Source organism: Carassius gibelio, chromosome B9 (assembly GCF_023724105.1).
Source record: "Carassius gibelio isolate Cgi1373 ecotype wild population from Czech Republic chromosome B9, carGib1.2-hapl.c, whole genome shotgun sequence".
In the NCBI taxonomy this organism is placed as follows: Eukaryota; Metazoa; Chordata; class Actinopteri; order Cypriniformes; family Cyprinidae; genus Carassius; species Carassius gibelio.
This window is the reverse complement of record NC_068404.1, coordinates 27,158,721-27,275,586: the sequence shown is the minus strand read 5'-3', so window position 1 is coordinate 27,275,586 and position 116,866 is coordinate 27,158,721. Positions and strand designations below refer to the sequence as shown.

At 35.0% G+C, this 116,866-nt stretch overlaps 3 protein-coding genes across 11 annotated transcripts; 1 reads left to right on the top strand and 2 right to left on the bottom strand.

Moving 5' to 3' along the window:
* Window positions 1-6,633: 6,633 nt before the first annotated feature.
* On the bottom strand, window positions 6,634-59,153 carry LOC127965224 (cordon-bleu protein-like 1). 9 transcript variants are annotated; one of them, XM_052565912.1, is made up of 15 exons: window positions 58,922-59,153; window positions 58,182-58,238; window positions 56,135-56,209; window positions 28,935-29,126; window positions 23,293-23,500; window positions 21,046-21,271; window positions 20,870-20,929; window positions 20,227-20,321; window positions 19,802-20,020; window positions 17,522-17,657; window positions 13,736-13,982; window positions 12,361-12,437; window positions 10,753-12,050; window positions 7,946-8,086; window positions 6,634-7,795 (listed from the first exon to the last, which is right to left on the bottom strand). In XM_052565912.1, the coding sequence occupies exons 2-15, from the start codon at window positions 58,220-58,222 to the stop codon at window positions 7,721-7,723; spliced, it is 3,090 nt and encodes a 1,029-aa protein (XP_052421872.1). In that variant the 5' UTR covers window positions 58,223-58,238; window positions 58,922-59,153; the 3' UTR covers window positions 6,634-7,720. The 9 variants fall into 9 exon arrangements, with proteins under 9 accessions (XP_052421872.1, XP_052421874.1, XP_052421875.1 ...); XM_052565914.1 differs by having other exon boundaries at window positions 56,128-56,209; window positions 58,922-59,152; XM_052565915.1 differs by lacking the exon at window positions 58,182-58,238 and having other exon boundaries at window positions 56,128-56,209; window positions 58,922-59,152.
* Window positions 59,154-60,121: 968 nt separating this feature from the next.
* On the bottom strand, window positions 60,122-67,205 carry slc38a11 (solute carrier family 38 member 11). The gene is made up of 12 exons (XM_052566250.1): window positions 67,065-67,205; window positions 66,863-66,983; window positions 66,026-66,100; window positions 63,847-63,981; window positions 63,665-63,730; window positions 63,205-63,311; window positions 62,578-62,657; window positions 62,020-62,090; window positions 61,773-61,934; window positions 61,542-61,654; window positions 60,594-60,725; window positions 60,122-60,501 (listed from the first exon to the last, which is right to left on the bottom strand). Exons 1-12 carry the CDS (start codon window positions 67,152-67,154, stop codon window positions 60,211-60,213), a joined length of 1,443 nt encoding a protein of 480 aa, XP_052422210.1. The 5' UTR covers window positions 67,155-67,205; the 3' UTR covers window positions 60,122-60,210.
* A 2,023-nt stretch (window positions 67,206-69,228) lies between these two features.
* Window positions 69,229-115,147, top strand: LOC127965566 (sodium channel protein type 1 subunit alpha-like). Its single transcript, XM_052566390.1, has 27 exons — window positions 69,229-69,451; window positions 81,296-81,622; window positions 81,954-82,072; window positions 83,005-83,094; window positions 83,177-83,305; window positions 85,123-85,214; window positions 87,473-87,709; window positions 89,083-89,146; window positions 89,286-89,427; window positions 89,724-89,924; window positions 90,096-90,347; window positions 91,551-91,916; window positions 94,288-94,414; window positions 95,775-96,013; window positions 96,411-96,575; window positions 97,337-97,693; window positions 97,785-98,210; window positions 102,643-102,775; window positions 104,172-104,326; window positions 104,506-104,679; window positions 105,783-105,905; window positions 108,611-108,883; window positions 109,024-109,077; window positions 109,173-109,310; window positions 109,556-109,660; window positions 110,007-110,283; window positions 111,355-115,147. Exons 2-27 carry the CDS (start codon window positions 81,356-81,358, stop codon window positions 112,536-112,538), a joined length of 5,889 nt encoding a protein of 1,962 aa, XP_052422350.1. The 5' UTR covers window positions 69,229-69,451; window positions 81,296-81,355; the 3' UTR covers window positions 112,539-115,147.
* Window positions 115,148-116,866: the final 1,719 nt, after the last annotated feature.

Below are 116,866 nucleotides of genomic sequence, written 5' to 3'. Positions count from 1 at the left end.
CCCAGCATGCATTCCTCACATCTTTCACTTCTCATGTTATCCTGTTTGCTTTTGTTTGAAGAATCAGCAAATGCAGTGAAAGCCTGTTATCTGAATCGTCATTCAAAATAAAGAAATATACTAATATAATTTTTTTATTTTTGTGTCATTTTAATTTCAAAATTAAACTAAATTGAATGCACATTCTTACTCTTGTTATGCTCCAATTAATCAAACAATATAAAAATACATAAAATACATTAAAAATAGGTATAATTTACCTCAATATCTTGCTCTGCCTTCATGTAAAATTGATTTGCATTGATTTTATTTTTTTTTTTAAATGCAGAATCAGTGGAAGCCTGTTATCTATAAAGTGGTTTAAAATATACTGAGAATTGTTTTGGGATATAGCTAAAACTACGTACACATTTTCCTCTATAATACTATAGAATTTGTCATTTATTTTTTCAATGCATTTCTAGATTCAAAGAAAATTGAAGTGAATTTTAACGGCAAAATGAAACTATACTTAATGCACCATCTTATTGTGGTCCAGTCAAACAAGCAATTATTTAAACTAATTAATAAAGTTATTATTAACCTGTTAATGGTAACCCGTACCTCGGTGGGCCACCTACGTTAACTTCACTATATTACAATTAAATCCTAATCTAATCATGACAAACTATACATCGTTGGAAAGGTCTAAGACTTCTAAATAGATTTTTTACCAATCTTTTTTATTTTTTAATGTAGAAAAAATAACAGATTAATTTATGGCAAGAGTGCACCTCAAAAACCATGCATCATAACAGTAGTTCTGACCTTTGTCAGAAAAAAAAGACTTCTTTGTTGCCTTTTTCTCTATCACACTTAAGAAATCAAAGTTATGCATCACTTTATGCAAAACTTAAAATCTCAAAATTCATCCTTTGAAACCCATTTTAAAATCAAACATTGGATTATCATGAAAATCGTACATCAAAATCATGTTACAAAATGTTTTCAGTCATCATGAATTATAAAAATTTTGGTTTGGATCATGCACTTTTTTTAAAGTCTATGTTCAAAAATGTGATTGACAAATCCCCCTTATTTTTCGATCCCTCTCCTCCATTCAGGCAGTAACATCCACTTTTAGTAATCAAGTCGACACCTCATGGATAAAATAAAGTTTCAGCCTGTGTTTTCTTATTGAATACCATGTTTCACTCAGAAATTTGCCAGATTACCGAAGCAAAATTTCCATCCTTAGCGACAAAAATACTGTGTGCCAAGTTGACATCTCTGAACATAGTATTTGGATATAAATGGAAATATTAATGCAATCTAAATGCCTTTTGTTGAATGTATTTGGCAGCGATAAGAAATAGAAAGAGGTACCATAAAAAAGGTTTACATTTTATATGCATATTTTAATTAAAATATTCATATTTTATCAAAATGCATTACTCAAACTGATGAAAATCATCATGAATCTGTTCAAAAGTATGAACAATGTTAAAATATGCTTTGCTGTAGAACAAGCGATATTTAATCATTAATTAAATTTTATTGATTTATTGATGATTAATATATTAAACTGGTTATTGCGTATTTAAAACATATACACTATACTATTACAGAAATCTGACCTCTTTTACTCATGCATGACTGATAAATATATTTACACAATGCTAGAAAATGAACAGGATAGAAATAGAGAGCTCAAGTTAGTCGCTACTCAGTCCCAGATTCAAAATGACAATAATATTTAAACTAGTATTTCAATAGTAATATGTTTCTTTATTATATTAATTTTGCATTTCAATAATAATAATACAATTAAATAAAAATAACAGTAACAAATACTCACATTTTTTATTTGACACCATAATAATAATAATAACAACAACAATAGCTATCATTATTATAAGGATTAAAAAATCTTTAAAAATGTTTTTTAACATTTCTATGCGATATAGTAAAATATGATGATGTGAGGAAAACAATGCATAACAGGAATGAGCCGTTTTATGTTCCTAACACCAGTGGAGCGACGGCTCATTGAAAGTCAAAAGCTGACTCCGTCCCCCAAATATTCCTAGGCCTGATTTGTGTTATATAGTGGTGAAATGCATAGCACATTTAAATCACATACAAGTTCTTTGTGCAAAGCAATGCTCCGTGAAGCCAGTTGGCTGTGTAAATACTTTGCAGGAACCAGTTGAGGAGTGACTATCACATGGTCTTTTCAGTGAGGCGCATGAAGCCGGGCCACACAAAAGAGTCGCAGGACATACAAGAGCAGATAATTATAGCCTGTAGCAGAAGCTCAGACACCCACTGCATGTGCTCCATCACTACAATCCCTGCATTCACAAACACTGGCCTCTCTAATGTGGCATTAACATGCAATCTTGGTACTAACACACACTTTGTAGATGTGTCCGAGCGGCGTGGAGACACGCAGACGAATGAGGACGGATGGGAAGTTACTGCTCCATACTGACATTTTACTCCTCCTTGATTAAAGCGAAAAGTAAACACTTTTAACTCTTCATCAAAAAGCCCATTTTATCATTTGAATAAGTGATAAAAACAATCACTTTTCATGTTTATACAAGTTTTTCGTTCCATATTTAGTGTTTGCAAGGCAACAAGGCATATAACCGTTCTGGCTGCTGTTTATTGTTAATTATTACAAACATGTGATCAATGAATGAAAGAAAATAAGAGAAACATGTTTTCCCCAATTCAATATGACTACAGAATAACAACAGTAGCAGTAAATAAAATTTATTAGAAGTTCAACATTTTTTTAATAAATAAATATTACTATCGCAATACTAATATACTGAAAAAAATTATAATTTAATAATAAAACAATATTATATTATCATATTATTGTAGTAGTAGCATTCGCAGTTATAAAATTAAATAAATATTACTATTGCAATACTAATATACTGCAAAAATCACTTAAAATATGATTACTATTTCCATTAAAAGTATAACAATATCATCAATAAAAGAAGACTTCTATTGAAATAATAATATTAAACTGTAAAATAACAATTAACTTCATAAATGATTATTTAAGATATTACAATCAATATATATATATATATAAATATATATATATATATATATATATATATATATATATATATATATATATATATATATATATATATATATATATATATATATATATATGACTACTGAATTAACACTATTATACTGTCCTATTTAATAAAAAATAAAGAAATCTATAAATAATAATAATAAATTCCCCTTCGCTGAAATCTGCCCTTTTATAAAGCATGTGAGACTGGTTTTGTGCCTAAAAGACGGCTCTATGCACAAATCACTGGTAATAAAGTATAAGCTCCCTAAGCATGATTATATATAGTATGCAATATTTTATTCAGTGTAATATAATCTTTACATACTACATGTAAATCCTAACATCAAAAGGGTCAGCCACGCCTCGGATCACCACCATTTACAATCACAAGAGCACGCTGCCATACTACATGTTATGATCCAATAACAATTATGATTTTATGAATACAGCATATTCTGCTTCAGCATTTGTAGCTATAGAAGATATCCAGGTGTGGTGTTCCACATGAAACAATAAGACATGCAGAATGAATAAAATACATAAATCTGATTGAATCATTTGATACAAAAGATTCAGTTCACTGAAATGAATCAGAATCTACAGCAGTGGTTACCTGGGAGGTTTAAAGTAGTTTAAAACCAAATAAATCTGAGCTGAACTGACGTGGAAACACCTGTGCAACAACTATCCAGTTAGAAGGTGTTTACTCTACTAATCACCAACACTGACCATGGTTTTACTCTAGTAACACTGACAGTAAACATGGTATTGTGACAGAAAAGTAGAATATTTGCATTGAATTGCATATATTAATGATGTACTAAATAGGCCTATATTAAAGGAGTAATGCAATATAATATAAAATCACTGAATGTACTGAATGTACTTACACTGAATGTCTTCAGGTTACTGTTTTTCATAGCCAATATGATATATATTTGGGGGGCAGATATGTTATATTGGCAGAAAAAAAAAAAGGTTGGAAATCTGATCTCCACAGTTATACCAAATTGAATCAGTCCTCTACAAAACCACAACCACCAAAAAAAACACATCAGCCAACCAGATATCAGCAAAACCGAACTTGGGAAATGATTGACAGTCAAAAAAAAAAAAAAAAAAAAAAAAAAAAAAATTATATATATATATATATATATATATATATATATATATATATATATATATATATATATATATATATATATGATATGCAAAATGTAAAATCCAGGTAAAACATTTGTAAAAAAAAATAATAATAAATCAAAACAGAAAATCGTTTTTTCTTCTTTTTCTTCAGTGCCCTATTTTAAGTTTGTGTGTGCTCATATGTATATTTAAAAACTCTTTTGCTGCTTTGCAACACGGATCTCCTTCAAAAACATCTATATTCTTCAGAAACTGGTATGGATGATAATTGACAGAAATAGCAGATCTCATGATTTGAATAAATCATAACAAAAAAAGCGTGTTAACCGCTGTGTTCGAGGTCAATAATAACTTTAAACCAAAGAGCTGATACAAATGTTTGGCACGAGCTGTCAGTCAGCCGAGCGTCGCGTGCACTTCTCTGTCTGACCACGAGGCGGCCACTTTCACCTCGGATTCATTTATCTCCTAATAAAACTCAACATGTTCATAAAAAACGCCATAAACGTGCAGCTTATGGGAAAATAAATAACTAGCCCTCACACTGATGTAAATGGAAAAAAGGTGGAAATCCTTAAGTAACTCCTCCATAAGTTGCAACCAATTGATGCGTTTATAAAGAGAACGTGAGGCATTTAAACGCATCACACAGTCACGGAGTCATAAAAAGTAAGGTTAAATGACACTTACGACTCGCTTCTCGTCCTAGACAGCAGCAGTGAAGGCTAGAGTAGTTTTGCTGACATATGCATATTTCAAACAGTACAGTAGGCTGCTGTTGTTGTTGTTGTAGCGCGTGAAAGAGCGTCACTGCCAAGCATTAAGATCCCACAGATGCCACTTCAGCGTCGCATTTGAAATGCGATGTGTACCTGCTTCTGCTCGACGCTCGCGCGCTCTCCACCATCGCTGCCGGTACCCGTCTGCACCGCGACGCGACGTCACGACACACACACACACGCACGCACGCACACAAGAGGAGCTGCGCGAGGATGCGATGCGATGTGCGCGTCTGGAGAAGGAGAGAGAGAGAGAGAGAGAGAGACTGAAAGAAAAGAACTGCAATAAACCAAGAGGCAGAAGAAAAAGAGATTAAGGAAATGCATGAAAAAAAATGGAGAAGAAACACGAACATGCAGCCAAAATAATTAAAGATGGTGAAGACGCAAGAAAGAAAATGCAGGCAAAACAAGTAAAAATCATTATGCAGCTAAAATAATGAAATAAAGATGAATAAACCGATAGAAAGGAAAAATAAATTCAAGAAGGAGAAAAAGCAAGAAAGGAATTAAAAGAAAGATGAACAAATCCAAGAGAGAAAAGAAAAAACTAACAAGCAGCTGAAAGAATGAAAAATGCATGAAAAGATTAAATTGCAAAATGGAGCGAATGCAAGAAATGAAAATGCAAATAATAATTAAGATACGAAAAATGAACTTGTGTTGAAAATTAAGCTTTAGAAAAATACAGATGAAGAAAATGCAAGAAAAAAAGAAAGAAAATGCAAGATAGAATTTAAAAGGCAAAAAAGAAAGTGAAAAATGAAGAAAATGCAAGAAAGAAAAGCAAGAAAAACTACAATATATGAAAACATTAAACAAAATTACAAACATAAATAGAAAAAATGAAAAGGAAAACATGAACATGCATGCACCTAAAATAAATTAATAATAATAAATTAATGAAGAAAAAGGAAAGAAAATTAATCAGGGAAGAAAAATCAAGAAAGAAATAACACTGAAAAGTAAAATAAAAGGGTTGGAGTTTAGTTCTGACCTGCATATCTGTAAAAAAGAAAGAAATATGAAAACTGAAGAAAAAAAAAAGCATACAAAGAAAAAATAATTAATTACAAAAAGAAAAAGTCAGAAAGAACGCCAAATCAAGGATTGGCAGGGTACACCAGATCTCTATGAAGCAGCAGAAGAGTCCCAGCCTTTGCATTTCCTTTATTTCCTTTGATATTTGACACAAATATTTGCTTCTTTATCTTCTTCAGCGAATGCCTTTTGATCTTCACACAGTTTGGGATCAGAAAAACATCACATTTCTTTAGTGAGCCTTCAGCCCTATAGGTTTCTCCATTCAGCATTAAACCTTTATTCATTAGAAATGGACAAGATCCTCCACTGAAGCAAAAGACCTCAAACAGACGTCACTGAAGTGAATACCTGTGTCAGCTGGAAGACAGCTGGATGACGCACAAATAAATAAAGGTGGCAGAGTCAAGCCAGTGTCAGATTGCAGTAATTGTTCATACTTGGGAAAGTAAACAGCTACTTTGTATTCTTCACGGCATGCTTGAAATAAGACTTCGACATCCTCACAGCGTCAAAAACTGATTTGGAATTAGACCCACACGACAAAAAAATTAAAAATAACACAACAAGAGGATACCAACTTTAAAAGTCTTTAATACAGAAAAGAGAGGAGAATTGAGTTCATACATATACTACAGCAGTATTCTCCTCAAAATGAATGAAAAGCCCAGTGTTTTCTGTCTTGGCAACAGCTTTGATTAATCATTTGTTTTTGTGGGCTCCAGAAAACTGTTCAATGTCATAACTTATTACTGTTTTAACATATTATAACTGCAGCCCATAATAATTAACGTAGATAAACGGTGTCCTAATGTTTGGCACGAGAATAAAGGAAGGGTTCGTGTAACTGAAGAAGTTTCAGTACCATTTTTCATTGGCTAATAATTATACAAATCAAATCTACGCCTAATAATTTAAACAAACAAACAAAGTCCTCGAAATAGAGCATTTTCTTTCACATCTGCATATTTACACATTTCATAATGTAATTCATTTCACAAAGCAACCCGACAATAGTCATTTTAAAATATGATAACATTAATAGCATCTCTGCTACAATTATTAAGAGGGAAAAGGTGTAACAAATATTAAAGGGAGAAAAACTGTGAGTTGTAATAATGCAGAATAAATTAATAAAGAAATCCACAGCTGTAGTTCATCTCCATGTGTCTGCTCTGCATCAGATAAAGCCTAATTTAATATTTTGTATTGTCACTATGAACTGACATACATTCATTTTAATGAACTGTTGTTTATTTATACACATTTGAAATATTTTTTCTATTTTTTATTTATATATATTAAGTAAATATGATTTTTTATTTATATAATATGAAACAATATACAGGTCATACGTATATATATATATATATATATATATATATATATATATATATATATATATATATATATATATATATATATATATATTTTTTTTTTTTTTAAGGCATGTTGTGGCTAATTAAAAACTGCTGTGTTAGGGGAAAAAGCAAAAAAAAAAAAAAAAAAAGGGAACGTTAAGTGCACTTTAATGGTAAAAGTGCACAGTTCTAAAGGGTGAGAAACCTAAAATCATGATTATTCAAAAAAAAAAAAAAAAACTGAGACAGAGGATCTACTCTTGAATGTTTGAGAACGAGAATTCCATCAAAGGAGGCACATTTCATTCTTCCACTGAATGAAAGACTTCAGACATTCCCTTCAATGTGGCAGACGGCGCTAAAGATGCTTCAGACCCCTGTGCAGGAAAAAAGTACACTTTAGAGACTTTAAAAGATGATATTAAAAGTGTTAAAGCACACAAAGGACCTTTAAATAAAGGGTTACTGTATTATCAGGGTTTGCGAGTGCTTCAGAGATGGTTAGATCTAGAGTTAGATTCACTCACTGGTGACGGTTGAGTATTTCCAATCTTACATGTTCCCATGCCTCCGTCTCTGGTGGAGCTCGGCGCTGGGCCGCCGTGGCCTGCTGTTTGCCATGGGGCCTCTCCGGATCTCTCTGTGCGTCCTTCTCCATTGTCTGTCACCTGTGGTCCACAGGGGGGAAGAAAACACACAATACACACTCTCTCAATGAAGGCTGAGGATGAGACGCACTAGGCAGGAACAGGGGCGGTGGAAAAAAGACACTGCTGCTTCTGCGTCACGCGCATAAATCACATGAAGAAGACACAGATAGATGTTCAACTGTACCCCACTGACAGACACTCACACACACATCTGAACAAATACACACACTCACACACACACACACACGTATGTATGCAAAATGCTGAAGATACACATTAGATTTTAATACACATGAATTGGTGTAGTTCTTGAATTACGGTTCAAAAATTTCAATTTTTGACAAGGCAAAGGCAACACAGCTGAATAATTTATATTATAAACAAATACAAATATTTTTCAACAAATTCACTATTGTTCAAAAGTTTGGGGTCAAAGATTTTTTTTTTTATTATATTTTTTAATGTCTAAAATACTGCATAAACACATTAGTGTAAATAAACACAAATTAACTTCATAAAAATGTTGTGGCCAAGGGTAATAAAACAAAATAAAATATATTATATTATATTATATTATATTATATTAATAAAATAAAACTAACTTAAATATAAAAATATATTTCAACAAATTCCCTACTGTCTAAAAAGTTTGGGTCGGTAAGATAAAAAAAAAAAAAAAAAAATATATATATATAATACTTAAATTGTATTGTATTGTACTGTATTATATTATATAATATTATTAAAAACATGTTTTTATAATAAAATAAAACAAACTATTTTTTTTTTCACAAATTCAGTTCTGTTCAAAGGTTTAGGTTCATTAAGATGTTTTTGAAAGAAGACGCTTATGTTCATCAAGGCTGCATTTATTTGGTCAACAACACAGTAAAAACTGTAATATTGTGAAATCAAATTAACGGTTTTCCAATTTATTATTTTTTTAAATATGATTTATTTCTGTAATGTGCAGCTGTATTGCCATTATCATAACTCTCCAGTCTTCAGTGTCACATGATCTTCAGAAATCATTCTAATGTACTGATTTACTGCTCAAGAAACATTTCTGATTATCATCAATGTTGAAAACATACATTTTTAAATAATCAAGGCATGTCTTCCAAAGCGTTTTTCTGTATAAACAACGAATAGCATTTAATCATATTCATTTTTATGCCCCAATATGAGACCGAGACCTAGTCAAAAACAGCTGTATTTACATACACCATCAGTCAAAAGCTTAGACACCCTTGACTAAATCTTCTCATAAATGTTTCACATGATCTTAAAAATAATTTAACCCATCAGCAAACAAAAGCTCTTCCTCACGACTGTTTTGAGGCCGATGAGACCAAACATACATTGTATCCTCTGACAGCACACAACAGCGCCCTGCATCTCTAAACACGCTCTCAGCTGACCCCGACAACGCAACAACAAAGACCAGAAGACAGGTCAATCCAGGACATAGATTAATGAGCCATGTGCGTCAACACATTGAGTACACACGCTGCCATCACAATGAGTGTCATCCAACTCCCAATATTAATTTACCAGCGCCGGTTTAAACCGGGTGGCTTTCACAATAGAATATTTACTTACAAAACAACTGTAGTACAATGAGGATGAGTTACGCACTGCTACAGCAGCACCCAAAAAACCTCGCAGGTCCGACTCCACACACACCGATTCTGCACGGTGTCGGATTATTAGTTCATCTGTCAGAAATAACTATCTATTTTACCTCAAAATCAGACGAAGGAAATTAAATTCTGCCTCAAGAATTTGCATTGGGACCTTTCTTAAAGCACATTTATTTTTTAAAATGATGTTCAGTAACAACTACAAGCAAATATGTCAAGATGTGGCCTCATTTTTGATTTATAGGTTTGTTGTGGTGGCACATTCCAGTGATATGATTCATTAAAATTAGTGAAATGTACTGTATGTGCTTGCATTTAAATAATAAAACACAAAATATAAAAGGAACAGAATAGATGTTTGAAATATTCGTAAAACTGTTTACGTACAGTATCTTTACTCAAAAGATGCTGAAACAACAACACACAATGCAACAGACAAATACATTTATCTGATGCAGGACCAATTAAACAAAACCGCACTAATGAAACTTGCTTCATGATTCTGCTCTGTGTTCCAGTAATGAGAATCAAGTGAATCATAACCGAAAGTTGTAAGACCTACAAATCAAAAGTAAAACGCATAAGCTCATTACAGCAATGCAAATGTCTAGCAATGCAATGCAAAATATTCTTTATTTTGTTAAAATGTATTATTTTTCTAATTATTATAAGAATTTTTTTTATATATATATTTTCAATTCATTTTGCAATGCAACATTTTTTCATGGAGTCTTTATTTTTTGTTAAAACATAAAACATACAAGTATTTTACTTAAAATACAATAATAATAATGATAATAATATAGAATTGCAATAAAAATAAGTTTTCAATGCATACTGCAATTCCAAAAAAAAAAAAATTTAATAAAAAATGTAAATAAATAATAAAACATTTATTTAAACACACACACACACACACACACACACACACATCCACACACACACTCGAAAAACCAACTGTTATTGTGACCTGGCCATATTTTTGTGAGATTTGGCCCTAAGTGACCACTATTAAGTCAAGTTTTACTAGGCTGTACTCACGGTGCTGGCCGGCGGCTCAGGGGACTCTGTAATGGATCTCTGTTTTGTGAGAAGATGTGTGTGTGGTAACTGCCCCAGGGGTTGATGGGAAAGCGACTGTGACCTCTTCACTGCAGAAGACACGGCCTGAGCGAAACGAGAGGGCGAAGAGGGCGAGTACGGTTTGGGAGCGGCGAAGCTTCTCAGCTTCTCTAGACTCAGCGAAGGTGTGGGGTTTGTGGGAAGACTCTTCTGACGGGACACTACAGATGCCGGTGGGAATTTGGGAGCTTCGGGTAGAGGCACATCCGCCGTTGCAGGCGCATCACTGGCTCTAGCGGTGTCCTCAGCTTCACACTGCACCGGTGGAGGAGGGAAGGTGTCCAGTGCAGGAAACACATCTGATTGCGGGCTGCTCGCGGTTTCTTTGGGCCGGGTCACAGGACTGCTACAACTGCTGCTGCTGCTATTACTGCCCACACTCGCTCGGCGAACGACCGCCGAGGTCACATAATCCCCGGGTGTTCGTTTGTGCTGCGGCAGGCGGAAAGAAGCTGGTTTGGGTCTTGTTTTCGGTGGAACTTTCTTGCATTCAGTTCCTTCTACAGGGGATGAAACGGCAGCTAGAGGAGAAGTACAAGGACTAGTTTCCGCAAAGACGTTCTGATGGCCGTTAGCAGCGACTGTACCATTGGAAACCGCTTTTGTTTCAGGTTTGTATTCTGCATTGGGCTCCAAAGTTAACTCTACTTCAAAGAAACGCAGCTTTTCGAGAGACTTCTGAGGCACGATGGTGTAGGTGGTCATGCCCGCTTTGGGAATGTATTCGCGGGTGAGCTCGTTGGATGGTTTGGGTTTGGGTTCTGCGTCTACGATATGCTTTACAGTATTTGTTTTAGAGGCTGGTGTGGACGTAAGATCCTTAGTTGGTTGGATCGCAGGCAACGGTGGTTCAGGAAGACGCAGCTCTTCTGTGGAAGTGGCCATGTCTCTTTTTAGGCCCGTTGAGGACTCCGATGGAGCGGTGGAGGGTTCAGTGCATGAGCTCGATGGCTCCGTAAAGGGTTTCTGGGACTCCATCTGCGTTTGAGTTTCGGTGTGAGCAACGCTGACCGAATTAGGGATGGTTTTAGGCACTTGGTCTTCGAGGATGGACTCGGAGCCCTGTGCTTGCAAATCCGTATGCGACGTCTGGATGCCGCATTCAGTGGTTTGCAGCTCGCTGAACAAAGATGCAGGCTTTTCTGTGGCGCTCACAGAAACCTCCTCCAGAACAGGGCCACTTTTCATCACCTCTTCTGTTTTTTCCGTTGGAGGCTCTAGAGAAAGAGAAAACATAGTCATGCAATGAAGCCTTTTTATTCTTTCAAACTGCAAACTGTAACCCATTGCACATCGAACAGCGCTTTCTTCAGAGATCATATCATGAGGAATCAGATTTTCCTGTTCAATCTTCTGAGGTTAAAGAGTTTGATGTACTACAGGAAGTTTCAGAACTCAACCACAGCATTTATTTAAACTAAGCTGCAAAAAATGACTCACAGGTATGAATAACAATTGCATAAAGTACACTAAAGTATAACACTGTGTAAAGGTGCTGAAGGATCTCACCCATGGGCTGAAGCTTACCTATCTCTTCTGAAGGGATATGAGAGCTTGTGGCCTGGTCCGACTTAATCTCTCCATTCACTATGGCCTCTGCAACTCTGTCAAGAGAAAAAGCCATGCAAAGTTAAAAAAAAATAGAAAAGTAGGTTTAAAAAAAATGTTGTGGGTTCGATTCCCAGGGAACACGTGTTAGGTAAAAAATGTTAGCGTGAATGCACCGTAAATCGCTTTGGATTAAAGCATTTGCTAAATGCATAACTGTATTGATTTATTTAATTTAATAAAAACAAAAAAATAAAAACCATTTACATGTTATATACATGTTTATATGTGTTGGTGTTAATATTTATACATTTTTTAAATTAATTTCTATTTTTATATTTTCATGTTCATTTAAGTGTGTTTTAGTCTATTTATACTCGTTTGTCATTTTTATTTTGTATTATTCCTATTCAGTTTTATTTTATTTCTATTCTGTTTTAGTCATTTTATTACAGTACTTCGATTTTAAAGCCATTTAATTTCAGTTACTTGGCAAGACACAATTTCTAATCTTATAATAGTTTTTTTTTGGTAACACTTTACGAGAAGGTCCCATAAGATAACCTTGTTTAATTCATTAACTAAGACTAACAAACAATGAACAATACATTCCTTACATAGAACTTTGTCTTTGTTAATGCTAGCTAATAAAAATACAATTGTTCCTTGTTAGCATAAGACCAGTAAGTATGAATAAATAGAACTTTTGAAAAATTAAAATGAAAATAAACTTTGTAAAATGAAATTAACATTAACTATGATTAATAAAAGTTTCATAAGTATTTGTCACGGTTAACTAATGCAGTTAACTAATGTAAAAAAAACGGAACCTAGTATAACCATTTCATCATATTTATATTCTAATTCTGTATCATTCATTCATTCTCATTTTTATTCAACGGAAACAACAGGCATAGTAAGGTTTTCTGATGGGTTTCCAAGCTTTTCTGGAGTGATCTGGCTTGTTTTTGAGTTGATAGGGTCCTTCAGGTTGACATTTTACTTAAGGCCTGTATATATACACAGTATAATGCATTATAAAAGCAGTTTGAATGCATTAATTATGCCTTGTAATGCACCTTATAATGCACTGTAAAATCTCATGAATAACTGTAACCACAGTTAATTCACTAGAACACTTATCAATTCATTGTTACACTCTGCATTTTACATTTTTAAATATAATTATTTACGGCAAGATAGAATGCATTACAATGCACATTATGAATAATAATAATGCTTTATACACTTTATAATGAATTATGCATCAAGGCTTTATGTGAAGTGTTTCTGCTAGTTTTAGTTGTGCACTTAGATTTGTATAAAATTAACTTTACTGTAGAGTAGTACGTACTCTGCATCAGTGGACTGGTCACATGACGGACCGTCTCCGGCCATCCCACTTCCCAGAATCTCTGCATCCTGAGAGGGAGATGCCGTCCCAGCGCGGCCCGAGTCCAGGGAGATGTCGGCAGACAAGTTGAGGCTGCTGTCTTCCTCCTCCTCCTCCTCTTCCTCCACAGCGGCCACCTGACCTTCTGCTCTCACGTTCATCTCCTCCTGTTCCCTGATCTCCTCCAGAGGAGACGCCAACGCCGCTTCTGCAGTGTAAGATCACGACAAATGCACAAAGTCAAATGCTTAGATATTACAAAGAGCAGCCCGATCCTTTGAGCTCTTCACTCTATCCCTCAGCAACACCAGCTCAGGGGTTTCCACATCCACTTGAAGTGATGCCCAGTCTCAGCTGACAGAGGGAGAGATCTGGCAGATGCAGCATTAATATGGACTGAGCGAGTGCTGTTAATTAAGACGTCTCGCTTCTCTCGCCTGATTCAGCTCTTCAATCGTCCTCTCAGGAGACCAGCGAGATGAAGAAACATCCAGAGAGCCGTCTCTGTGATCTCTCTCACACGTTTAGATTCAGAGGCCTTCTGCAGATGCTCTTTCTATCTCTGCTCCACTCTGAGCTCATATGTATGTGTTTTGGGGCGCTTTATTTATTTATTTGCGTGTCTGGCAGTGAAGTTATTAGGCCTTCATCAGCCAATCAGTGTTGACATGACCCGGTGTTGAAAAAAAAAGCCTTGTGACACAATGCAGCTCAGCTAAGGTTGCAGAGGATTCGTAAAACACACTTGTAAGAAACAAAAGCGAGTGAATGATCCCTGCGGGGACTCTGGAGGCCGTCTTTGTATAGTTATGAACAATAAGAAAAGTCTGCCTGCAGATTTCGGCTCGTGATTAGATGGCAATTAAACTCCTCATCTCACTTTTTTTTTTTTTTTTTTTACTTCACAGGAAACCCACGTCTTAAGATAAAATATATTTTTATGAGTGCTTTCAGAGATAAAGCGTATATATTTTTTCTTAATGCATTTACTCCACAGATGTTCAATGCAGGTGAGCAAAGTATATGCAAAGCTTCAATGATTACAAGAGGACCGGTTTTATTGCATCTCTTACTTCCAGCACTGACATGGTCTAAACTGAAATTTGATTAAAGAACGACAGACAGAGAGATAGATAGATAGATAGATGTGATCAAACTGTCTAATTATGAAGCATGGTGGTGTGTTACCTTGGCAACAGAGTCTGCAGTACAACAGTAATTAGTGAAAATAGACATCTCATTAAAATTTCAGTGAGGGCTCTGAGTTTTATAACTCTAAACTATGATATCATACTGTAAGATGTGGCAAAGCACATTCAGAGTCAAACGCACAGGCAACAGAAACCAAACTAAAGCAATGAAGGATTGCTTCCACACAATAAATGTTTTAGTAAAGTTTCTGAGCTTGCAGTTCAGGATGATTGTGATGAGAGAGACAGACAGACATATATAAAAAAGACTTTAAAAACTGCATGCAATAAAAAAAATACCATGCAACCAAGAAAAAAATAAAAGGTTGATTTCTTAAATTGAACAGGTCAAAAAGACTCATCGGTGTCTACTTAATTAATCGTTAGGGAGCTGTAATCATTCAGTGGAACTGGAAACTAAATCATTCAATTTCTCATCCAGGAAAATGTCAGGTTGAAGGCTTGCACTGATGAAATGTCAGAGCTGTGTTTACACCCAAACACACACCGCAGCTGCGGCTCATTTGTAACTGTGTGCCCCGTACGTGTGTGTGAGTGAGTGTATAACGTGTGTGTGAGTGTGAGAACGAGTCGAGCTAATACAGCTGCAAACATTTAACTCCTCCAGTAAATTCTCCCCAGCACAGCCTCCACCCAACGGCTCACATCCAGCACATCGTGAGCTGCCTTCTTCTGAGATGCCAACACAACTCACAGCTTACTCTAGAATCTCATGTTTTATTAACGTCATGTTACTTTTTTTTTTTGATGACAATCTTCCTCATGCAACAGACCCCCATGATAAAATGTTTTAAGCATCTGTTTAGTCTCTTGTATAAAGACCCATTTTATATTATGCAAAATTGATATTATAAATATGTCTAAAATATAAACAGGAAGTTTCTACTACGCTACATTACTTTTCTATTATTTTTTGACTGCAATGTTAGATATGCATGTATTTATTTAGTCATTTACGGTATTGAATCCAATCCAATTTTCTTGTATTTTAATCTACTTTTTTATTGTACGTTATTACATCATTTTCCTAGTATTTTTCAATATAGTCCAGTTCATTAGATATGTATTTATTTTAATCCATTTTATTTTAATCAATTACATTATTTTTCTATTTGAGCATTTATTTACTTACTTGAATCTAGTTTATTTTAATCTAATGCTCATTTATTTTTATCTACTTTTTTTATTATTTTAATATTGCTTTTATCAATTATTTGTTAAAATTTTTAAGCTTTAACAACAGACCCCAGTTTGAAAACCTTTGTTTGAATAAACAAATATAGAAGGCATATACACAAATTAGGGAAAACAGCATTCATTTAGATCCTTAGAACTGGCAGGTGTCTAACACAGAAGGTATCTAATAAGGCAGCATACACATCATTAAGATAGTAAAAGGCATAGATCAAATCAGAGAAAGCAGTGATGTGTTTATTGCACCACTAGGTGGAAACAAAGTCTTAAGAAAGTCAATTGCAAAACACTGTCACTGTCCCCAAATGTCCACCTACATCTCTGTCCCGTTCAAAGTACAGCCGCTGTGCTCATTCAAGCCCTTTAAATCCTCTAAATAATCAAATAAGAACTTCAAATAATACTCTTAACTCCAAATAACAACTTTTCTTTCATTACTTCTCCACATACTGCCAACAGATTACTGAGCACAAAACATGAAATAGCCAAGATATTAAATTCTCATAGCTCTTAGTGAGTTTGAGTTTAAACACAGAAGAGCGCAAATACGTCATTAAGGAATATTTAGAGAAGTCTCGGAGGTGGCATCAATGCATTTCATAATAACAATGTTGTGAAATTAATGTTTTAATTATTAAGTTTTGAATATAGAAATATGAAACAAATTTAAAATTACATAATCAAAATAAAACTAACCACCAGTAGGTGGCAGCAAGTCGCTGTCTTTGTCACTGAATCATTCATTCAAAGCGGATTCATTTAGGAACGAAGCAAGTGACTCACTGAATCATTCGGTCATTGACTCACTAGATTCATTCATGAACGAAACACCGCTGTGTTTGCATGGACATTAATCACAATCACACAACAGTGTTCCTAAAATATAACTCACTTAATATTAAGTTCTGTATAGAATCAAAAGCGTATATTCACATTTGTAAACTCCCTTTATAGTCATTAAAAAGCTGTCACTCTTCTTAGTTTAATCGCGATATCACAAACTTCCATTTTAATGAATGAAGCTCTCCACACTGCATTATGAATCTATTATTTACAGTAGATCATCTCTATACTTTGAGGACCATAGAGAAGCATTTCTATTGGCTGGAGTCTGTAGGTATAATGACCAATCACAGAAGACGCCACTGCACAGCGAATCATAGACACAGATGTATTGCAACAGGTTTATGTGAAGAACTGGGATCACTTTCGTAGTCTTTTGAATGGATAAAGTATAGAAATCACTATACCCCCCCCCCCCCCCATAATCCATAGCATATATCCCATGCATTCTTACATATACTTTCATGACATAAGACAGTTCAGTTGTGTTCAGACTGACCTGTGATGCCTCTGTCCTGTGTGGTTTCATCAGGAGGGGCTGCGCTGCTCGAGGTGGGGGGCGGAGGGGCCTTCCGCTTGGTGGACTTCTTGAAGGACGACTCTGTCGAGGACCCCCGGCTCAAAGGGGCCATATTCTGTGGAAAGCAGGCAGGGGGACAGTAATAAATATGACATATAATTCCAAATATTTGGCTGTGGGAAACGTAACCACATTCCCTAATGACAAGGTGATGAAATGAAACAACCCAGCACCGTGTTTATGTAGAAACAAAACAAATACTGTGAGTGAAAGCATGGGTTTTCTGCTCATTGTATTTGCAGAGTGCCGTTTATACGTAAATTCAGACGTGGTCTTTGAACTCAGGTCATGAAATAACAGGTTACAAAGTCTTGTTTGTTTTTTTTTACTTTAAAAGACTGCCACAACAATGAAGGATCACTTACAAAGAGTGTTTGGAAACTTAAACCACACTTAAAAATGTCTGAATGTCACTGCATTTGTTTCATTTCCTATAGTTTGCTTTAAATAAAATAAAATAAAATAAATATTTATTTTATAACAAACAAAAGAAATATATATTTATTTATATATATTTATATTGTCTTGTTTTTTTCTTTAGAAGTCTTTCAAGATAATGAAAGTGACACCAAAGAACCGAAACAACACTTAATTTCACTGCATTTGTTTTATTTTTTATAGTTTGCATTGCATTGCATAAAATAAAATGTCTGAATGTCATTGCATTTATTTTATTTTTTAAAGATTGTTTAATAGAAAAATAAAAATATTTAAAAAACATAAAAAAAAAAAAAAATTTAACAAGCAAACTTAAGTTTGTCTTATTTTTTTTATATATATATATATATATATATATATATATATATATATATATATATATATATATATATATATATATATATATATATATATATATATATATATATATATATACTCCGCCGCGGTATCCCCGAAGCAATCTAAAATAGTCCGAATATAAACACTTATTATAGGTGCACCCTAGTGATTCAGGACAAGCTAAAAACACGGTTTGGAAAATGGATTCATGGTGTACTCGCTTATTATATAAATTTTTCTACATTTTGAACACAAACAAAGTTACGGACCGCAGCTCTGATTGGTTGTTTCTTACCGGGAGCGATGGAGTTTCTGCAAATGGCAATAGGACACTGGGAGGAGCCAGAGGAGCTTGATTTTTTTCACAGATAATCTGTCTCATATTCTACTGTCAGGACATAATGACAGGTTTAATAAATATGTAAAAAAATTTTTTTTTACAAAAGTTCCCTTCAGCACCTTTAATGTCTTAAAATATTTTTTATAACAAGCAAAATATAGTTTGTCTTCTTTTTTTCTTTAAAAGACTTTCTTTTTTGTATAGTTTGCATTGCATTGTATAAAAGGTCTGAATGTCATTGCATTTATTTTATTTTTTATAGATTTTTTTTTATTTTTTATATTTTTTATAACAAACAAAATATATTTTGTCTGTTTTATATTTTTTTTAATTCAAGATATAATGAAGGCTTACTTACAGTGGCACCCAAGAGTGTCTGGAAACCCACTGTAAACCACAATTACAAATGTCTGCATCACTTTGAGAAGAACTAACTTCAAACGTCCACTGAAAAAAAAAAAAATCACCAAACACCAGCTGATTAACGGTCATTAACGGTGACGTTAGTAACCAAGGCATGCTTTTATCGTTTAAATCTACCAAACAACCTTTTATTTCAATATTTTGTTAGAAGTATTTGTGCTGTCTTTCTTCCTTTTACTTTGATATTTTGTATGCAATGCAAATGACCTTCAGACATTTTTAGTGCAGTTGAAGTGTCCAATGTCTTCACAGATTTTGTTTTTATAGAAGCAATAATCTAATACAAAACGAAATTTTACAAATATAGAATTTGTTTTACAAGAACTAATAATATAATATAATATAATATAATATAATATAATATAATATAATATAGCAATGGATTAATTTTAATTACGTAATAAATCAGCTTCATGTTTGTGGATGACCCTGTACTGCATTTAAGCTTCAATCATTTTGACCCAAGAAAATGCTGGAGAATTGTGCAGAATCCTTCCTTATTTGATGCAAAACTCTATTCTTTGCTTTCTTATGATCCAAAAACTTATTTAAATGAAAGAAATCCCATATTTCCTCTGTGCTCTCAGACTTTTGGACTCCAGTGCATGTTCGTGGCAAGCTAGTTAATATTAACTGGAGCCCAGAACAGCGCTACATACCTGGTTACCTTCGGGTTGCACAGCAGTTTGATGACCGAGGTCTGTAGGCATGCTCTGTGACATCATGTTCGGCGGCAACGGGGCTCGTCTTTTCTTTGGCATGTCGGAGGGCATGGTGTTGGAGTCGTATGTAATGGGCGAATGCGCGCTGAAGGAACTCAAGCTGACTGGCCTCTGCTTCCTGTGCACTGGAGATGCTGGTGCACTCACGGTCGTAGACTTTAACCACAGACAGCCAATCACAAGTCAGCACACTCCCAACCAGAGCCAATCATGAGTAAGTAAACTATTTCACCATTTGCATAAAACAAATATGACCAGGGAATGTTGACACAGAAGTAAAAACACACACACACCTTTAAGCTTATCCCAACATCACCAGAAAATCTCAAAGCATGTTATCGGTCTCCTTTATAGACACTCACCTGTTCAGATTGCTTCTTACTTCCTTTACGAAATAAGCTGAATCGCCTCTTTTCTTTCTCCTTCTGGATTTTCTCTTTCCCGTGATGAAATACTTCTGTGATCCGATGCAGTTCAGTTAGTTTAGTTCTGTTAGACACCCTTAACTAATTATTTACAGGACATTCATATAATAAGGAGATTTTAAGCCATTAGAGAAATTAAGCTACTTTTTTTTTTTAATAATGACATCACTTTCAAATAAATGATATGTATTATAATATTTATAATAAATAGTGTATTTATAATATTTAGAATAACTTATATTAAAATTTTACAAATTAAAAAGAATTATTTAAAAAATCTAAAAATTATTATAATCATTGATTTATTTATTTGAAAGTTGTCAATATTTTTAACCTTTTTATTATGATTACTATTACTACTCCTACTATTATTATTTAATTTATATAGAGCCTTTGCTGAGCTCAAAGATGCTTCATAATAAAAAACAATAACATGACAAGCATACAGTCAGTCATATTGATAATGGACATTTGTCTAGTCTAAAACAAAGGCAAGTGAAGTTGCATGTAAAAACTGTGCAAAAAAGGCTGATTATTTTTCCAATAAAATGGAAGATGTGGTGTATTTAACATCACTTACCTGAGTAAGTCGGAGATGGAGGCAGACTTACTGGACTAATAGGACTCACAGGGCTGATAACTGCAAGAAAAAAAACAAAAATGAGTATCTCAATGTGACCTTATGGAAACCGGTCGTGCATGATTTCATACGAGTCATTTTAATGTACTTAGCATAAGCACACACTGGGTTCTGACCTTTGGTGTCTCTCGCATACACTTCCCTCAGGCCAAAATCATTGAGGGAGCCGCTCAGGTCCAAAGTGTCTTCAGAGTGGACGTTTCGTGATAAAACCGTGGTCTGCGGGTCAAATTCACATTTCTCGCAGATCGCCGGAAGCAGTTCTCGTAGAGGAACCCGAGGACTCACCCTGAGAATGGTTTTCTGGGTTTTCTTGTAGTCGATTACTAATCGTACGGTTGCCTGAAAGAGACAAGAGAAGGTAAGTAAAGGATTTTAGAAAGGATTTTGTGCGGTTCGGTTTCAAAAACTCATGAGATGCTTATGTTGATTGTGCCGTCTTATATTCCTAATATACCTTGTGTCCATGTATATTAATTAATATTAAGTATATACAGAGAAACATTTTTGCATTTTTGTGCTGCATGTTACAGTGTCACTATATACATTTCAAAATAAGAGTCCTGGTGTATTTCGGCCTTGTTTATAATTAAAAGTTGTTTTTTTCTCCTCTGGGCATTATTAGTGTTTTGATTACACAATTCATTGTATTTAATTTTATTTAGTTGCATTTCATTTTTCCATTTCATTCATCGTAAACTATTGTAGTTTCTGGCTGGGATGCTTCTCCGCAGGAAGTAAAGACTAAAACCATTATTTGACACATATTAATCAATATATGGATTTTATTATTATCATTAAAATGTGTGTCCCATTCAAGGAGCACTCGCAAGTATGCAAGTATATCTCAAACCTGTGGGAAGCACTGAAATATACATCATGTAAACGGTATAGTATACACACGCATTATGCAAACAAAAACATAGATATTATATATGCATATGCTGCCCTATGTAGACAGTAGATGGCAGGACGGGTTTGAAGCAGAGCTGGTATGTGAGTTATGCTTTATATTTGGTGTAATGTGATATTGTCTGTTGTTCGTTATGATGTGGACTGTTAGCATGGTACGGTCATGCTCCGCTGCTTATATCTAGAGTCATCTAGATGTACTTCAGACTCATCTCACAGGGTGTGGAAGAGCAGATCTGCTTTTACTCATGACTAAACGATAAAACATGAACATGACATAACACTAAGATTTACAGAAACTTTTCAGCTTGACGTCAGCATCCAAATGGATCATATTTGGTTTCTAAATACACATTTTTAGTTCAGAATAACACGCTAATAAAATACATTTTTACTAATGCTAACGTGTGCCGTGCACAATACATTTATCCGGTAATATTTATTCATTTCTTAAAATAATAAATATTAATAATAATAATTATTATTATTATTATTATATTTTAATATTCCTGAAGTATATAGTATGTGTACTGTGCACATGTATTTTTCTGTAAATAATATGCAAGTTAATTACTTTACTACTTATTATTTGTACTATTGCTTAACTATATAGTGGGGCTGCACGATATTGGGAAAAAAATTACATTTCGATATTTTATTTGTCTGCGATATTGCGATATGAAATCTAATCAAATTTTTTCTTACCTACAAAAATGGGGTGAGTCGATTTACATTCTCATTTTAAATGATTTAAACATCGACACCATCGAGTCAATGAATTCGCGAGGGAGAGAGAGCAAGACAGCGTTGTTTAAAGCACTCTCTCTCTCTCTCGCTCTCTCTCTTTCACGCGCGCTCTCTCTCTCTCCCACGCTCTCTCTCGTGCGCTCTCTGTGAATCACATTCGTCAAGGGCCAGGGAGCAGCTGGCCCGTACAGTTAATGAATAACAGATCAACTATGACAGCCTACATCGCACATCCTGCAATGTGACTATCGTGGATTCGTACATCGCGATATCGATGCTTAAACGACACATCGTGCAGCCATACTAAATAGTATGTGTACTGTTTTTATTTCTTAAAATACTACTACTAATAATAATAATAACTAGTGCTGATGTACTGTATATAGTACGTGTACTATGCAATATATTCTATTTTCAGTAAATATTTTTATTTCTTAATGATAATAATATTTTGAATGCTGCTGAAGTATATACTATGCATGTACTGGATGCACTATTTTAATCTTGTATTTTCTGTAATGTGCAGTACACAAGATCGCACACTTATGATTTCATGATGGACAACTTTTCGTGATGGATGAGCTAGATTTTGTAATATATTCCCGTTTATTACTGTGAAGATCTGTGGTGTATAAAGTGCTATATAAGTAAATGTGACTTGGCTATGCTGAATTCATATTTAAATGAACTGTACATGAGAATACCTCAGGCATCTGGGGTCCTGTCTTTTTGCTTTTGTCCTCCATGCCTTTAGGTTTCAGCAGGATCTTCTCAGCCTCTAGCGCTCCGATGAGGGCGTTGGGTTTGAACTTCACATGGTTTCTGTTGGTGGTGACGAGCTCTATGGTGTGGCCAGACGGGTTCAGGTGGTATTTTGCACAAAGCATGACCAGCAGGTCCATCATGGGCTGGCTGAAAAACACAAAAAGGCAGAAGAAGTGAATATCAGTTGCTATCAAGCGCTTTGCTGTCATCTCATTGTGTGTGCCAGAAGAAATAAAATCAACAAAAATGAGTAAACGGATGACAAAAGTGACTTTATCAGGGGTACTTTTCCATTAGGAAACAAGCATCTGATCTGTGAAAGATCTTTTCCATTATATTTTGTTGAGTCACAGCCCCAGGAAACATGTGACTCTGCTGTGGGGAGTTTGCAAATGTCAAAGTTAACGACACAAGCTTTGCTATCTGTGAAGCATTTAGGATTTGCATGCATGATGTTTTGCTGCAGGGGTTTCCAATGCATGTCAACGGTCTTTCACTTGATTGTTTCTCAAGTGTTCACCACAGCATTGATACAGTATGAACACAAAAGGGAAATTCAGAAGAATCTGTGCACGCCTTTCTTCCCTGTAACAAAATTCCTTTAGTTTTCCATGGAAAAGCAGACTGGTTTGCTGTAAGTAATGCGTAAATATTGACAATTTTAATTTTTGCATGAACTTTTCCTTTCATATTGCATTCATTTTGAACCACGAAGTGTGAAAGAACAATAAGGATCATGTCCAAAGTGGTTTCTTATCCATTGGCTCCCACAGGCTTCAGAGAAACCACGACCTATACGCTTGACACATTGCATACTGAAAGTGTGGAAAATCCTTTTGAGACAGATTATGACACAAAGCTTTCCATCTGCTCTTGAATTGCATCTGCGATGGCTTTGGAAACACAGAGCCAATCATTTAATCCTGATTAGTGGGAGGCCAGTGGGTTTGGGTGGCACAAATTTAGGAAAGCAGGTGAAGAATTTGATTATTAATCCTATACTGAATTTGGTTTCAGTTTTAGCATGAAGGGGGCAATAAAGTTGAAAACAGGAAAATCCGGTTTCATTTACAGGTGTTCAGGATCAAAGAACAGAATAAAACGATGATTAAATGGTGATGACAGAAATCTGAAAAGAAATCTTGAAATCTGAGATCAGGATTGTGCAGGGGGAAAATAAATTGTACTCTACCAACCCATCGTCAAAGCACAACCATGCAGTATTTTTAGGATCAGATCAAATAAAATAATTAAATATTTGATTACATATATTTTTATAGACTACTACGACTACTACTACTATTAAAAATATAAATATTATTATATTATGTAGAAACCATTAAAATATAAATTGTTCAATTTTATAATATATTATTAATAATAATGATAATAAATTATTTACTAGCACTTCTACTACTACTACTGCTACTACTACTAATACTAATAATAATAATACTAATAATATAAATAATAGTAAATGTATTATTATTATCATCATCATTATTATTAGTAGAAGTATTCATCAATTAATTAATTGATTGATTCATCTTTACGAGAAGTGCCATGGTATTTTAAATGACCACAGAGAGTAAGGACCTCGGTTTAACGTCTCATCTGAAAGACGTAATAATAATAATAATAATAATAATAACAACAAATAAATTATACTACTATCAGGGCAGCGCTGAAATAATTGCACACCTCAGAACATTCGTCAGCCAATCAGATTCAAACATTCAACGGGCCGTTGAATCCTTGAATCTGATTGGCTGACGAACTTTCTGAGGTGTGCAATTATTTTCAGGGAAAAGCACGGCGAACGTAGTTCCAGGCAAATCTCCTGACCGCATTACAATTCATATCACTTCACATAGTTGTAATAAAGGTTACGCAGTTTGCAAATAAAGGTGTTGTCAGCGATGCCCTGATGATTTGATCAGTTAGCCTTTTTACCTTTTACTTAAAGGCTACACATGCCATTTCTCCCTAGCGATGTAATAACAGCGCTGTTTAGAGACGCACAGAGGTATGTTAATTCACTAATTCACACCAGCTCTCTCTCTCTCTCTCTCTCTCTCTGTGTGTCAATCACTCTTGCTCTCTTTCTAATAACTTCATTAATAACTGGATTAGAATGCTATCAACGGCTCAAGCCTCCATTACCAGCTTTAAAACAGCATTTTTGTACTAGCAAAAGAGGCATTAAATAGATGCAGAAGAAAAAGTCCTACTCACAATAGAGATTTAAGTACAAAAACTGGAAAAATCCCTTTAAATAAATCATTGGATGCCTTGAGGTTTGGTAACCATAGTATAAGCAGAATAACTGACCCCAGGCCGTTGAATCATTAGAAAAATAATGCACACCTGAAGTGGTGATCTGGCCACGACGCGCATATAATAATGTTACACACACACACACACACACACACATGCATGCATTCATAAAGGTCCAGACCAAAAGTTTGCACACACCTTCTCATTCAAACAGTTTTCTTTATTTTCATGACTATGAAAATTGTAGAGTCACACTGAAGGCATCAAGTGCTAAGCATCTCTCGGGGAACTCCTTCAAGACTGTTGGAAGACCATTTCAGGTGACTACCTCTTGAAGCTCATCAAGAGAAAGCCAAGAGTGTGTAAAGCAGTAATCAAAGCTAAAGGTTGCTACTTTGAAGAACCTACAATATGACATAGTTTCAGTTGTTTCACACTTTTTTGTTATGTATATAATTCCACATGTGTTAATTCATAGTTTTGATGCCTTCAGTGTGAATCTACAATTTTCATAGTCATGAAAATAAAGAAAACTCTATGAATGCGAAGGTGTGTCCAAACTTTTGGTCTGTACTGTATATACACATATATATATATATATATATATATATATATATATATATATATATATATATATATATATATATATATAGAGAGAGAGAGAGAGAGAGAGAGAGAGAGAGAGAGAGAGAGAGAGAGAGAGAGAGAGAGAGAGAGAGATGGTGGTGTTAGCCCCCAGACATTCTCCTTCCTCCAGAGACACAGGCACTAGCTGGTTTCCTCTGCCTCATGTTTGCCCCCCACCATGCCAGACTCGCAGAGTACGTGCACCATTGCTCTACTGATGAAACCCTGGCATCACAACCTCCACAGGGTAAACCTTAGCATTTCAGCCTGCCTCCTTTTCCCGTGGGATAGTCAGCTCAATGACGAAGACTCTAAACCTCAGCTGACCATATGACAATGTCTGGCCGGAGGGTAGTTGTGGTTATTTCTCTTGGCAAGACCAACAATTGCCACTCCCTCCCGGGATTGAGGAAGGGGTTTCTTTTTCCCAGTGTCAACTTTGGAGTTTCGGGCATGTGGTTTGCTGCTACCCTACTCCTCTCTAGGATTCAGCCAGCTTGGCCAGGACTTGGTCATGCCACCACCTGAACCTGTCAATGCAACCTTGCATCCTGAAAGGATATGATTTAGGCCTGCCCTGGTGTTACCAAATAGGGAGCAGCCAACCTCATCCCCAAACCACTGGGGTGTGGTTAAAGGAGCATGGGAGGGTATCATAAAACCGCCCTTATCTGCCCAGATGATGCACTTAATCGCTTTAATTTATATTTTGCAATTATTGCAAGGAGGTAATGCAGAACTGGATTAAAATATGAAGTACTGTAATGGTATTTGGCCGATCATTAAAATGAATCCCACTTCAAAAAGGTCTTTCTGGCACACCTTTAACAGTTTAGATGAAGTGAGATGAAGTGTTGAGGACAGAAAACGCCCGACACTAAGCCTGGTACAGAGAGTACAGCAGGGCATTGAGCAAATGATCCCACTGTTGAAATCGATCAAAATGTTCAACGATAATCACAAACAGTGTACAGAGATGCCGGATTCCTGTAACGTCATCTCATTCCTTGAACCCAAAGCAGGCCTGATTTGTTGCAGGATCATTGAGAAACACACCGCCCCACCCAGCTGACTCACCGCAGCAATCATCCCATTCGTTTCAGAACAGCTTCATGATCTCACATACAGCTCAGCTCAGAGACCAACACCTTCCATGCAGAAGTGAAGAAAAGTCGTTAAATATGAAGTTCTGTAAAACGGAGAATTCCATAATCTTTCAGATTGTTAGGACTAAAGATATGAACAGCTGCGAGTAAACCAGTGTTTTTATGCACTCATGCTCAAATGGTTGTTTATTCTGTTCTGTCAGACAAGCACCATGTTCAAAATAGTTTTAAGGCAACAGGATTACATCATAAACTTTCTGAACAGTGCTATTTGAAAAAGTAAAGAACTAGTTTTGTAAGATCAGAAGAGAGGATTTGTAAGCAACGGTCGCTTGTTTAGGCACACACAATGTTAATATAGCAACAGTGTTTTTTTGGCATTGTGTCCTAATAAAAAAGTTCTGCAAAAGCCACAAAATGTCAAGGGTTGTGTCTAAAGATTAGCCAACAAATTCCTCAAGCACATCTGAATATTCGGATCGGTTTTCAATGCTATCAGTCTAAAATATTTACAAATTATAAATTCAATCTTTTGAAAATGTGCTGCTAATAAGTGACAGTGTTGTTGTTGATAAACTAAAAAAAAAAAAAAAAAAAAAAAAAAAAAGTTAAAATAAGTTAAATTAAAATATTAGATAAAAAAAAAAACTTTGTTGCCATGTCAATTAACAAAAAAAGTTGTAGTTGAAGTACTAAAATCACTTGAAGCTAAACCTGAAATAAAAATAAAAGTCAAACAGAAACATTTCAATTAGGGCTGACAAGTTGATTAATCCTGTCCAAAATAAAAGGTTGTGTTTAAATAATGTGTGTGTGAGTACCATGTACTGTATATTAACAAAGTATTTATAAATGCTCATGTGTAAGAAATTAAAGAGCGTGAAGCAATGATAACTGTAGCCAATCACAGTCATTATCTGTTGAGTGCATGAACACAGTGGCCAATCAGAAACCGACTGGAACTGAAGTTGGTACTTCTGACAACTCTAATATATTACATAAACAAACTTATTTTGGAAGTGATTAATTGCAATTAATCGATTTGATAGCTACTAAAATATCGTAGTTTCTAATAACAATTTTAATAATCTAAAATAAAAAACAAAAACGAATAAATCTAAACAGTGTTTAAATAACATCAAAATAAACTGATCAGTTAGAATGAGGAGAGAGTAGCTTGAATCTACTTAAAATGCATGGGAAAATTTTTGTACTAGTTATTTATGAATTTACGGTGTTAAAAAAATAATAATTAAGACCCACAGGAACCACAACTACAAAGTTATATTGCTTTGACCTCATTTCTCTTCAAACATGCATGGTATGACTCGGCTCAGCTCGGAACGGTTTGCATTTCCACTGTAGTTTAGTATTGTGTAAAAGTGGGCGGGATTATTCACATGTAGTGACAATTCTGTCCGGCCAATCAGTGATCAGCAGAGTTTACAAATCATGTTTTGGTAATGGTATGGTTCACTTAGAACCTCAACCGAGGTTGTACTAAAAAAAAAGTACCAGGTATTGTCCCCAGTGGAAACCTCTACATAAAACACCCCCACCAGACCCCTCACCTGCCGTGGATGACCGTGGTCTTCTCCAGCCCTTCTGGAAGGACCACGGTGAGAGTCAGGTCCTGCTCCAGCAGGTTCTCCTTCTGCTCCATGGCAGGGTGAGGGCAAACTGGGAGCTTGTGACTCAGCAGTGGAGCATGCAGACCTTTCAGGACAGGAGGTGGAGGAGCTGCTTTGTTTTTCGATGATCTCCTGTTAAACAAGGACAAAACATCTCAATCAATGTAAATATTAAGAGTTAACTTTGAAATAATGTTGATGTTGATCAAATTGAATCTTGACAAACAGGATTTCTTTCCCCATTCAAGTACACACTAGCTTTGCTTGTATGCCTGTTAGCGAATGTCGAAAATAGCTGCTTGGGGGATCCATAAAGACAGCAGACGAGTGATCAGACATGACTTTACACATACTCGGTTACTCAATCTCACCTGCTGTACTCAAACATCTGCTCTAGAACAGACTACCATAAATCATCGGTCTGTTTACACTCATTTTGATCGCTTGGTTTGAACCAGAGTTCAGTTGCATCCTCCTGCTGCACAGATCTGTTTTCACACTGTATTATTTGCATCAGAACAGCAGTTTGCTTTAACAATTTTAACTGAAAACAAAAACGAGCAGCTTTAGTTTTCAGGGAAATGCTGTAATTGCACTGAAAACGTTGCATGATGATTCTTGAAAGAAATTCATTCTTCTCCACTCAAATAAGCAGCTATTTAATAAGAGGGCTTCGGATGCACTTTACACACAAGTCACAAGACACTGGACACTATGTCTGATCCATGAGCCAGAAACATTGTGCACAACTTAAGCTTATGTTCAGCCAATATACAGTAGCAAAAAACACAGTCCTGTTGAACACACTGAATTTAGAGAATACGGACCGTTGAATCAAGATTGTAGTGCATTAATGCATGCTATATGACACAATACCACAAGTGCAACAGTGACTTGTACTGCATTATTATTTGCGGTCTGACACATTTAGGAACGCAATGCAATACCAGTGTGCATTGGCATGCATGTAATTGCATACAGTACATTCCATGTTTTTGAACAAGCTGATTTTAGCTACTGTGACTTTAAGACTTCCATGTAAAAACCCTCTTTGCATGTGAAATAACAATGCAGCCACATCCAATAGTTTAACACCATCCTTTAACAACAGCCCATACACAAATGTGAAAAATGTTATCTTTAAGGGTACAACAGCTTATAACTAGGGCAGTACCCTTAAAATTACAACGTTATACAGTATCTACTTCTGATTTAACAATATGCATCCTTAAAAGGAGTATCTCACTCAAAAATTAAAACGATACAAGTTTTTCCATCCAATATGCAGATCAGTTTGTTTCTTCATCAGAGCAGATTTGATGGACTGAAGTCTTGTGGATTATATTGTTTTTATCAGCTGTTTGGAATCTCATTCTGGCGGCACCCATTCACTGTAGAGCATCCAGTGGTGAACAAGTGATGTGATGCTACATTTCTCCTTGAGCGTTTACTTAAGGCACTACTTTGAATCTTTTTATAGGGGTAAATAAAGTACATTTTAAAAGGTACCCCCTTTTTTTTTTTTTTTTTGCAGTTTAATTTTGATTGACTCCTTTTAGGACTGGGAGGAAATGATCAAGGAACAGTTGATTCCTATGATCTCTTTAACTCTTATTAGGTTTTTAGGCTAGCACTACACAACGCTGTCCAAAAACGTTGTTGCTCAATGTGGTCATTTATAGGTTACAGGGCATTGAACAAATCAGGCCGTTTATACCATATGAAGCTGAAAGGTTTGTTTGAATGTCAAATTAATCCAAATATGACGACTCCAGAGAGACGATAGAATGACTGAAAATTCTGTTCAGCAAAACATCTGTGTATTTAGCAGTGGGCATCAAAGACACAATAAATCCCAAGCAACCATCTGCTGAAGTACTAACAGAGTCCACGAATGTCTCTCAGTAGCAGATAATATTTTATATCAATTACCTGGTTTTTTTATTTGCCATACAAGATTCCCTAAGGATGGTCGGGAATAGTCCAGGCCCGAGGAGCAGAGCATAAACATTAGGCAGGAAGTTGGGAAAGCCCCTGAAATGTGTGCATTAGCATAGCGTGTTATGTTTGAAGTGGCTACGGCAGGCCAAAGTAAACACAGGGCTTTCTGACATGGTAAGGAGACACACTCATGACTTTCAAAACAGACGTTTCAAATAGCTAACGTCCCATTAGTGTCAACCAAAGTGCACATCAACCTACACCTAAAGATTTATTTGTAGTATAAATGGCAAAATGTTTCTCTTTAAAGGTGCGGAGCTTCAAGCAATAAGAGTTAGAATAGAATCAGTTTTATAAGATTAATTGAATTTATCTATGCTATCTGTGATCAAAAAAAAAAAAAAAAAAAAAAAAAAAAAAAAAAAAAAAAAAACACAACGCGACATTGCACACCATACAAGAAAAAAAAATAGGACTTTAATGGGATCACTTCAACAGCAAATCTGTCTGTAAACTCACACGCAGACACCTGCGCAAATATCGCCCCAGACACTGCATGCACAACGCTGATATTTAAAGGTTTCAAACTGTCTGCCCTATAACCATAACAGCTTTATCAAACCATCCTGAATCCTGCAATGAATAATCTAAATGGTTTCAAAATTGAGATGTAGACATCATCTGAAAGCTGAATAAATTAGATTTCTATTGATGTATGGTTTGTTATGATCTGACAATATCTGGTCAAGATAAAACTATTTGAAAATCTGGAATCTGAGGGTGCAATAAATAAATAAATAAAAAGATTAAAAGAAAATGTAGAAAAATCAGCTATAAAATTATCCAAATACAGTTATTAGCTATGCATATTACTAATCAAAAATAACGTTTTCATATATTTATGGTAGGAAATTTACAAAATATCTTCTAGGAACATGATCTTTACTTATTATCCTAATGATTTTTGACTCTATAACGTTGACCCACACAATGTATTTTTGGTTAAAAGCTTCAGGGTCACAAATGTGAAGTATATTATTGCACAGATACATACAAATAATTTCAACAGCATGATTGTTTATATTCCTTAAATAAATGTATACAATATTAAATCGCACTGGTCTAATCTGATAAATACGACTACAAGGCATGAAGATATCAAAATACTGTGTATACATTAGCAAGACTTTCTGTAAAGCTGCTTTGCAATAAAATTGACAAATCGTGAAGAAGAAAATCTAAATTGATCAATGGTACGTGATCAATCGACCTCAATTTGGCACACAGAACATTCATATATTACTTGGAAGAAATTATTTAAATTAAAAAGATGTCAACATTGCTGGTGGGATGCCTTCATCATTAAATAAAACAAAATAAAACCCCACAAAAGTAAACTGGACTTGAATGACATTAATTATGGGTTCACATGCAGTGAGTGTAAACATGATTGCAGTGAATTACTAGCTGCAGAGCATAAAACTACTAAAATGCAGTTTGTGAGACAATTAGGTGCTATAACATTCAATTTTGCATAATGTTGCGTCTGTGCAATTCATGGCAACATCTAATATTACCTTTGTACACTTCATGCTCAATATAAATCCCTGAACTAAAACCAATCCTCATCTTACCTTTCTAAATACCTTCTCAAGTCTGAATATTCCAGATATGTGATGCATGTATTCTAGTCAATCTGTACATAAAGAGACATGAAAGGCACACACGTGGCGGCAGTTTTGCTGTCAGCTGAATCTGAATGAGAAAGAGTTTCACAGAAGCATTGTTTGACTTATTTTGTTGACATGAGAGCATTGCAAGCATGCAACTGGCTGCAAACACAAAAGCTGACCTGTTGACAATATCCGTGGAAAGGCATGGTACAACGTGTTTTTAAACACCGTTTTGAAGCTGAAAGCATTAGCAAATAGGTCAAAAGTTTAATAAACAGATTGTGTGGAAGTTTGTGAATGATGGATGTTTTAACTTTGTGGGAAGCGTTATAAGCACAGTAGTTGTTTGGGTCTAGATATGACTAGATATGAGAGGCTGATTCCAGTGAGACATTTTGACCCTGATCTATCACCATCTCAGAGCGGTGAGTGACACAGCAAGCGTGTCTGAGCTTGACTGTCAGAGGAACGCTCCAGATCTAAACTCATTCATCATCAGCACAGACAGCTATCATTAAACACAGCCACACCTCCCCAATAAACTACAGCTCTTACAAACACACGAGTTGCTCACACAAGCAGCAAAAACCCGATCTTTTGCCGTATCCTACTCTTTTATGAAGAAAAATAAATCTATCACATGAAATTGACTGCTCATCAGCTTTATCCAATACACACTTGTAGTTGGTTTGAAATCCAATTACCAGTTGATTTTCAATCGAGAAAATGTATTTTATAAGAAGAGTTCATGTAGAGCATAACGTTTGGGGTCAGTAAGATGTTTTTTAAAGAAGTCTATTTTTTTCCATTTCTTATTATCAGTGTTGAAAACAGCTGGGGTGCCTCATATTTTTGTGGAAACTGATAAATGTTTTATATACAGACAGAAAAAAAAAGTATCTGAAATTGCGATGATTTCCTGATGTTTTTTTTTTTTTTTGCATGTCTTTACTGCCACTTTTGATCAATTGAATGCATCCTTTATAAATAAAAAATTATTAATTTTTCCAAACCAAAAAAAATCTTACTGATTACTACTATTATATACATTATGTAACATTTATACTTATATATATTTTTTTTTTTTTTTTTTTTTTTTAAGCAATACGAAATGGCTCTTTCCTAGAGTGCCAGAAGAACACAGAAGTGTAGTTGCTGTGAATTTTTGCTAAACTATTTTTTTTAATCTGTATATTAAATATAATAAATTTGGAATTGCATTTAAAAAGCATCCCAGGATGCACCTTGTGATGTTGGTTGATGTTTACATTTGTATTATACACACACTCAGTGACATACAAAAGGCAAATACAAGCAATAATAATATTAATATGCATTTTTCTAATATATTTATATGGCATTTTTATTATTAGCACCTTATACAGTATGTATACTGTAGTGTGCGCAGTGTGAACAGCCTTAGAAACTGCTAGAGAAAGCAACTGTACTCAATTAAGTCGGGTGAACATGATGTCATTTAAAGAAAATGATTTAATGGCCAACAGAGTGAAGTAACATGACTAATGTGTCAGTGAATGTTTGCAGACATAATTTAATTCATTAATAAGCCAAACCCACAATGTCTCGGTGTGTAACTCAGAGTCATTCGGTCACATGTGAACACTGCAGATCACACCTCAACTCTCTTATATTCAAAACACCTGTTGTGGAAAAAATTAAAAATAAATAAATAAATAAATAAATATCAGAACAGAATTTTCTGCTATCTTCTGTGTCCTCGAAACAAGAGCAAGGCGAAGCTTCAAAGCAGGCAGTCGTGCGTTTACCGTACAGAAGACAGATCCTAACGCTGGGATCACACACACAACAACATTTAGACCATCTCAGATCAAAGACATCAGTAAACTCAGGCCAGGAGACTCATTTCTAGAATAGTTGAAATACCAGAACGGACCACCACATCCCCCACTGCTCGGCTTCAAAATGTGAATAAATCACCAATAGATCTGTGAAAAATACAAACTGTAATAAAAAAAAAAAAAAAAAAAAAAAACAGTTGTCCCAAATCAATGAATGGGAATTATGAAAACACTTATATTTGACCTTCTTCTCTGTGTAGATTATAGCTTACTCTGAACATCAACCAACATCACGAGGTGCATCCTGGGATGCTTTTTAAATGCAATTCTAAATTATATTAATTATTTAATATACAGATAAAAAAAAAAAAAAAAAAAGTTTACCAAATATTCACAGCAACTACATTTCTGTGTAATTCTGGGACTCTAGGAAAGAGCCATTTCATATTGCTCAATTTTTTTATAAAAATATGCTTTTTTTAACAAATGATGTTACAAAATTCTTAGTTATTTTGGTAGTAAAACTGCATTTACATAAATAACACTTAATTCATTGAAAGGCTGACATATATAAATAATATAAACATAGTTATATTATAAATAATGGCTGCCTTCATTATTTGCATTCAAAAAAAATTATATATTTTTTAATGAGCCAAAAAGAATACACGTCACACCTCTGTTTATCAGTTTGCACTCGCATAAAATTCAAGGCATTGATGTTTGCCTACAAAACTACCACTGGCTCTGCACCCATTTTACCTAAATTCGTTACTTCAGACTTATGTGCCTCTAGAAGCTTGCGTTCTGCAAGTGAACATCGCTTGATTGTGCCATCCCAAAGAAACACAAAGTCACTTTTACGGACTTTTAAATTAAATGTTCCCTTCTGGAGGAATGACCTCCCCAACTCAATCCGAGCAGCTGAGTCCTTAGCCATCTTCAAGAATCGGCTTAAAACACATCTCTTCCATCTTTATTTGACCCTCTAACTTTAACACTTACTATTCTAATTCTATTCTTTAAAAAATATATATATATATATACCTTTCTAATCTTTTTGTATTCTATTTTGTTTTAATTTATTGTGCAATTATGTGTGTGTGTGTGTGTGTGTGTGTGTGTGTGTATATGTTTATATAAGACCTCTAACACAAGCTTGCTCTATTCTGTTTTCTTTTTATTTATGATATTAGTTAAAATCCCATGCTACGTGTACTGTGTTAACCTAACTGAGACTTGTTATAGCACTTATATATATCATTGCTCTTTTTGTTGTTTTTGATTGCTTCCACTGTCCTCATTTGTAAGTCGCTTTGGATAAACGCGTCAGCTAAATTAAGAAATGTAATGTATGTAAATGTAACTGAAAAAAGTTATTTGAAAATGAAATAATATTTCACAATTGTACTGTTTTCACTGTACGTTTGATCATAAATGCAGCCTAATAAATAACCCAACCCTAACTCACTTAAACATTAATGTCATTAACACCCATTTAAACCTGAGATAAGCATTAATTACATCATTTACTGTAGCCCTTTAATCACTGTAAACTACTCATCAGGTGAGAGAGAGAGAATTTCACCTTCACAGGTTTACACCTTCCTACCTTTCAAAACTGAGGCAATGAGCTCTATGTGAATATTACGGGCTAACCAGGCCATTTCCATCCGCGTTATTAAAGGCTGTGTGGTTCTGTGGGTGGCTACCGTTGCCTAATTAATGTTTACATGACTTACTCAGCAAAGACCACGTGCGTTATTAAAGCATTCAGAGAGAGAGAGAGTATGGCTATCTGGGCTCACCAGAAATCTTCACTACACACAATGCACTGGGAAACAACAACATCTAGAAGTTGTTCAGGGAGGGATCGACAAATTCCACGCATTCCGGCGCGCATTATTGCAGCTGCCATGCGAGGAGCGACAGTTGCAGCGCTGCGTGGAATTTCATTTTCCTAAGCTAACGGTTGTTGGGAAAGTGTTTCCACAGGGATAATCTGGAACAATCGAGCGGAGATTTCATCTTATTCAAGGCATTGTGTAGGTGACCGGCTCCTTCCAGTATTGGCCTTTAGGGGAAAGGTGGGTTTGAAGGGCTGAACAATATCCAAAAGGCACCTTCCTGCTCCGTAACGCACTCCACCCGGGATATTTTAGGAACAATGCTGTTTAACTTCAGACAAACACTCCTAGTTGCAACCCAACAGCACTCACTGATATACAAGCACAGTTACTTATTTTCAAGATTAAATAAAACAAACGAATGGTCGTGTGACTGGTTTCGCAACCTAGGCAGAATAAACTAACACATTGTGCGCCAAGTGATACGAACATGCACCAACAAGAGGCTTTGCATTAGTTACCTGCCCTACAGGTACAAGACAAAGACATTCATTCAATCAAACCCAGATTGTTTCTTACCTCCTGCGCTGCGGTGTGAAATTCCTCTTTGTAGACACCTCACATGTCCCATTGAGCCACACAGTCACTCAGAGAACGAGTAAGACACGACTAAAGAGAGTTTCTACCCAAAAGTGGCAGGCCTACCTTAAGGCCACGCCCATCTGATGACATCACAGACTCTCCGTGGGACTGTCAGAGAAACCCCTGCGATGAAGGCGTGTGTGTGAATGTGTGTTGAAGTGAATGCGAGCTGTTGATCATGGCCACAGATGTGTAATCAGCTTTGTGTGAACTTAAGGGCTGGTTGGTAGAACAGCTTGGCTTTGGGCATTCAGAGACTGATGAAACTTTGATAGAGTTACACTAATGCAATCAAGTCTTATCGCTTTCAGCTGTTTGCTTTGCTATTTTATCAAACCATGATGCAAGCACACACACACCAGAACATGCTGATCCCAATGGAAATAGTAGTAAAGCACAAGCTTTTTAAAAGAGTCGTGAGAAGGAGAAAAAAAAAGTTAAGGATAGGACGTTAGTTGCAGATGTGAGCATTTATTAGAGAATTAATGATCATTTCTGAAAGGCGGGTCCCAGTTTGCTGCATTTCCAGTTAATTTAAAAATGATTCAACGTTTTTCACACCCTCAAAACTGACCTTACTCATTCCTATCCATCATCAAATAAAAAAAGGTTTCACTGTGTACCAGTTACAAGTCTGCAAATTAGTTTTTCAAAAATCTATTCGGCAAAAAAAAAAAAAAAAAAAGATTTATATTTTACTGCAATGCAATGAAATAAACTAAACAATAAAGCTTGTATGCATGTGCGTATATATGTGTAATACAATTAGATTATTTTTCTTCTTGAAATCTTTAAATATTTCTATTATTGTACCTATGTATACACAAATATTTAAAGATTTCAGAGAGAAAAATATATACATACACACACACATAATATATATATATATATATATATATATATATATATATATATATTTTTTTTTTTTTTTTTTTTTTTTTTTTTTTATATAGCAAAACACTTAATTTATTTTTTTATTTTATACCTTTTTATAGGTATTTTATATTTTATTTTATACAAGCATATATAAGCCTAAAGTTAAAATTATATATTATTATTATTTTAACATACAACATACATAATATTTTATGATAATTATTCTTTAATATTATGTATATATTGCAATATGTATAAATATAAAAACATTTAAATGTCTAATTTCTTAAATATAGTTCATATATGTATGCACAAAATATTAATGTAAAATTGATGTTACTTATCCATTTCTTTAAATAACAACCATATTTATACTAATATATGTATATAATATACATATATTAGTATAAATATGGTTGTTATTTAAAGAAATGGATAAGTATTAAAGAATAATATTAAAGAAATATTAAAGATTATAATTAATTATAATATTAAAGAATAATATTAAAGAAATATTAAAGATTATAATTAATTATAATATTAAAGAATAATATTAAAGAAACATTAAAGAATAATTATCATTAAATATTATTATTATTATTATTTTTTTTTTAAGGCGTAATCTGTAATTTCAAATGTATTTTTTCTTAAATGTAGAAATCCAATAGCATAACTCCATCACCTGTTGCCTATATTCATTGCAGTGTCTCAAGTAATTTCACTTAGTAAGTCCGATGTAAGGCACCTTTCATCTGTTTAAAACAGACCCAGTGATCGCTTGTGCAACTACAACAAGAGCAGCAACATAATACACAATTATTTGCTCACATTCTTGCTCAGGCATGTCAGGGCCCAGAGGTTCAATTAAACCTGCTAGAAGAACAACAACACTGCTCTTTTCCATCGCCTGTGATCTCCTTATTATCTGAGCTTTTCCTTGAAAGATGGACCTAATTATGTGATCCCCACGAGACCCCACATCAGCTTCAACACGCTCCGAGCCGATAATAGCCGATTCAATCGGCGGACGAATGAAAATGATTGATTGAGCATCGGTTCTTCATACTGCAGAGAAAACACGTGACCTTTTCCGGGAATTATGATGCAATGAAGATCTGCAAAAAAACTGCCTTTTATTAGACTTTCTGAATCATTTCAACTCATGTCATGACACCACAAACATGCTTTTGCAACAATTTTGTAATGAGTTCGTGGGCCTCTAATTCTCAGATGTGAGTGAAGCAAGAGTGGGAGTTTCGGATGGAGAGCTCTGCCAATGAATCTGCATTTCATCAGGTGCAGGGACTCCACGAAGTGTCCAGATGAAGAGCGTCACTCCTGACAGACTCACAAAAGGCGTAACAATGAGAAGCGAATCATCTTCTCCCAACACACAGCTGTGCTTCATGTGGTCTGTCTACCGGATTCATCTCTTTATCATGAGACTCATTCGCAAACAGAAGCTTGCAGTGACGCCAAACCAGACTGTTGCGTAGGAAGCAGCAGACTGTTTCACTAAATCTCCAGATTTCACTTCATGAGATAAACTGGCACCATACTCCAAACAATTCGGTGTCAGCCCGGCTGTCAGTTTTCAGCTCCAAAGTGGCTTTCACAAACACAGTTGTGGTTATGCGATGGAGAAAAGCTGTTGCAACTTATCGAAGCCTAAAGGGGAGTCGCTAACCTCAGGTTTAAAGGTGAAGTCTGTCATTTCTCCACCACTAGTCTGGTCTGTCATTGGTCATCCAAACAGATAGCCTCTACACTATTGATTGACTTAGTTGACAGAAAAACACCTTTAAAGTACCATAACTGTAGTCCATTCAGCTAATCCACTACAGTTCAAGTCCTCTTTAAAATAATGTTTAGTTTTTGTTCTGAACAGAAATTACTGTAGGTTGTTATTTACTTTAAATCTTTGCATCAAGTTGTGAAATCTCGTTAAAATAGACTTTTAAAATATTTAATATTAACTATAGTTATTTAGTTAACCCATTTAATCTCTTTTTTTTCTATTTTATGGATGAAAACAGATATTAAAATACTATACTTTGCATAAATAAAAGGTAAAAGAGAACAAACTGAAATTAGGAATCACATCAGTATGAAAAATGCATTCATATTTAGATTTGCTAAATATTACATTTAACATTGTTAGTGCTAAATACATTCTTAATGTTTTAATTTTAAGTGACAATTAGATGACAGCAAAGAACACTTAAATGTAAAAATATGGAAAAATGAGCATGCACAATTAAATATCCAACTACATGTTTAAAAAAAAAATATCTAATATGCCAACAGACTTTTTTTGATGTCAGTTCTCAATGCATAATAACTGAAAGCGGCAGCATTAAAACGGTGTCATCATTTTCTCACCTTCATGTCACTCCAAACCTGTATGACTTGCTTTCTTCTGCGATCACAACAATATTTTGAAGAACAACATTGGCCCCTACTGACTTTAACTGTATGAACAAAAAACACTGAGGCAGTTTCTACCACAGAAGAAAATCGCTCATGCAGGTTTGGAATAAAATAGCAAATGATGACAGAAATGTTGTTTTTAGGCAAATTAACCCTTTTCACACAAAGCTAGCATATGACTTCAGAAGACTTGAAAAATGGGGGAGGGGTCCTTAAAAGTAGAGTCCTTAAAAATAAAATAAAAAAAATAAATAAATAAAATATAGTAAATATTGATGGGATTTTTATTTAATACATTTAATTTGGGAAAATATAAAAAAATATATATAAATATAAAAGTATAGCACTTATCAGCCTTATTTAAGTATCACTGAGATCCAATATTTTTATTTTTATTATATTTCCTATTTAGATTTTATTACATTAAGTAAATTTTTTTCTTTTTTTTTATTAAAGCAAAACAAAGGAACAAACAAAGTCTTTATATTTTATTTTATTTCAGGTAAAATTTATTTCCCTCATTTGAAAACAGGCTTTATTGGTCTTAGTTTTATTTTATTTTATTACTTAGGTTTTATGTTACATGCAATAGTACAAACGTAATGAGAGTTTTTCATAGAGCTCCACATTCAAAACTTATTTCATATGCAAAGATGTCAGCCAATCATAGCAGTGGGCGTTTCCATTGAAGTCTCGGTAGCCACGCCCCCTCTAAGATAGTTCAAATTAAATGGCTAAAATCTGGGTAGAAAAATGTCCTTTTATTTCTAAATTATGACTTATTTTATGTAAAAATTATACATTATCATTATCCTATATGACTTTTTTTTAGTAATAATAATAATAATAATAATAATAATAATAATAATACTACAAGTGATCTCCATCTACGCTACATACATTTATCAGTGACTTGGGCCACGTCTCAGTGTCCAAAAAATAAAACAAGAGACAGAAATACTTCATTGTGCTTCATCAAAGTTGACTTTTAACTCAGCAGGACGGAACTTAAAAGCAGGGAGTTTAAAAGTGCCCTACTGCCTGAAATAATCAGTTATGGAAAGTGGACAAAGGGTGAGGCCCCAAAAATTCCAATCATATGCTTTCAGAGATTACTGCCTCAGTCACGCAGCACATGCATGCTCAAACCTGATCCATAATCCTGAGTCTGCCGAAAACAACTGCATCCTGTCAAAGTTTACAGAGCTTTCTGAAGTCACAATCATTGTTTGGCCGGTGGAAACGTTTATTCAGCATGCTCCATTGAAGCGGCGCATCAGAAAGGCAGGAAGAGCCACTGACCCTCAGATCACAGTTTGCTGTGATTTTGCAGTTTCCTCACACTCACAATGAGGAGGACCGGCTGGGGCCACGACCACGAGAGAGGTTTTCTTTCTCTTTTTTAATGGCTTTCCAACACTCGTCGGAGTGAGATGTCGATCTTGCCAGTTTTCCTTTGCCCTTATAAAAACAGAGGGAATGCTAAAAATGCTCACCGCTGACAGCTTCTCCCTGCAGATCTGCTGAAAAGGTGTGATGACCATGAACGAAAGCATTATGTGGGTTACGCTTGCAAAGTTGAGGCTGCTGGAAAGACAAACCACCAGTGAGGTCCCTTTAATAATCGCAATTGTTTCTCCTAAATGAGATTAAATGCAGAGATTAAGCAAATCGCATTTATGCATTTGACAGATGATTTTTATTTAAAGCAACTTGCATTGCACAGGGTTTCTGCAGGTTTTATGAAGGTAAGTTTAAGTCCAAGCTGAATTTAATTGAATGGATAACAATACATCAATGGATTACAACACAATTTTTATTTATTTTAAATTTTTTGCAGTGCATGCAAATTTTATGCCATGACTTTTTCAAATTTAGACTTTTTCTGATTTAATAGCTTTTTTTGTGGAAGGGTGAATTCGACCCTGATTGCATTAAAGGTATGCATTTGATCAATTCATGCATGCCCTGGGATATCGAGTTAAATGTGGCCATTATGTGATGTAAAGGAAGTTCAATCATAGATAGTTGTTTGACGGGCATATTCAAAACACAGATCCAGAGCCACAGCTGGTAATATGGTTAGAGGTCGCTCACAGTAAACAAAAGCAGTTTAGAGAAGGCCTGGAAAAGGCCATTACTCCCAAAGCATTGTGGGATGGGAAGATAGAGAAAGAGAGATGAGATTGGGGGAAGGAGAGGGAAGAAAATAACACAGTGACTCTGTATGTGAATCACTTCCTCTTTGCATGCCCTATTATTTCAAGCAAACAAACGGTTCTCTCTTGTACACAGACTGACACCACGTCTACACCGTTTAAACTAAATCACTCGCATTGTAATTAAGCCATCGACAATGGACATGGGGTGGGCGATGGACTGGTTGAACCTGGTAGAAATATCCACTGGAATAGAATTCAGTTTTCAGTAATTTGAGTTTTGGTTCTATTGCGGTTATGCAAAATGTTACCGTAAGACAGAAAATCATATTATTTACTAATGCAATATTATATCAGTATTTTTTATACTTTTTTACATGATACTTTTTTATATTACGCAACCCTCCCTACTTTCCAAGAACTGTGCTTATCCACTTCATCTCATGAACACTTGACAATAAACGTGAAACACACAACCCTACTATATATTTATTTAACACACATAATTTACATTTCAAAATTGCACCTAACATACAATATTGTGCATTTTGTATATTGCTTTTGCCTATTTGTATATTATTATTATCGGTTTCTTGTCGTCACAGTCATTCTGTCGCATGGTTGAGCTTCTGTCACTAAAACAAATGTGTATACCCTGGCAATAAAGCTCATTCTGATTGTCACTATTAGCCTAATTTAATTCACTATGTATTTAAATAATTTTAACCATTGCATGAAAATCAGCCAAAAAAAATAAAAAAAATCACTAGCTAAATAAATTATGTAACTAAGCAAATAATCATGCTTAGTAAGCAAATAAGTAAATGAAATAAAAATAAATAATCTTAATGAAATTAATAATGCAACTATGCAAATGATCATATAAATACAAAAATGTAAATAATTTTAAATGAAAAAAATAAAATAAAAAATAATTTAATGCAAAAATAAAAGCAAATAATGAAAGGTAAAAAAAAATTATCTTAAAATAAATAAAAAATAAATAATCTTTATGAAAATAATAATGCAACTAAGCAAGTAATCATGCACGATATGTAAATACAAAATGTAATTAAATAAAAAAAGTGAAATAATCTTATTGCAAATAATGCAAATATTTAATAATCACGTTTAGTTAACAAGTAAAAGAACTAATAAAAAAAAGTAAATAAAAAAATATGAATAAAAATTGTAAAATAAAAAATGTAATGGCAAAATGAAATGAGGTGTTTCAACATAACCCACAACAAAACAAAACTTACTGTTGAAAACGGATTTGTTCTTTAAAATAAAATAAACATTAAATGGGTGAAAACGCTTTCCATTTTCTTTGGTGCCCACTTGATGTCCAATGTAAAAGTCCTGAAGCAAAAGCAATTGAGAGCCAATTGATTTTAGGAACATTTTAAACACACCATTGCCATAATGGATGTGTAATAAACTATCCCACCTCATACAAGCAGCTCAACAATGGTATGTGGAAAACAACCCTACATCTCACCAGGAAGCCAATGAAACACGGACAGAAAGGAAATGGTGTTTAACGGAAGTGCACCACATTTACGCTCCGCACTGAAGCAGCTCTCCCACGACGAGCGCGAAGGGGTGATGTGCTACAATGGAGACATAATGTTCAAGTTGGGATTCAGGACTCAATGGGTGATCCCATATGCGACCCCATCCTCTACAGGTCACACAGAGGGTCAATGTACTGCCTGATGAACTCTCACTCTACCATTTCACCCACACTTCTCCCCGGGTTCACACATGTCCCGACCTCGACATTCCCAGCACAGAACCCAGATACAGAACAGTCAAGGCCGACCAAACATCATCTCTACAGAGACCGGTCAAAACATCTGCCAAGCATTTAGATAAGCAACACAGAGGGGAAATGCTTCCGATCACAGGCTCGCAGGAATATTTTGTACCATTAGCGAGATAAGCAGACTGGAATTAAATGCTGGGCTTTCTTAGAGGACCGTGAAATTCAAATCCACTAACCTCGTGGTCTGCTGAGATATGCAGGAATATACCGGGTATTAAAAAGGTTGGAAGAGCCCCGTATTAACAGAAGAGCCAACATTTACATAAAAGTGAAAAGAGGGAAGTATTTCCCCTGGAGTCATAATTAAAACTATTACACTGAATCCTTTCTTCTGAGACAAAGAGACATTGTCTGCAGAGACACACTTGCCAGAGATACAGCAGCCAGTGTTTTCCCTCGGAGCCAAATCACATGCACAGTAGCGTCCAAAAGTCACCGGGCGGCCAGATCTTAGACTTCACAACACTGATCTTCATCGCCGCTTGGGTTTGCCGCTTGTTCTTTCCGTGTTATCGCTTGGTGCTTTGTGACTAGTATTACACAAATTTTGGAACATTATTTGGCATAAGTAAGAAATCAAGGATGAAAAAAATAAATGCAAAATATTAATGTAACAGTAAAACCATTGTGCGGTGGCAGAGTCAAATGTTTGACATTATTCATTTCAGGTTTGTAGAGAGAAATTTAAGCAGTATTCTATGACTGACAAGCATTTGACACAACTGTTTCCAGAACTTTAAAGCTCCTAAATTTGAATGTTATTTTCAATGGGATGACCAAAATATACTGTGGTGAACATGTTTACAAATTAAAAAAATACATCAAATCACCATTATAACCTGTAGATGGCAGCAGAGGAGCACTTAAAGGCTTATTAGTCATTAATTTATACTTTTTTCATTGATATTTTGAAATTATCACTTAAGTTGTTGGTCATTTTCATAAAAAGACTATAGAAGGATAATGGTACATTTATTAAGATACAATTTACTACATAAAAAAAAAATAGATTTTGCACATGTTAATGTTGCTTCTAAAATGTATTCTGTAAGCTTCCCGACTCAAGCTTAGTGCTTTACTGTCAAATGTGTATAAACATAACATAAACAAGAAATGAACATGTAATATTATTAGTAACTGCACTTATCAATGCAAAACAATAGCAATGTTATCATATCATATATTTGTCATCCCTCTGACATTAAAAGAATATTGCACATTGTAATTTCTATTTATCATCAAAACTTGTCATTAATACTGTTAAAATTGAGAAAATATGTGAATGATTGCATTCCAAGCTGATTCAAGGTGTGCCCCTAAATTTTCTGCTTGTGCTCCTAGTAAAAATAGAAAGTCTGGATCTGTACAAAGAAAATACATATAAATTTACTTTAATATTATAAATATATTACTTTTATATGTAATGCAAGTAATACTGCAGCTAAGCAAATCATCATTAATAGTATGTAAATTTAGCATTAATATAGATCACACAAATTATGGAACAATATTTGGCATGGGTACATATAAAATACAGTATGTTAATAAAACAAACTAAAAATAATAATACAAATAAATAGAAAGGTAAAATATCTATAAAGTAAAAAAAATGTTTTAAATAATTGTAATGCAAATAATAATGCAACTTAGCAAATAATAATATTGCATAAATGTTAATATGTAGTATTACACAATATTTGATATAGATACAAAAAACAGTTCATTTATGGCATCAAAGATAAAAATAACAAAGGGATGATAAAACTAAAAATAATTAGAAAAATAAATAAATAATTCAAATAATAATGCAACTAACAGTAAAAAAAAAAATATTTTTTACTGTTAAAAAAATATATTTTTTAAATTTTTATTTTTTAATTCAGCATTACATGAATTATGGAACAATGTCTGGGATATGAAAGTATAAAATAAAGTGCATTTATAGAATGATATTAAAACTAAATAAAAGAATAAAAAACAAATATATATATACAGTGGGGATTGAAAGTTTGGGCACCCCTTGCAGAATCTGTGAAAATAAGAGTAATTTTCAAAAAATAAGAGAGATCATACTAAATGCATGTTATATTTTATTTAGTACTGTCCTGAGTAAGATATTGTGCATAAAAGATATTAACATTTATTCCACAAGACAAAAAAATGCTGAAATTATTAAAATAACCCTACTCAAAAGTTTGGGAACCTTTGGTTCTTAGTACTGTGTTCTGTTACCTGATGATCCTCGACTGTCTTTCTGTTTTGTGATGGTTGTGCATGAGTGCCTTGTTTGTTCTGAACAGTTAAACTGAGCAGCGTTCTTCAGAAAAATCTTTAAGGTCCTGCAGATTCTTCAGTTTTCCAGTATCTTTGCATATTTGAACCCTTTCCAGCAGTGACTTTATGATTTTGAGATACACCTTATCACACTGAGGACATTTGAGGGACTCTAACACAACTATTTAAAAAGATTCAAACATTCACTGATGCTCCAGAAGGAAACAAGATGCATTAAGAGCTGGGGGTGAAAACTTTCAGAATTTGAAGATTTTGAAGGTAAATTGTACTTAATTTGTGTACCGGGAAACATACAAGTATCTTCTGTTGCTTACGAAGGGCAGAACTAAATGGAAAAAAAAATTATATTTCAACAAAATAAGACCAATTTGGCCATCTTCATTGTGTTCAAAAGTTTTCACCCCCAGCTCTTAATGCATCTTGTTTCCTCCTGGAGCATCAGTGAATGTTTGAATCTTTTTAAATAGTTGTGTTTGAGTCCCTCAAATGTCCTCAGTGTGATAAGGTGTATCTGTTAAAATATTTTATGTACAATATCTTACTCAGGACAGTACTAAACAAAAAATAACATGCATTTAGTATGATCTCTCTTATTTTATGAAAATTACTCATATTTTCACATGCCCAAACTTTCGATCCCCACTGTGTGTGTGTATATATATATATATATATATATATATATATATATATATATAAAATACATACAATTTTTATAATGTTTAGTAAAAACATTTATATAAAAAATAATAACGGAACTGAACAAATATTCTAATCATAATTTTCATGAAAGTACTTTTTTTTTTAAAGACAAGGATTAAAAGCCACAGTTTTGATTTCATGAGCTCTCTACTTCGGCATTATAAAGCTGCATGGAAACTATGCATTATGACTATACATTTCATTCTGATGAAGACATCCCACTACTATCCAATGAAATGTAAAGGAAGATTGTACAAAAAATATAAATCAATGTGTAGAAATCAATCATCTAATGAGATCTGATACGAGTACCTGACACGGAGAATAAAACTCAGAGATTAAAAAAAAACAAGATGAACACACTTGATAGAAGCCATTAGCTGGACTGAAATCCAGTCTCTCAAAGACTCTGATCTCTAAGTAATGCGGCAGATGGACATTTATACCTCTCATGTTACACTGAAAAATTACTATGAGGGGAAACAGTCTACTTTTTCATATTTTTATGTGCTGAAAAACAATATGTCTTATCATATTAAACAGAAAATCATGTGCAGTGTGTGAGCAGGTTTAAACACATTTTCTGAAGACTGTGCAAGTGTTGTTAGTCCAAAACTCACCGCCGTGATACAATGCAGTTGCCAAGGGGTTGCTGGGGTGTTACTAGGGTTGTATCATGCACAAAATAAAAACTTACTTGCTTACAGAAGTAAAACACTCATCTGTCCAACAAGTCACAGGATTTGACGTCATCTGTGACAGTAGCATGAACAGTGCTGCATTAATTACTCAAACTTTAGGGTTTGTTATGTAGCAAAAGTCTGCAATTGAGCATTTTATTTTATTTTTTTCTAGAAAACTGAGCTCTTTCAGTTCCCACAGCAGGTTCAGCGTGTTTTAATGATGTGAGGACACAATCTCAAAAGCCTAGACAGAGTTCTGCTCTGAGTTTTTACGCCAGGTCATTAAAAAGAGCCGGTTCATAAGACTAATCTGTTTATAAACAACATTAATGATTCAGCTAAAAATGAGCGCAGGAAACACCGTCAGAAAATGCAGACACATTCAAGAATGTTTAATACCCCTAATATCATACAAACCCCAAGAGTCCAGATCTACTTCATGCCAATGTCTGTCCTCAAGTGTCCAGAGCCACCTCTGTAACTGCAAGTAAGCACATACTAACAAACTCATTCAGCTTACAGTTGCACCAACACATGTGTCACACTTGAGGAACTCAATGTGCATTCTCTTCTGGAATGCAACGTTCAACAGGACAGCATATCTGACCGAGGTAGATTAGCAAAACACGGCAATGCTGTTTTTACACGACACGCACCAAACTAATTAATCTGGAGCATATTCCTTTCTGCCGCATTGAGAACCGTTTACGGTCACTGCTTGCAGGCCTGACAGCAAAACAAAGAGCCTCCATTCTCCTGTGTTCTCTGGAGTGCTGCCACATGCTCTTTCAGTGCTCTGAGAAACACAACACAGAGAAATAAAGCCCTTGTATTCCTCAGACAGGAAAGGCAGTGCGAAATCAGTTCTCATGTTCCACAGAGAGAAACGCTGCATTGAGTCTGTGTGGAAGTGTTGAGGAGACCAGCGTGTTTTTAAATACAGCTGTTGAGTGAGAGAGAGAGAGAGAGAGAGAGAGTGAGAGTGTGTGTGTGTGTATGTGTGGAATGTGGAGGAGTCGAGACACATGGTATGTTTAGAAGATCTATGGCATCTACAGACACTGGCTCTGTTCCAGATCATAGTGAGCCATCTACGCAGGCAGCATTTTAAGACATCATGCACCAAACATACTGCAGGCATTCTAGCATACAGTACCTCAATCGAGCCAAACAGCAGCACTGCATGCATCCTTCTCAAAAGGCAAGGCTAGAATACCGACTGACAATATAATTTAACATAAAACATTGCAATTAAAAAACATTTTTGAACTGAAGATTGACTATTTTAAATTTCCAATATTTGCGTGTATATATATATATATATATATATATATATATATATATCTCTGTTCAAAAGTTTGGGGTCATTTTTTGAAAGTCACCAAGGCTACATTTAAAGTAAAAACAGTAATATTTGTGGAATAATATTACAATTTAAACTAATTGTTTTCTATTTTAATTTTTTTTTAATCCAATTTATTCCTCCGATGCAAAGCTGAATCTTACACATTATTACTCCAGTCCTTTTGAAACCATTCTATTAATTATGCTGATTTGCTATTCAAGAATAATTTTTATTAGTAGTATTATTATTAAGTGTTGAAATTTTTTTTTTTTTTTTTTTGGTGGAAACAGTGAATAATTGTTTTAGGAATATTTGAATATTATTTGCTGCCAAGTTTGATCACTTTAATGCATTCTTGCTGAATAAAAATTATTTACTCTCCAAAAATAAATAAATAAATAATATCTTATTGAACCCCAAATTTGCGATAGTAATATATTTATATGCAACACATTTAGGCTGCCTATACAGAGTGTTCCAAATCATAAAACTGAAGGTTGCATTTTAGTTAGGGTGCTGCCTATGTAGGCACCAAGACAGCTCACTAGGTTTTAGAACAGAGCAATTGTGTTCACTCTGCTGGGCTTGTCACCACAAGAGCATCTCACTGAAAAGATACCCTACTACTGGAGTGAGCAAATAAAGCAAGAATTTAATTACGCAACAGTCTGGCCATTATCAATCATGCAATGCTACAAGTCACGTATCCTGTCCTTAAATAAATAGCTTGCTCAAGAATGTGTTATCATCTAATAGTTAACATCAACATCACAACCAAAATAAAAATAGCATTTTCTCTCTATTCTCAAATGCATGCTTCGAACATTAAAGCACAATGAATGCAATGTGTCTTACATTAGCAAAATGAAGATGAGTAAGTGATGACCAAACTTTCATTATCAGATTTATAAAAGGACAACCATCCCTCGGCTTGTAGTCATTTTTCTAGTGTGATTTGAAATGTAAAGAGCCATTATTAGCTTCAAATTGCTTCAGGCTGTTGATGTCTACATTTTCCCGACTAACCATTGTTCTAGAAGCGTCTCAGCTGGGAGTTGTCTCATAAAACCACCCTAAACCTCTAAACTGTACATTTTGAATATGGAGTTATTAATCATTCTGTTGATTCTATTGAGAAAACACCCATCCTGTCACCCTTCATTACCTGCAAAGCAATCACTAGACAGGAACAACTTCAAAGTTAAACCATCTCCTGTATTAATCCAGGCAACGAAAAAAAAAAAAAAGACAATCCAAGACAAATGTCCAACACTCACTAGACGCAACCTTCCATGGGTTTTGCCAAGTTTTAGCAAGCACTCAGTGGTTTGTAGAGCGTTTTGGTGCTCTGAGTAGTTGTTAGGCAGTTTCTAGCGTGTTCTGAATAGTTGCCAGTGCTGGGTAGATTTCTTACAAATTGTAATCAGTCACTGATTCCATTTTTCACATTTTAGGTAATATAATCAGAATCCTTTTATAGATTACACATTGATTTAAATAGGATAATCTTCAATACAAACAGAAATAAAATATATTCAAATTGCTGTTATTAACAACAAATTGCATTAAAGCTGCAGTCGGTAACTTTTGAGGCTCTAGCGGTTAATAAACAGAACTGCTTGCGTCTTGCGGAAGAACATCGTAGCCGGAACTACTTCTCTCTGTTTATGTCTATGAAGAATCACAAAGGTACTGGGTTACTCCGCCGCGGTACCCCTAAGCAATCTAAAATAGTCTGAATATAAACGCTTATTATAGGTGCACCCTAGTGATTCAGGACAAGCTAAAAACACGGCTTGGAAAATGGATTCATGGTGTACTCGCTCATTATATACATTTTTCTACATTTTGAACACAAACAAAGTTACGGACCGCAGCTCTGATTGGTTGTTTCTCACCGGGAGTGATGTATTTCTGCAAATGGCAATAGGACACTGGGAGGAGCCAGAGGAGATTGATTTTTTCACAGATTATCTGTCTCATATTCTACTGTCAGGACATCATGACAGGTTTAACAAATATGTAAAAAATATATTTTTACAAAAGTTACCTACTGCAGCTGTAAACATTACATTGTTAAAGGGTTAGTTCACCCCAAAAAGAAAATTCTCTCATTAATTACTCACCCTCTTGACATTCCTACACCAGTAAGAAAACAAATTAAGATATGTTTGATGAAATCCGAGAGCTTTCTGACCCTGCACAGACAGCAACGACACGGTCACTTTCAAGGCCCTGAAACGTAGTAAGGAGGACAATGTTAAAATAGTCCATGTGACATCAGTGGTTCAACCTTAATTTACGAAGCTATGAGAATACTTGGTGCACAAAGAAAACAAAGTTCTTCTCTTCCGTGTCAGTCTTTTACGCGTAAGAGTATCAAGACGCGAGCGTGTGGTGTTGGTGACGCAGGAGTCGGTGCTCTGACTTTGAACCTGAATGTGCTGTGCCTGGTTTACAAGCAGAGGAAGATGCATGCTGTACATAAAACAGTTTTCGTAAACATGTCATGAAGATTTTGACAGAGAGGAGGGCTTACAATATTTTGCCCAGCCTTGTGAACGCAAATCGAAGACTGCCAACGAAGTTTTTGTTTTCTTTGCATACAAAAAGTATTCTCGTATCTTCATAAAATTAATGTTGAATCACATGGTGTCACATGGATTATTTTAACGATATCCTTGCTACGTTTCTGGGCCTTGAATGTGACAGTAGGGTTGCCGTCTATGCAGGGTCAGAGAGCTCTCTGATTTCCTTAAAAATATCATAATCTGTGTTCTGAAGATGAACAAAGGTTTTACGAGTTTGGGGTGAAATGGCCTGTAGGGTGAGTAATTAATGACAGAAATACAATTTGTGGGTAAACTATGCCTTTAAGGTTTCCTAAACCTGGTGTTCATGAAGAAACTCCAGGGGGTTCCGGAGTTTAATGAAACCTAAAAAAAAACACATACAAACTAACTGCAGGTCATTTGACCATAAACCAATGGCAGAGAACCGTGAACATGCACATCTATTACAAATTAATGAGCTATAAACTTAAAATCTGATCATTCTAATAAAAATGTATTCATCAGTAGTAAATGCTATACTAAAGTATTGAGAAAACACTTTTTATGAGTATTTTAAAAATGTAATATAATCTAATTACAAGTACTTAATTTTTTTGGAATCTGCTTCCATAATCCAAACGACATGTATTCAGTTACTACCCACCATCATTGGTGGTTGCTAGGGTGTTCTGGCTTGTTAAGATAAGCAAGGCCTTAATGAGAAAGTGTCACCTGAGAGACTTTTATATTCTAGTGTTCTGTTGGTATAGGTGTTGTTAGGTGGTTTCCAGAAGGTTTTTTTTCTTCATACATACACACATACTGTGGCTTTCAACACTGGATTGGATAGAACAGCTGTGCAAGCGGTTTCTGTGTGTGTGTGTGTGTGTGTGCGGGTATTAGTATGCGAGGGTATTTAGAGAGAATGATAGTGTGAGAAAGTATGGAAACATTTGCAAAAACACTTAAGTGCTTCAATACCCCGTCCCTGAGGTGACACTTCGTCGTCAGTCAAGGCCACGTCTTTGCTGCACTGAGGTAGAAGTGTGTGTGTGTGTTAATCATTTGAAAACGACCTAAGATCACACAAGATGACATCATAAGCGAGTAAACATTCCGACAGTTATTCACATCGCCGAAGCCATCCTTCCAATTTGGAATTCCTAGAACAGATGTCAAGAGTGAGAGAAGCCAAACTGCAGCAGCTACAGGAGTCCTGCCAACACCTGCGGAGTTCCACATCTTGCTTTCCTATTTGCAGAGATCAAGCTTAAATTCCCCTCATTTGTCAGTCTCTTCTTTTGAGTTTCCAGAATATGAACTCACCCTTAGATGTGGGCACATCAGCAGTTACTGCACGTTATTAACAGGCTCACATTTTCTGCACTTTCTTGGAGGGAAATCTGCAAAACCGATTGTCAAATGTTTTGTATGGAGGTGAGCGTGCAACATATGCATTGGCAGCTACATGCGAAAGGATGTGGATGTATTAAGTGAATGAAATCAGGGATCCTGAAAGTCTGCATCACCTTTTTAAGACCAATTAAAGAAAAAGAAAGGAATAAATTAAAGCAACAACTCTCTAACCTCAAACGATTAGGCATATTTAATTTCAATTATTTTTAATAAACTGTACAAAAAAACAAATACAAAAATTAATTTAATAGTGCCGCCAAAATAAATCTTCACAAAAGTAGTGATGCTTCCAAGTACTTTTGTCTTGTTTTTCAGTGCAAATATCTAAAACTGCATTACATAAAAAAAAATTATCAAGATGCAAAACACACATAATGTAAGTGTTTACGGAGTTATTAATAATATGGGAATTGTTTTATGGGAAATGTATCAAAATGAAATGAATTTCTGATTTAAATAATATCAAATATCTGCCAATGAGAGAAATCAACCTAATTAAAAGGGAAAACAAGTTTCAAAAATGCCACTGACAGATATTTGTTCCTGTTTTAAGCATACAATCACAGAATTTATCTAACAATTAAACTGTTTCAAGTAAATTAATTCTGATTTAAAGATTTTAGGCCTACAGTTGTAGAAGAAGACTTTCTAAGACCTTTTAAGCCATGCAGAAATCCTGGATATGCATTTGCTGAGATTTGGTTGGATGGGATGGATTCTTGATTCAATTGACTTCATACATGATTCAATTTCAATTCAAATTCGATTCAACTCTGATTTCCTTTTTAGGTATATGGGGTCTATAATGTCTATTTTGGTTACAGAAATTATATCACTGACTGCTTAGTGTTTAATTACATTTGATTTAGAGGCTTCATTTTTATTTTAAGTTGGGAACATCATAAGCAATTAGTCATAGAACCAACAATATTCAGTGTGCAGTGCCAAGGTTTCAAGTAAAAACACGACTCGCATCAATTCAAATTGGTAACTTGTCTTTTTTTTAATTGCTCATTAGAGAGAAAAATAAATCCATATTTTTACCCAGACCTTCTGCACAGACTCAAATAATACAAAGAGACAGAGACCTGCAGGGCATGAGGCTGAAACCCAACTTGTGGATGGACCAAATAACCAAACCAAAAATGAGCTGTGCAACTTGGTGAAAGGATACAAATTTACAAACAGTTGCACCACAAACGTGCAGAGAGATGGTTGATGGCCTGATGCCCCACAACACCAGAGAAACCAAATTCCTGCTCCCGAATTACACAATAACTTCTGTGCGATTAAGAAACATGCTGTTTAACACAACAAAACCTTCTCTTCGTAAAGCCCATGGGCAACACTAATCAAATATTTCTGGGTGGAAAATCAGAGCATTTGCATGAGGCTCAAAAGGCTCTCATAAAAAGCCTTCAAAATATCAGACTCGCCTCTAATTAAAATCCCAATAACACAGCGATGTGCTCATAGCCAGCGTGGGAGACGTAATGTGTGTGTGTGTGTGTGTGTGTGTGAGAGAGAGAGAGAATAATGCACAAAAAGAGAGTTATGAGAACGTGCTGGAAAATAATCTCTCAGATTTCATAGAAAACGCTTCCAGCCAATGGAACGTTCTCAGCTGACATCACCCTCTGCTAGCTAAACCTGAACCCATTGAGCACAAATTTCCAAAGTCTTAAAGTCCAAAGTGTGTTAATAAAGATCATATTTGACGCTAATGCATACGGAGGATTCAACATCCAGATTTCCTCGCTCGTGATATAGACGGCTAATCGGCCTCATGTGGTTTTCAAAGACCAGGTTCTGCATCTGGTTTGTATATTTTAAATTTCCTAGTCTTCTGATTCTGAGTCCTGCCCCACAGCCATGGATTATTACACCAGTTAAGTACAATTGCCTCCTAGAAGTCAAATTAACGAGCATCACATCATCATTTTTCTGTTATCTCCAATCAGATCTAAGAGGGAAATTAAAACCATGGACCCTGTTCCTCGCTGGATGACTCTTGTCTAGTAAAGTTACAAACACAATGCAATAACATCCTCATTTCCCCAGCAAAGAAATTAAGCAGAAGAATTTTTGCAAGAGTCCCCCCCTCCCTAAAGTTCATTTCCCATGACCTCCACATGTGTCCAAGAGCGTTTCTCAGGCAGGAAATGCATCGATGTCAAAGGTCGAGGCAATGCCTACGACATCAGAGACTTTAATTACAGTCAGACTGTCTTGTAAACAAACACACAACCAGAGACACATTTAGACACACAACATCTAAATCTTCACTCATAAACAGCCCAGCCTGCAGCAACAGATCACACAAATGTTAATCCTGCACAATGCATTACATCCAAACATTTATTTTCAGTTATTTAAAATCATTTATTCCAGATCTCACACTATGCATCCCTTAGTTTTTCTTCCCATGGAGCTGGAATGTGCAATCAACTGCTTTGCAGGTTTAAAGAAAACTGGAAAAACTTTCAGGAATTTTTTTTTACAAATATTAGCTGACTTTTCATTCCACAATCTTTAAATCAACACACATGCATAACATTTACTTTACTATCAAACTCAAATATTTACACCTACTGTATAACTGGGAAACTTCTACCCAAAAAATAAAATAAAAATTCATAGTTCTTCCCATGTCCTCACTTTCAATCTGTCAGCCTTCTGCAAAATCCCTTTATTAACAAAAGCCAGTTCCTCAATGACATCATCCTCCAGGAAGTGACATCGTTCATGTCGATGGGAAAATAACAGCACACCTGTCAGTACATATTAGAAACTCCCACGAAATTGCCACTCTTAAAACATTACATCGATAAATCCATGTTTTTTTAAAGTTTGAGTTCAATAATGAAGTAAACCATGGAATTAACCCAAAATACCCAAAGCCAATATGCAAGTCTTTCAGTGCTTACGGTGTACCTTCGGTCAGGCGGTCGGCAATGAGCATCGCCATCCATCCCTGCAGCGGCCTGCACGGCTCTGAAATCCCTGGCACTGCAGGACAGAAAGCAAACACTATTACCTCATGGCACAGCCTTAAGGAAGTGCTGACAGATGGAGAGGTTAAACTAGACGAGTCAGTTCTGCAGATGGTGGTGCATCCCTTCCCATCATGCATGCCACATTGTCAATAATAGGCATGGCTGGCTTGTTGAAAAAACAAATTTCTTGGTTTTGAACCAGTCTAAGCTGGGATGCTGGTCTGTGGGTTGATTTTAGAAGGGCATTGGCCACTTTTCATCTGGTCCAGCTTAAACCAGGTAAGACCAGCAAACCAGTTTAGGATCTTTCAGCATTTTCCCATTCCCATCTTTACTGGCAGTCTACACTTTATTTAGTCACTACAAATAGGAGGATGTTTTACTTAGTTATTTATTTTTGGAGCATGCATCCCTTAGCTCAACTGGTGCATTAGATGAAATATAACTCAAGATCAATGACAGCAACTTACTAATTCAAGTGATATGGTTTTGTTCAAACATGCTACTATGTTACCAGAGTTCGAATCCCGATTTAACATAGTTTTTATTTTACAAGCCGGCCACTCAAACTTGCGAATTAAACTTACATTAACTTAACAGCAAATGATCACCCTGAATTTGTCGTATTGAACATGACAACGTCGACAATTTGATAACCTTGACACGTCATTTTGTATTTGACACGTAGCTAAAGATGAAATAGGCATGGTGCTCAATTACACACAAACTTTGTATGTTGTCAACAGTAAGGAAAAGTCAAAATCATCACTTAAGCCCTAGCTTGACCATTTTTAGGTGTACTATTATTCCTTTATTCGACAGACTATGTCTTCTAAAAAATAAAAAGGAGTGATTTTTAATGAATTAGCCAGTATGACTTGCGTTCATGGCAACTCAAATTCAAATCCCAATTCTACATACATTTACCAAATCCTTTTGCGTTTCATTAAGAAAAAAAAGGTTATAGTTTGAATAGAAATGACACTTGATTGCACACAATGCTTTTTGGACTGCTGTCAAGAAATCAAAGTCATCTGAAGCTCTATAACATAGCTTCACAAAAAAAATTCATTTTGAGGTAAACTATAATTTTAATCATCATAATAGGTTACCTCTACCATTAATTTAATAAATATATATTTTTCTAATAAATTAGCAATGATTTGCTTTCAAGGCTACTCAAATTCGAATCCCGATTCGATATACATATATTTTTATAAACAACAAAACAGCATTGAAAATGTCAAATGTGACCCTTGACAACAAAACCAGTCATAAGTGGCAGAGGTATATTTGTAGCAATAGCCAAAAACACATTGTATGGGTCAAAATTTTACTTTTTCCTTTTATGCCAAAAAGCTTTAGGATATTAAGTAAAGGTCATTTTCCATAAGATATTTTGTAAATGTAGTTCCAGAAATATCTCAAAACTTCATGTTTGATTAGTAGCCTAATATGCATTGCTAAGAACTTCATTTGGACAACATTAAAGGCTGTCTTCACATATTTTGATTTTATTGCACCCTCAGGTTCTAGATTTTGAAATAGTTATATCTCAGTCAAATATTGTCATATAATAACAAACAATAAATCAATGAAAAGCTTATTTATTCAGAAAATGTAAAAAAAAAAAAAAAAACATGAAAAAACTAACCCTTATGACTGGTTTTGGGGTCACAAATGTCAAAATAATCAACATCAAGTTTTCTAGAGGTCTACAAGATCATGACAAGATTGCATTTGTGGTAAAATATTGCTTCAGTCAAAATTGCAGATTAATTTACGTCTAACATGATCGAGGTGGGGGATTACAGTACGTAACAAATCAACTTATCGTCTCAGGTTCGAATCCTGACTTGACGCACACGAATAAACTTGACAATGACCACCAGGAAGAAAATGTGACGTTTTATCCATAAATCCCTTTGTTTTTCACGAGTAAATGAGTAATAATGGTTTGAATGAGCATGAAGCCTCGATCTTACCTTGATCGCCCTTGAACTTTCGCGCGGCTGTCAGCTGTCATCAGTCTGTCAATGCGGCTAAACAAACAGCATCACCATCAACAACAACAACAACAACAACTCCATCAGCGCCACTATTGACTTTAACCACTGCTTATAATTTCTTGCATCACTTCTGTCCCGTTACCCCTTTAAAATTCTGCAACTCCCACCATATTTTCCAGAGTCCTGCCCCTGTCAACAGACGCTCCTCTGTTTCTATTCAACCGAGAGGAGACGGCAGCCCCACATATTCACGTCATGACACGATAATACATACAGTGTCTGCCAGCCCTCCCATCCTCACACTGGATTCAACGACTGTTCACACTCCGGTGTTATGCGAATTATCCTACATGTCGCCCCCAAACAGAAAACTCTCAACAAAGCAAAGAAGTGAATGTGCGGAAATCTCTATGCGAGAGCAGTTCGGTTTGTTTTGAGGGGAGACTTCCATTGAAAACTTATCAAACGCTGCATATTTCACCTAAATAGGATCGGGATGCATTAGGGGAATACCGACAGATATGCCAAATGATGATGATTTTAGTACATTCTCTCAGTTATTGGGGATTTTAGAGTTCACTCAGTGTCTTGACGTGGCGGGCCACTCCTGGCAATATAACGACCTCTAGTGATAAAAGCGATGAGTAGCCTACATGGTTTTCACTAGAAGAAAAAAAAAGAGAAGGGAAAAGAAGGCATTTATGTAATTTACTCACCTTCATGTCGATCATAAGTCTTAAGTAGCCTAATGTTTTTTCTTCCTTCAGATTTAGCGCAAAGTTGCGCCAAAATACACTACAAACTCCATTTGGATTGAAATAATTCCCTTTAGGTCTAAATATGTGTGTTATTCACAAGTATCTCATTTTTTTTGTCGACGTCAAGTCTCAATTCAAATTGCTTATGAGTCTCAAATCATTTTGTTTGCGAGTCAAGTCTCGTGTTTTCATCTTGGATTTACCACAGCACGCCACATTAACCAGACACTAACTAGGTTAATCTATTTGACCAATTAATTTAACTCACCAACAGCCCAGCAAACACAGAACGTTCCCCTAACGCTCCCTTATGGTTCCCATTTGGTTATGTTTTTGGGAACCAAACGTGGGATGATTTACTTTTCTTTTTCAGAAACTGGTGAACATAAACTCTGACAACAATGTGTGGTGAAAGTTTTAAAACATGTAAAGTTTTTAAATGTTTGGATTAAATTTAGTATTTCTTAAACTAATTTTAAAGGTAACGTTTTATGCATCTCAAATAGCACACCAAAGGTAATTTTTTTCTTCTTTTTTTTCATATTTTACCAAATAACTGATAAAAATGGCGCACACAACTCATATTCCATAGGGTTTGTTATGGTAAACAAGCACACCATATATATATATATAAGTATTGAAAAAATTATGCAAAGGTTTTCTATGTTATTGCAATTTATTTAGACAAATGTTCAAATAAAAAATAAATCTGTTTTTATAATGGATCAGAATCTGGCACAAGATAAAGAAATGATAAAAGGTTCCCAAGGCAATGTGTCCTAACATGAGAAATTGTTTTAATAAAACTTAACCTCTACAGGCTAATAGTGACTAATATCAGTAAACATCTCCATAACTCATAGATGCGCAGCTTTTCCAAAGGAATTTTTTTGTATTATTTTTTGTAAGCAATGTACAAAACTGAAATCTTGACCAAAATCAAACTCGTACATCATGTTCATTTAAAGATCATCATTGAATAACTTAAATTTGACTCTGTTCCTTACATAAAGCTATTGTATAGGTTCAAATGGCATATATATTTATGTTTTTATACTTTTACAGTCTTCAAATTGAAACTGGAAACGGGAAACTGGAGAGTATATAAAACAAGAACGTAGATAATAATAATAATAATAATAATAAACAATTGTAGGCTTGTTTTTATGTCATTTCTTTAATACACCAATTGCATAAACAATTTATAACTAGAAAACGGCATATAAAAATGACAAAGTTAATGGCAGTCAGAAAATGCTGATATTCTGTGTGGCGTTAATAAACTGCAGCCCGCTGTTTGGTGAAGTGGTGCTGGGAACAGAGGTGTTGGAGACGGAGCAGTAAAACAGCTCTGCTCCGTGTGAACAGTCCTGAGGGAACAGCACCATCATGATCAAACCGATAATCATCACACAAACACCTGCCGCCAGGATAATGCTTGGGATGAGGTTTTCACCGCGAAACCAGCGGCCGTCCGAGAGCTTCAGGAAACAGGCGGCCGGGAAGATGAACATGAGGGGTATGGCGCTCAAAACCCCCTGAGAGAGACATGGAAACACAACAATTACACTCATCTCTGAATGATTGACGGCTGCTTCATTGATGTTGATGAAGCAACAGGTAAACTCACATTGAGTTCCAGCACAATACCCAGACAGTCATAAGAGAGCGATAGGACAGTCGCCGCTGAGACGATCACAAGGGTAATGATGACATGCGTGGTGTTACTGAGCTCTCCTTTAAAAAACACATTAGAGATCACCTGGAACAAAAACATAGACAACATCAAGAAACAACCAACTTTAAAGAAAACTAATTAAATACAACAACAAGCTTTATTATTATGTCACACTTTAAAATGTAAAACATATTGCATATGGTAGACAGGATAAAGCTCTGAAAAATTCAATCAGGAGTCTACAGATTTGTTGCATCAAATTAAAGGAGGATATTAAATGCCTTTCATTTTTTTTTCCTTTTTAATAAATAATAAAAAGTGTTAAAACCAGGGTACTATTTCACATTATTATGTGCTATTTTAGTATCACTGAGATGCTATTAAATTTAACCTTATTATAGTTTTTAGATTAATTGTAATTTTAATTTTGTTGTGCGTTTTTGTCATTTTTTATACTTTTTTTATTTTGGATGGTTTTTACTGAATGAAAAAGAGAAATGTTGCCTAAGAAACTACAGTAGCTGAAATACAAATAGTTTGCATTTGTGTATATACTGTACATTTTATTCCAGTTAACATTCAGTTAATTTAATGTTACGATTTTTTTAATGGTTTTATGTTAGTTTCAACCATAATAACTCATAAGCATTCAATTAATATACCAAACATATATATATATAAGTACAAATAAAATCATTGTCCCCAATAATGCTGCAATTCCCATCACAACAAGTATTGTAGAGATAAGTATATTTATGATGGAAAGTCCACTTAAAGGTTGATCAAGGCCATGATCAGATTTTCATTTCAGGACATTTGTCAAGTTTTCAAGTAGTCAAAAGTGCCCCATTTGAAGAATCACCCATACTGTATATACAGTAAAAGCTTCCATTATCTTACCTCACGGGTTACAAAGCACTCCAGAGGGAACGTGGTGATTATACTGATGCCATAGCAGAATCGACCGAATGTAGCTAAGTTATCATTCCTGCAGTAGTTCTCGAATATATCACCTTGGACAAGAAACACAAGAGGAAAACATGCAATACTTTGCAAGCTTTTTGTACCTTATGACACAGATTTATCAAAGTAAGAGGTGCAGATATTGTGAGATTATTTACAGTTATGTACCTTGTGTATAACCAGTAAAAGTCACATAACCCGCAGCAGCAAAGACAGCACTGACCAGTACAGCTGAACCCACAGATACATGAGTGACAAGAGACCAGCCGCTCAGTGTGGGCTCCCGCAGCGACCCGTAGATCATAAAGCTGTTGTGGTGGCAGATAAAAGCTGAAAAATATGAAATGTCAAAGTTAGGATTGAAAAAGGTACTTTTATTCATATATGTTGCTCATCGCTGATTGTAAAACCTCACCGAAAGACATGACAGCAACTGCCTGAATGGCATTCCACCGTGCAAACACCCATGCATCTTCTGACGCAGGTCTATGGGTGGACATAAAAATGTGATTAATGCATAAAGCTAGTTATTCGTTTTAGAAATAACTATTTTTGTTGTTTGTGCATGACCATGCAAACACCACTGCCAGGGCGTTTTGAGTGTTTTCACAGGGTTTCTGTAAGTTATATAAAGGTAAATTTAAGACTTTAACTGTATTGTACTGATTTTTTTCAGCTTGGTGAAAAATCAATCATTCAATCTGGGTTAAACAAGGGTTAGGGGTTTGCTTCATCATACATCACAAACTGTGTGTATTGTTTCACTGCATTGTGACACTATGTACATGGCTTGTTATTCTAAGGCCAAAAATATGATGGAAAATCACATAAAAAAAATTAAGCTCAGTGAGATCATTTCTCAGAAATGAGTGTTTCAAATGGTAAATCATTATCCTGAGCTGCGGTCGGCAAACATCAGCATATGGTGGATGGTGTGAATGAATGCACACAGACGAAGAGAGAGATTTAATACATCTGTGGTCCTAGTGTCGCTGCTCTCACAACCACTGTGATGAGGATGGCAAGAGTCAAAAGCATGGACAATAAAGATACCTGGAACAGAGGGACAGATTCATTACTGTCAGGTTTAACCTATAAAGCCAACCGTTTCTTATTTCATTGTTACATTTCTAAGTCCTCTCAACAGGATAAAAACTTTGCTGAAATACATGTAAACAATCAAGATGAACACTTACTAGACTAAAGTAACGTAAGTTTACTTTAGTATTCATGCATAATGGTTTTTTTTTTGTGTTCTTTTATCATGTCATCCAGACCCATGTGATGTTATTTTTCTGTGAAGCACAACAATGACTTGGCTTCAGATAACTTGGAATGTAGCACACATGTCATATGGGCTATTTTTATGAAACATTTATTATCCTCTTTCGTCTATTTTAAAAGCCCAGCATAATCAGACAAGGTCACTGTTGTATGAAAAAAGTGTCTGCAGAAAAAAAAACAGACAAGTAAATAACAGCTAAATGACAGATTTACTGGGTGAAATATTCATTTAAAGCCACAGATCACAAATTATTACATTACAAATATAAAATATATATATAAAAAAAAAACAGCAAAGAAACTTAATATACTCAACCTTTCCCAGCTTTGCAATATCTTTATAGAGAGACAGCGGGAGTGTAAACAGAAGAGTGGACATCATTATTACGAAATGTCTCTCTGTAAGAATGTTTCCGGGACCAACTGGAAAAACAAAGAGCACATATGTCAGGTTTATGCTGATTTATCAGCAGTAAGAATATGGCATCCATACCCAAAATGAATTAATTTCATTCGGACAAGTCATGTATTTTTTCTATGATAACATGCTGTAACTTTTGGAACTCAAAACTTCCTACACACAGAATTTTTTTTTTTTTCTAAAATCCATTTATTAACATAAAATTAGCCAAAAATGATAACTGAATTATTACTTTATTGTAATTCTTTTTTCTGTACAAATAGACCTCTGGACAAAAAAAAAAAAAAATTACATTAAAATTAAATAAAAATATAAATTAAATACCATGACCTCTTTGAAATAATAACCAGCTCACCTCCTTGAATTCTCATAAACACTTTGGTCAGCGTATCACCTGTGATGATGTTGTAGCTGATCATTGCTATATAGGAAACAATAAAGGCAAAAAATAAAAAAGATCTATTCTTTAAATCTCACTTCACTTCACAATATTTATTAAATAAAATGTAAGGATGGATAGTAGATGTCTGTGATTACCAATGAATGGGTAAAGAAACTGTAGAGCCGACACAACCAAGTATCCTATCTGGCCAAATGTGCTTTGGACCAGAGACTGATAACTGTGAGTCCCAGACAGATTTCCTCCTCTGACCAGCAGGATGATGGAGTAATCTGCCCAAATTGAAAACATTACATTTGTCCACATTTAAACAAACACTTGTATTTACTTATTTACATATATAAAGTAAATCAAAATGCTCTTAGACGTTTATTTACTATGCTCATAGACAGTGTAAAATACTTCATGCATTGCTTAAAAAAAAGCACAACAGTAATACTCATGTTACAGGCGTAGTTCTCTCAAAAATGACATTTTGGTCATCATTTCAATAAAATTAGAATGTCGTGGAAAAGTTAATTTATTTCAGTAATTCAACTCAAATTGTGAAACTTGTCTATTAAATAATTTCAGTGCACACAGACTGAAGTAGTTTAAGTGTTTGGTTCTTTTAATTGTGATGATTTTACCTCACATTTAACAAAAACCCACCAATCACTTTCTCAACAAATTTGAATATGGTGACATTTCAATCGGCTAATCAACTCAAAACACCGGCAAAGGTTTCCTGAGCCTTCAAAATGGTCTCTCAGTTTGGTTCACTAGGCTACACAATCATGGGGAAGACAGTTATCCAGAAGACAATCATCGACACCCTTCACAAGGAGAGTAACATTCACCACAAACATTCACTGCCAAAGAAGCTGGCTGTTCACAGAGTGCTGTATCCAAGCATGTTAATAAAAAGTTGATTGGAAGGAAAAACTGTGGAAGAAAAAGATGCACAACCAACCGAGAAAACCGCAGCCTTATGAGGATTGGCAAGCAAAATCAATTCAAGATTTTTAGAGAACTTCACAAGGAATGGACTAAGGCTGGGGTCAAGGCATCAAGAGACACCACACACAAACGTGTCAAGGAATTTGGATATAGTTGTTGTATTCCTCTTGTTAAGCCACTCCTGAGGCGTCTTACCTGGGCTAAGGAGAAGAAAAACTGGACTGTTTCAGAGTGGTCCAAAGTCCTCTTTTCAGATGAGAGGAAGTTTTGTATTTCATTTGGAAACCAATGTCCTAGAGTCTGCAGGAAGGGTGGAGAAGCTCATAGCCCAAGTTGCTTGATGTCCAGTGTTAACTTTCCACAGTCTGTGATGATTTGGGGTGCAATGTCATCTTCTGGTGTTGGTCCATTGTGTTTTTTGAAGTCACTGCACTCGTTTACCAAGAAATCTTGGAGCACTTCGTGCTTCCTTCTGCTCACCAGCTTTTTGAAGATGCTGTTTTCATTTTCCAGCAGGATTTGTTGGTTAAATGAATGTGGTGTTGGTGTGCTTGACTGGCCAGCAAACTCACCAGACCTGAACCCCAGAGAGAATCTAAAGGTTGTTGTCAAGAGGAAGATGAGAAACAAGAGACCAAAAAATGCAGATGAGCTGAAGGGCCACTATGAAAGAAACCTGGGCTTCATACCACCTCAGCAGTGCCACAAACTGATCACCTCCATGCCACGCTGAATTGAGTCAGTAATTAAAGCAAAAGGAGCCCCTACAGAGTATTGAGTACATGTACAGTTAATGAACATACTTTCCAGAAGGCCAACAATTCACTAAAAATGTTTTTTTATATATATATTTTTTTTTTATTGGTCTTTAAAGTATACTGATTTGTTGAGAAAGTGATTGGTGGGTTTTTGTTTAATGTCAGCCAAAATCATCACAATTGTAAGAACCAAAGACTTAAACTACTTCCGTCTGTGTGCACTGAATTTAAGTAGTATAAAAATCTAAGTTGAACTACTGAAATAAAATAACTTTTCCACGACATTCTAATTTATTGAGATGCACCTGTAAAACAAAAATGCATTGGGTGTAATATCTGAGCTGCTGTTTGTCATGGTGAGGAAAGCATTACGGAATATATTTATGGTGAAATATTATGGAGATTTACTAACAAAGAGATAAAACTATCATAGCACCACAAAACTATCACGAAGTTGTCCATATGAATAGGCTACATTTTTCTATGCATTTTCATTTTAATACAAATGATTGCCTAAACTTTATTCTTGGCTTCATTTGTAACCAATGCATGCAAGTGTTTTAACACATTACTTTGATGTAAACGCAGTGAACGGCTCATGCACATTTGCAGTGCATACCTGTGATGAAGGCAACCAGAACAAGCAGCAGGAGACCCATTGGGAGGCCGGCCTGACTCAATGCATACGGCAAACCTTGACGATTGAAACCAAGAGATCAGAGATGTGGAGAACATGAAATAGATCAAAAATGTGACAACTGCCCCCAGTCTCCCCCAAAGGAAAAAGGTCTGATGACTAACTTTTTTTTCCTGGTCAGGCAGGTGATAGAGCACAAAAATAGCTACTGACAAGAATGCATACATTAAATATTTATTGCTGACCTTTTCTAGACCCAAAGATTTATCATAGGACCAGAAAAATATGTTTTTCTTTTTTTCCTGCAGCTGAAGCATGTGAACTAACTGTGGCTGCTCTACAGTCATATGATCCTGCACCGCGTGGAATCTAAGCCACTTCTCACATACTGACCTACGCACAAATGTGACTATTAAGAAAAAAACATCATCAAGCATGCTTTTGACGAGAAAAAATAAATATATATATACACTGGCAGCCAAGAGTTTGTACAGGCATGCATATATATAAGTGTACAGTTTAAATAACACTATATAACACATTCTCTTAACTTTATGAGAAACGCTTACAGTATTAAAGGAGGTTAATGTACACATGATGATGCTTTTCCCTCAACATCCTCTTCAACTAATCAATTTAAAATAATACTAATCATTTTGTAAAAAAAAAACATTAAGCATGCATTTTTCAACATGTTTTAAGTTTAAGAGGAGCACATATTTTGTTCAGTGTGTCCAAACTTTTGACTGGTACTGCCTGTGTGTTTACTCAATTTAAAATGATACTTTTTTTTTAGAAACATCGGCAACCAAACATTACCTATGATCCCAGATCCAATGATGGAATTGATGAAATTAAATGAAGCAGAGGATATTGAACTAGTTCCACGTTTCTCCATGTCTTTATGTGAAGACAATAAACAATCCCTGTCACTGTCCATCTGCAGTCCAAGACAGAAACTCACATCACAAGACTGCTCAGTATATCTCAATATATCGATTACTCAATTATCAAAACACACCTCTTGAACTGTACCGCTTTTTTCTTCTGTTCTGTGGTTCTCTAACATCCCTTCCGAGATGCCCTGTTGCACTAGATGGATGTTTCCCATGTCATGGACTCGAGCAGCAGTAAAAGTGCTCCATCTGATTCATTCGGTCCACCCACAGAATAAAAATACTCCCTTTACTGCAGCATCGGCTGCAGGCTTTCTACGTGAAGAACTTAATCTGTGTTTGACACAAAGCCTGTTAAACCGTATTATAGCTAGATGAACATTTGCTCAACAGCCTCACTTTATTGGGAAATAGTAGAAAGTAACTGAACTGAAATACAACTACAGAAAATGAACATGGGATAGATAGATAGATAGATAGATAGATAGATAGATAGATAGATAGATAGATAGATAGATAGATAGATAGATAGATAGATAGATAGATAGATAGATAGATAGATAGATAGATAGATCTATAAAGACACAGACAGGGATGCAAAAAGCTCTATGCCATATGTGCTGTAGTTTACACAGACAGACACAGAAGCAGACTGTCAAGTGCTGCTGAGCAACGACCCGATCTAGTCACATCTGAAAAAGTCTCCAAAATCTGCGTGAGAAAACATATAACAATGCACAATTTAGACACAGTAGATACATCGGTTATATGCATTGAGTTATTTTGTTATATTATATCATTATCAATATATCATTATCTTTTTTTCTTTTTTTTTTGCCATTTTGCATTTTGCTTTATTTTATTTTTTTGCATTGCTTTCGGTGGTTATTAGTTTTTTAAGAGTTTAAATACACTGTAGTTCAATTAGGCTGGTAAATTGAACAATATAGGTAATTACATATTTTATGAAATATAAACAAACTGTGTTATGTTGTCTTACATTTGACTGAATTTATATTTCTCAAATATGCAAGAAAAAAAAAAAAGAAGAACAAAAATTCTGCTAAATGCTTGAAGTTGAAAATATTCCTGAAGATATATAACAATTGTGGATTTTTAAAGCATTTTTAATGGATGAGTGGACCAAATAGTGAATGCTCTATTTTCACCCACTAATTTTCTATTTAATATGAATATGCATGAAAATTAACTTAAATCTGCTTTTACTGTAACATACGGTCTCTGTATGTTTAAACACATGTATTAAGTTAGGCTACCACTTGTAGAAAAAATTAAGTTGCAACTTAAAATTGTAAATACTTAGATGATCTTAAGTTTATCTTAAGAATATTCAGTATGTTAAGTTTAAACTTAATGCGTGAAAATATAGCACTTTAAGTACATTATGGAAGTGCACTTGAAATCACATAAGCAAACACTGCTTATGTGATTTAATCCACTTGGTGGCGCCATCAGGCTTCGAAACTTTCTTAATGGAAAATTGAATAAACCTACAAAATTGCTTTGCTCATCTCTGACGTGTCTATGAACTCAATTTAAAAAATCTATAGTCTAGTACGTCACATCTATTAAAAGGTACCTTTTGCGAGGTAAATTTAAATAAAATTCTTACAATATTTAACAAAATGGTGCTTCATAGAATTATTATTTTTATTTTATTATTATTATTATTATTATAGGTTATTTATTTTTTGTATATCAGGGTAACCGTGTTGTTATTTTAAAGTACTGATGTTTTATTAAAGAAAACATAAGATAAAATGACTCTGAATTTGTCTTTTTACCTCAACCTTTTTACCAACACACTGTCATCTAAAATCTAACAGTATAATAACGAAAAACAATAATACTGTAATGCATACTATATTTTATTTTCATTTTGTTTCAATTTATTATGTTTTATAATCAAAGCGTGGGCATTTAAAGACAAGGGGTGGGGCAAACAAAACACCATTATGAAGAAGAAAAAAACGCATTCAGAATTAAATCAAAGTGAAAACGACGTGTGAAATCATCGTCACCTCTTGGTTGTAATCTTTCTGGCGTCGGTTTCCATCAAGTTGTGAAATTTTAAGACTCCTGCTATGGCAAAGGTCAAGTAGTTAATATTCATAAGCGAACGTTCTCTATTGGACGGTTACGATGCAACGTCAGCACAGCCTAATAAATATTCATGAGGCAACACGGCAACCTTAACATGGCGTACTTAATATTCATAACCTCAGCCTCAGTCATAGTAGGATTGGTGATTTTTCGCTGGGTCTAAGCGCTCGTCTCTGTGATCTCAATCACTTCGCTTTTTGATCACAGTCTTCTGCGACTTTTTTTTCAATCGCCGAAAATCCCTTGGAGTTTACTTACTTGGGTAAAGTTGCCAACACTGTCTTGTTTTCCTCCGGTTTGGATCACTGCATCAAGTTTTTCTCCTGAACGATCAGGATTAATTTCCCCCTTATGTTGGCAGAAATACCTTGATTTATGCTGGAAGATGGTGAGTGGATCATGAAAGCTATTAAAATTCATGGTCAATAAAAAAAATGCTCCAGGTTACAATTGAATGCAAATAACAATACAATGTCTGATCCATAAAATAGTTATTTTTATCCAGGATTTTAAAATTAATTCTGAGCTAGTTTTAGTTTGATTGTGATTATACAGTAGCAAAAGACATTAACATGCTTCGTTTTTAGATTTTCTCATTCAGTTGACAGTATGCAATGCAGCATGCCCATTCTCAACTATTTTCTTTAGTGATTCATAGTAGTTTAGTTGGGTGTGATAGGCTTACATTTCTGTTTCTGTAATACACACAGTAAGTTATTGTTGTCATAACAGCATCAGATGCAAGATAAAAAAGTTATTTACATATCTGTACATTGATTGATTTGTTTGTTTTTCCGACATCCATTTATAAATGTCAGTGGTCTAGACTGCGCCACAGGTTTTGTGCTTCAATTTAACGTATACTAATTCTAATGCATTTGATTACTGCAATGTTGAAACGCCTATACTATTGAAAGTTTATCCAAGAGATCATAATCTGCTTGTTTTTATTTTATTATTATTTTTTTTATTTTTTTTGCGAGACATGTCAACTGTCCTAACCCTGGTTGACGCCCTGAAAATCCACTTTTCCAGTGATTGATTCTTGAATCCACGGGGGAAGAGATGATTGCACCAGATAAATATGGTTCATTCAGCTCACACGAAGTTGCATTTCTGTTTTAGATTTCTAAACCGCGTTTAATTTGACTTCGGTAATGAACTATGTGCAGATTGACTCATTTCCAAGGAGTCGGTTCTTTCGAACAGTTCATTTTAAATAGCGCATGTAATCTCATCGTCACGTTGTCTCTTGACATTCCGTGGCGGTTCAAGAACATTAATAATAATAATAATAATAACAATAATAATAATAATATGTTTTGTTTTAGATCCGATTCGGCTCACACAAATAAAATGAACTTACACAAAATGAAATTGATTTACGTATTTCACATCCATGCTTGCTTTGTTTAATGATGTAAGTGCACTGGTTTAAGAGTCAATGAGATAAAACAGTCATACATATTCATAGTCCTTAACAAACTTACACAATGAAAAGTTTATTACTGTCAGTTTTTAGTGCGAACGAATCGTTCGTATTGGTTTAGTGAATCAGTTCATTCAAAAAGATTCGACTCAAAAAAAGGAATCGTTAGCGATTTGCTTAGCTTCTGTTCTCCTTTCCAGCAGTAGATTCGTGTGGACGAGATGGTGCCACAACTTTGGAAGTTCATACAACGACATTTTATAGGGAATTAAGTTTTATCTATCTGCAGATATAGTGGTTATTTATGAAGAAAGCGAGATATGGTTAATCTTCCGCCTACCTCAGCTGAACAAAACTGTCTAGAAGGCGCCAATTTAAATTAAATCAGGTAACGTTAACGGTTATTTCTCCACAGGCAGACAGTCATAATATGAAGGCTTTCTTCACTAGTTACGAGAGAGATGATGAAATAATGAGAGGGAGAGTTGGTGATGCTTACATTATAATTTTGTGGACTACAGAAAAGTTCAAGGGATTTATTTTTGATGGAATAATATGCAGAAAATGTATCTACATATCTGCAACAGCTAGTGCAGACACTTCGCCTGTCAATCATTGCGCAGGTGGGCGTGGTTTGTGTCGCGATAATTCTGCAAAAGACTGAGAGACAACACAAGTCATTTTGCTTCTGTAATTTGATATATTTCAGAGTGAATATTCATTTAGTGAATACTTAAGAGGGCGTTATCTTTCAGGAATTGATTAGATCTTGAAAAGTGGGCATTACCAGAATAGAGTCTAGTGGTAGGAGATAAGGTGTTGAAAAGTAAGAAGGATGGTTGACATTAGTTAAAGAGGTTCCATATATACAACCATTTTCTATTTGAAATATATTTTAAAATATATATTCCTGTGATGGAAAGCTGAACTTTCAGTATAAATTCTCTGATCTTCAGTCAGGGGCCACTTGTGATTTTAGGGGAGCACAATTTTAAAATTCAACTTGACCTACTTTAAGTATTATTCATTCGTTCATTTTTCACCATGTCATGTATCACTGCAATCTTTAGAAGTAATAATTTCAACTAGAATGATTCATTATGTTTCATTTATTTGACAAATAATTTTGTATTGTAGTGTCAGGGGCATCATGCACTCATTATTTTTGAGGGAGCAAATTTTAACCATTAAAAAATGGTTTTCTGTTGTGTGTTTTGGTACATATTCCATTAGAATTTATTGTTTTTAACAAGCCACCAATAGTAGGCCACAAATTACCAGTATAAACCAACAGGGTCCATTACAGTTTCCAGTAAAACCAATACAAGTTCCATTATAACCAGTAAAACCATTACACATTTTGTAGTGGTGTCTGTTGTTTTTTACAGCAAGTAAAAAAAAAAAAAAAAATTCAATATATCCTCAAAATATATAATTAAAAATGGTGATTCTCAAATGTAAGTAAATGCATTTCACACCTTTATAGATTATGTTAGTTGATCTATAATGAGTAGCCTGATACTGTAACCTATTAACTTTGCATAAAAGCCGTGTTTTTACTCAAGAGCTTTTGTAGAAACCATAAGAGAAAGTTCTGATAAATTTAATGCATTTTGTGAAGTAATATTAGCTACTCCATTGTTTCAAATAATAAAAGTGTTGCCTTCTTTAAGGCCAGCAGTGTAATTAAGAGGGTAAGAGTTCATTTTAATTTCACATGCTTTTAAAATGTAAAATGTAAACTGAGCACCCATATTGACCCTGAATTTTGTTAGTATAGTTATAGTTTTATATTTTGGATTATATATAATTTGCTTTTAAATGTCTCTTCAGATGGAAATAGTTGTTTTTCACATTCCGTCCTGTATCAGTATTAAGAAGCATTATAATCTGACAGGAGATATCGGTGAATATAGGCTGTTAGATCCATTACTGAGCACGGTTTGTGCTTCAGGGGCATTTTGATAAGTGCTCTTGAAGGTTTTTGGTTTCACTCCAGCATTTATCCACACTTGGGAAACTTAATGTTTTTCCTCACAAGGCAATGGGAAACACTTGAAGTGCCTTCCATTGAATCTGTTTGTGCTTGTTGCTTTACTTTTTGGTGAAAAAACTCAATCTGCGTGTTTTGGACTGTGTGGTGACAAACAGAGAGGTGGGGAGATTTGCATAATGTAAACTGAATTGTTCATTCAGACATGAATCTCAACAGCTGAAGCAACTGCTTGCATTTTATTAAATTGTATCCAGTAGTACAAACCTTAGCTTTTCTTTCCCTTCTTTTACTTGTGCTATACTGACAAACAAACCAGGATCTATCTATCGAGATATTTTCAAGCTTATTTAGATCAAAAATCATAAATTACGTTTTTAAACATTTAAAATATAATAATATTTAGTGCGATCAGATTTTCTTTATTATATTTTTAATAAGTGCGACTCAGAATAAGTAGCTGTTGCATGTTTACATAAATAGGTCTGTTGTGCTGAACGACAATAGAAATGATTTTACGCATGTTTGATATTTTATTTTCACAAAAGTTATTTAAAACATTTGACTTGGATTTTTATTTGATGCAGCCACCAAAATGGGACTTCACTTTGACCCATAAAAAATATAAATATTTTGTTTATTTGCCTTGTTATAATGCTTTGTATTATAATCTTGTGAATTTGAAACCTCAGTTGTATCATACAAATTATTCCATGACACTACATCATATAAAATCAACTGATTTTAGTTTTTAATTGTTATTTTTTTAATTTATGTTAGTTTAAATTATATATCAGACAGTTATCGGTAAAGAATAATAATAAAAATGTATGTATACACAGATCATTCCTCATAAGATAACAGTCTAATGCACATATGTTTTGATTGGTTCTTGTTCAAATTTCTAATAGAGTTCTACTCAACGAGCGAAACGGTTTCTACAGACTGAAAAAGAGCCGATTAGCTGGCATTTAGTGTGGGGACCTCAGTACCCATTGTCAGGTGTATTTGTCTTGCAGAGGAGTCAATATGTCATGAAGAGAGATTAGAGGCTTTGAGCGAGGGTCAGGTTGCTGTTGTCGATGGTAATCGTGTGATGAATATCATGTGTAATTTGGAGTAGCCCCAAGCATCGTTTAGATGTTGACTCGTGGCTCTGTCCGAAGTTTATTTTGGCTCTTGTTTGGAGAACCGGGCCTGTCAGTCAGCTACTCAACCGCTAATTAAAATGAGTGCCGTGTCTGCTGGGAGTACAGATGTGGTCAACAACCTGTTAATCTCTCAGAGGACGTGATGATAATAATCTGGATTTATTATATCCTTAGAGTGCTGCTGAAGATGGCATCTGTTGCAAATAGGGATGCACGATCATGATTTTTCATGGGCGATTACGATACCGATTTTTTACAAGCAAACTGGCCGATTCTGATACCGGTTTCTGTTTTTTTTTTTTTTCTTTAAGCAACAAACAAGAAAGAAGGAAAGTATGCATAAACAAGATGTTTATTTTGTATTTAATAGGCCAAACTGGCTTTTGGCTATTGAAAACAATAACGGTAACCATCTGAAATTAACGGCAGTAACTGCACAGTAAGTTGACTACATTTAATACAAACATAGATGGTAAAGACACCAGCATTTAGCTTTTGTTTTTGAATTAATTTGAAACTACATACACCTGGCCTTAAATTAAAAGATTAACTGTAACCATGTGAAATTAAAAGCAACAACTGCATTGTTCTACAGTCCAAACACCACAATCAACACACATTCAATAAGATGTTTCTTAATCAGCATTCACTTTTGTTTTAATTTTAAAATTTGGTTTTACATTTAAAACAAGGTCTTTACCAGTAATAAATAATAAATAAAAGAATTCTATATAAATATTATTCCAAAATGTTAAAATCAAATAATGTTGGTGCGAATAAAACAAAGATGCGAAGTATAAAAAAAATCACCTGCTGTAGCACATTGAAAAAAAGTGTTTCATTCATCCATTTAACAAAATTTAGGATAATGATTCATATCTATATTTTTTTACTTGAGCCAATGAAAAATAAAAAACTATTGTCTCAAGTTAAAAAATATAGATGTGAATCATTATCCTAAATTTTGTTAAATGGATGAATGAAACACTTTTTTTCAATGTGCTACAGCAGGTGATTTTTTAATCAAATTAAGTTGATGTAATTTTAAGGTAAAATAAAAATAATCATCCTATACAGAACTGACGTTTACTGCGCACAGATTTCGAAATACTTCCACACAAATGACATGATAGCGAATGACTACAATCTTGTCTGTGCATGCGGGTGAACTTCCGGAAAAATTGTCCAGAAAAAGATCAAAAACTGATTGCCGATCGCATATTTTAAGCAAAAACCGTCCGGTTCCGATTTATGGCCGGTCAACCGGTGCATAGTTCCAAACTCTTCATGGTTGGTGACAGGCATGCCGGTTGACTTACAGACTTGTTGAAATCAAATTTAGATACAAAGTAAAGAAGATTTTAAAGGGCGAAGTGTTCTGAAAGGTCACCTGAAGTGCCTTGAAATAGTGGTGGGTGGTATGACCAAAAAATAATATCACGGTATTTAGCAAAATTATACTGGTTTCGCGGTATATGATGGTATTTATTTTATTTTTTTCATGCATGATGGGTGTAAACCACATTTTCTACTGATTGAGAGAGGAAATTCCACTGTAAAAAGTGATGAAACATGACCTATTAATACATGTTAACCTCATTTATAATCACGTTATCGTCTGATAAAATCAACATGCATGTACAGTAGATCCATGTTTGTTTATAACTGCTTGGACCAGAGCCACTGAACTTGGTAAAGCTGCATTTGACAGCCACAGTCTAATAGATACCCCCTAGATTCAATATGAAACTCTTAGTAAAACAAAATAGTGTTCATAATCATGCTGAGGCTGTGTAGTTGTAAAAGTTTTTAATATATGCAGACTTGTGAATATGATCTGCTACTGTACGTAAGATTGTGTCTCTGGACCGGAGCCAAAGTCCGGATCAGACTGTGCACTGCTGCAGTTCGCATGAAACAACGTGAAACCAGACCTCATTTGCACCAATCGAAAGCTTATTTACACTGTCTATAGCCTAGTGTACTACGGGCCATTCACATTGGAGCACACTGCCTTATAGATAACCTTAAGTCTAACATATTGATACTGAAACCCAAAAAACTTTCTTTTTGATTTCATGGGGACTTTAACTATTTCAGACATCATTGAAATGTGGTCTATAATGCCTCTATATTTATCTATTATGATGGCTATACTTAACAATAACTGCTGAACCCTTAAAGACAGACTTGCTTTGGTTATATCCATCAGTTCAGATGAATTCAACTTATTTTTTAAATAATTATGTGCAATAGTGGAATTTGTGGTGAAAAACTACATTTACCCATGATGCTTTACAGAAATTTCCTCCAATCTGAGTTGCAGAAAGCAAAGAGTGTCAAAAGAGATCTTTAGCTTTGCCCACTATGCCCTCTAAAAAAATGAAGAAAGAAAAAGATAACACACTCTGCTTTTGTTGGATTTTCAGTATATTTTGCTTCAAATAAAAGTGTATAGTGTTGCGATCATGCTTAAACAAAGACTTTTGAAAAAACAATGGAAGAAATTAATGAGAAAAATACTTCCGGAACCAACACATTTAAAATACGATATAGAAATGTATTTTTTGCTGTTCAGTTTAATAGTGCTGCATATGCAATGTCAAAACAGCTATTTCAGACATATCAAAACAATGCAAAAATCAATAAATATGAACTTCAGCGGGCTGTATTTGTAGTCTTCTGACAGAGGTCCTGGGCTGTTTTTAGTCCCAGTGCATCCCTGCTGCTACTGAATGCACATTGAAATGCAATAAATCATTTTTTTCAGACCGTTGTGTCCCAAGTGAAATCACAGTTTCACTTTCACCATGAAATGGACGATGATCATTGGTCAGTGGCTGTAACTCTAGTGTTTTGGAATAAAAGAAGGAAAAAAAATAAAAGTTTACTGTACAATTCACAATGAAAGATTAAAGCATTACTAATCATAATCATAAAGCATTTGTATTTCTAAAATCTGATGGTACCTACTGTAAGTGCTACAACTGTTCCACAAAAGTATTTTTTTTATTTATGTATTTTTTCTCTCTATTTCTACAGTTCTTTTTACAGAATGTTTGCTTTATGGTCAGTAGAAAAACACAGAACATTTCTTCAGATTTTGGGAAATTATTGAGAAATTATGTGGAAAATGGATTTAAATGTATAGTGTTAAGGGGGACCAAAATGTTCTCTCTAAAAATGCTGTTTTTTTTTCAAACCCAACTTTGGGTTAAACATGGACTAACCCAAAGATTGGGTTACATTTATACATAATTTTTTTACCCAAAAGTTTGGTTAGTCCGTATTTGACTCAAAGTTGGTTTTGAAACAACCCGGCATTTTTGTATTGCATACATTTTTATTGAATTGCAAAAATGTGACACTTTTGTTTACAGATGCAATGTACTTTTATTTTTATTCAATGGCATTTAGAGTAAGTGTCTAAATACTTTTTGGCAACACTGCATTTGTCTTGTTTAGACAGAAAATGCAAGAGTTGTTTCTTAAAATTGTTTTATGCCATGTTTTAAGAAATTAAGTGGTATTCTGCAAAATTGTTTTTAAGCACATAGTAAAATTTATTAAATACAACCGAAAGGTTTAATTAAACAAGACAATGGCATTTATAAAAACATTATGTATAATTCAAATAGCTTTTTGTCATTTTTACAGATAAATCTATTGTATTGCATTTCCCAATCCCTACTTTACTATCTTTCGCACAGATATGGATACTAATAGGGACTGGGAGGATAGAAAATGGAAGGAATTAATTTTTAAAGGGTCCCTTAAAAATAGACCAGGAGAGAGACGTGAGTAAGGATTCGAGAAGATAAATGAGAGATTCCAAGTGGAATAATTCATTGTTCATTAAGTTGGGTGAGCAGATTGCTAGACAGAATATGTCTGTTGTGCTTTTGCCTTTGTGAGAACAGGATAAAATGAGCAAAAAAAGGCCGAAAAAGAATACAGTTCTCTCACATCTTACACTTTCTTTTAAAAAGAAAATACATTTATTGGCATTTATGGCTCAATGAAGAACCTTTAACATCAGTGGAACCTTTCCATTGCTCAAAAGGTTCTTTATAGAGGAAAAAAAGTTCTTCAGATTATTAAAAATGTGGGGAAAAATGTTCTTTTAAAAACTGTTCACTGTGTTCTTCCTGGAATCCCAAAATGGCTCTTCCATCAATGCAAAAAAATAAAATAAAATAAAAAAAACCTTCAGCTTTTTAAATATATAATTTAGTTTTCTATGCTAAGCATACTAATGTTTTGCTTATTTTTGACCATTTTTTGTTTTCCAACCTGGATTCTGATCTGCATCCCTTTCTTTGCAGCATGATTTGTGAATTCTGATATCTCAAGGAAATGATGTCTTCTCCTTGTGATCCAAATAAATGATATCTGATAACGATTCTTTCTTAGTATTACAGTGGAAACGCCTGGCTGTTTCTCATGTGTGGCTTCTCTGTAGCACTAGGTTCTCCTTCCTGATTGAGAATGTGCTCTTTGCTGGTTTATACTGTGTTTGATTTCTGGAGTGAATGTGGTCTTCCCCTCAACAAAGTGCAGAGTTGGTATATCACTCTCGGGAGCTCTTAATGTTGGGGGTTTTCCAGTGAACACCTATTAGAAGAGATTTCTTTCAATGGTTGGGCCTATAGTGATTTATCTGAAATAAGAGAAATGATCTCCTTCTTCACTAATTGGGCTTGATGGACTGGGAAGTGACCGCGCTGAGATTGAGCTCTTGAACACATTGATTGAATGGCTTGCCTTTTTCCAGCTTTCAAACATTTTACAAAAGTTGAAATAAATTAACTATATGCAAATGTGTCAAAAGGGGAATCTTTTTGTCTTGAGCTCAACATTTACAACTGAATGGTACAGAATATGCTTATAGAACAAGTTGAACTTTAACGTGACACACTAGTCTTGACACAGAAACATAGTAAAGGACATGTTTTAAATAGCCATATTTTTATGGTGTTACAAGAATACTTTTGTGATCAAAGAAAACTAAAATAACTTTAATCAACAATTCTTCTTCAATTCTAAAACTCTGGTTGGATGGCAGAATTTTCCTTTTTGGTTGAACTATCTCTTTAAAGTATATTTATTAGTACATCATGAACATCATGTAACTTGAATATCAATTAGAGTGACCCATGAACTGGATATGTATGCAGTTGTTTGCACTAAGCTAATGTCTTTTAGCAGGCCAGGGGACATTTCTTTAATTACAATTATATGTAGTGTCAAGTAAACCAAACAGCTGAAGTCCTTTTTTTGAGAAGCACAGGTTTTCTAGTTGACTAGCCATAGTTGCCAGTGTTGTTTTTTGGAAGCTGGTTGGTTAGTAAGGGTTGTTGATCCACCAGTTAGGACAGAGTCAAATTAAAGGAGTAGTTCACCCAAAGATGAAAATTTGCTGTTAAAGGGTTAGTTCACACAAACATAAAAATGTGGCACCGTTTTACTCACCCCATGGCATCCTAGGTGTATATGACTTTATTCTTTCAGACAAATCCATTTGGAATTTGGAATATATATAAATTTTATCAAGCTGTTTAATGCCACTCAGCGGGCATTTTTATAGACTTCAGACTTGACTTCAGACTTGACCTGAAATGACTGCAGACTTGACTCGACTTGAGGGAAAGGACTCTTAAATATTTTAAAGGGAACTCAAGTCTTAAATCCTTATATAGCCTAACTGATATTAAAAATGCAGGCCGCGAGCCGTAACTCAGCACCGTTATAGCATTATTGTAGCATACCGTTCAGCAGAACGTCAGGAAAGTGTAGCGGATCACATAACAAGTGCTCGGGGTCATTAATGGTAAATATATAGGCTATATAGCCTACTCTAGTATTGTTTATCTAAAGCCAAATGTGCTTTAATCAAGCTCTTTCAGCTCCGTGTGCTTTCTCTCTCGGGACGCGTGCCGGCGCAGATGACGCGGTTATTTTAACAACACCAGAAACATGGAGAGCAGCAAAATTATAGATTACTGTCACTAAAATACAGTAGAATAAAACAATGCTGCAAATAGCAATTTTTCTGACTATCTATTTATCTATCTATAACCTGTTCAAATCAGATGTGGCAAAACGTTTCTGATCATGTAAAACAAAACAATAGGGATGTAACGGTACATGTATTCTTACCGGACCATTTCGGTACAGGGCTTTCGGTACGGTGCACGTGTGTGTACCGAATGACGAAATTCAGTATTTTGTGTGTGGAACAAAAGTACATTTTTGTGTTTCCAAAAGAACATATTAAGTGGCGGAAGTCTCCACGTTCATCGCAAATCCCACCGTGCAGCTGATTCTAAGGCCGATGACCAGGTGATAAAGGACACCGTCAACAGTATTGATGGCAAAATAGATTATGTTTGACAGGTGCAATATGCCAGTGTGTCACCGGACTAAGGTTTTCAAAAAGCATCACGCGAGTTTAACATCACTACAACTAGGAAAAAAATGTATTGTAATTCAAACGCAGCTCCCATCGGCATTTTAACAGACCTTTGCTCTTAATTACGATCGGTTCAGCGCAATAACAAAATCTGAGCAGGTCTAAAAACTGAAACTGTTGATGCTGCACTTTACACTTTGGAAAAGTTATATATATTGTTTTAAAATATGAGCAGGCCTACAAGCTGGGATTGGTAATGCTGCACTGTAACAAACTGTCTCTGACTGTAATCATAGTTATTTATTTCTATTTTTCATTATATTTTAATGGGATATTTTTTAGCGAACCATTACTTGACTTGACTCGGACTCGTAACCAAAGACTTCAGACATGAATCTGACTCCAACTTAAAGACTCGTGAAAATCTCAGGCGCAAGCTACATTAAAGTGAATATGGGTATTTTTCTTTAAAAAATGCATTGATTTGCTAAAGGACACATTTGCCTTTGTTGCTTTGTTGTGAGACACTTTTTTTTGGATGGGCACTTTTTATTTAGCATCTTTTGGACTGATGCATGTAACACCCACCGAGTGGAATTAAATGGCTTGAAAAATCAGATACAACTTTAATGTAACTCCAACTGGATTCGTCTGAAAGAAGAAAGTCATATACACATAGGATGCCTAATTTTCATTTTTGGGTGAACTAACCCTTTAATTTCCTGACCCACAGGCCACCCAAGATGTAGGCGACTTTTTTTTCCTTAAGTAGAACAGTAAAGAATATTTTTAGCTAAAACAATGGTCCTTGGTTATTCATAAGATGCAAGTCAATGGCTGCCTGTCTTTAAGAATAAAAAAAAAGACCTTGGCTCCTGACGATATACTTCTATCTTATAAATCAAAATGATCTGTCTTTGCAAGAAATTATTTACAACATTATAAAAAATAAAAAAATGTCTCATACCAAGTCCTTCTAAGCTAGTTGTAGGTTTAAGCCCCTCTAAGTGGGGTGGGACCGTGTTCATTTATTTGTGTGCCACACATAACACTGATTCCTCAAGAGCTCTGTTTCTGATAGCAGCTGATGGTTTTGAGTATGGCAAGGCGTGTCCATCACTTACAGGATGCTTTTTCTCTTTGTGGTTCCAGAAGGATGTTTAGAAAGCTAACCATACAGATACCAATCACATTTAATGTGTTTCTGTCCCTCTCCCTATTTCTCTCTTTCTCGGTGGTTCTGCCAGACGTGCAACTGTTCTCATGCAGACGTGTAGCGAATCCCTCTGAAGGTTCAGGATGAGAAAATGGCGCATTCGTTTACTCCACCAGGACCTAAAAGTTTCCATAAGTTCACCCGTGAATCTCTTAAGGCCATCGAGAGCCGGATCGCTGAGGAGAATGCCAGGAAGTCCAAGGACAAGCAGGAGAGAAATAAAGATGATGAATGCAGACGAAAACCCAACAGCGGCCTGGAGACCGGGAAAAATCTTCCCTTCATATACGGAGACGTTCCCAGAGGACTGGTGTCCACACCACTGGAGGACCTGGACCAGTTCTACAGCAATCGGGCAGTGAGTTTGGATTTATATTTATATGTCCACACTGGGATGGGTCCAAAGCATCACCCTAAAAAAACTGAGATTAAAAGTCTTATTTAAATCTTAGAAAAATTTTTAGAAGCGGAAAGAAACTTTACTTACTTACTTACTAATATTTCATGGACATTGATCAAATTTTCAGCAAATAATGTTTTCAAATGTAAAGTAAGGATCAATTATATTCTCTGTTGTTGTGATTGTTTTATTAAATATAATATTAATATAAATAATATATATATAATTTTTTGCTGACTGTTTTGTCCATCTGTAATGTATTCATCTTCTTCATCTCCCTCTTGTTTAGACTTTTATAGTAGTGGACAAAAAAAAGACAATCATCCGTTTCAACGCCACTCCTGCCTTGTACATCTTCAGTCCCTTCAACCCTCTGAGAAGAATCTCAGTTAAGATTTTGGTGCATTCATATCCTTCTCAGTTGCTGAAACATGAAACATGTCTTGCTGTGAAGGTTGGATCTTATGTTTTTACGGTTTATTCCATACTATTGGTAGTTTACGACCAAAAATGAGTGAGTGATTGGTAATAAATGTAAATAATGAAATGAAAATGATCATGATGAATCATATTCGATGTCAGATGGACATGTTGTTCTCAGAAACCATTAACAAAAGAAAACACGCCCCGTATGGCATGCTTTGCGGATGAATTATTAGCAGCTGAGAGCCTGAGACAATGGCTTGATGGCTTGATGTCCGATGTAAAATCTGATCCTGATCCAAAATCAGTTGAGAACCGCTTTAGCATTCAATCTTTTCTCAAAAAAACTATTTTAAATGGATTATTATTTTACTCGCTAAAGCCCCTTTAAATCTAATTTACTCCACACTGCAGAAAAAAAAATCTGTGTTCTATATTTCAGTAAGATTTGTTAATGATTTTGAGAATGATACCTTAAAAACTTTAATATTATTACAATGTTAATTGACTGTTTTCTATTTGAATATATTTAAAAATCTAATTTATTCCTGTGATGCAAAGCTGAATTTTCAGCATCATTGCTTCAATGTCACATGATCCTTCAGAAATCATTCTTATACTGTATGCTGATTTGCATCTCAAGAAACATTTTATTGTTATCAATTATGAAAACAGTTGAGCCGTTTCTTATCTTCATTTGTTCACATTTGTGTGGAAACCATGATACAACCATGAACAAAAAATACAAAAGCATAGCATTTATTTTAATATTTTCTTTTTTTGTAATACTATAAATATCTGCACTATAACTTTTGATCAATTTAACGTGTCCTTGACTCCTTGATGGCTAAAAGTATTAATTTACTTAAAAAAAATTCTTACTGACCCCACTTAGTTTCCTTAACTTGCGCTTTCACATTGTTCAGTATGTTTATAATGTTCACTATACTGGCAAACTGCGCTTTCATGGTCTACTCAAATACTCCAGACTGGGCCAAGAACGTAGAGTGAGTTGATCTCTTTGCTGCTTTTCAAGAATAATTGACCATGTTCGCTGAGTGCAGTAACTGAGGGTCTTGTTTTTGACAGGTATGCCTTCACTGGGATATACACTTTTGAAGCACTCATAAAGATCATCGCTAGGGGATTCTGTGTGGGACAGTTTACGTTTCTCCGAGACCCGTGGAACTGGTTGGATTTTATGGTTATAGTTATGGCGTAAGTTTACCTAAATGTGTTATTTACCACGACTGCACTGTTATAAGTTATTAGAATCCATGAATTGTAATTAAGGTAAAGAGTGCAATTTTTCAATGAGACTTTGCTGGTGTCTAGCTGGCCAGGTTTATTCTGCCTTTACTGTCCTTCATTAAAATGTAGTCTATAAAACCACTTTTCACCAACCACATCACCAAGACAAAAGTCCCATTCTACATATTTACATTGTTTTTATTTTTAAATATGTCTGAAAATGATGGCAGAATATTTTAAATTCTGTTTGGTGCTGCTAATGGCATATAAATTACACTCATTAACTGTAGTGTTTCATAGTTCATAGAGACGTAAAAAAAATTATCATCTTCAAGTGTCTGGTAAATGACTAAATATTAAAATCTAAATCTATAGGTTGAAACATATTTCAGTAACGCTTTCTATGAAGCCTGTATTTATAATACATATAATACATATTCTTAAGGCATTATAATGAATGCATAATGCATTATAAAATCACATTATACTGTATGCTGTATCTAATGAATATGCATAAAAACAGTTTTAATGTGTTATAATATTTACTTCTTTGTGGATATAGCTTTTAAGAATAGGATGATTTATAAGACAAACTGTTGCATCCACATAAATTACAATCGATTATATTTATCATAGTTATAATGTATTATAATTCCATGTTTCTTATGTTACTTTACTTAAAACAGATGAAGACCACTTAAGTCATAATAATAATAATAATAATAATAATTGTTTCTCAAACAACCATAAGATCAGATATCAGATCAGATGAATGTGTAATGTGACTTTTTTTTTTTTTTTATTGTAATGTCAGTTTTGAATTATTTCTTTTTTTCATTTGAAAGTATTGACTAGCTCACATCAAATTTAAACATTAGCCCTTCAGAAAATCCTTTAATAGCACTTAAAACCTAACCACTCACAAGATGTAGTAAGATACAGTGCTGGTCTTTAATAAACCTGTCACATATGTCAAGATATGGTAGAGTCCATTGAAAATGTAAAAGTAGATGTTGTTAGAAATAATCATACTTTTAAAACTTATAAACACAAATACATAAGTATTATAATGTATTATAATAGTTGTTTATTCATGAAATGATATAACATATTATGATGTTTTTTAGTAATGCATTATGCATTCATTATATATGCCTTAAGAATACCTTATAATGTATTACAAATACGGGCTTCATAGAAAGAGTTAAACTCAAAAACTTGTAGAATTATTTTAAATGACAGAGGAAGGTTTACTGCAAAAAAAAAGTTTTATAATTCTTTTATTATATTTTATGTGAATAAATAATGTATAATTAAATATATTATATACAATATTTATGCACTCATTTATTAACACTCTTAAATAATCACTTTTTTGATTTTAGAATACTTGTGTTTATTTATTTTTAAACAGTTATTTATTTCATTAAAATTTTTAAGAAACCGATATAATCTCAAATTATGCATCCTTAACTGATAATTAGTCCATAAAATGCCCATAAAGGTCCTTGGCATCTCCAGTGCCCATCAGCTTTATTTGTATCTGTGCATTTGGTTCCACAGGTTTGTCACAGAGTTTATAAAGATAGGCAATGTATCAGCTCTCCGCACATTCAGGGTACTCAGAGCTTTGAAAACTATTTCAGTAATTCCAGGTAAGCAGAGAACACGTACAGGTGTGCGACGTCTGTGTGACTTTAGAACCCGACTGCAACCCTGTGTCTCGAACCTTCCTGTGTGTTGTATGTCTGGCCGTGTTATATTTCCCACCCTCCATGTTTCAGATATTTAACAGAGTTTGTGGATCTGGGTAATGTGTCTGCGCTGCGAGCGTTCAGAGTTCTTCGAGCCCTGAAAACTATATCGGTCATCCCAGGTGAGAGTTAGGGCAAAGGTCAGGGTCACAGATGCTGACACTGCTTTCTTCAAGCACGCCATGTTCTTTCTAAGTGCTTAAAATAGTTTTTTTTTTGTTTTTGTTTTTTTTCAGTTTTATTGATTTGTGATTTTATGCATGCACAAAGTGATGTCTGATTCACATTGAATAAGTCAATTATTTTTTTCAGTAGGTCAAAAATTCACAAATCTTGAACTTTATCAATTTAAGGATGGTTTCTATTGTTTTTGCCTATGCATCATAAATCAGTGTGCTGGTTTACTACGAAAGTACCTAAAGGAATATTTCACCCATAAAATAAAAAATGCAGAAAATGTACTCACCCTCAGGCCACCCAAGATGTAGATGAGTTTATTTCTTCATCAGAAAAGATTTTAAGAAATTTGCACATCACATTGCAATCACTTCTTTACCAATGGATGCTCTGCAGTAAATGGGTGCCGTCAGAATGAGAGTCCAAACAGCTGATAAAAACATCACAATAATCCACAGAAAACTTAATGATGAATTTATTTTTTTAACAAATCTGTAGCTTTTCACACTACAAAATAGACTGGAGTGGTGTGGATTATTGTGATGTTTTTATCAGCTGTTTGGACTCTCATTCTGACGGCACCCATTCACTGCAGAGCATCCATTGCTGAGTGAGTGATTGCAATGCAAATTTCTCAAAATCTTTTCTGATGAAGAAACAAACTCATTTACATCTTGCGTGGCCTGAAGATGGATTGGGTGAACTATTCCTTGTTATTAAAGTCTGAGGTAGATTAGTTAAAGTGGATTATTTGATGTTTTTTTCTCCTCTCCTTTTGTGATTACTTTATGTTTGTTCCATAGCCGTCTTGCATGTTTTCGTGTAGTCACTGTTTAGTTATTATGATCAGTTATGTGCATGTAATATATTAAATGCTATTGTGAACAAATGGTTAGTTCAGCCAAAAATGAAAATTAAGCCATAAATTACTTACCCTGAATTAATTCTAGGTGTATGTGACTTTCTTGTCAGGTATTGGTAAGGGAGGAACTCAGGTGCAGACAGGGATTCTCAAACAAAGGGTTTATTAAATACAAAAAGGGGAAAACAAAACCCACGAGGGGGAAAAACACGGAGCAAGGTAAAGACTAAATAACTAAAACAGGACTGGACTGACAAGATAAACAAGGACTCTAAATACTAACTATAAACAAACACTCACGGTAATACAAACACTTCTTAAGGAATCACAGAGTGGAACAATCACAATCACAGGTACAAATCTCAATGAACCGACGCAAGACAGAGCACACTTGGAGACCTAAATAGGGGAAACAATCAAGACACGACAGGTGGCACAGATGGGACAATCAAGACACGACTAGGTTAACAAGGGGGGCGGGGCAAGGGAACGAGACAACACAAGCACATGGCCCAAAGACAAGGCCATGCGCTTGTACACAAAACATGGGTCTGTCATGATCCTGCCTCAAGACTAGGAAAAATCAAGGACACGAGGCAGAATCATGACATTTCTTCTTTCAGACGAATTCATTTGGAGTTATATTTTTAATTATCTTTGGTCTTTCAAGCCGTTTGATGCAACTCAGCGGGTGTTGCACTCCATCGGTCCATGAGAAGTTTAATAAAAGGGGCATCCATTAAAAAAGTGTCTCAAACGGCTCCAGGGGTTAACAAAGACATAAAAATATCCATATTCAAAATGTAATAATCACTTTAATCTAGCTAGTGCTAACAGTTATACACAGAAGCAGTGATTTATGGCTTAATTTTCATTTTTGGCTGAACTAACCCTTTAAGCATTCAGAGATTTAATCTTGTAACATTAATAATGTATCAAACATATCAATGTTAAAACTTATATACACACATTCATTCAGGGTCCAAAATGAATGTAATGCATTCATTACAAACTACTTTTACATGACTTGAGTTGAATTGTTAGAATGATAGCGTGACCCTTGTGTCATTGGTGAATCATATTATCAAATCGTAAACAAAAGAGAACATCTGTTGTGACTTGCACATCTTCAAATGGCTAAATTTGGCAAACAAGGAGTCTTCTCACATGAAGAGTGTCTTGTATGTGATGATGTCACAATGACCTGCAGCTGTTTGTCATAGATAAACATGAAAACAACATCATAGTCAGAATAAAATATTTGATTTTGAAGTGAATTTTGCACCCTGGTTGCGTTAGTGTAAAGTTGGAACGTGACAAGGTGTACTCTGTTCTGCACAGGGCTGAAAACAATTGTTGGAGCTCTGATCCAGTCAGTGAAGAAGCTGTCAGATGTGATGATCTTAACCCTTTTCTGCCTAAGCGTCTTTGCTTTGGTCGGACTGCAGCTTTTCATGGGAGTTCTTAAACACAAATGTGTGCTCAGGCCATCCGATTACAACATAAGTCGGTGTATTCTTAAAGAGACAGAGGACTGTTACACAATGGACGACTACAACAATTACATTAATAATCAGAGTAAGTTGATTTTCATTGTTTTGCTGAATGGATTCAGAATCTGATGCAACTACATTATTGATGATTCAATGCATTTGTGTTTTTGTTGTAAAAACTCACCTATAATCATTCTGCAATTAATTTAAGTGATATTACAAGTAGATGTAGCTGAAAATATCTTAGTGCACAATAAAGAAATTTGCAGTAAGCATGCAAACACGGCCAGTATAAATCCAGTGAAGAGGGACGATCCAATATACTAACTACAATATAGGCCTAAAGAGGAAATATTGTGAGTGTGTAAGTGTGTAAGTGATCTGTACATCTGCCAGACGGCCAGCTGTCATCATTCAGCATTATAGACGTTTACATTAGCGCCAGCCATGAAAAACCTGTTTGAGAGAAAGAGGAAGAGGAATTCCACCTTACTCATAAGGGGGCGAAATATGATATCCATTGGAAGGTACTTTAGTGGGATGGGGGAAAGCTATCATAGGAGTGAGGTAATCTGGTCCAGTGTTTGCTGAGGACGATGCCTTCCACATGTATTCTTATTTTGATATATACACAAATTCTGCTGGTATTTTTATGGCTCCATAAAAAAAAAACATGTCCCATTTAATGTGATGGGTCAGAGAAAGGATGGAAAATGGTCATATGCACCCAAAATTATCTTAATTATGACCATTTTCCTCGTTGGTACATTTTTGACACCAAAAACAATGAAGATGGTCATGTATTAAAAAATGGTCATGTATTAAAGCTTTTTTATAAATGCCCCCAAAACAAATAAATAAAAAAAGGACCAATATTGAAAATACTAATATATTAAAACTGCTCAATTATTTTACTCCAAATTTCATTGTTATTTTTTGTGCCAAAAATGCACCAATGAAGACAATGGCCATACATTGATTGATATTTATTGCACCAAAAACAATTAAGAAAGTGGTCATATGGTTATTTTGGGGAAAAATAAACAAAGAAATAATAACCAATGAAAAATATTAAATACAAAAATGAAGAAAATGGTCATATAGTAGGACTGCTTTATTGCAAAAAAAATAAAATAATAATAATAAAAAAAATGGTCCGGTCTTGGTCCATTTTCTGCACCAAAATTATCAAACCAGATTTCTTTATTGTTTTTGTCATATATTAGGGCTGTTTTACTGCAAAACATTTTTTTAAATGGGCCAGTCTAGACTATTTTCATCATTGGTCCATTTTCTGCACCAAAATTATGTTACCAGGTGCCAAAAATAGACCAATGAAGAAAATTGCCAGGCATTGGTCATATGGTCTTTTTAGTGGGGAAAAAAGTACAAGCAAAGAATATTAAAATATAAATGTAAAAAGTTCTATTATGAATAGTATTCTTCTTTTTCCTTTAGGTAATCAGTATTTCCAATCCGGAAAGAAAGATGCTATGATCTGTGGGAAAAGCAGTGATGCTGGGTAAGCGACGTGTATCAAATTCTTTACAAACCTTGGCATTGTCTTCCCCTTCAAACATAATTCTTCAACAGCAGCTGTATTTTAGTTTTTTTACATGGTGAGTTTTTGACAGTCGCTGTCTCACATGTCTGCTTTTCAGGCAGTGTCCAGATAATTATCTCTGTACAAAAGCAGGGCCCAATCCAGATTATGGTTACACAAGCTTTGACTCCTTTGGCTGGGCTTTCCTTGCTTTATTCAGACTGATGACTCAAGACTACTGGGAGAATCTTTACCAACAGGTGCTTTTCCATTGTGTTCAGAACTATTGTTTCATCAGAAATGAATGAACCTATGAAGTGTGCAGTTTCTTCTCTTGTCTATTTCTGTACAATTTCAGGCTGTTCACACAAATCAGTTATATAATTTAGCATGTAGCCATATACTGTAGACTATGTTATGGTATAATTGTGGTGTTTTTGTCATTTATGGAGTCTCCATCCACTTTCATTGTATGGAAAAGAAGATTATCGTAAAGAATTGACATGAATAGCTTCCTATGTTTATCATAGACAAATCGTGAACTTTTTCTTTACAGACTCTTCGGGCCGCAGGAAAAATCTACATGATTTTTTTTGTGCTGGTCATTTTCTTGGGATCCTTCTACCTGGTGAATCTGATCCTGGCTGTGGTTGCCATGGCATATGATGAACAAAATCAGGCCACTATTGATGAGGCTTTGAAGAAAGAGGAGGAGTTTAGTGCCATGCTCCAGCAGAGACGTGACGAGGAAGCTCAGGTCTGTTGGGTTTTCATTCAAACGGGGTTTGAATTCCATGCAAATGTTAGTGTATTGCACCTTCAGTAGCAAAGTAGTGGGTTTGATTCAAAATGCATGAATGTAAATGCCGGAAACATTCAAAAAACCTTTACTTTGTGAGTATAATCTTGATGTATGATTGCTTGGCAGGCCATGGCTGAACTGTCCAAGTGTGATGGGCTGAGCGGAGAAAAGACAGACTCTTCCTCGGATGCCTCTAAACTCAGTTCCAAAAGTGCCAAAGAAAGACGCAACCGCAGGAAAAAGAGACAGCGTCAGGGGGAAGGCGAGAAAGAGGAGGATTCCAACAGGGAGGGGACTGCTAGAAAGGCCAGCTTCCGTTTGATTGCTGATGGAAAAATCCGGCTCTCACATGAAAGGACTTACACGTCTCCACATCAGGTTAGAAAAAAACAATCATATATACATGGGTCTAATCTATTTATCTGATTTGTGATTGAGAATCTAAGTGATACTGAATATTTTACATAGGAATAGATATATCATAGATAGATAGACATTTCTAATTTATTCAGCATTAAAAATTGATTTGAATCTGCTCACTTCTGCCAAACGATAAATCACGATTAATCGTATCAAAAATAAAAGTTTTTATACATAATATATCTGTGTGTACTGTGTATATTTATTACATATATAAATACACACCACATACACAATATATTTTGAAAGTATTTGCATATATGTATTTATATGCATATAATTTATATTTTATATAAATCTATTGATATACTTAATACTTAAATATTTACATGCATGTGTCTGTATTTACATATACATAATGAATATACACAGCACACCCACATATACTATGTAAACAACACTTTTATTTTGGATGTGATTAATTGTTTGGCAGCACTATATTTGACTTTTTTACATTCTTATCTCATCCTTGTTTATAATAAATTAATGATTTTTTTTTTTATTGCTTTGCTTTGAGAAAAACAAACTTCATCTAAACTTCATCAGAACTAAAGACACCTATCAGCTTTTACTTTTCATCTTCTCACATTGTCATCTTTCTCCTACGTCACTGTACTTTTTCATATTCAGCATAATCATCCACTTGTTCACCATTTTGTTCTCTCCCACCATTGCTTGTCCAAACTGACCGCTTGTCGCTAAACTCATAAATATTTTTTAAAAGTGAAAAATTGTTCATTTATGACTAAAAACTGCTATTAAATACACAGATTGAACTTCTACATTTTAATTTTTACCACATTTTTAGGTCATTACTGTAAAATTAAAAATACAAATAAAAGACAGGATTTCCAGGAAACCTACATTAGAAAAAAGCAAAAACTAGGAACAATAACATTAGCTATAACTATTAAGTTTTAATAATAAAATCCCTGGAATGATTTCCTGATAAACAAAAACATTGACAGCCAATTAATTATCATGCACTGGTGTGGATGCTTATATTAGTTATCGTTATAGTTATATATGATAATGTGTTGCTGAATTTGGATTGGCAAATTTGATGTAAATTGGGATTTCTTCTTCCATTTAGTCAGATTAGATCCTCGAATGTCTTAATTTCTTTGTCAATGTATCTGTAAGGGTTGTTTTTCTCCTCAGTCCCCCCTGAGTATTCAGGGCTCAATCCGCACCCCACGCCGGGACAGCAAAGGTAGCGTCTTCAGCTTCCGCGGGCGTGTGCATTCAGAAAACAACTATGCTGACGACGAGCAAAGCATGTGTGAGGAAACGGGCAGCCGGAGAGACTCTCTGTTTGTACCCTCTCGATCCGAGCGGCTTTACAGCACTCTTAGCAAAAGCAGCCCGACTCCACGTATACTGTTACCCTCTAACGGAAAAGCACGGTACGTGGTCGACAGCAATGGCATGGTGATAGTGTCATGTGGAGCGTCTTCACCCAACTCACCCTCTGGATTACTGACGCCGGAGATGTCCAGAAAAAAACCCACGTTTGACGACACATGCGTAAGCACATATGATGCATGTGCTGTCGCTGCTGTGCAATGCTTCATTTTAAACAGCACAATTTTACAATAATTTTCTCTTTATTTGACATGAATATGTGCGTCCCTTTTTTTATGCTGATTTTGGGCGACAATCTGCAGAATTCTGTGAGATGGATTTAAAGAAAGAAAGAGCTGCATAAGCAAATTCAAAATTCAAATTTAAAATAAAAATTGCAGGGAACTTATGAGTGATCAGATTCACTTTCAGCAGAAATCTGCAGAGATTGCATGTGGATTCTGTGTGTGTGCCTGCGAGTCATCAGACTGTGAGAATGAATTTGAATTGTTTTCCAGGATTACAGCATGTCATCAGCATGCAAAGACACAAAAATATTCAGTAACACACTGAAACTAACATATATTTTGAAAATTGATTCATTTGTAAATTTATTGTTGAGTTAATCAATTAATCATATAAAAAAAGCTAAATACACATTATTTTCAGTTTTTTATTCAAAGGTGTGTTAAAGCATTCATTTAAAGCATGTTATTGTATTTATTTAAAGCATTTCATAATAAACGCAGTGTTTTTGAGCAAAGTACTGCTTTTTTTTCAGCTTTTACCAGGGAAAACGCTGTTTTACGCTTCAAAAAAGAATTAGCATTTTCATTCAGACCAACATGAGAAGACAACAAGTGGGCGGGCAATATGCTAATGTTTCAATGTGACATGTTTACAAATATCCATAATAGGGGCACTTTAATTTATTTTTGATGAACTTTTGTATTATAAAAAGCATGTTACTGTATTTTATAAACATTTATAATGTCTTGCTATTTTTAAATAAATAGCAGTGCCATTTGGCACAAACAAAGACATTCTCAAAGTGGTTAAAATGTCCAAAATGAATCAGAAGTGCTTGCAAGGCAACAAAAGAACTGTTAAACTAAATGAAAATAAATAAAAAAAATTCCACCAGCCAAAAATCTGAAGTCTATCATTAAAAATAAAAGATATTTTGTCTTTTATATATATATATATATATATATATATATATATATATATATATATATATATATATATATATATATATATATATATATTTATATATATATATATATATATATATATATATATATATATATATATACAGGTGCTCGTAATATTATTAGAATATCATCAAAAAATTTATTTATTTCACTAATTCCATTCAAAAAGTGAAACTTGTATATTATATTCATTCATTACACACAGACTGATATATTTAAAATTTTTATTTCTTTTAAGTTTGATGTTTATTACTGGCAACTAAGGAAAATCCCAAATTCAGTATCTCAGAAAATTAGAATATTGTGAAAAGGTTCAATATTGAAGACACCCGGTGTCACACTCTAATCGGCTAATTAACTCAAAACACCTGCAAAGCCTTTAAATGTTCTTTCAGTCTAGTTCTGTAGGCTTCACAATCATGGGGAAAAGAGGCTGGCTGTTCACAGAGCTCTGTGTCCAAGCACATTAATAGAGAGGCGAATGGAAGGAAAAGATGTGGTAGAAAAAAGTGTACAAGCAATAGGGATAACCCTGGAGAGGATTGTGAAACAAAACCCATTCAAAAATGTGGGGAAGATACACAAAGAGTGGACTGCAGCTGGAGTCAGTGCTTCAAGAACCACTACACAAAGTTGTATGCAAGACATGAGTTTCAGCTTCACATTCCTTGTGTCAAGCCACTCTTGAACAACAGACAGCATCAGAAGCGTCTCACTTCAAAAAGGACTGGACTGCTGCTGAGTGGTCCAAAGTTAGAAAATCTATGTGGTATTGTGAAGAGGAAGATGCGATATGCCAGACCCAAGAATACAGAAGAGCTGAAGGCCACTATCAGAGCAACCTGGGCTCTCATAACACCTGAGCAGTGCCACAGACTGATCGACTCCATGCCACGCCGCATTGCTGCAGTAATTCAGGCAAAAGAAGCCCCAACTAAGTATTGAGTGCTGTACATGCTCATACTTTTCATTTTCATATTTTTTAGTTGGCCAAGATTTCTAAAAATCCTTTCTTTCTATTGGTCTTAAGTTAAATTCTAATTTTCTGAGATACTGATTTTGGGATTTTTTCTTAGTTGTCAGTGATAATCATCAAAATTAAAATAGATATTTTTTTTAATATATAAGTCTGTGTGCAAGGAATGAAGATAATGTACAAGTTTCACTTTTTGAATGGAATTAGTGAAATAAACTTTTTTTATGATATTCTAATTATATGAGCAGAACCCGTATACATATAATAATTGATGAATAGCAATACATCGCTGCCTTGCAAACACTAATGAAGCAACATCTTAACATTTGTTGATGTATTTCCTGTTGATGTGATCTCTTTACAGTTTGACACAGATGAAGAATATCGACGCAGATGTGATTCAAAGAGCTTTTCAAGGGCTTTTCCACATGAGCAAACAGCGAGACAGCGAGGATTGAGCGTAGCAAGTGGCAGCAACAACACTGCTGACCGTAAGAAGCCCTAAATGCCAAACACACTTATGGGCCGATCACACAGAATGTGTTTTTGCTTTGAAAAATGTGAGACATCGGGTAGTGGAACGGGAAAAGAAATGCAAAGTCTCAAGATGATTTTTTAAAAACGTGAACCTATAATTTGAGCGCTGTGTTTTTGGAGTGAGATGTTGCAAAATTAGCAAGTGCAATCAAGTTTTTGAAGCTTAATCGAGTCTTTCAAGCTTAAAAAAAATGCAAAGGAACCATAAAAATCTCTAAAGTTGAATTTTGGCACTGGATTACGGGAATTGTGCATTATTCCTGCTGGTTCAGCGCTTGTAACGCTGGGTATTCCTATAAATATTTCACACACGGGACAGATGACAGAATGTATCATTTGCACGTGCTTAAATCTTCAAGTGCAATATTACGCCAAAGAGAACTCAATTTAGTACTAGTGCACTCTCAGAGACCCTTCTGTGAGTTCACACCCAAATCTCAGGCACACAAAGCTGCATCTGAAACTGCGCGCGGTTACAGAATTAAGTTATGTTTTGTGCTTAAACACATACCAAAAATTCCCATCTTGATGAGTATTTATGTAAACACAGTCCATACTATGACATACGTGACTGGTATATAAGCTATTAAGTGAATGTAAACAGTTGAGAAACACAGCTTATGTGTAACAGTATTTGTTAGATCCGTGCATCTTAAAGAGAAAGGAACCACAAAAATAAAAATAAACTCCCGCTGTCTGTCATTAAAGGTTATTGATACATTGAAAACTAAGCAGTGCTATTTTATGGCTAAATAACTTTTGTAACTTTATTGTACCTGAATATTGCGGATACACCTACATGAGAAACTTAAAGCACTATTAATTTCAGTTATATCTTGTTATTGTATTTGTTTGTCCCATTGCTTGTCATTTATTTGTTCTTATTTTATTACTGACTGTTTACTTGTTCTTTTTTTTATTGAAGTAGAAATTGAAGTTAATCTTCCTCACAATATACATATGATTAAACCACATTATAAATTGTTAAACACAAATGCACTGCATGAAAAAATATTTAGGTTAGATGTACTGTAGTTTTAAAATGTATTAAGAACTAAGTCCCCTCATAAGTGTCAAATAAAGGCGGGAATTATACCCAATTTTACCCTTAAAGTTTATGATGCTTTTTTTTTTTTTTTGGAGTTTGACAGCCTTAGTCCTCATTGACTTTCATAGTGGTCCTTTTCATTTTTCACAGAATAAAATATGAACTCTCTTCTTTTGACGAAGTGCCTGTTTGCTCATTTCTGTTTGCCGAAATTCATACTAGTTGACCTAGATTGTGGTCCTTTTTTTTTTTTTTGAACATGGCAGTGTCGGAGGTCTTGAAACAGAAGTGTGTGGAGTGCTGGTTCGAGTTTGCAGAGAGTTATCTGATCTGGGATTGCAGTCCCACATGGCTGAAGATAAAGAAAGTTGTCAACATGGTTATGATGGACCCCTTTGCGGATCTGTTTATCACCATTTGCATCGTGATAAACACCGCATTCATGGCCATGGAGTATCACCCCATGGATGCCACCTTTATTAAAGTGCTCACAACCGCCAATGTGGTAAGAACATTTATAGCAGCATTTTAATAAATCGTACAAAACTGTGAGACTTGGTCTCTTATTCTAGAAATAGTTACTGTTATTAGTGTGCAACCCCACTGAAATGGAGGAGTGTGAATTAACTAATTAAAAGAATCTAGTACATTACATTTATAAAAGAAGGTGTTAAAACAGTATTTTAACTATGTTTCGTATTTTAATAAGAGTATAAACCACTTTTCCTGAGGTGATGTTTTCTCAGAAATTATTATCAATAAAAGCCAATCTACATATTTGAAGATTTAATCACAATTTAGTCAGCAGGTGTCTCTAGGTTTGTAAATAAATAAATAATAATAATAGTTATTATTATTGTTGTTGTTCATTTAAAAAGCTTGAATTGTCTCCTCGCATGCAGGTTTTCATAGCCATCTTTACAGCAGAAATGATATTCAAGATCGTTGCGTTGGACCCGTACACTTACTTTCAGGAAGGCTGGAATATCTTCGACAGCATCATAGTTACGTTGAGTCTCCTGGAACTTTGTTTGCCTGGAATCGGCTTTCTTAGGCCATTCAGATTGGTAAGAGTATCTCATTACACCTAATGGCTATGTTCTAAACCTAAAAAGGCATGTAAGAGGCAGCATAGGTGCCCTTTCAATCTGAGGTACAATATGAACTGATGTTTCAAAGTTACCTTGTCTTGGTCAAAATCCAAGGCTGTGTCACAATGAGGCTTGCATTTTCACTTGAACTGCCAACTTTTCACTGGGGTAAAATAATCCACAATACCATTGTTTTACTGTGTTTTTATTCAAATAAACTCAACCTGGCTGGGCTTAAGATACTTCTTTTAAAAACATTGGAAAACCTTATAGAACCCCAAACTTTTGTACAGTATTTTATATAAAAACTAATTAATTAAAAATAAATAAATAATTAAAACACTACAACCTAAAACTATATATTTATGTATTTATTTAAGTGAATTTAGACATCACAGCATTGCAATGTACATCATAAAAATATAGTTTTATTTATAAAAATATAAGTGAGATTTGCTAAATACTATATTTAACAGTGCTATCAAATATTGTTTTTAATAAATATGATTAAAAAAAAAAAATATATATATATATATATATATATATATATATATATATATATTTAAAGATTAGCTTTAAATCAGCATTAGATGACTTCAAAGGTAATCCAAATGTAAAACAACAGGAAATCTGCACATCGGCAGATTCTTATAAAAGTATATGTATATATATATATATATATATAATGTGCATCTCTACTTGCCCAAACTAATCTTTTATGCCCCTTATTGTCACAGCTAAGAGTCTTCAAACTAGCTAAGTCTTGGCCGACTCTGAACATGCTGATCAAGATCATTGGTAACTCTCTTGGCGCCTTGAGCAACCTAACGCTTGTGCTGGCCATCATCGTCTTCATCTTCGCTGTGGTGGGCATGCAACTGTTTGGGAAGAACTACCGTGACTGTGTGTGTAAGATTTCTGAGGATTGCACGCTTCCTCGCTGGCACATGAGCGATTTCTTCCACTCGTTCCTGATCGTCTTCAGGGTTTTGTGTGGAGAGTGGATCGAGACCATGTGGGACTGCATGGAAGTGTCAGGAACGCAATTGTGCTTGATTGTGTACATGATGGTCATGGTGATTGGAAATCTGGTGGTATGTATGGCTTTTAACTTTTAACAAATGAACACACACAAAAAAATCTGAATTGTGTCAATCTATAGTTGGTTCCTTCCAAATTTTGCAGGTTTTGAACCTGTTCCTCGCTCTGCTGCTCAGCTCATTCAGTGCCGACAACCTCGCAGCCCCCGGAGAAGATATTGAAAAGAACAACCTGCAGATAGCGGTTGGTCGAATCAAGAAAGGTTTTGCTGTAGTCAAGGCCTGCCTTCAGAATTTCTTCCGGAGTGGCTGTATAAGAAAGCAGAAGCCAAAAAAGAAAACCATAGATGGGAGCATAATTTTGAGAAACTGCAAGAAAATAAACTCCGACCACACCTCACTAGAGCTGGTTAAAGGCATCGGAAGTACGGACATGGATAGTGACACAGAGGATTTTATCAGCAACCCAAGCTTGACCGTCAGTGTCCCGATCGCTGTCGAGGAGTCAGACTTTGAGTGCCTCAACACTGAGGATTTCAGTAGCCTTTCTTCAGACCTAGATGATAAAGAGGTAAGCTGCTGGTTTCAGTTTTTTTTTTTAAACCTCAGATAGACCAGGGAGATTTTAAGCAGAAATTAAGTCTCCTTTACATATACATTTTTTAACCCTTGTGCATACTTTTTTTTTTAAATCATTTTGGCTGTGTTAATGCAGAGAGAACTAATTTTGTCTCAAATGTGTTTTATTGTTATTATTATTCACTCTCATTTCCTTTCATCCCTAAACTAAGTATAAAATATAGCTACAGTCAGGACCATAAAGGTGTACTCCACCCCAAAATTTAAATTTTGTCATTAATCACTTGCCCCCATGATCTTCCAAAGCTTTTACGGGTCTGGAACAACATGGGGATAAGTGATCAATGACACAATTTTCATTTTGGGGTGGAGTATACCTTTAAAGGTATAGTTCACCAAAAAAAATAAAATTACCCCATAATTTACTCAAGCCATCCGGGGTCGTTTATGACTTTTTTTTTTATTTCAGACATATACAATCAGAGTTATATTTTAAAATGTCCTGCTCTTTCAAGCTGTTTAATTCCAGAGAATGGGTGATATCCAATAGTCCAATAGACAACCAATAAACTGCATCCATCCATCATAAAAAAGTTAAGGGTTAGTGAATCATGGATTGATTTTCATTTTTGGGTGAATTATCGCTTTAAGGACAAAGTGTCCCCTTTTAAATTAAAACAGCAATATGCAGCCAAAAATCTTAATCACCCCACATTTTTTAACAGTAGGATATACTGTAAGTCAGAAGCATTTCTGACATTAGCCGAATTTTAAAACATTGATACATTACATAATTCAGATTATTTTTGTCATTTAATGGATAAAGATAAAGTGTATGGTTTTACAATCCCTTCTCTATGAATATTCCCACAGTACAGGATGTTATTAGGGTTTAGAAATGCTTGTATTTGGGGAAGGAAGTGAGATACCAAGAACCAGCTGGGCAAATGTGAGCTACATTTGACATGGCACTTAAATGATTGAAATTATCAACATTTTTCTTTAGACACCACACATGAGTTTTGTAGTGATCTGATCTCAATGCATCTTGGGTGCATTTACTCCTGGCTTTTGATGTGGTCAAGTGTAATCCGATCGTGATTCGATCATCGAATATGCATTAAAACCGCAAAAAGGGGACCCTAAAGTCTGTTTGACATCAGACAAGTGGTTTTCCAACACCACATTCATAAGTGCACACCAAAGGACTCTTCAAATGGTGGTTGTAGGAATTTTATTTGCAGTATCACAGCAGTGCACCCTAACTTGAGGAAACAAACTGCTATTGATGGCACATTATATCATTACATGCTCCAGGCTGGTATAATGCACACATAATTTAGGCTAGAAGCCATTTTTAATTTGTGTTCACTGAAGGTCCTAGTTCATGTCTAAATACCTGAATAACAGATGTCTTTTGGTGAGTAAACTACCATAACCAAAGTCATTTGGTGTTGTTATTGTCACGTACATGGTGCCAAAAATGAAAGCTTTTCAGTAGTGTCACTGAATTTCTCATATTTTCCGGTCGGGTTAATTGCAGTAAGTGCATTGTGGATTACATCAACATGTAGCTTGACCCACTATGCGAGAGGTCATGGAATATCGGTCTTCAGATCGCATTATCTGCCATTAAAGTGCTGAGTGTGAATGCTAGCCTCATGATAACACGCTCATTTGCTTTCTGCTGGGAAACGAGGATGTGGCGGTCTGTGGTTTGGGCATATAAACATCTATTCACTGAGCAGTCGTACAGTATGCCAATCTCTTTGAAGTTGTTCTAAGATGTGTACTGCTTTAGGTTTGTGAAGGGTGATATGATTTCAACTGACACTCAAAAAATCCTACAGAGGCACTAGGAAGCATTTTAAGGAATGACAGGCACAAATTATTGAATAAAACTGCCTCCCACGGAAAGCTGAATTGTCATTTTTATTTACCATGCACCTTGTGCTATAATTCAGCACATTACAGGTTAACCCCAAAATTTTAATTCTCTGGAAATTCACTCAACCTCAGGCCATCCAAGTTTGTTTCTTCATCAGAACAGATTAGGAGAAATGTAGCATAACATCACTTGATCATCAGTGGATCCTCTGCTGTGAATGGGTGCCGTCAGAATGAGTGTTCAAACAGGATTGCTAAATTTCTACATTTAATAGACATTTCTATCTACATCTTGGATGGCCTGAAGGTAAGCTAAATTGGGTGTAAATTGGAATAAAAATCCCCCAGCCTCCAAAAAAGAGCCATGATCTCTGATTATGGTTGCAAAAAGGTGGAAAATTTCCAGTAAATTTTGGAAAAATTCCAGAAATTTTGGAAAATTTTCAGGATTTATTAAAATATATATATTCCAGGGATTTTTGACAATTTTCCACCCCTTTGCAATCCTATATCTGATTGTTCACCTCTAAGACATCAACAGATTATTTTGTATTATTGTTCCCATTGATGTATCCATAATTCTAGCACTCTGACCATTTTTTTTTACCTCCAGACCAAACAGTGAGTGTTTTTTCCTTGTTCTCTGTCTCACAACTTTAATGTGATCTATCTTTACAGCATTTGTTAGATGCTCTCAAGGTTTACAATGAGAGGAGACCTGCAAGACCTTTTCAATATGCTTCCCAAATAACCGTTTAGACAGCTTTTACCATGCATGAAAAAAGAATATGTTTCTATCTATTGGATTGTTTGGGCACTTCAGATCCTGCCATAACACTTATATCATTCTCGTTCATCTTCAGTCATAGATAATAGTGTTAGCGTTCTCTTTCAATCGTTGAGTTACAATTGATTTCAGGTCTCTCTGCAAATGCATACACAGCTATACAGAGCTAACAATCAAGAAACTATGGAAGTTCTAAGCGACCATGCATTATAATTTTTTTCCTTCTTGTTTTCTCGTTATAACGACTTAATTTTTTCATTATCTCTACATAACGAAAAACGTTTTCTCGTTATAACGACTTAATTTTCTCATTATCTCTACATAATGAAAAACGTTTTCTCGTTATAACAACTTAATTTTCTCATTAACTCGACACAATGAAAGTTGTTTTCTCATTATAACGACTTAATTTTCTCGTTATCTCAACATAACGAAAGTAGTTTTCTCATTATAACGACTTAATTTAATTTTCTATTTTAGGCTTTCATTGTTATAACGAGAAAACGTCTTTTCGTTATGTTGAGATAACTAGAAAAGTAAGTCGTTATAATGGGAAAACAAGAAGGAAAAAAATTATAATGCATGGCCGCTTAAAACTTCTGTAAGAAACGGTTCTTATTCAGAATTAAATTAATTGGACAAGCCTTATAAAGGATCACAGAGTATTTGACATCATCGGATTGATTGAAGATTTTGTCTGAAGGCAACTTGTAGAGAACATTGTGATAGCAACCTTACCACACAATGCATGAGCTGATAAAATGCTTATTTTCAATGCAATGTAAGTAGCTTTGAATAAAAACGTCTGCCAAATTCATAAATGCATAACAATAACTATCCAAAGTAATCACTTTTATCTGGGAGTTCCATTACTGAAACATACTACAGTAGATATCCAAACCAGTTGCATTGTTGCTCAAACTGATTGTCGAAATGACATTAGACAGAAAAGGTCTTGGGCCAAACAAGGACTCGAGCCATCCAGACGTCTTGGTTGCATATTAATTTCATCATAGCATGCTTGCATCATTCAACAATCTGCATTAGCTGAAAATCTAACTGATGGTACATTTTTAGCAGACTCCACCATGTTCACCAGGACAGGCTTAATATAATTTCAGCTTCAGTGTTTATTCAACTTTCAGTGTTTGTACAATCAGGGGCTCCGCTATGGTTTCCGGGCCCCCTAAACATTATTGAATTGTGGCTCCCTCTTCCTCGCCGGGCCATTGTCCATTTTTTTTTTAATGTTTTTTATTTATGAATTGTTAGGGTTTCGCTGACGTTTATCTTTTAATCCAAACATAAAAACATTATTTACCCCATTTGTATCTGTGAGGCATTTGTTAAAAATTTTCCCTGTGTGTTAACATCAGTGATTATGGCTGTCGAATGTCTGACTTCACTCAATGTATTTTGCCCCGCCCCCAAACATATGATTTGACTATCTGTCGAATATCAGCGAGATTCATTTATGAAAATCCTTAGTCGGGTACACCACTACAAAAAACGAATGATACACGGATTCAAAGGGGTTAAAGAAAGAGCAATTTGTTAAGTACCCCACTGTTTAAAAGAAACCAAAACGTCATATTCTATATGAATGGTTTTAAGCACTCGAGATATCAGACCAAGCAAGGCTTATTTCTACTTTGCACAGTGACTCAGCTGAAACGACGGACTGACCCTGTGCACATGTATCATCTCCTCCGTGTTGTCATAGTAACGTGTGTCTGTGCTGCTCTTGCAGAAGCTGTCTGACGTGGCTCCCAGCTCTTCGGAGGGCAGCACGGTGGACCTCAGACACTTTGGTAAAGATGGAGAAGATGCTTTGGACTCTGAACTTGAGGAATCTACGGATCCAGAAGCCTGTTTCACACCAGGTGATGCTGCTAATAGTTTCTTCACCATAATAAGACGGTGGGAAATGCCATGTTATTTACAATGGGCCCAAATAAACACTTAAAAATTCTGAAGGGAAATGCACATTGTTTTATTTGTCTGTGCGTCACTCAATCTGAAGACTCAAATCACTTTCAATAGTGTTTGAATTTAACTAACCTAATGACAATAGGCAGAATAACACATGGCACACATGGTTTTTATCACGTGTTCCGTCTCTGTTTTGAATGCTTTTTCTATTGAATAAATTTTATGCGTATTAATAATATTTTTCTTGCATGGATTTATTATGTTTTGAAGCTTAAGTCAGGCTTAAAACGTTCAAATGTCATAGGATTGGATAACTAAGTGGTGTTTGTTTTAAATAAATATATTTTTTAACCATTTCAAGACAAACATTTCACAACAGGAACATTAAACAACAGTTCTTAAAGGAGCACTCTGACTTTTTGGGACTTTAGCTTATTCACAGTATCCTCCAGAGTTAGATAAGTCCATACATACCTTTTTCATTTCTGTGCGTTCTGTAAGTGTTATTTGACGCACCCACCGCTAGCCTAGATTAGCACAAAGACTGGATGTAAATGGATACTGTTAGCATAGTAATCCCAATAAGTGACAAAATAATGCAAACATTTTCCTATTTACATGTTGTTATCTATATAGTCACAGCGTGTACAAATAACAAGGCTATATGAGACAGAGGCCATTTTTAATCATATAAATACTGGGAACTATATTCTCAATAGGCGTAGGAGCACAGCTAATGTTACTTGGACGGAGTGGTTACTTGGTCGGAGTGTTCCTTTAAGATGAAAATTTATGGACAAAATTTGTGGCACCACTTTGTGATTGTAAAACTATGAACATAGTGTGGCATGTTCATAGTTAATGTGATAAACAGTCTTGCTTGTGATGTTCCTGCCTTCATACTAGTTAGTTAAAAGTATTTGGAAAAAATGAAAAGTTGAATCAAAAATTGACAACATCAAAAAAAATTCCCTCCAAGATATAGATGAATTTATTTCTGTATCAGAACAGATTTAGAGAAGTGTAGCATTGCATCACTTGCTCACCAATGGATGCTCTGCAGTGAATGGGTGCCGTCAGAATGAGAGTCCAAACAGCTGATGAAAACATCACAATAATCCAGAAGTAATCCACAGCACTCCAGTCCATCAGTTCATGTAATGTGAAGTTTAAAGCTGCGTGTTTGTAGACGTTATAGACATTTGAACTTCAAACCTTCGCTTTATGTTGGAGAAAATAATAATCCATAATAGTCCATCCCACGTTGTCTTTTTAAATCAAACTCATTATTATACTTATTCACCACCTTATTTGTTAATCTCTGCAGATCTATTCTTTGTTTTTCAGGGTGTGTCCAGAAGTTCCCGTGCTGCCAGGTGGATGCAGAAAAGGGCATGTGGAAGAAATGGTGGCTGCTGAGACAGACGTGCTATAACATCGTGGAGCACAGCTGGTTTGAGAGCTTCATCATCCTCATGATTCTGCTCAGCAGTGGCGCTCTGGTGAGGGAAGTGCACGTGTTGTTTTGTTTGTCAGTGTGTCACAAGGTACAGCCTTGACTCGCTTTCAACAGAGTTGGACGTTTGACGTGAACACACAAATATTGTTGGTTTTTATGGGCATGTAAAATCAGTATTTTAATTCTAACCCTTTATATCTTTACATCTCCAACATTTTTCAGGCATTTGAGGACATTTACCTTAATTCGAGGAAGACCATAAAGACCATCTTGGAATTTGCTGATAAAGTGTTCACCTACATCTTCATTCTGGAGATGCTGCTGAAATGGGTCGCCTATGGTTTTGCCAAATACTTCACCAATCTCTGGTGCTGGCTGGATTTTATTATTGTTGATGTAGGTTCAGCTTTTGATTGAATATAATATGTGCTGCACAAGATTACAGAGACAGTTGTGGTCGCAAGTTTACATACACCTTGCAGAATCTATATAATGATAAAACTATTTCACATACAGATGTTTACATATAGTCCACAAGAAAAAATAACGGATGAATTTAACAAAAATTACCCCATTCAAAAATTCCCATATGCTTGATACTTCTTGAATGATTTGCGATGTCTGTCTCTTGTTTCTTATGAGCATGTACATTGACTGCTGTTCTTCAGAAAAATCCTCCAGGTCCTGTTTGTCTTAAGTTTTTTTTCAGGATCTTCTGCATATTTGAACCCTTTCTAGCAGAGTCTAAATGATGTTTTACTTTATTTGATGGACTCATAAAAATACGATAATAGTGCAAACATTCACTGATGGTCAAGAAAGAAGCATGATGCATTTTTTATATATATATATAATTACTTTCATTTAGCTGGTTCTGCAAGGTGTATGTAAAACCAAAAACTGATAATTATGCTGTCATTAATTTACACGTATATCATTTCATTCCTCATAATAGGGATAAGATACTATTATATATTTTAACACTTTATTACTATTTCGAATAACTTATATGTTTTCTTTTTAGTTTTCATTAAAGTTTTGTTAATATATAGAAACATTTTTTGCTTTTTATTTTATTTTATCAGGTAAATAATTTGCATTGGCAAGTACTGTAGCTGAAATAAAAGTTATTATGTATAATAGATAAATAGTTATATATAATAAATAAATAATTCCTTCACTTATAATTCTTGACAGTGAAATGACAGGACTATTTGGCATTTAGCTCAGATTTTGTCTGCAAGTTTGCAGATATTTGCGATAAGTAGTGAGATTTGCATGAGTCTTTGATTAGTGAACTGGGGGCTAAAACAACGCAGGCAGCAGGTGCACATCAATAAAAGCACCATTATCAAGAGTGCATTGGAAATGATGGCTTTTTGTGTGTGTTATGCATGTGGGTATTGCTGTCTGATAACAGAGTGAACTAGACATTTGTACATTTAGAAGAAGAACCCGCAGAGACTGCTTTTCTCCTAATGAGCTCTGTTGATGTGTAGGTCTCTCTGATCAGCCTGGTGGCCAACGCCCTGGATTATTCAGAGCTGGGCGCCATCAAATCTCTCCGAACCCTGAGAGCCTTCCGACCGCTCCGAGCCCTCTCACGCTTTGAGGGAATGAGGGTAAAATCTCTTAATGTGGACTATTTATTCATTTACATATATAAATCATTATTTTTTAAATCTGCTTACATAGAAACGTAATGGAATTTGATCATATACATCTATATAAGGACTTCTGAAATGGATCACAAAAGTTAATCAAAGCTGTCCTAAGACAAGAACGGGTATTGTTTTGGTTTTTGATGAAAGGTTTTGATACACTTCAAATGTTGACTACTGTAGAGAGGACTCTATTCAATCAATAGCTGCATTTCCACTGTCAGGCCAGTGCAAGCCAGGGCTTAAAACGGGCCGGGTGGGGTTGGGCGGGGGTAATAGCCTCGGGCCAGTAGCACCGAGGTCAGAATAGTGCAGGGTTTCCACAATCAGGGCCTGAAGCTCCGCTGCGCTTCACTAAAACACGCCCTTTACACGCTTCTCATGAACAACGTCACGCAACCCCATCATTTCACCAACAAAGAGAAGTTATCAGAAAACTTAGAAATAAGTCACTGGAACTACTCAATCACAAAACGAACATGATAACAGTGGCCGTTTGTTTGCATGCTTTGTTAAATATTTAAGTTCAAAAGAATCGATGTTTTACTATAGAATAAGTGACACATTGATCATAATGAATTAATGTATCCGGACTCAAAATTAGTCACACAGAAATAAATAAATCAAATAGAAATACATTTATTTTTTACGTTTATGAAAATAGCCTGCTTTTTCAGTCGAGTCCGTTTCTGTTTATTTGTAGCCACAGTAGCCTATATCCGTCACATTAAGAATTAATGATAATCTCTCTATTTTTATAATGTAATATTAAAGTGATTTGTAATCAAACATGTAAATTGCACATAAGGCTGTTTAAAAATAAAAATGTATTATAGGCCGATAACAAGTTTTTAAAGAGATAATACATTTCTACTCCAGATTGTAGCAATTTAAACAGTGGATGACTTGTTTTCATGATAGATATATTCAAGTATACATTAAACATTATAAAACAGGTAAAAAAATGAATATACAGTCTAAATGATGTTCAAATTGATTTCATGTTGACTTGTAGAGCGTAGAGGAAATGTGTGCCTGTTGTACAGTAGATCATGATTGTGTCTTTTCCCTCTGTCTCGTCCTTTCACTGTCCCAGCTAAAAGTGTGTCACAGCATGAGTCCCCAATAAACCTGATCAGTTAACAAGACTGACGGCAACCTCTTTACACTTTCCTCATTTTAGACAGTGCAGAAAATAAGCTGGATTTGTGTCTTGATTTTCCCTAAAATGTTTTTAGAAATTGAGTAAAATTGATTAACATGAACTCGTCCTAAAAGACAATGAACAAGAACTTCTTATTGGCAGCAGGGTGCTTGAAACCATTGAAATTCAATTGTGACATAATCCTGTGTCTGGTCATCGTCAAACAGTTACAAGCTGTGAATTGCAAGCGATGTTAGGGAGCATTGACGTGCTGCTTTATGTAATGAGCTCAGGGGCGGGGGTCGATAGTGCTGTTATTGACCAAACGCTTGTGACGTTGCAATGACTTCCCCTCACGTGGCAATCACTGATCTCTCCTCTGTTTGTATTGACAGTGTCTAGAAATGCACTGTGCTGCTGAGTGCCTTTAACATGTGCTTTCATTTCTTTTTGTGTTCGTTCATTTACAGTAAACGTTAATACTCTGGCTTCACCGTACTTCTTAAAGGTCATGCTTTTTCATGCCAAGGTTGTCAAGATTGTGCGTCATTCAGAACTGAATTGAGAGGCATCTAAATAGCATTTCGATTCCTGTAAAATAATATATGAATTATATAAATTATATTATAATATAATACAAAATGATCATTTTATTATTTATTTATCATTTATCATCACAGATAATCATTTTATCAGGTTAAATTCACTATTATAGAGAGAGAAAGAGAAAGGGAGATTATGTATTCAAAATGTAATATTTTATACTGTATATGTTTTATTATTTATATTTTATATATTCGCAGCCTAATTTCTTTAAATTGCTCCAAATCAACATAGTGTGGTCACATTTCAGATTCAGATGATTTTTCAATTCTGAACTTTGCACAATCATCCAAACTATAAAACAGACAAAATAGTGAGTACACAGATCGACTTGCACCAAGAACTTTCCCTCCATTCCTGTTTCTTTTTTCCCAGCTTCCCTCGATCGTTATGGTCATTGCCGGTTATGATGTGTCCTCCTGTCATTGTTACTGCTAACCATTACGCACTCGGCAGACTCTCATTGCACTCATGTGTTTTCCTCTCTTTACCAAATGTCAACAGAATAAAATACGGATGCACTTAGTTTTACGGGTGTATCAGGCCTATAATAGAGCAGGGTGATATGGCAAAAAGTTATATACGTATGTGATATCAATATTGATGTTTTCACTCTGAAATTACCTAACAGCATGCTGCTTTTATTTCACTCAAATGAATAATCATTTCATCCAATCCACCATTATATTTAAGAAGATTCAAAATATTTAATGGAAAAAACAATAAAAGTCACGTTTTTATAAAAACACTAGCTAAACATGAGAAATAAACAATATTTTATCAATATAATATAATTTTACTGTTCATTTTTGAGTTGCGGCAAATTAATCATTGAATGATCTGTAAAACAAAGTGCTTCCGTGACGATTGCACATTATTCATGACGCTTTGTGAGTTTGTGATGTTTCTGTTGACGCAGGTGGTTGTGAACGCTCTTCTGGGCGCCATCCCCTCCATCATGAACGTCCTGCTGGTCTGCCTCATCTTCTGGCTCATTTTTAGCATCGTGGGCGTCAACTACTTCGCCGGGAAGTTTTACGAATGTGTAAACAAAACCTCGGGAAAGCGAATGTCTTCCACAGATATCCGTAATATAACGGAGTGTCTCGGAAACCCCGATGAACTCGAATGGAGAAATTTGAAGATTAACTTTGACAATGTAGGAAATGGATACCTGGCCCTGCTACAAGTGGTAAGGCTGCCCTAAGCATTTGATGGTCAATAAATATGAGAGAGTTTTTGATTTAGATTGTATTATAAAATATTATTTCCCATGCAAAATAATTACACAAATCAAAAAATAAAATGTCAAGTTTTCTTCATTTTGTCAAGGCCACTTTTAAAGGGTGGATGCCCATTATGTATGCAGCGGTAGACTCTCGCAATGTAAGTCTTTTTTAATTGTCATTTCACAGCTGCTTCAGTAATATTTCATTCACAATTATGATTCACCATTCTTATAATCATCTCCATCTCTGCAGGTAGATGAGCAACCAGAGTATGAGGTGAATCTGTATATGTACCTCTTTTTTGTCATCTTCATCATCCTTGGAGCTTTTTTCACATTAAATCTCTTCATTGGCGTCATCATTGACAACTTCAATCAGCAGAAGAAAAAGATAAGTATATATACTATAAGCTTGACGACAAAGCCATCTGCTTCTAATTTTGTTTAATATTTGTTTCTTTTAATGCTAGTTTCCTGCAAAAAAAAAACATTTGAAATGATTTTGACTCAGATATTTCTGAGTATATATAATAAGTGTGTGTACCCAATGGATGCTCTACAAAAATGGTTTTACAAAGTATATACAGCCAGGCCGTTTCAGTCCCAAAATGATCTTTTTGTCTCTTCTGTCTTTACTTTGGGGGTCAAGACATTTTCATGACAGAAGAGCAAAAGAAATACTACAACGCTATGAAGAAGCTAGGCTCAAAAAAACCTCAAAAACCCATTCCAAGGCCAAAAGTAAGCATTTCTTTGAAAAACATTCTTGTCATCATATCATGCCATAACTTTTCTTTTTTTTCTTCTATGAAATCCAAAATGAGGCAGAATCTCTAATCTGTTCTTTTTTCCATAAATCTAAAGTTTTTGGTTATTTTTTTCTATATATATATATATATATATATATATATATATATATATATATATATAGACTGCTGTTAAGATTTCCCCTATATAAATCACGACCACTTTTGTTATGAGGAATAGAGAAGCACAACAATTCTGCCTCACAGAAGATATAAAACAAAAAGGGGCTGGAATGACTTGATGTTCATCTTTTTATGTATAAATTCTCATTTGTTTTTAGAACAAGATTCAAGGATTCATCTTTGACCTCGTAACCAAACAGGCATTTGACATTTTCATTATGGTCCTTATCTCGCTCAATATGCTCATTATGATGATGGAGACGGAAGAGCAGTCAAGGAATAAACAAACGATGGGAGTGCTGTACTGGATCAATGTTGGTTTCATTGTGCTCTTCACCAGCGAATGTGTGCTAAAGATGGCTGCGCTACGACAGTACTTTTTTACCGTCGGCTGGAATGTATTCGACTTTATCGTGGTCATCCTGTCTATAGTTGGTAAGATCTGCAGTATGATGAAGAATTGAACCTTTACTAAGCAATTGTTTTAATACTCCTTCCATTTTTTACAGTTGCGTGATCAACCAATGCAATGCATAATCAACAAAATATCTTCTTTTCTACAAACCAGCTAACATTTAACTGCAAAATAATCACAAAAGTGCAGTACTACTTAGTTATTGACACGTTAGTGTGATAAAGAAGCATGAATGAATGACAAAATAAAGAGTGGTGTGTGCTTGATGTAAATTATGCGCAATAACCGAAAACACCCATGGTCACATGTTTGAATGGTCAAATTGGTGACCAATGTTTTGTGAACATAAATAGTTGGGGGAAAATTAAGTATGCGTCAGTCAGTATATTCTGTGCATTATGGGCCAGATTTACTAACAGCTTATGCCAGCGCAAACCATCATTAAAATAATATGTAGAGATTTACTAAAGACGCGCAGTGAAGAATTAGCACTGTAAAGGCGTGGATGCAGTTATTTTTGCACCTGACTTTACTCAATATGTATTTACACAATAGTTCCCATTGCAAAATTTATGAGAGGAGAGTATTAAAATGAATCATGCAACGTGGTTTACTGAAATTTGCGCTCGTCAATAATGACTGGTATTTGCGCCATTATTTGACTTAAACGCCCATCAGCGATGTTTTAGAATTCACTCTTTTGCTAATTTGCCCTATTTAGTAAATCTGGTCCTAGGTCTTAAAGTGACAGCAGCCTAATAAACTTGCTGCCATCTATGCACTTACTCAAATTCAATTTTGTTTAAAAGTTATTTTGTACAAGTTTGGTAAAACACAAAATAAACAAGCCTTCAGCATAAATTTTTTTGGACATACGACAACTATCAAAATAATTTATATACTGTAGCGCTTGTCACAACAAGTTATTAAATTGTATTTTAAAGCAAAAAATACCTTGAAAATGTCGTTTAAAAGTGATTCAGAATTTAGAAGGACACACAAAAAAAACAAGCCTATTTTATTAAATTCTGTTGGGTGAAAATCTGTCATTTTGGTTGTAAAAAAATCACTATATCCTTCTGTCGTTGCAGGCATGTTCCTGGCAGAAGTCATTAAGAAGTATTTTGTCTCACCCACCCTGTTTCGCGTCATTCGCCTCGCCCGGATCGGCCGTGTGCTACGTCTTATCCGAAGTGCCAAGGGAATACGGACCCTTCTGTTTGCGTTGATGATGTCACTTCCTGCCCTTTTCAACATCGGTCTTCTCCTCTTCCTTGTCATGTTCATCTACGCCATCTTCGGCATGTCCAACTTCGCCTACGTCAAAAAATCGGCCGGCATTGACGACATGTTCAACTTCGAGACGTTTGGCAACAGCATGTTGTGTTTGTTTCAGATCACCACCTCGGCAGGCTGGGACGGCCTTCTGGCACCAATGTTAGTTACCAATGATTCCGAATGCGACCCGAATAAAACCTTCCCCGGCAGCCAGGTTAAAGGCGACTGCGGGAACCCGCCCATCGGGATTTTCTTCTTCGTCAGCTACATCATCATATGCTTCCTGATCGTTGTGAACATGTACATCGCCGTCATCCTGGAGAACTTCAGCGTGGCCACGGAGGAGAGCGCCGACCCCTTGAGCGAAGACGACTTCGATAGGTTTTACGAGGTTTGGGAAAAGTTCGACCCGAAAGCCTCGCAGTTCATGGATTACGACAAGTTGTCAGACTTCGCCAATTCTCTGGATCCACCTCTGCGAATCCCCAAGCCCAACCGCCTGCAGCTGATCTCCATGGATCTGCCGATGGTGAGCGGCGAACGCATCCACTGTCTGGATATCTTGTTCGCTTTCACCAAACGGGTTCTCGGGGAAGGCGGCGAGATGGACATCCTTCGCGGACAAATGGAAGAGAGGTTCATGGCCTCCAACCCCTCGAAGTCCTCTTACGAGCCCATCACCACAACCCTGCGCAGGAAGCATGAAGATATGTCTGCTGCAATCATCCAGAGAGCCTATAGGAGCCACATCGTCCGACATAGTATAAAGAAGGTCCGTAATGCACACAGAGAGACCAGGCAGCAAAACGGGAAGGTCCCGAATAAAGAGTCTGTTGACGATGAAAAGTGCGATAATAACAGCGCTTGGGAAAACTCTGATGCAACGCCCGCCACGTCCTCTCCGCTGTCGTATGATAGCCTGACGCAGAATGCCACAAACAAATACAAGAAGGACAAACATGAGAAGGAAGTGGAAGACAAAGGAAACGGCGTTTAGAGTAGCATTACAACCTTGTTTACAACTTATTTGTCAGGGTCAGGTGACCTTGTCTGTTTGATGTGGATGTCTATGCCTGAGCATACTTGAACTTTGTGCCTATTCTGGAGCTGTGATTGGCATGAGTTAGGCAGTGAAGCTGCTACGTCTAACCTGTTTCACTCGCTGGCGAAAATGGCGATGGACCAAATGTTGTCGTTTTCTCTAAGTGTTGTGATCTGATCCATTTTCTTTGTGTGCTGTTCAGCAGATTTGTGTGTCGGAGATACATTCAGTGTGTTGCATTTAGAGTTGAAGTGTGTGATTCTTGTGCCACTGGTTGCACCAGACCTTAATGGCGAAATATACTAAAACAGAGTGTGTAATTAAAGCATACATGATATAGATTATATACAGTATTTATTATCATAATTCAAATTGATCAAAAGAGACAATGAAGAGATTTATAATGTATCATGTTACATTAATAACACAAAATGGCATCAACTCAGCATATTAGAGTGATTTCTGAAGGATCATGTGACACTGAAGACTGGAGCTATGCTGAAAATTCAGCTTTGCATCATGGGAATACATTTTAAAATATATGAAAATAGAAACCAGTTATTCTAAACTGTAATAATGTTTTGCAATATCAATGGTTTTACTATTAATGGTATAAATAAATCACTGTGATATATGAAATATCAGTTCATTTTACATTGCCAACAAAATAAAAATAAATATACTGTACATATTTAATATATCACCTAGAAAACAGTTGTTCCGTTTGATGCAACAACAACAACAAAAAAAACAGGAAATTGGTTGTCAGTGGTTCAAAACTTGGCTAGATAACTTTACTAGTCAAACCCTAAAGGTACATGCTGTAACCACACCATTTTGGGAGCACAATAATATAGCACTAGTAAAAGATATGGGACTGTGTGTTCTTGTTGAGACGTCACGAGTTACTGTAACTGAACAGGAATATTGGTGCTTCTGTAAGTGCAGAAATGACACACTTCCTCTTTAAATGTCTTTTTTTTTTCAACAGTTTGTGTTTGTTTGGAGAATTTTGCATTTCTCTTGTTTGTTTTTAAGTGAGCGTGATTTTTTGCGAGGTTGCTTGAGACAGAGTTGATGTACTTCTTTTCTTCTATTGACTGTTGCGGTCGGTTGTCGATACACGTGTAATTATAGTTGCATGAAGGCTCACCTGTAGTCACACAAGTTTCCCACTCAGTATTTCAGAATGGCTCAGTGCCTCTCAGGTCTCTCTTCAACACGCTAGAAAGCCATTCGCACACGTGCCTTCCCTACGCAAGAGCATGCAGCAAACACTTTCATTAAAAACCTCAAGACATCCTCACATCCTGAACTGTGAAACCTGTCTGATTTCAGTCTTTTCTGTAGCTGCGTCGCTGATATTGCACTTGAAACAGCTTCATAGGAATAATTCACCCAACAGTTAAAATTGTCTGAAAATGAACACACCCTTATGCTATCCAAGGCGTACACTAGTTTCATTGGATTTGGAGAAATGTATCATTGCATCAGTTGCTCACCAAGGGATGCTCTGCAGTGAATGGGTGCCGTCAGAATGAGAGTCCAAACAGCTGATAAAAACCTCACAATAATCCACAAGTAATCCACACTACTCCAATCCACCAGCTGTTTGGAGTCTCTTTCACCAAATTTGATGTAGAAACATTCTCATCTACATCTTGGATGACTTGAGGGAGAGTAAATGTTCAGCGAATTCTAATCTTTCGGGTGAACTGTTTTTAATAAATCATTTAGAGATCATCTGTTCCCATCTTCTTCACTTCTGCATCGTAGCGGGATTCATCAACGGTTGTGAGTCCATTTTTGTATATGAACTCTGACTGGGTCGGGTAGCTGTCTTAAGACAAAACTGCATCTTTCAGCATTCGAATCTTTGCATTTTTAAAGATTTCTCTCGTATGTGTAAATATTTTGTAGAAATATGCAATCTGTTGTATCATTTCTGTAATGCATAAATTATGGATTCTAATCTATTTAGGGAATGTGAAAGGTTTAAAGTAAAAGGTTATATGCATCACAAAAATACTAAATTATGCTAAAGTTATATGGAAAATATAATCTTTTTGATTATGTTGGAGCTAAAATGTTATTGTGAAATATGGGCATTTTATTTGTATAATGCATTCGGTTTTTATAAATAACACTGAGGAATTGTGTTTTGGCATTTTGTTTGCTGCGTATTTCACCAAATGAAGATTCTAGTTCTGTATATTCCTCTTATCAATGTTGACGTGTCTTCACAATGACTGAAGACTGACGGGATAGTGTGTATTTGTTTACATTTTTAAAGTTATGAATGTTATCATTACATTTCGTTTCATGTCAGAGACTCGTATGCTCCACATAAACACAGTCGTAAGTGTAACTGCTCCATGTGAATGTGAAATATATTGAGAAAATGAATTCTAGATATATTATGAATTTCTATGAGATGAATATCAAAATAGCATAAGACATAAATCACTAGCTTTTATATGCATCATGCTTGTAGTCTGTGAGTTAAACTGCATGCGAGACATTGCTATGGATCAGTTCTTTAAGCTAAAAGAATAAACTCATCACATACCTCACACCTGATACAGCTCTGTGTATTCACTATTGTGTTTAGTGTTTTTAGTTTCATGAATTTTGGTTTTAAAGGTCAAAGCACCTCTAGCCATTTTTACAATCCTTGACTTGAGTATGCATATTATTTTACATTTTTTTTTCTTCCAAAGGTTTGAAATAATTATGTTTTTTTTTACTCTTTGTAATTATGTTTGTTGTCCTGAAGACTGGAGTAATGGCTGCAAAAAAACAAAAACAAAAAAATCAGCTTTGATCACAGGAATAGATTACATTTTAAAATATATTATAGGTGAAAAGAGTTGCATTCAATTGTAATATTCCATATTATATTATATATTTGTGATCAACCAGGTTTCCAAATCCTCATGGATTAAAAATATATCGAAAACACTTAAGTCCTTGGTTAAAAAATAATAATAATAAGTTCATTTTTTCTTTTCTGTGTCACAGCTCAGACGTTTTTTCCACTATTCTGAATTTATATCTCCCAATTCTGACTTTATATCTCAAAACTGAGAAAAAAAAGTCAGAAGTGTGAGATAAAAAGTCACAGTTACTTAAAAATGTAATTTAATTATCCCTTTGAGAAAACAATCTTCCATTGAAAACGGTAATAAAATAAAAATCAAGTCTAGAAAGTCCAGACTTGATTTCCACAGTTTTTACATCAAGATTTCAAATTGGCAGCGATGGCCGTTTGCTCTTAGTAATGATTCCTCTAAGTGTATTCACATATTCAGCATCTATACGCCCTGATGTCTGTTCGTAAGCACACAGTGATGTTTCTCAGAGAGAGAGATGTTTTATGGACAGAGCTCTGGTCTCAAAGGGACTGTCGGCTCTAATTAGGAGGAGCACATTAGATCTCCCGTTACTTCAGTCCTGACCATTTCACCTCCACCACAATCAACATTAGACCTGATCCACTTCCGCAAAACACCAGTTTCTCTGCTAATGAGCTTTTATGTGAAAATGCCTCATTTTGTTGTCCTCAGAGGTTTGTGTGTGAGTGCACATATCCTCATCTAATGCTTCAGATTTGCAAAGAAGCAAATGCCATATATTGTGTTTATTCTTCATGTTCTATTGTTATCACAAAATAATCGGACTAATGCTAATTGTTGTATTATTATTAATATTATTAACAACAACAACAATAATAATAATGTCATAATAATGATTATTAGTAGTAATATAAATCATTATTATTATACTAAAATGATATATTTGTTTAATAATTAATATAATTTAAGAATTTAAAAATTAATATTAATCTGATGTGATCCAGTAAAGAAAAAAAGTGATAATAATAACAACAATTAGCAATAATGTCAGATTTATATTATTATTATTATTATTACTACTACTACTACTACTACAAATGTCAGTGTTTGGGATGTTTTGGTAAAAAAAATATTATTTATCATCAGATTATTATTATTATTATTATTATTGTTATTATGATATTATTTAATTGCCAGTAAAGGCAAAAAAATAATAATAAGTATTATACTTTGTTTCAGTACATTATTATTATTATTATTATTATTATTATTATTATTACAAATGTCAGTGTAACTAAAATAGAATTATATATTTTTCTTTGTCATCACAATATATTATTATTATTATTATGTAATTGGCAGTGCAGGTACAAAAATATATATATATAAATAAGAATGATACTTTTCCTTTATCAGCACATTAATAAT

Excerpts from the sequence above, each read along its gene's own strand:
- LOC127965224 (XM_052565912.1), bottom strand. The coding sequence starts at position 58,222 with ATGACAGCTGACAGCCGCGCGAAAGTTCAAGGGCGATCAAG. Across the intron at positions 20,021-20,226 it reads GTAAGAAGCAATCTGAACAG|TCTACGACCGTGAGTGCACC; the intron begins GTGAGTGTCTAT and ends CTGTGGTTAAAG. Across the intron at positions 12,438-13,735 it reads GACCAGTCCACTGATGCAGA|AGTTGCAGAGGCCATAGTGA; the intron begins GTACGTACTACT and ends TTCTCTTGACAG.
- slc38a11 (XM_052566250.1), bottom strand. The coding sequence starts at position 67,154 with ATGGGAAACATCCATCTAGTGCAACAGGGCATCTCGGAAGGGATGTTA. Across the intron at positions 66,101-66,862 it reads CATTGGATCTGGGATCATAG|GTTTGCCGTATGCATTGAGT; the intron begins GTAATGTTTGGT and ends TCAATCGTCAAG. Across the intron at positions 61,935-62,019 it reads AGTTGCTGTCATGTCTTTCG|CTTTTATCTGCCACCACAAC; the intron begins GTGAGGTTTTAC and ends CATATTTTTCAG.
- LOC127965566 (XM_052566390.1), top strand. The coding sequence starts at position 81,356 with ATGGCGCATTCGTTTACTCCACCAGGACCTAAAAGTTTCCATAAGTTC. Across the intron at positions 89,147-89,285 it reads GGGAAAAGCAGTGATGCTGG|GCAGTGTCCAGATAATTATC; the intron begins GTAAGCGACGTG and ends TCTGCTTTTCAG. Across the intron at positions 97,694-97,784 it reads TGGTGATTGGAAATCTGGTG|GTTTTGAACCTGTTCCTCGC; the intron begins GTATGTATGGCT and ends CAAATTTTGCAG.